Source organism: Choloepus didactylus, chromosome 2, assembly GCF_015220235.1.
Source record: "Choloepus didactylus isolate mChoDid1 chromosome 2, mChoDid1.pri, whole genome shotgun sequence".
Lineage (NCBI taxonomy): Eukaryota > Metazoa > Chordata > Mammalia > Pilosa > Megalonychidae > Choloepus > Choloepus didactylus.
The window spans coordinates 57,457,137-57,598,304 of NC_051308.1; the positions used below are offsets into that span (position 1 = coordinate 57,457,137).

General features: G+C 45.3%; 4 protein-coding genes and 1 pseudogene across 11 annotated transcripts; 3 read left to right on the top strand and 2 right to left on the bottom strand.

Annotated features, from left to right (window-relative positions):
- The first annotated feature begins 20,831 nt into the window (after positions 1-20,831).
- MYOG (myogenin) lies at positions 20,832-22,792 on the top strand. The gene is made up of 3 exons (XM_037812114.1): positions 20,832-21,302; positions 22,045-22,126; positions 22,671-22,792. Exons 1-3 carry the CDS (start codon positions 20,832-20,834, stop codon positions 22,790-22,792), a joined length of 675 nt encoding a protein of 224 aa, XP_037668042.1.
- A 5,659-nt stretch (positions 22,793-28,451) lies between these two features.
- On the bottom strand, positions 28,452-77,723 carry PPFIA4 (PTPRF interacting protein alpha 4). 5 transcript variants are annotated; one of them, XR_005215121.1, is made up of 32 exons: positions 77,587-77,723; positions 66,160-66,809; positions 62,587-62,688; positions 62,019-62,183; positions 61,626-61,700; positions 61,293-61,382; positions 60,496-60,687; positions 60,046-60,192; positions 59,616-59,750; positions 57,773-57,856; positions 57,365-57,496; positions 56,964-57,026; positions 56,166-56,257; positions 54,098-54,206; positions 52,239-52,447; positions 50,616-50,856; positions 50,094-50,129; positions 49,737-49,870; positions 49,267-49,433; positions 47,154-47,247; positions 46,586-46,667; positions 45,302-45,502; positions 44,516-44,578; positions 43,903-43,929; positions 41,939-42,114; positions 38,174-38,271; positions 37,325-37,500; positions 35,105-35,173; positions 31,451-31,628; positions 31,092-31,200; positions 30,555-30,796; positions 28,452-29,346 (listed from the first exon to the last, which is right to left on the bottom strand). XR_005215121.1 is itself a non-coding variant. In XM_037825017.1 (30 exons), exons 2-30 carry the CDS (start codon positions 66,391-66,393, stop codon positions 30,747-30,749), a joined length of 3,621 nt encoding a protein of 1,206 aa, XP_037680945.1. In that variant the 5' UTR covers positions 66,394-66,809; positions 77,587-77,723; the 3' UTR covers positions 30,334-30,746. The 5 variants fall into 5 exon arrangements, 2 of the variants coding, with proteins under 2 accessions (XP_037680945.1, XP_037680946.1); XR_005215120.1 differs by lacking the exon at positions 28,452-29,346 and having other exon boundaries at positions 30,334-30,796; XR_005215122.1 differs by lacking the exons at positions 28,452-29,346; positions 43,903-43,929 and having other exon boundaries at positions 30,334-30,796.
- A 3,066-nt stretch (positions 77,724-80,789) lies between these two features.
- TMEM183A (transmembrane protein 183A) lies at positions 80,790-95,347 on the bottom strand. Of its 4 annotated transcripts, none has more exons than XM_037825020.1 (8): positions 95,091-95,344; positions 94,805-94,894; positions 93,786-93,953; positions 89,776-89,932; positions 88,676-88,856; positions 86,141-86,221; positions 82,927-83,082; positions 80,790-81,488 (listed from the first exon to the last, which is right to left on the bottom strand). In XM_037825020.1, the coding sequence occupies exons 1-8, from the start codon at positions 95,197-95,199 to the stop codon at positions 81,303-81,305; spliced, it is 1,128 nt and encodes a 375-aa protein (XP_037680948.1). In that variant the 5' UTR covers positions 95,200-95,344; the 3' UTR covers positions 80,790-81,302. The 4 variants fall into 4 exon arrangements, 3 of the variants coding, with proteins under 3 accessions (XP_037680948.1, XP_037680947.1, XP_037680949.1); XM_037825019.1 differs by having other exon boundaries at positions 89,776-89,935; positions 95,091-95,343; XR_005215123.1 differs by lacking the exon at positions 80,790-81,488 and adding an exon at positions 86,783-86,946 and having other exon boundaries at positions 83,021-83,082; positions 89,776-89,935; positions 95,091-95,347.
- A 1,739-nt stretch (positions 95,348-97,086) lies between these two features.
- On the top strand, positions 97,087-98,304 carry LOC119515894 (annotated as a pseudogene).
- A 12,649-nt stretch (positions 98,305-110,953) lies between these two features.
- On the top strand, positions 110,954-116,781 carry LOC119511674 (alpha-1,3-mannosyl-glycoprotein 4-beta-N-acetylglucosaminyltransferase-like protein MGAT4E). The gene is made up of 4 exons (XM_037806184.1): positions 110,954-110,977; positions 113,027-113,183; positions 114,414-115,432; positions 116,680-116,781. Exons 1-4 carry the CDS (start codon positions 110,954-110,956, stop codon positions 116,779-116,781), a joined length of 1,302 nt encoding a protein of 433 aa, XP_037662112.1.
- Positions 116,782-141,168: the final 24,387 nt, after the last annotated feature.

Here is a 141,168-nt window from a genome sequence, read left to right on the forward strand (position 1 = left end):
GATCTGCTTTATTCATATCTCTAATTGAAGTCTGGGCTCTATTTCAGCTTTTTTTTTTTTCCTTTTAACAGTTGCTGTATGCGTTAATACTGATATTCTATCTGCTGAGCTCTAGCTCTGAGTTTCAGGTGTAACACAGATACATAATGTTCCAGAGACCAATCAGGTTATACATTAAGGGATCAACATCTCAGAGTTTGGAGATAGCCATTACAATTCAGGAATAGATTGACTGCTGTAAGAGCTTACAATCTAGGGACCATTACATTTCCCTGTTATGGCCAACTGATTTTTGACAAGGGAGTCAAGTCCACTCAACAGGGAAGATGAAGTCTCTTCAATAAATGGTGCTGAGAAAACTGGATATCCACATGTAGAAAAATGAGAGTGGACCCCATCACATACCATATACAAAAAGCTAATTCAAAATGGATCAATAACCTAAATATACATAAGAGCTAAAACTATAAGACCCTTAGAGGAAAACATGGAAATATCTGCAGGACCTTGTGTTAGGCAATGGCTTCTTAGACTTTACACTGAAAGCATGTGCAACAAAAGAAAACATAGATAAATTGGATTTTATCAAAATTAAAAACTTTTGTGCATCTAAGGACATTATTGGGAAAGCAAAAAGACAGCCAACAGAATGGGAGAAAATATTTGGAAACCATATATCTCATAAGAGTTTAATAATCAGAATATATATAGAATTCCTACAACTCAACAACACAAAGACAAACAATCCAATTTAAAAATGGACAAAGGACCCGAACAGACATTCCAGAGAAGATATACAAATGGCCTATAAGCACATGAAAAGATGCTGAAGATTTTTAGCCAGTAGGAAAATACAAACCAAAACCACAATGAGATACACCTCAAATCCATGAGAATGTCTATTATTTTAAAAAATAATAACTCCTGGCAAGTATTTAGAGAAATTGGAACCATCATACATTGTTGGTAGGAATGTAAAATGTGCAGTCACTGTGTAAAACAGTTCCTCAAAAAGTTAAGCACAGAATTACCATGTGACCCAGCAATCATACTTCTAGGTTTATACCCAAAGGAATTTAAAGCAGTGACTCAAACAGATATTTGAACACCAGTGTTCATAACTGCATTATCTGCAATAGCTAAAAGGTAGAAACACCCAAAGGTCCATCAGAAGATGAATGGACAAACAAAATGTAGTATTTACTTGCAGTTGGAATTGTTTGGTTTGCTGAAGCTGCCATTATACAAAATACCAAAAATGGGTTGGCTTTTATAAAGGGGATTTATTAAGTTAACAACTTACAGTTCTAAGGCCATAAAAGTGTCCAAACTAAGGCATCAACTAGAGAACACCTTCACTGAAGGAAGGCCAATGGTGTCTGGTACACCTCTGTCAGCTGGAAAAGCACATGGCTGGTGTCTGCTGGCCCTTTGCTCCCAGATTGCATTTCAAAATGGCTTTCTCCAAAATGTATCTGGTCTTCTGTCTCTCTTAGCTTCTCTCAGCTCTCTACTTGGTTCTCCTGGGGTGTTTTTCTCAAAGCATCTGGGGTCCTCTCTTAGCTTCTCTGGGGCACACTCTGGGCTTCATCTCTTAGCTTAGCAACTCCAAACATCTTTCTGTCTGCATCTCCAAGCATCTCCAAGTGTCTGAGTCTGTGTGGGCTCTCAGCTCTCTTAAAGGACTCCAGTGAGCTAATCACTGGATGGGTGGGGTCACACCTCCATGGAAATGATACAATCAAGAAGTCTCACCTACAGTTGGGTGGGTCACGTCTCCATGGAAACAAACTAATCAAAAGGTCCCACCCCAATCAAAAGATTAAGTCTGCCCCCACAAGATTGCATTAAAGAACATGGCTTCTGTGGGGGACATAATAAATTCAAACCAGCACAGGAATATTACTCATTCTTAGGAAGGAATGTAGTTTGATACATGCTACTACATAGAAGGACCTTGAAGGCATCATGTTGAATGAAACAAGTCATACACAAAAGGACAGAATATTATATGATTCCACTTATTTGTAACTGTTAGAATATGGGAATGAATAGAAACAGAAAGTAGAGTAAAGGTTACGGGGCAGGGGGGTGAGGATATGGGGAGTTAATGCATAACGGGTGTAGGGTTTCTCTTTGGGGTGATGGGAAAGTTCTGGTAATGGATGGTGGTGGGGGTAGCACAGCACTGTGAATGTGATTAAGCCCACTGAATGGTATGTTTGGAGTGGCTGAGATGGGAAACTTTATGTTGTATATATGTTTCCATAATTAATTTAAAAAGAACAACTAAAGAGACAATGACAATTAAATGCAATACACGATCCTAGACTGTATCTAATAAAGGAGGAGAAAAGGCCCAAAAGGACATTATTGGGATATATGAAAAAATTGGAATATAGGCTGATAACTTTATATCAACATTTAAGTTCTTGAGTTTGATAACTGTATTTAAGGTGGTTACATAAGTGAATACACTTGTTCTTAAGAAATGTACAAGGAAGTATTTTGTGTCAAGGAGCATGATGAATACAACCTAGTCTCAAATGTTTAGAAAACTGAGAGATAAATAGACAGATAACTTGGTTGATTGGTAGATGTGTAGAAAGAATGATACAGCAAATGTGACAAAATGTTAAAATTGGTGGAACTGGGTATCTGAGGGAGGGGTTACACTGGAGTTCTCTGAATGGGTTTTGTACTATTTTTGCAACTGTGCTGTGAGTTTGAAATTATTTCAAAATAAAAATCTTAAGGGAAAAAAAAGACACCTGTAAGTGAATTAAAAAGAAAACCAGAGTCGGTGAAGATATTTGTGACACATATATCTGATAAAGGACTATTATCCAGAATACATGAGAAACTAGTACAATCAATAAGAAAATGATGAACAATCTAACAGAAAAATAGGCAAAATATTTGAATAGGAATATCACAAACAACTTAGTGGACTCTAAACATCAGAAAAAATGCTCAATTTCATTAGTCATCAAGAATATGCAAATTTTAGCCACAATTAAATGCCATTTTATTCACTTAAAAGTCTGACTTTGATGTCACTATTAATGGGACTGTAAATTGGTTCAATTACCTTGAAAAACAATCTTTACATTATACAGCAGAATCGAAAATGTGGATCCTCTGTGATCCAGCAATTGCATTTTGATGCATATACCTAGAGCAAATCTTCCACGGACGCACAAAGAGACATGAGGAAGAATATTCATTGCAGCATTGTTTCCAGTGTGCAAGGGAACTGAGAAGTAAGTTGTGGTGTATTCACACAACAGAATTCTGTACAGTAAAGAAAATAACTGGAGCAACATGTACAACACGGATGAAAGAAGATTGAGACCCTGTGATTCCATTACAAAATGTTCAAAAACATAAAGTCAAATAACAGGATGTTATTTAGGGAGACAAATGTGATAAAACTGTAAAGAAATGCAAGTGAATTACAAGCACAAAATTAAGGATGAGGGTTACCTCGATAGAGGAAGGAATTGGGTGAGGTCAGGGACACGTTCAAGAGCAAGGCTGCCATGTTCTCCATCTTAAACCAGAAGGTGGGGATACGAGTGTTTGCTGAATTATTATTTTTATACCTTAAACTTAGAAATATTCCTCTGTACCTACTAAATATCAGATAAAACAGTTAAAACTTTTATGTGTTCCATGAACATATGGATTTCTGACCACGTGGCTCAGGATGGAAAACCACGGCTGCCCCTGTGTCACTAGGAGAGCAGACCACAAAGGCCGTGGCATTGTCTCCAGGCAGCCCCTGCTGAAACGCACGTCCTGAGAAAGGGGAATGTGCCGGCCCTTCTGTTTAGGTATAGCCCCCCAGATCACCTAATTACCACTTTGGCAGGCTGAGAGGGACTGAGGCCTACAGGACTTGTGAAGAATATGTTTAGTGGGTGGGAAGGAGAGCCAAGAAGTGCCCCAAGGACTTTCACTTCATCACCCCAACAAGGCGGGAAACTTGCTTGGGCTTTTGCTTCAGAGCCCCTTTGCTATGCGGGACCCCTGCCTCCCAGACCCCTCAGGTTTTCTGCACACATTCCATCCGCCTTGCAGCTGCCAGCCCTGCCTGTCCAAGGGCTGAAGAGGGAGCACATTGCTCCTGTACAATTTCTTTAAATGGGCATTTCCTTCCAAGAGAGAACTGTTCCCCAGAGATTCCTTGACATCTGCAATGATGGAGAGTCCACACACAGACTCAGGGGGGTTGGGGGGTGGGAAGGCAGGACAAAAGGAAAGGGCTTTAAATTCTAAAGCACAGAAAATAAAAATCCTGCCAGGAGCAGAGGAAGATGGAGAAGGATGGAGGCAGGGATCTAGGAAGCTTCTGCTTTTAGTCTCAGTATTGGGGTTTCATGGAACAGATGGCCAGGGGTTATTTATAACTTGTAACAGGCAGAGTTGAGATCCATGAAATGCAAGAGGCTTGGCTGACAATGGATGGGGCCAGAATAGGGACCGAAACCTCTGCAAGGTTCCTAGAATGTGAGCTTGGATGGAGCAGGTTTGGGGGAGGCGGGGATCATGGAAAGGTTATGGAGCCCAAGCCCCTGCCTCCAGGCTAGGTGGGAAACCTTCTTATTCCTTCCACTGCCGTCAGGAATAAGAATAGTCCCACTAATAATGGCTAAATAATAGCTAACATTTACTAAGTGCTGACTGTGTGCCAGGCACTGAACTAAGGGCATTTTTATCCCCATTTGCAAAATGAGAAAACAGAGGCTTGGAGAGGATGCATAACCAATCTAAGGTTTCAGAGCTGTAAGTGGTGAAGCTCTCCACCAGGCAGCCTGGCTCAGTGGGAGGGAGGAGAGGCCAGGGGTCTAGACACCCCCCACTGTTAGATCGGCCCTTTGCCGTATCACAGGGGCAAGAACACAAGGGCTAGAAAGCTGAACAAGGAGCTTTGGCAGTAGTGCAGGAAGGGACAGGGATCTGGAAGGATCTGGAGCAGGGCAGGCCCAGAAGAGATGCAGAAGGGAGGCTTTGGCCAGGCGGTGTGGGGTATGTGTGTATAGGTGTGTGTAGTGTGCATGTGCACCTAGGTTAACAGCCACATAAGGGCAGTGTGACTACATGTAGAAGACATTAAATGGTTGTTACGTGAGTATTGCCTGGCTCTGGAGGACAAGGAAGGCAGGCTGCTGAACCCAATTGGCTTCCTCCACTCTGCCATCTGTCTCCTCAGGCAAGTCACTTCCCCCCTCCCTAGTTCTCAGTTTCTCCTCTTTAAAATGAGGCAGTTGGTTTAAGACTCTATCCCAGCTGTGATAACTATGCATCTATGATTTCACTGGGGTTATCAAGTGCCTGGGTGGGTGGGGAATGCCAAAGGTCAGAGATCAAGCTCTTGGCTCCTAAACTCCAAGGCCAAGAGCCAAACCATGACAGAGCCAGCCAACAAGAGCAACGCAAAGGAAGATGAGCCAGGAGGCGCCGTCTGCTCGCCGGCCCAAGCCCAGGAGCAGTGTGTGGCAGGGAGTGAGATGCCATGAGCAGAACTGAACTTGCCAACACCCGCTGCCAGGGCCGTGAGCACTCCTGCCAGGCACCCCTGCGGCCAGGCGGATGGAGTTCTCAGGACCAGGCTGCCTGTCTCGGAACAAACAAAGCCCTGGGCAACTTGATGCAGCTCACCTACGCCTTGAGCTGCCACAGCACTTTTGAATGTGAAGACATCCATCCCCTGCCTCTACTAGACTACAGTTCTATGCCCTTAACCTTTTGATTAAGTTATTCCAAATGAGATGTGATCCATCTCATTCAAGGTGGGTCTTAATCCTCCTACTGGAGTCCTTTGTAAGAGGATAAAATATATACAGAAGCAAAGAGATGAAATTAAGAGAAGCTCAGAGAGAGAAATACCCAGAGAAGTTTAGATAAAAAAAAGCCACAGACAGAGAAGCCAGAAGCTGAAGCAACAAAACCCGGGAGAGGACCAGCAGCCATTGCCTTGCCACATGACAGAGGAGCCCAAGCTCGCCAACAGCCAGGCCTCAGAGACGGTTTTGTCCTGTTGATGACTTAATTTGGACATTTTCACGGCCTTAGAACTCTAAATTTGTAAGCTAATGAATCCCATTTCTTGTATATTGCTTTTCATCAGCTTTAGCAAACTGAAACAGTCCCCTTGCATTATGGTCTCATTTTTTTTGTAAATGGATGGAGTGAAGGTCCAAAGAGTCACCCCAGTTCACAGAGCAAATGGGCTATGATGCTCATAGGAAGAGAAATGACCCTGAAATCTCACTCTGAGATGACAAGTGCTCCGTCATTTAGCTCAATGAATGCCTGTGTAGTGACCACTCTCACTGTGTGCTTGCGGTCTGCCTACCCCGAGTACCACTCTGATGAGGCGTTGGTCACCAAGACTGCCCAGGGCCTGAGTTTGAGGTAGTGGGCCTTAATGAGTAGACTGCCCACTGACTCTGGAGTTCGCCAAACTGCATTCTAATCCCTCCTCCACCTTCTGCAAGTACAGTTATCAAATGTCTTAACCATGACTCCTTGTCTGACAATGGGAATGGTAATATCTATCTCCTAGGACTACTGTAGGGACAAAAGTCCATGTGTGTAAAGCATTTATCTCAGTGCCTGGTAAACAGGAAGCTTCTGAATGGAGATGCAGTTGTGGATGATGACACGGTTATGACAGCCTTATTGTCCCACTAAGGCAATCCCATCCTGGGCCCAGGGTGCTCCCTTTGTCATCCAACCCCTACTGGGTGATACTAGATGGAAAATGCAGCTGGGTCTGGGTTCAAGAATCCAAAGAAACTTCCTCACCCCCATACCAGGAAGTGCGAGAGCCTCACTAGCCAAGAAAGGAAACAGCAACTCTCAGAAATCTGATTACTGCCAAGAAGGATGAGGATCAGGCAACTTGGAAAGTCAGACACAATGCTGTGAACACACTATGCTGAAAGGCCAGGTGCCAAGGATCTGGACTTGGGAGGGCAGGTGCCTGGGCTCCTTTCCTGGTCTGGCCCCTGCACCACCTCCCAAGGCCTCAACTTCCCCTTCTGTGAATGGGGGAAAGCAAACCATAGACCAGGAATGCAAAGTCAGAGCTAAGAGCCAAGATGGGGTGGAGCATGTGAACCAGTGACGGTCTGGCTGCGTGAACTCCTTCTCTGGTCTGGGGATGCCCAGCTTGGCACTTTAGAAATGGAAACAGCCGATGAGGAAAAGTCCCTGGGCCCAGGAAGCAAGTCTACCCAACCCCACCCCTACCACCAGGAGTGCATCTGCCTCCAGAGGCAGAAAAGCAAATGAGTCCTACACCCAGCTGGCCCAGGCACCCGCAGAAAGGAGAATTCTCCAGGAGAAGGCCTGAGGCTCCAGGGTCTGGAGGGTGGGACACAGTGTTCCCACAGCCTGCTATGCAGGGAATGCAGCAGATGGAACTGCCCCGACTCCAGGGAAACATTTGGTTCCTTGTCTCACACCAACTTACTAGAGAGGATGGTGAGGAGGGCCCAGGGATAGACAAAGAAAGGAGAAGGTCGGGGAAGGGCAGGGAAACCACGCCAGGAAGCTGAGTTGAAATTTCCTAAGATCCTTCCAGAGGCCTTGAGCAGGTGGAAGGGATCACTTTCAGAACACTGAATCTGAATTCCCTATATTACAGATCAGGAAACCAAGGCCCCTAGAGGAGTCAGCAGAGTGCGGTGAGAAGAGACTGTGGATTCACTTAATAGCCATGGGGTTTGGGGCAAGTTTCTTAGCTTCTCTGAGCCTCAGGTTTCTTCTTTGTAAAATGGGACTGTGCCTTCTACCCCACGGACTTGTGAGAAGTGAATGAGGTCACTTAGCACAGCACCCGGCACACAGTAGAGGCTCGATGAAGAGCAGCTTCCGTTTCTCAAGGTCCCATAGCGGTTAATGGAGCTAGGACAAAAATCCAGATGTCCCAACCCAGTGAGTTATACCACATCCCTCGTGCCCACTACAGAGAAGAGTCAAAGAAAAGGCATGCCCATGATATGCCATTAGGAGTGGCATAGGGTGGGGGCAAAGAGGTGTTAAAGAGATTTTCTCATGGCCAAAGCATGAAAATGCATTACTAAGGGTTCCATTTTTGGAGCTTATTTAAGTGTGTGCCTGGGATGGATTAAAGTCTGGAGAATGAACTAAATGTCATCTTGATGACCTGTCCAGCACAGATATGCTAGAATTCAAGCTACCGAGGCAAGATGGTTAGACTCTCACCTAAATTCCCCAAAAGAAAGGAGACAATCATATATTCATTCAACGAACCTTTATTGAGCATATGATATGCCCAGAGAAACAGGTTTTCTTATTACCATTTTGCCTATGAGGAAATGAAAGTTCCAAGACATTAAATAAATGAAAGGCCACACACAGATGGCAAGTGGCAGGGCCAGGATTCAGTGCCATCTCAGTTTGCTTTAGCCCCCACACCATACTGCATCTCCTCCCTTCTGATTCAAAGGAGAAGGATTATGTCTGGGGTTGAGTTTCCTCAGAATGGTAGTGGACATGGACAGAAGGGTCCTGAGAGGAGTCCCTGGCTTGCCCCTTCCCAGGGATAGGTGTAGTCTGGAGGTTGCCTCATGATCTAGCTACTGGATTTGCCCAGCTCTCTCTAGGGCCGCCCTGCCCTGTGTAGGGCTCTCTCTCTAGAATCCGCACCAGGGCCAGACCCTCCACAGGGCAGAGTCTCCAGGGCCTTCCCTACAACATCCATGCCGTCCAAGACACCACTGAGCCTCCCGGGTTCACAGCTCTGCGCTGAGCACTGAGGAACCAACCAAGAAGGACGGGGCAGACTCAGTCTCTGTCTGATGGGGAAGACACAGTCTCTGCAATCCCTCTCCCCAGAAAGCTCCAAGATGATAGGGAGAGAGAAGCAACTCTACTTCTGCTCAGTCTGATAGAGGAGAAATGGACAGAAGAATTGTGGGTTCCTTAAGAATAATGGAGCTAATGCTTATCGAGTACCTACCGGGCACTCGAAAAATATTAATTTATTTAATCTATACTGTAAGGATTTTTATCCTTATTAAACAGATGAAGATCCAGAGGCACAGAGAGGTCAAGTCACTTACACAAGACCACAGAGCTAGAAAGTAATGAGGCCATGATTAAAACCCAGGCAGTCTGACTCACAGGTCTCTCAGGCAAAACAGAAAGAAAAGGGGAGGCACCGGGCGGTGCTGGACAGTCTGGGGATTCTCTGGCTACCGGGGGACTCCAGCTGACTAGTGACAGTGGGGTGGTCCAAGAGGCTCCTTGAGGAGCACAGTGTCTCAGGCCTTGCCCAGCGGGGGATAAGGGCCCAGAAAGCCCCAGAGCAGAAAGCAGGCCTGCCGGGATTGGGATGGGGGGAGCCAGGAGTGAGGACAGTGGGACCCCAAGAGGAGGAAGGTCAGGAGGGCTTATAAGGAGGTGTATTGAGTTCCTGAGAGAGGCAGGTGAGCCTGCCAAGGAGACAGTTCCTAGGGACAGAAAAGCCTCAAAACCGGAACTTTGGTGGGAGAGAACACAAGGAAACCTCCATTGTGAGACTCTCCATGGGGAAGACTCTTGAGCACAAAGCCTGGGGGTGAGATTGGGGATGGGGAGCTGGCGGGGAGGCAAACCACATCAGCTGCCCAGCACCCCGCACCCCCACCCCACCCCCATGCCCCTCAGGCACTCTCAGCGAAGCTCTCTGTGTGGCAGCCATCTTGAATGCTCCAACTCGCCAACTGTAGAAGAAAATGGAAGAAAATACTAACCATGAGCTGGGCTTTGGCAGTGAGACAGAGCTGAGTTTCTGGTCCTAGCTTCAAAATGTACCAGCTGCCTACCCTCTCGGAGCTCTGGGTTCTCATCTGCAAAATGGTGATAATGGTAATTCCTTTGTGGAGTTATTATGAAGATAAATGAGATAAATTTACTTTAGCACTTAGCACAGGGCCTGGCAGAAAGGACTCAATGAATGACCCATGGGTTATTTAGAAATTTAATTTCCAAATAGAGATTTTCCAAAAGTGTTTGTAAATAGAGATTTTCCAAAAGTGTTTGTTATTGATTTTTTAATTCCACGGTGGTCAGAGAACATGCTCCTTATTATCCATCTTTTAAAACTTACTGAGACTTGTTTTATGGCCCAGCATGTGGTCTATACTGGTGAATGTCCTCCATGCATTTGAAAAGAATGTGTATTCTGCTGTTTTTGGGTGGGAAGATCTAGGAATTAAAGTTGATAAAGTTTTTTAAGTCTTCTTCCATCTTGATTTTGTCTACTTGTTCTCTAAATTACGGAGAGAGGAGTGTTGAAAATTAACTAAAATTGTGGGTTTGTCAACTTCTTTCCGTTTTGTCAGTTTTACTCCACGTTTTGAAACTCTATTAGGTACACATACATTTAGGATGATATGTCTTATTGATAAATTGACCGCTTTATCATTATACAATGTCCCACTTTGTCCTTGGTAATATTTCTTGTTCTGAAATCTGATTTGTTAGATATTAATGTAGCCACTCCAGCTTTCTTATGATTAGTGTTTACATGGTATATTTTTTTCTATCCTTTTACTTTCAACCTATTTGTGTCTTTATGTGTAAAGTGAGTTTCTTGTAGATAGCCTGTAGTTGAATCTTGCTTTTTTTAATCCAGTCTGTACTATGCAACTTTAATGTAGTTATAGGTATGGTTGGGTTTAAATCTACAACTTGCTAATTGTTTTTTATTTGTCCCATCTGTCCTTTGTTCCTTTTTTTCTACTTTTCCTGCTTTCTTTTAGATTGAGTATGTTTTAGTATTCCAATTTATCCCCAATTTTGGCTTATTGACTATACCTTTATGTTTTATTGTTTAGTAGTTTCTCTAATATTAACTAAGTACATCTTTAACTTCTCACAGTCTACCTTCAAATAATATTATACCACTCGTGTATAATGTAAGACACTTATAACAGTATACTTCTATTTTCCTCCTCCAATTTAGTGCCACTGTTGTCATACATTTTAATTCTGTCTGAGTTAGAAACCACACAATATATTGTTATTATTTTTCCTTTAAATTGGTAATTATCTTTTAAAGAAATTTTAAAAGGAAGAGGCAAGTCTTTTATATTTATCCACACATTTATCACTTGTGGTGCTCTCCATTCCTTTAGGTAGATCAAAGTTTCTATCTGATACCACTTCCTTTCTATCTGAAGAATTTTCTTTAACTTTTCTGTAGTGCAGATCTGCTGGTGATGAATTCTGCCAGCTTCTGTTTGTCATATAAAGTATTTGTTCCACCTTCATTTTTGAAAGATATTTTCTCTGGGTATATAATTCTTGGTTGAAAGGTTTTCTTTTCTTACTGCCCTTCAAAGATGTTGTACTATTGTCTTCTAGCTTCCATAGTACCTGATTCTTATTTTGGCAGTGATTCCTAACTTTTTTCCTCTGTAAATAATGTGCCTCTTTTTCCCTGGCTGCATTTAAGATTTTCTCTTTATCCCTGATTTTAGGCAATTTGATTATGATGCTCTGCTTTGATGTGGTTTTCATTGTGTTTATCCCTCTTAAGGTTTATTGAGCAACTTAATCTGTGAGTTTATAGTTTTCATGAAATTTGGAAAATTTAACCATTATTTTTTCCAATATTTCTTTGCCCTTTTCTATGACCTCAACTACATGTATGTTAGTCCACTTGATATTACCACACGGGTCACTGAGGCTCTGTTTTTGGGGGGTATTTTTATCTCTGTGTTTCATTTTAGATAGTTTCTACTGCTTTGTATTCAGATTCACTGATCTCTTTTCCTACAGGTTCTAATCTGCTGTTAATCCCATCCAGTGAAAATCTGATTACTTTTTGTATCATCTACTTCTTCATTATATTCATGTTTTTCTTTAAATATTTTCTTTAAATATTCAAGCATATTTGTAATAGCTATTTTAAGGACTATATTTGCTAATATACCCCAATTATTTCTGAGTTTCTTTCAGTTGACTGATTTTTCTCCCTATGGGGAGTCTCATTTATCTGCTTCTTTGCCTGTCTATTAATTTTTGTTGAATGCCTGAAATTTTGAATTTTGTATAACTGAGAATTGAATTTTATTCTATTCCTTTAAGAGTGTTGGACTTTGTTCTGGAGACAAAGTATTTGCTGATGAATTTTATTCTTTTGAAGCTTTCTTTCAAACTTTTTAAAGGCAGGGCTAGAGTATCCTTTACTTTACTACTGAGGTATGACCCTTTTGTGGTCTCTACTAAATGTTCCATGTGTTCAATGAAGTCTCTCCATCCTGGCTAGTGGGAGCCAGAATAATCCCTGGCCCTGTGTGAGTCTAGGGATTGTTGAGATGGAGAGGAAAGCAGGGATTGTGTGACCTGTTGAATGGCTGGATGTGGAGGGATAAGAGATGGAAAGGAACTACTGGGAGGATGATTGCATCAGTCCAAAAATGGGAAATACTAGAATTGAGGGAAAGTTGATGGATTCCATATCAAATACATTTATTTTTAGGTGCCTGCAAGACCTGTGAGTGGGTATGTCTACAAGAGCCTTGGATATATGATCTGAATCTCAGTGACAGGGTCAAGGCTAGAATATAGACTTGGGTATCACTGACACATAACAGTTAAGAGCAGCTAACATTTACCAAGTATTTATACACATGGTAGTGGAAACCCAGGTGTTAAAGTGGAATTTCCAAGACAGGGTTTAAAAAGTAGAACTGAGAATAGAAAATTTCCTTTAAGGAGTGAGCAGCGGAGAAAGAGCTCATACATAGGAAGAAGAGAAGAAAGGAGAGGGAAGAAAGAAGAGGTGAGAAAAATCAGAGAAGAACCAGGAGATGGAGGGGTCATGGAAGCTAAGATTGAGACAGAGAAGTATCTCCTGGAGTTGGCACCTGGTGAGGGCCCTGGTGATCTTGGAAGAGGAGTTTTAGTGGTCCAAGGATTGTTGAAGCCAATGCATGGACAAGTGAAAGGGAGGAAAAGAAATGAAAAAAGTAGGGATAAACTCCTCTTTTTAGAAACTTGATGAAGAATGGAAGAAGTGGGTGTGCACAGCAGCACTCTATCATAAATGGTATATACGAGATAGGGCTCAAGCAGGTCCTGAAGACTCAAGTAAATTACATGAGGAAGTGGCCCAAACGCCCATGTGCACTCCTGCCACATTACCTTCTCCTTCACAGCCCAGAGCTATGGCCTCTTGGGAAGTTCCTTACAACCAGTTGACTGAAGGAACCCATTTTACAGCAAATAAAGTATGGGAATGGGCACAAGCTCATGGAATTCTCTGGTCTTACCATGTTATCCATTATCCAGAGGCAGCTGGGTTGACAGAATGGTGGAATGGCCTAAGACACAACTATGGCACCAACTAAGTGGCAATACCTTGCAGGACTAGGGCAGTGTTCTCGAGGAGGCTATGTATGCTCTGAATTAGTGTCCACTCTATGGTGCTGTTTCTCTTATAGCCAGGATTCACGGGTCCAGGAATCTAGAGGTGGAAATGGGAGTGACACCACTCATTATCACCCCTAGTGATCCACTAGGAAAATTTTTGCTTCCTGTCCCTGCAAGCTTAAGCTCTGCTGGTCTACACGTCTTTGTTTCAAAAGGAGGAGTGCTTCCACTGAACTGGAAGTTAAGACTGCCACCTGGCCACTTTGGGCTCCTCATGCCTCTGAATCAACAGGCAAGGAAGGGGATTACTGTACTGGCTGGGGTGATTGATCTTGACTATCAAGGGGAAATAGCACTGCAACTACACAATGGAGGTAAAGAAGAGTTTTCCTGGAATACAGGAGATCCCCTAGGGCATCTCTTAGTACTACCATGCCCTGTGATTAAAGTCAATGGAAAACTGCAATAACCCAATCCAGGCAGGACTACCAATGGCCCAGAAACTTCAGGAATGAAGGTTTGGGTCACCCTACCAGGCAAAGAACCACAGCCAGCTGAAGTGCTTGCTGAGGGTAAAGGGAACATGGAATGCGTAATGGAAGAAGGTACTACTGATAAATATGAACTATGACCATGTGACCTGTTACGAAAACGAGGACTGCGATGTTGTATTGTTCATTTTATGGTATTTAAGTTACATGATATCAAGTTTAAGAATGAATGTTACCTAAGGACTTGCACCCTATTCTGGAAAGATTTAGTGTGTTTCTGGTTGTACGCAGGACAGCTGAGTATTGTTAAGCAAAACCTATGTCTGCTGTTATTGTGTTCTGTTTAGAGATAAAGCATGGTTCAAGGTGATTTGTATAACTGCCAAGTTGACAAGGGGTGGACTGTAATGGTTAGGTTCATGTGTCAACTCAACCAGGTGATGGTGCCCAGGTGTCTGGTCAAGCAAGCACTAACCTAACCGTTACTGCAAGGAGATTTCTTGGCTGGTTAATAAACCAGAAGACTGATTTATTAAATCATCAGTCAATTGATTGCATCTTTGAAGATTACATCTATGATCAACTAAGGGAGTTTCTTCCGCAATGAGAGAATCCAGTCAGCTGAAGACTTTTAAGGGAAAAGAGAGAACTTTCACGTCTTCTTCAGCCAGCCAGCCTCTCCTGGGGAGTTCATTGAGGGCCTTCATCAGAGTTGCCAGCTCGCAGCCTGCCCTACAGAATTTGGACTCATACATCTCCACAGTTGCATAAGACACTTTTATAAATCTCATATTTACAGATATCTCCTGTTGGTTCTGTTTCCCTAGAGAACCCTGACTAACACAGTTAATGACAGAGCTACATCTGAAGGAACAACATGGAAAATGGAGGGATTTTTTGATGGGAGAGACTTTGGCATGTTTATCAGCTAAGGGGAAAGGTCAGCAGAGAGGGAGAAGTTAAAGATACTTGAGAGAAAGGGGGACAATGAGATAAAGTCTGCAGGGGAGACAAGAGTATTAGGATCAGTGGCATGGGGAGGATTCCCCAAGTCCCTACAGTTAATAAGTGGCAAAGCTTCCTATGGCTGTCAGGGAGGGCGTTATTCATCACCCCCAATTTAAAGATAGAAAAATATAGCTCAGATAGGGAAGAGACTTGCTTCAAACAGCACAGCTAGGCAGTGGCAAGACAGATCCCAGCCCCTGCCTCCAGCCACTTGACTTTTAATCCCAGAAGCCTGCTTGTACCAGTCTAGAGCCTTGTCCACCCTGCAGGAACCTGGGAAAATCTGGACATCTGACTTCCAGAGAGGGGAATGCAGGGAGGGTCTCAGGGCGCATTCTGGGAAGGGGTGGTGGTGGGAGAGGGGTTGGGGATGAGAGGACAGAGTGAGGAGGAAAGCAGAGGCATCTCCACCCAGGCAGCAGCTGCTCCCAAATATGTCACAACTTGTCAAAGAGGCAGAAATAGAAGCTGTAATGGGAGTGGAAGGGGGTGGGGTGGCATGCTGGGGCTTTTGAACCCACAGGGAGTGGCTGGAAAAGAAGGGAAGGGAGACAGGCAGGGGGCTGAGTCCAGAGGTGAGGATAACAAAGGCAGTTCTAAAGAGGTGGAAATGGGTCCAGAGAACCATCTGGTTGCCTTCCAGAGAGACTGAGTATGGGAGCAGAAGAGGAGATGGGAAAGGGACAAAATATCCCAACAAAACCTGTCCCACTGATTCTATTATCCTTCTTTAGGGCTAGGCCTGGATCCAGCAAACCTCACAACCATCCTCTACGCTAACCTGCAGGCACTTCCTCCAGACCCACACAGAGCTAGAAAAACAAAGTCACCTCTCAAAGAGCCATCTGGATCATTCAGTCCAGCATCCTGATTTACAGACGGGGAAACTGAGGCCCAGAGAGGAGAAATGACCAGTCTGAGGTTCCACAGCAACATGCCCTGTCTCCTGGTTCCAACAGCCACTTTCTCTTAACTTCCTGACACTATCTGCCTTAACCAGGAACTGCTCAAAAGAATGTGGAATGCACCTACGTAATCCTCACCCACATTTCTGAAGTCCCCATAGATCCAGGCCCCCAGGTCATATTGCCACAAGCTCCGTGGAGCCCTATTCTGGTTATTTTTAAAATCATCTCTTTGTTTTGTCTCCACTGGTCACCTCCCAGTGACCCCCCCAATCCCCTCTGACCCATCCCCTTCCGCCTCCAGGCTGGCTCCTTCCACCCAAGGCCAGAGATTCCTGATGAATGAGAGGGACTCTGAGCTCCAGATTCCTGGCAGGGATGGGATTTCCCAGTGGTTATCCAATTCTTGGTCCTCAATGGAAACAATGTGTGGCCTCTGGAGGACTTGGGGCCCTCCCCTCCTCTGTACCTCTCAGGCCTGGCTTCTGTCTGCCTCCAAGCCAAACCTATCCTCCTGTCTCAAAGCCCTGGGGCCTCCCTGGGCCTCTCCAGCCCACTGTTTGTCATCCCTTTCATGTGTCTTCTTTGCATCTCTCCATCATTACTTCTCCCAGCTGTCTCCCTGAGCTCTCCATTCTAAGCCTAGAGTACGTCTAACCGGCTTGCTGCTTGCCTACCTGTGGCCCCCAGGCCTACCTGGAAAGCATGTACTCGCTGGCAGCAACCTTTTTCATCCGATGGCCTCAGAGAGGGAGAGGAAACACCTGGATTCAGCCCCCTCCCCCAGGCCTAAGCTCAGACAGTCCAAGAGGCCCTTCATATTCTTGACACTAGCTCTGTGTACCCTTGGGCAAATCACTTCCCATCTCTGGGCCTCTGTTTCCCCATATGCAGAAGGAGAGAAGTGGACCAGTTGATCCTTGGGCTACTTTCCAGCACTGACATCCTATGAGTCTGTTCTGGTCTGTTCTCACCTGCTGCTAAACTACTGTCCACAAAAAAATCAATGTTGATTTGCATGCCACGTTCAAGCATCTAGATCCTATTGAAATGCACAAGCATTCCTGCCACTTAACCAGCCACTTGGTCCTCATCAATAACACTGAAAATCAGTCTAGGAAAACAAAAGGTGGATCCTGTTTAGAGAAGCCAGAAGCACCCATCCTTCAAGACACTTTTCATCTCCCCCCTCTATTCCCAAGCACATGAGACCCTGGAATGGAAAACTTGCTTTGATTTCAGCCAAGCAACCAGCAGTCCAGTTCAGCCCACTTGCCAGTCAGCATGAACTGGGAGATGCTGGAGGTCAGAAAGCTGGGACTGGGTATGCAGTGGAGGGGGGAGGAAGGAGCAGGGAGCAGGTGAAGGGGATTTCTGAGCATTTTGAAATCCAACCGCTACCATGCAAATGAGATCAGCCCAGCATGCAAATAGAATCAAGTTGAGACCCTCAGGGAAGGGGGAGTAAAGAGTCTGGCCCTGGAGCCCCAGCAGTGGGGACAGGGGCTCCTCCTGGAGGGAGCAGGCCTGCTGGAGAAGGAGGCTCCAGGTGGGGGCAGGGGGCCCTGTGTGCCCAAGCCAGCAGGGGTGGGGATTAGGGCCGGACGCCCTGCTGTCAGGTTAGGGCTGATGGATCTCCGCTGGTGGCAGAGCACAAAGGCTGTTCTGTGCTTGGCACCAATGTGTTCCCATCCATCAGAGGGCAGCTTGTGTGGGACGGAGGGGCGTGCAGGGGGAAGAAGGCCAGGCCTCTAGAAGCTTCCCCACAGCTTGGCTCTGAACGAGGAAAAAGCTGGTTAATCCCTCCCATCAGGCTTTTGCAGTAGTCAGAGATACCTCTATGAGTGTCTGTCCCCCATACCTGGGCCCTGACATGGTCCCCAGGACACGTTACTCAAACAACATAAACACATCTACAGACAGGGATTCATAGAAACCCAGACACACGAGGTCACCCTAACCTCCCGGCTTGCGGTTGCATTTGGTCAGAGGCAAACATCCTAGACACAAGGCCAAGCTGCCACATCGGTGAACCTTGCACCTAGCTCAAGGTGCTCAACACATCTACTTGAAAGTGAAGGAAGGGAGGGAGGGGGGGAGAAAGAGAGAAAGAGAGAAAGGGTGAAAGGGTGAAAGGGAAATGGGAAGGGAAGGGAAGGGAAGGGAAGGGAAGGGAAGGGAAGGGAGAAAGGAAATGAATCTACACCCAAGGTAGAGTCATGTATTCCCTACCCCGTTCCTGGTGTTCTCACACCCTGGAGGCAAGGAGGACAGCCAGGGAAATAGCCTGAGGGGGAGGACTACGGGGCTAAGGAGGGGTGTCATGAGTAGGGGAGAGGACAGAGCAAGGAAAAGGACTAATATTTATTGGGTGCCTCCATGTGCCAGGAGCCACTTCATTGAATACTCACAAACAACCACTCCCCTATGAGACACACAGCCGCCATCCTTGCCAGCCTGAAACGGGCATCCTCCCCAGGTCGACGAATCCATCCTCCTGCCTGAGTGGGTTGCTGAGACCTTCATCTCCTCACAACTGGATTATTGTCGTGGTCCTCTCGGTGGTCTCCTGCCTCAAGTTCCAGGCCTTCCGTGCCCAGTCAGGCCTCCACCCACCTCGGCAGGCTTGTCGCCAGTCGTCCACTCACCCAAACCCTGAGCACTGCACAAACCAGTCCACCCAGTGTCCCTTCCCCTCCTCTCCTCTTCCCATCCCAATCCTGCCTGTCCTCCAAGATGCGGCCTAGCATTCTCCTCCTCCTCAGAAATTCCACAGAGACCCCAGCCTTCGGTAGATTTGCCTTTCTATAAACTCCTGAAACACTCTTTCAGTGAACCCACTCATTTACAATTGATCGTCACTCCCATGCCTACTGCAGAATTAAGATAGTTCTTTCTTGCACTTCAATCTAGCATTCACATTTCAGTGTCCAAATTCACCAACTAGATCATAAGATCCTGGAAATCACTGCAAAACCAACCCATTTCTCCTGCTTCCATTTTTAGAGAAAGTGGGCATGTTGTTTAGGGGTAAGTTAGATCAGATCCCCAAAGGACAAGAAGATACAATTTCTGGGTTTCCATGGTAGCTTCAACATCACTCCTTTTCTCAGGGCTTGTAGGATTAGAGTGGAAACTGAGGCAAGGTTTCTTTTTGTTTTTGGGGGGTGGGGGTGGTGAGAGTAGAGATTCCTCCTTCTTCAGCCCAGCTGGTCAGGGTCATAGCAAGTTTAGGACTCCCTGCCTACATGCTGTCACTTTCTGATGCTGATAAAGCTAAGAACCAAATTAGGACCTCACTACTCCCCCTCACACATGCTTTGTTGTCCATCTATGTCCCCTCCTCATCTCTGTTTCCTACCCCAAAAGGACACCACCATCTTCCTGGCCCCTCACCACGGATAATGGGAGGAAGGGAAGTGGGGTGCTTTGAGCCCTGTTTTCCCTGCCCCTGTGCCCCCACCAGGGTTCTTCTTCTTACTGTCCTTGCCACTGGTTTGAACTAATATCAGTCTTATCTGTCATTTAGTCTGTGGGGTCCTAGAGAGAAGAACTGGAACCAAATGGGAAAAGATCCAGGGAGCAAACTGTAGTTCAAAACCCAGGACTCCCTGTGACAGGAACTGTACACCAGTGGGTCGGGCTGCCCTGTGGGGTCAGCAGAAGCTGACAATGGCCACCTGGAGAGGCGACTCGGGCATCAGGGTTTGGGGAGAACTAGAGAGCCGTGGTGTCCACTAGATGGCAAGGTCCCAGGAGTGGGGAGGCTGCCTTGGGTTTCCCTGTAATCCCTCAGCTCTGAGACAGAGCCCTGTTCTCTGCCGGTCCCTGAGGCCTGTCCACTGTAGCAGGTGGAATTGTCCCCTCAGTCCCCAAGGTCTCTACCAGGAGTGACCATAGACCAAGAAGCCCAAGGATTAAATAGCCCCTTCTCCACCTGACATTTGAGACCTGCAGGATACGTGTGAATGGAGGGCACCGGCAGGCAGGAAGAGGCAGAACCACCAAGCCAGGTGGGCAAGGGGAAGGGGGATTTAACCTGAGTTTGAAGGTCTCTGCTTTCTCCCTTCCTTACCACCATCCTCAGTAAGGGAACTCTGGCATCCTGATGGGGCAGAAAACAGAGCTGATGAGGTAACAAAGGAGGACAGACCCTGACCTTACCACTGTGAAGTAGGTGGCAACCGTGTAGGCTGGACACTCTAATCCTGCTCTGGACCTGACTAGCTGTATTAAAAGGAAAGCTTCCCCTGACCCCTGCCAAGAAAACAAACAACAACACAAAAAATCCTCTTGCGTCAGTTTATCCCCAATCACATGAGACCTAAGAAAACAAATGATGTCAAGGCTGCTCAGAAACCCAGAAGTTGAACCTGTTTGTTCCTCTGAATTTCAATCCTTCTTATCCCCGGACAGTGAGTATCCACACATGCCCCAAATCTGAAGCAGTTCTTTTGGGAAGTTTTTAAAAGAGTCTCACCTGACTGACACGGTCTGGCTAAGGTGCTGCCAGGAAGCAGGGGAATGGATAAAATGACTTCCTAAGACCCCCTCCTGTCTAAACCCACTTCTTCCGTGACTCCACCCCACCCCCCAGCCCTTTTCTTTGGGACTAACAAGGAGAGAGCAGGCAGGCTGCCCGGCTGGAGTAATTGAAAGGAGCAGATGAGAGGAGAATGTGTGTCCTCCCCCACCTCCCCTGCCCCACGGGGGCTGCCGAGAAATGAAAACTAATCAAATTACACCCAATGGCCTCCCTGCCCGTGCACAGGAGCTGGCCTGGGCCAGGGGCAGGCTGGCTGGGTGGAGTGGGGGCTCTGGGGGAGAGGGAAGGGGAATCACATCTAATCCACTGTAAACGTCTTGATGTGCAGCAACAGCTTAGAGGGGGGCTCAGGTTTCTGTGGCGTTGGCTATATTTATCTCTGGTTCCATGCCAGCGGGGAGGGTTTAAATGGCACCCAGCAGTTGGCGTGAGGGGCTGCAGGAGCTTGGGGGCTGGTGGCAGGAACAAGTCTTTTCCAACCCCATGGAGCTATATGAGACATCCCCATACTTCTACCAGGAACCCCGCTTCTATGACGGGGAAAATTACCTGCCCGTCCACCTCCAGGGCTTCGAGACCCCGGGCTATGAGAGGACTGAGCTCGGCCTGAGCCCCGAGGCCCAAGGGCCCCTAGAAGACAAGGGGCTGGGGACCCCAGAGCACTGCCCGGGCCAGTGCCTGCCATGGGCATGTAAGGTGTGTAAAAGGAAGTCGGTGTCCGTGGACCGGCGGCGGGCAGCCACGCTGAGAGAGAAACGCAGGCTCAAGAAGGTGAACGAGGCCTTCGAGGCCCTGAAGAGGAGTACCTTGCTCAACCCCAACCAGCGGCTGCCCAAGGTGGAGATCCTGCGCAGCGCCATCCAGTACATCGAGCGCCTGCAGGCCCTGCTCAGCTCCCTCAACCAGGAGGAGCGTGACCTCCGCTACCGAGGCGGGGGTGGGCCCCAGCCGGGGGTAAGTGGCCTTCCCGCCCACCTGCCCCAAGGGGAACAGGGTCAGAGGAGGCCCCCGGGCAGCCTCCAGACAGCGTGGGGGAGGGCTAGTCAGAGGGCTGGAGCAGGTGCCAAGCTGGGGCCTTCGGGAGGGCTGCATGGCTGGTCCACCTGGCTGACCTTCTGTGTCCCCATGGACTTTCCAGACAAGTCAAAGGCAGTGGGTGAGAGATGCAGATGTGAAGGGTGTGGCATACGGCTGATGGAGGAATCCAGAAACACATCCATAGTCACCTTGGGTGGGGGGAAGGTTTAATCCTAATGCCTAGAAACTGGGCCTAGAAGGCAAGGCCAAGGACACTGGAGAAGACGGCTTTGTCCCCCACCCCACCCCATGCTGACTGTGGCTGAGCAGACAGAAAACCCATTCAGCCTGTGTGGAAAGGCCAGACACTGTGCCCCCCCACCCTTATCCCCAGAGGCATGAAAATCAGGGACCCCCTTAAGCTAAGAGTCCTGTGAGGGGGAAATCACCATCCAGGATCAAGGCTACAAAAGACCTGGAAGCAGGAGCTGTGTGGGAGAGGGTGAAAGATGCTGGTGGTGAAGAGTCTGGAGTGGAGGTGTGGCCTGGGCTACAGGGCCACAGCTCATTAGCCCATCCTCCAGCCCCACCACAGGCACTTCTGCCTGTTGGGTTTGGGCAGAAAGAAACATCTAAGAATGGCCGTGCCCTGACCTTGGGCCTTCACCCTGTCTTGCAGGTGCCCAGTGAATGCAGCTCCCACAGCGCCTCCTGCAGTCCGGAGTGGGGCAGTGCACTGGAGTTTGGCTCCAACCCAGGGGGTAAGTAGGCCTGGGTCCTGGTAACCTTGGCTCAACTCCCTCAGTCCCTCCCTAGGCCCGGTTCTCCCCTCTTACCGGATTTTCTGCTCCAGCCCTCTTCCCTTGGCCTCTCCAGGGACCTGCAGAGCCCAAGGCCCCAAACGGTGGGCTAAAAGGAGTGGTCTAGGCCTTCTACAGCTCCCCAGCTGGTGACTGACCTTCTCCGCAGAGAGGAGACTGTCCCTGCCCCAGGGGTCCCTGGGAATTGCTGAGTCAGTGCTGCAAAGCAAGGCCCAGCAAAAGGCAGCTCCAGTCTCCAATGATACACCATCTGGGCTCCTCTTCAGAACTGCTGCTTCCAAATCCTAACCCCACTAGGGGCGCTCAGGGAGGAGACACACATGCAGGGCATTGGGAAAGGCATGGGCTAGGAAGGAGAACTCCTGAGTTTTGCTCACACATCTGTACTGGAGAAACCTGAAACACCCTGAGGGGAACGCATCTCCCACTCTGGGCTCAAGACCCCCTCCACTCCCAACGTCACATCCTCCCCACCTTCTTGCAGACCACTTGCTCGCTGCTGACCCTGCGGATGCCCACAACCTGCACTCCCTCACCTCCATCGTGGACAGCATCACAGTGGAGGATGTCTCTGTGGCCTTCCCAGATGAAACCATGCCCAACTGAGATTGTCTGCCAAGCCAGGCATCCGTGTGAGCCCCGCAAGCTGGCTGCAGATGCCACCAGTTCTGCAGCAGGGACCTCTACTAAGCCAGGCTGTTCTGATGCCAGGAAGCCAACCCTGGGGTTGCCATATGGCAGACTATCCTCCTCCTCTTTTATACAAGGTTAACCCACTGGAGTCCCTCATTTAGCTGACACCTTAGAGCAGAGGGCATCCAGTTTCCAGGGAGACAAAGCAGGGGACCAGAGTGTCCCCTTGTGTATGCCCCCTGGGTCAGGGGGCAAACTCAGGAGCTTCCCTTTTATCATATGCAGACTCCAACTCCCACTCCCCCAAAGAAACGTGAGAGACAGACAGTGTCCTGACCTGGCAGGCGGTGCACATCTCCTGTTTCTGTCTCTTCCTGATTGCAGTGGCTGGCTGGGCCTGCCCTGAACTGAGGGAGAAGGGGAAGCACATCCTCTGTTCCCAAGTCCCTGGGGTCCAAGCTTTTGCAGTGAATATTGGGAACCTTCCAGTGGTTTTATGTTTTGTTTTGTTTTGTGTGTTGTTTGTAAAGCTGTCATCTGACCAAGGTCTCCTGTGCCCAAGTGGCCAGGGACAGGCAGGGAAAGGTGGGAAGGGTGGTTCTCGGGGGTGATTTCTTTTAACTCAGCATTGTGTGGTTTTGCCATTGTTTTATAATTTTTTTTTTCCTAACTTATTTGGATTTCCTTTTTTAAAAAATGAATAAAGACTGGTTGCTAGAAGAGTGTCAGTGATGATGCAGAGGGAGGGGGATGACTGGACACCCTTGCCCCCTCCCACTCGGTGGCCCAGACACACCATAAGGGCTGGAGTGGGGGGAGCACTGCAGGGCACCAACACTCCAGAAGCTTTGAAGGCACCACCTTGCTGGTGGGCACTGAGATCAGGGACCCCTGCTCTTTTTACCACTGTGAAGGAAGCCACGTCTGGCCCGTAGGCTGGGGGAAGGCCAGACTTCATAGAAATCCTTGTGGGACACAGAGGAAACCCTGCGGAGCACTGTTACACTCTAATTCATAGACCCTGTTCCTAGCCTACTGCCCGCCAGCTTAGAGCCCAAGTCCATTCAGTTCCAATTAGCTTAGCGTGCACATGTGCCTAGTGCTCAGCACAGTCGAGGGGCAGGGGCGGAGAGCTGGAGTTTGTGGTTTTCCCTCCCTAATCCTGCCTCTCCTCTGGTGCTACATGGCACCATGCAGCAGGAGATGATCAAATTAGGGGCATGGATGTCAGATAACTAGACACGCCATTGCAGGCCAACTAGCACATCCCCTTCACCACACCTGTCCCTCCCCTTCAGGCTGAAGGAGATTCTGGTCTCTGCCAACAGTTCAGAGGATGAAGGCAATTCTGCCAGGGAAAGGGGAAGGGGCTCCGAAGATCAAAGGAAGAGAAGCGGGGGTTCTTTTCAATGGAGAGGCTATTTTTTTTCCCCCAAACACTGGCTTTCTGAGGGAAGAAGTTGTGTGGGGGATAGAAAACAAAGATTTTTGATACATCAGAATTAAGCGCGGAGTTAACAGCAGCTAGAACTTGAAGGGACCATGAACCTCTACAAATACCTTATTAATTCCAAAGGCTTTGGGCTAAATATGTCAGATTTATTGCAAATGATGAGTTTCAGAATCAAGACAGAAGTCTGGGGATTCAGAGCAAGGCACAGTGCCACCCCCATTCAATTCCTTGGGACCCTTTGACAACTGACGTAACCCAGATTGACCTACCAGGCTGCAGTGACCATTCTGCGCTGGCTCAGGGCTCTGCTGGGCCGCTACCCCCATATCTGCCCTCCCAACCTTGCTCTTGGAGAGTGGGGTCAATACCCCGGCCCCGGAGTCTCTCCAGAAACTCTGCCTAAGGAAATGAATAAGAAGGAGGCCCCAGAGCAGGCTCACTGAACCCAGGTCGGGGTGCAGAAGAGAGGGTCTCCCCCAGGGACCACTTGTCCCAAACAACCAGTCAGAGCTGGGCTTATTGGGAGCAACCCCCACCTACTGGCCTGAATTACCAATTGGCCTCATCCGCCCACTTTCATTTGTGGGATTTTCTTCTTGAGTCTGTGTCAGAAGGTAACGTCCTGGTGGTTTCCATGATGCTTAACTTGGGGGTGGGGGAGGGCAATCAGCCTGGTCTCAAGGCCTTGGCACTAGAATCTACACTCACTCCCTTATTAACCATCAAAAATATGAAAATACCCATTGAAAAGGGATTTTTTCCCTTCAGCCTCTGGCAGCTCCCAAACTCAGAGGGTGTCCTAGTTTGCTAATGCTGGAGAATGCAAAACACCAGAGATGGATAGGCTTTTATAAAACGGGGGTTTATTTCACTACACAGTTACAGTCTCAAGGCCACAAAGTGTCCAAGGTAACACCTCAGCAATCGGGTACCTTCACCGGAGGATGGCCAATGGCGCCCGGAAAACCTCTGCTAGCTAGGAAGGCAGCTGCCGTCTGCTCCAAAGCTCCGGCCTCAAAACGGCTTTCTCCCAGGACGTTCCTCTCTAGCAAGCTTGCTCCTCTTCAAAACATCACTCTCAGCTGCACTCTCTTTCTTCCCCCCGAGTCAACTCATTTATATAGTTCCACCAATCAAGGCCCACCCCGAATGGGCGGGGCCACGCCTCCTTGGGAACATCTCATCAAAATCATCTCCCACAGCTGAGTGGGGCACATTCCAAGCAAATCTAACCAGCACCAAAAACGTCTGCCCCACACAAGACCACAAAGATAATGGCATTTGGGGGACACAATACATTCAAACTGGCACAGAGGGTGAATACAATCCTGCCTCCTTCAGTTAGGACCTGCCTGTCCCTTGCCCTCCTTCTTGGGGTGGGGGTTTGGGGTGAGGGCACCTGAGAAAAGCACTCAACTCTACCAGAGAGCAGATAGCCTCTGGGGCTGCAGAATATATATATATTTAGGTTATACCCTTAAGTGATCATGTCACTTGGAAACTGATTCACTGGAAAGAATGACTAGTCTCAGCAACGGCTATCAGAACCAATAGTTGCCTGACAAGTGTAGCCACTGTTTACTTATTTTTTCATAGTTCTTAACCATCCCACCCCCAAGAGACAATTTGCTGGAATTTCAGAAGTGTGAATGGCAAACTTTGCCAAGCAGGAGCTCAGCCCCACTCATTATTTTCACAGAATAAATAATTGTCATCAGGGCACAGGGACTTTCTCAAATTGACAAATGCTTAGCCTTCACAGAATTACAGATAGGACTCCAATTAATAATAAATCGTAGTTCTTTAGGGAAATTAGCTTAAATTTGGTCTTCAGTGGAAGCACCTGCAAGAAATCAAACTGGGTTAATCAAATATTGCCTTATAATGGACTTTAGGGAATCTGCGTGAATGAAAAGATAAGAATGACTTGAAATTTACATACCAATTGTTAGTGTGTAAATTGGAATTTCTTAGACTGTCTAGATAATTAGTGTGAATTACAGAAGGTTTAAAGTACTATTTGTTGCACTCCAATTAGCATTCTTAGGTATCTAACTTCTCAGAGCAATTTACTTGGCAGACTGGAAAACCATTTTAAAAGCTGCAGGTGCAGAGGCGGTTGGATCAACTGGAGAGGGGGGCAATGGAGGACAGAGGGTGAGAAGAGGGGAGCCCCCTCAGCTTGAGTATCTGCATCACAGATAAAACACCATCCCCAGCATGTCACAGTCCCTTGGAATTCTCTGAATTCCTGGCTTCTGGGCTCCAGGCTAGGACAGAGAAGCCTGAGTGAGAGTGAACTTGAGCTCGGGGACAGGTTGGGAAACTTCCAGGTTGAACTTGAGTCTTGGCTAAGGAAGTACAGCCCAGGCCTGCGTGGGAACCCCAAATTGCTACCCCATGGCAATTATGGCTGTGCCTCATGCCTGTCCTCCCTCAGCCACAGGCAATCACCCAACATCCAGATTCCCTGCCTCTCACTTTGCTTGGGATATTCCTAGAGGAGATAAAGGAAAGGGTTCCAGGAAAGAAAGTTAGTCTTGTTTCCTGTTTACAAATGCTGACAGATCATGATGTTGGGCTCTCATTTTAAGTTCAGCATTTCCAAAATCAAACTCACATTTTCACCTAAGCCTGGTCCTTCCACATTCCCCATCCCAGAGGGTGACAATAGTGGGAAATCTTCAGTGTTCCTGGATTCCTTCAGATTTCCTGGATTCTAGCTGGCCACAAGGTTTGTCAGTTCTACCTGGGATTGTGGATGACATGGAAGGCACTTGGCCAGTCCTTTTTCTCAACTGTTTGACCTCCCCAGGCTATGTCCAGGTTGCCTCATCTTGCTTCCATTCTTGTCATCTGTGCCCATGGGCTCTGCCACCCTTGTTCCATCAGTGTTTGCAGCACTGTTAAGCCTTGGAGAGGATACAAGATGTATGATGCATTATGCTGCCTTCAGGGAGTTCACCATTTAGGTGAGCAGAAGGAACATGGCCCCATGAAGATTCACAGGAGTCAAGTACCACATGAGTGAGTTAGGAAAGGGAGATGGGGTGGCAAGGAAAGGCTTAGCTGAGGGGCAGGGGATGCACTCACTTAAAAAAGAAGCAAGTAACATTTATTGAACACTCTATGGCAGACACTGGGCCAGGAGTTTTAACAAACATATTAGAACACAGCACTCAGGTCAGGAAGACCTAAGTTTGTGACCCAGGTATGTGATCCTTACCTTATAATTTCCTGTCCTGTAAAATGGTAATAATACTTATATCACAGGGTTGTTATAAGGATTAAATGAGCTAACTTGTATTATATATACATACATACATATATGTATATGATTCTTATATAGTACTCAATGAGTCAATGATTCATATAGTACTCAATGATTTTTAGGTTTCATTAATCATAATCCTTATAACAACCCTCTGAGATACAGTTGGTTCACTTATTCATTTGAGTACATACCTCTAGGGAGATAGGGATCAATGAGAATGACCTAAAGAAGCATCCCTGAAGCCCAGTGTGGGAAGCAAAGGGTTGTTGTTCCCTAATTCCGCTGGGGAGGAGCAGGTAATGCCTCCCAAGTGAGGCTTGAGGTAGGTTTTGAAGGTTCACAGCTGCAAAGAAGCAGCCGTGCTTTGTTCTGGTGATGGGTCTGGCCGATCCCCAAACACTACCGTAACGCTCCTGAGTTCGGCAGACTTGAGAGGGATGGGAAGCAGAAGAGGGCCCAGAAGCCAAGTCATGAATATCTTCTTATGCCACACCAAGGAGTGGACCTCTGATCCAGAGGTGCTAATGAAAGTTTCAGCAGTAAAGTGGTATGACCAGTGGGGGTTTAGGAGCAGTAACTCTGGGAGCAGTGTGAAAGGGTTCGAGTAGAATAAGCATGATCAGGGACGCAGGGGTAAGGAAGAGGAAATAAATCAAGCCCAGCAGCCAGGGCTCCTCACTCCTTTGTCTCTTCCTTTACTCCCTTGGCACAAGCAACCCAAACACTAACCTCTATCAGTTCTGTGGTTATACAAGTAAACAGAAGGTTAGTCACTACAAATCTTTAAAACTCTGATACTTACTTCCCAGACTACGGCAGCTCTCAAGACTGTGGAAGAAGCTGGACAGGTCAGGTGAGCACAGAGTTTAAAAAAAGATCGGAGGCCATTTGTAGGTTGTCTTAAAACCAGGTTGTTTATTGGAACGTACACACCCACATTCACACCCACACACACCCACACACCCATTCCTGATGCTGAGTCAGTACAGTACTGAGAAGGGACCTGACGAGATATAGGAGGCTGGTGAGACAGGCTCTCCAAATAAAAAATATATTGACTATGAGACAAGGGATACACCAAGACAACAGCCTTCCATTAGTGTATGCACAGACTTCTCCTCCCCATCTCCTTCCTGCAATATTTCCAAGATGCCATGAACGGACCTGGATCCCTCCAGCTGCTGCCTTATGACATGACAAACCATAATAGAGTTAAGTTGTAGAGGAGAGGCTGAGGCCAAATCTCCCATATAGCTAGCCCATCAAGAGTCCCCGGAAGGAGTCAGATGACTTTGGGGGCCCAAAGTCCACCATCAGGAACCTGGGGTTTCTCCATAATCTTAATATCTATCACCCAGGGGTGGGAGCTCTTTCTCTCCAACCAACTCATTTTTTGCTCCTGCTCCATTTCCAGCAGCCTGACAGAGAGGGCAGGAACAGTGAGAGAGGCTAAGGGCAGGTGGTTGCCTTGCCCAAGCCTAGAGGACAGCCTGCCTGACACCACCACAGGCGGGCCTCTCCTCTACTGAAAACTAGCAGAAGGCCCCGAAGCCCTGGCACTGTCCCAGGTTCCATCACTCCCTCTGGACAGGGTGCTGTGACCCATTAGCCCACCTGCTAGCCTAATCCCCACTCAGAACCCAAGTGAAGCAGGTTGCAAACCAGCTGCTCCAGTCACCTGTAGGATGGCATTGCACTGGCCCCACTCCAAGAAACATGCTCCAGAAGCTTTCTCTCTCCTCTTATTAGATGAAGCCCTGGGTTCCATCCAGAACTTGAGTCTCAAATACCTCCAGGCACCTTAGTAGGATGAGGAAAAGGGTGAGGAAGAGGGATTTCTTGGGAATAATTTATTTTTATCAAACTCAGGACCTGTATCCCTCAGCCCTGGTTCCTACCATGATGCTGGGAAAAGATGGCGGAAGCTGCGGTCTTAAGAATTTCTGAAGGAGGAAGTCCCTGCACACCCAAAAAGCCCTGAACAAGGCGTGGGTGATTTGGGGACATGCAGGAGAGTGACCACCTTCACCAACATTGGATTTACTGGACCGGGATATGACTCACTGAAGAGGAAGCTTAATTTTCTTCCCAGGAGGTCAGGAAAAGAAAGTCTCAAACTGCCTTTTCCCCACATTTGATTTTAGGGTCAAAGTATATTTAATACACCATCAGGCTTACTCTTACGGGGCTGAGATTACTTAAGAAGTGGGGCAGAGGGGGCAGTAAGGAAAAGGATGCTAGGCGCATAGTTGGCAGTACATGGTTAGATCTGTTCTGCCCAGATCCAAGACCCATACCAGCCCTCCAGGACCCAGGCCCAGCAGCAGCTCCACCCTACAACTGGGGCAGGGGGCATTCCCACTGCCCTTGGGGCTTACTGCTACTGGAAGCCATCTGTTCTCCCTCTGGAGGGCCTGACTACACACCTCACTGGGCTGGGGTGCTGAGAATTTCCCCATCCTCACCCCTGGCCCAATGCTCAGTGGCCCATTTCTCTCTGAATCTTCCCAAATTCTCATTTGGGATTCTGCTTGAGCCAGGGCCTGGAATCTCCACCTGAGTCTCCCTCTTCTCAGCCTCACCTTCCTGAAGGAGAATGTGACCTTCTGTAGCCCCTCCCAGCCCCCAAGGAGGTACTGGCGGCAGGAGCTGCAGTGAGAGTGATGAGCTGGGGGAAGGGCAGGATTGGGGGAGGGGGGGTCCCAAAACCAGATGTCAGACTATCTGGTACAGCCAGGAAACAGACAGGGACCACAGAATAACCCAAGCAGGGCAGTATGAAGTGCCTTTTGTTTTTTTTTTTGAAACAGCCATCCCCAGCCCTTGGTACCAGGTCCTGGTTCCTAGTGGAGGTGGCAGTCCAGACAGAGTAGGTTCAGGAGAGGGGGAATGGAGTTGTACCCACCCTGGGCCGCCACCGCCCTCCCCTCCCCCAGAGCCCCAAGCACATTCAACCTGGGTGCCTCCATCACGCGAGGAGGCCCCAGGTGCGTCCAGGAGAGACTTACAAAGGGCACAGGGTGGGACTAGTGGTAGTGGGATGCCGAAGGGGTGGACGCGAATATTCTGAGATCCAGGGCAACTGGAAAGTCACAGACGAGACTAGGCGCCATGGGAGGAAGGGGAACGAGCAGGAGAGGTCTGGGTCGGCAGAGCCTGTGAAGGCCAGAAGGAAGGAGCTGGCCCTGGGGGGGCCGTGGCTAGTCCCGAAAGGCGGAGAGCATGTGTCCGTAGAGATAGTGGGAGTGAGCTAAGAAAGAGAGAGAGAGAGGCAGAGCGTGTGAGTTGGAAATTAGTTACTGGGACAATGGGGTTGCATGGTATCTTCGGCAAGCAAGCGCAAAACGCCCAAGGCCAGATGAAGCAGGAAGGCGCACGCGGGGAGTGTGCGCGAGCAGGGCCGCAGCGGCGGGGCCAGGCTGGCAGCCAGAGGCATGCGCGTGCGGAGCCCGGGACGGCGGGGCGGCCAAGCGGGGCAGGAGGCCGTGTGCGGACGGAGGGACGGCAGCAGGAGGGCCCCGCGTCCCAGGGCCCGGCCCACTTACCCCGAGCCACGGGCACACCCCCGTCAGACCCGGGGCGGGAGGGTAGGGGGTCAGCAAGAGTAGGTCCGAACCGTGGAGGTCTCCAGTCTCTGCGCCCCCGCCGTCCCGGCTGGGCGGAGTCGGCAGCGCGGGAGAACACACAGAGCAGCGGGTTAATGCGCGCACACGCTCGCCCGCGGGAGGCCCTGCCCGACTGGCGGGCGGGACACGCCGGCCCCCGGCAGCCGTTAGTGTAGCGTCAGCCCGGAGGGGGCGCCACCAGCCCCGGCCTCGCGTTAGCGCCCGCGCTCCTGCCCCGCCCCGCCCCAGCCGGACCCTTGGATGCCAGGGCGGGTCCTCGCAGCCGGCCTGTCACTCACCTTCAGGCATGATCTTCTTTGGCGGGGCCGGTGGGGGCTGCAAGGGCCCCAGGGTGGACACGCGGAAGCCTGCGGGGAGGGTCTCGGCCGAGGCGCCGAGCATACCGCCGCTGTGGTGGTCCCGTGGACGGAAGCGTTTCCTCCAGGAGGGTGCGCGGCGGAACACCTTGTCGTCTCCCTACACCGTGGGAACAGGCAGAGGCCCAAGGGGCATGTGGGAACTGCCACTCTCACTCCCTGCCTGGGGTGGGGGTGGGGGACAGTCCTGGCTGGTTCTAGGGGTACCAGTCCCATCCCTTAGGAAAAAAGAGAGCAAGATCACCTGCTCTTTCTGGGCCTCAGTTTTTCCATCTGTAGAATGAAAGGGCTGAAGTGGATGATTCCCAGGGGCCCTTGCGGTGCTGAAATTCCAAGTGTCTGGGTGGAGGTGGGGAGGTGTCCCCTTTGGTCTGATCTTTCATCTTCCAGTTGAACTTGTTTCCCTGCCCACCCTAAACTTCTCAAACGGGGCTTGAGATACCCATTGACCTCCTTCCTCAACTTAGGGTATTCCTCTTCTCAGCCTCACCCCATGGGAATGGTAACCAGCCAGCCCCCTGGACGCCCTCCAGCCCTTCTGGGTCCTCAGTTAATTGCAGCCCCTGTATGCTGGACAGGTGGTCAGGAGTTAGATCTGGGTTCCAATCCTGGCGCTGCCATTTTACTAGCTATGTGAACTTGGGCAAGTGAAGTGACCTCTCTAGCTTCAGTTTCCCTATCTGTAAAATAAGAATAACAACACCTGCTCTACCCATTTCTCAGGCTGCTGATCCCTAATGGGATCAGGTGAGAGCACCCTGTGACAGATGGGTCAGGCAGATGACAATCAGAGGCTGGCTCCTCCCAGGAACATTGCCAGCAGCCCCCTGCCATCTGTCCCTTCACTAATGCCAGCCAGTTCTCCAAAATAACTTTCTGCCAAAGGGCACCAGGGCCACAACCCTACCGGGGCTCCTCCTATACAGGTCACCCCACCCCACACTTCAGAGCTCACACCTACCCTGCTTTGTAGCCTTCCAGCCTGTGTCTAATTTCCCTCCACCTGTTTCTCGAGACTGGTGCAGACACAGTGGTGCCAGCAGGAGCAGGGGACACTAACCCACCCGTTAGAGCCTTAGCTCCTACCCCTAGTCCCAACCCCTTAGGGTTTGTTACTTATGCCCTGGGTAGGCAAATACTCCTGTCACTCCTTAGTGCATGTGCACCTCTCTGTTACAGCACCCAACCTATAGCAGTTTTACATGTACATAAGTGAGCATTTCATTCAACTCTCTCTCTCACTCTTCCCCCCCGCTCCCTTGTCCCTCTCTCCTTCTCTCTCTCAAGTTCTATGCTTCATGGGGCAGAGATCATGATCTTTTTTTGTTCCAACCAATGTATACCTAGCCCTTGAGTAGTGCCTGAACACAACATAGGCACTTAATAAATACCTGTTGAATGGATGGCAGCTGGCTCCCTTTGCAGGAGTCCCACCCCTTTCCTCATCATTTCTGTCCTCCCATGACTCTGCCCTTCACCCAGCCCCGAGCCCTTTCCTTTTTGCTCTCTCTCTCCATTCCCACCTTCAGCCAACCCTAAGGCCTTGTTTCTATGTTCCTCCCCTGCCCCCTAATAGATGTTTTTCCTGCTCTCCTCCTCATTTCCCTTGAGTCCTGCCCTCCGTGTAGGGGGAGAATTGGATGCATCCCTTCAGAGCCTTGATGCAAGAGGGGAAACTGAGAACCAGGACTGGCAGAGGGAATCATTGCCAGATACAGCTCAAGGTTGCTGATGAAGGTGATAGATGGCCGAGCTGGAAGCAGTTTCTGTGGCACTTATTCCCTGGACCTGACCTTCTTTACTGTCCTACAAGGACCAGTCCTCTCCAGCCCACACCTAGAAATCCCACCGTGCTGCCTGATGACGTCCCCTACTCAGTAACTCCACCCCTGTGTCTGAAGCCCAACAGGCCAGCGAGCTCCGTGGGCTCCCAAGAGGCAGCAGGGTATAGGGGAAAGAGCACGGGAATCACACATTTGCTGCAGTCCTGCCCTGCCTCACATGAGCTCTGATACAGCAAGTAAGTTACCTCTTTGAGTTTCAATTTCCCCACCAGCAACCTGCCTAATGTGATGATTGTTAGCATGAAGTGAGCTGTCTGTCGCCGCTGTGCCACAATGCCTGGCCCAACACCTGGCACAGGGGAGGCATTCAAAGAGTATATATTTTTAAACGATTGAAGGGGTAAATCGCTTTCTAAATTAGAAAGTACCATACTGATATATATGGGAGTCATTTTTCCAGACAGCAACCAAGAAAGCTAAGATCCTAGGAGTGTGGAGAATGAGTGGGGAGGGCTGGCATCACAAAGGGGGTTGGAAAATTAAGATCACATCTGCGGGAGTGAGGACAGCTGGCAGCTTATCTCCTTGACTGGAATAACTTTGCCATATAACACACTCCAAACTTCAGGGGACGTCTGTGAAGAAAACACCCCTCCACAAATTCTATCTATTCCTCAGCATGCCCTGTTTACAGAGAGAGGGTGATCATTCTACAAAGGTGGGTTTCAGCCTTGTTAAACCCAACTTAGAAGGTTCCAGCCAATAAGCAGGAGACACTAATGGTGTCATAAAGGGAGGCCCACAAGTCTAAACGGGTGATGGTGGGGGTGGGGTGTGGAGTAAGGGAAGATACACAGAAAATGGGGATCAGAGACAATGATCTGATTGAAGATGAAGAAGCTAAAAATAAAACAGAATCTAGGCTCTGTTTTAACTTGCTTGGAGCCAAGTCCGCTAAGGCAGGCCTGACAACCAAGGGCTGAGTGAATAGGGAGGAGGAAGGAGGGAGGCAGGGGCTGAAGAGGGGGCTCTGTGCTCAGGAAACAAGAAGTGAGTTTAGGCAGACATCTCTTAGGGGAGCCTTCTGGCTCAAGATGTCAGGACCTGCCAGGACACAGTCTGGCCTCAAATCAAGAGTAAAGCGTGACCAAATCAAGAGAAGGGGCTCTGTTTCTTCAGTGACCTCAGGAGCTGAGAGAGAAAAGCTTTAACTTGTTGAAAGTAGAAGCAAGAGTGAAACTAGAGAGGATCCTGGGATGACAAAAGCCTGAGCCATGTGTTTAGCCGTACCCAACTGCAATGAGGAGCAAGACCGAAGAGCTGTAATTTAACTCCTAAGCATAGCTTCTCCCTCCACACAACCCCACTGCTAGAAGATGGTTTAGGATCTTAATGAGCAGCCTGGAGATATGTTTTTCTGACAGCACTGACAAGACAGGTCTGAGAGATAAATAAAAGGGTGTGATCCTAAAGATACGGCCTTTGAGGGAAATCTCCGAGCCGTGTGATCAGGAGGGTGGGGCATACATACAGTTGGGAAATACTAGAAGTATAAATATAGGATATTTCAGCTTTTGTATAAGGAAGTTGTTTCATAGAGATTTCTCTACAGCCTGTTGCTACTCAAAGATAAGTCCTGCTAGGCCTGGCCTTGACTCCCCAACCCCATCCCCTCTGGCTCTCCTTCCTTAGGCCACCACTTGACTCATCAGCCCAGGGAAAGCAGAATTTGTGAACATCAATCCGTCAATGACCAATCCCCAAGGCTCTTAATTCAGGGCCAGGTACTCACGTCATCCAACTTCCGGTCAGTCCCCAAGGCCAACAGGTTGTTGAACTCTCTCTCCATCACCTGGCGTGCCTGGGGGCCACAGGGTGAGAGAGGGAAAAGTGGCAGGACTATAGTTCATGAACTCTGTGCTAGCTTTAATGTTTCCCTGGACTCCAAGGGCAGAGATGGGGAGTTTCCTTGCATTTCGTCCATTAGGGAGAAGTATCTGGGACCTCCACACACCTTCCTGACACTGCTCCTTCAGACAAACCCCCAGGTTCTCTTAGAAGTGAAACTGTAGACCACAGGGTTCTGAAGAGAGCAAACTAGCAAAACATAATTTTATTTAAAAGTAGGAGCAAAGAACATATGGATGGGCAGGCTTCACCCACTGGGAAAAAAACACATTTTGTCTATAAGGGAAAACAACTCCTTCTAGAAGGGTAAATAAGCACACAGACCATGGGTAGCCAGGACTTAAATTATTTAGATTAGATAAGTATATTTGATAAGGTTTCACTTCAAAAATTTAAATTAGGAAGGCTGCTCAGTCATGGATATTGTTGGTCCGAGGCTGAATGGTGCCCAGAGAAAGCATACTAGGAGGTTAACTCACTAGGAGTTTAGGGAAATGCCAGAAACAAGAAAGTTTCCAAAATTGCCATCAGTTATTTTTAACCATCTTTAATGAAGAATTCCATCTTGGGTCAGATACCACTTCCCCCAATAGCTAAAGTAAATGAATAGGTCAGGAAGATAAGGCAGGTTGGAAAGCAAAAGAGAGGGGTTCCTGCTATTTACAGATGTGTGGTTAGCCACAAGAACTGAATGAATTTAAAGGTAGGAAACAAAAGTCAGAGAAAAACAATCTCATTTCTGGGTGGAAAATATTAACCACAGAGTTCCATAAGTACAGTCTTTGTCCATACTGGGAACATATTATAACATTTTTATAAATGATCAGGAAAAGGGAGCACATAAATTTTCAAGTATGCACTGCTCCTCTGGGTAGTGCGTGGGTATAAACTTCAGAAACATCTGGCAAAGCTTTGTGACCAGGCAGGAAAGCAGCAGAAGAGGCTCAAGCTGGGCAAGTGGAGATAAATTGCATTCAGGGGAAAATCCAAACTCTTCTTAGAGAACAAGGGGCTCTGTGCTATGGGTTTTGACTGTTTAGGGGAGTGGGTCACTGCAGAGACCCACAGGGCTGGGCCATCACACTAGCATCACAAGACAACACACCCCTACCCTCCCACAAGCCAAAATGCATCTGTTCCTGAAATAGCCTGGGTGGCTGAATTTCAAAAAAGACCTGGCAGCTGCAAACAGTCCAGACAAGGGCAGCTAAAATGATCAGGGGACGGAGGCAAGTATATAAGGAAAGGCTAAAAGAATTAAGACCACTCCATCTGGAGGGACAAAGGCTTGGGCGCAGAGGCAACAAAATCAATGTTTATGAAATCACAAAAGGTAAGAATTGGCCAAATACAAATGTCCTTACTGAGCCTAGAATATTAGGACTAGGCAGTTCCCCTCCCACAGGAGAGCCTGACAGGGGCATATTTAGGACAAATAGAATCAGGAAGCACTTTACACAACAGGTAGTACATTTCTAGAATCCATTACCCACAGGAAGTTAGAAAGGCCAAAAACATAAATAGGTTCAAGGGAATTTTGATATATTCTTGGATTCGGCTCCATAGTAATTATGAACTGTAATCTAAGGAGATGTCTAATCTTTTGAGCTGTTGATGGGGAGACAAAGCCCTGGTGTGGAGACGCCCTGGGCTCTGTGATTGGGTATATTTAGCTTTCTTAAGCCTGGTGGCCAGGACCAGATCCCCAGAGTGGGAGATGGAGATATGAGCTCTCTGGTCCCCTTGGGCACCAGGCTCGTTCTCCTCTAAGAAAAGTCAGGTCAGAGAAGCAGGCTGAAGGAAAGGTAGGCTGCAAAGATGGGGTTGGGAGGATGGGGGTGACCACAGCGGTGTGGGGTTAACCCAGGAAGGGCACACCACGCTCCAGGCCTGAGCTAGGCGTGCTCCGTATGTTAAGGACGCATGTTATGCACAGGGACCCATGGTGGGGTGGCAGCTGGGGACATTGTGATCACCTCTGGGAAAGACTCTCGGGAAGCCCGCCCCAACACACACACAAATCCTTAAGCCTGTGAGTGAAACAAAGAGAGCAAAACACGGAGACAGACTGACTCGCTGCTGGATCAATTACAAGGTTTCCCACCTGAGTGTTCTGCGTGGGAATCTGGAGGACCAGAGCCAGTGTGTTGTGGTCGAAGTTCTCATCCAGGGCCAGCAGGGCACCATGCACGCCACTCTCCTGCAGGTTTCCCGCATAGTCCCGAAGCCCAATAGACTGGACCCAGTGAACCATCTGGTCATTGGTCCAGACCAGCACATCTGGAGGGTAGGGGGAGAAAAGGGGCAGAAAGAGACAGCAGATTGGGCCAAGGCCCCTAGGAACAGAGAAGTACAGAGCTCCCAAGACCCAGAGCCCCAGTCCACCCTGCTCTTCACTAACTTACCATGTCCTCCTGTCATCCCAGGCACCTGACCTCCTGCAAAACCAGTCCCACTTCACCCCATCCCTGCCAGCCTGCAAGGCTTAGGGTCAGGCAATCAGGCTTACAGCTTTCTCTCTAGAGACCCTGGTGGGTGAGCCCCTGCCCCCAGTCTGGAATGGCCCTCACCTTATTCTTTCTGCCCTTCCTGGCTCTTTTAAGACTTGCCTCTCTTTCCCTTCCACCCCCACCCAGATCACCAGGTTCCAGGAGCACCTTCTCACACCAGTCTCTAGTGCTGCCCCAGGGGAGTTATTGCATTTATCTTGTTGGTGGCCACTGTCTTGGTATGTGAGGGGAGCAGAAGGGGTGTTAGCTGGCTGGGCAGGGGCTGTTTCTTCTCCACCAGACGGCAGCATCCTTTGGGCATGGACTGTATCTTCCCTCTCAGATCTGGAGTTCCCTGAGGCACCAAAGGCGTCCTCTCTGCTCAGCCCAAGGCAGGCCCCTGCTCTCCCAAGGCTGCTCCCATACCCTTTCCAAGGAGACCCTGCCCGACCCAACAAGCTTACCCTTGATCTCGTGCTGACTCTCCTCTCGTCTCTTCTCCAGCTCCTTCCGATCATAATTCAACCTCTTCAGACACATGATACCATACTGAAGACTGGTTCTGCAGGTACACAGCACCCCTGAGCTAGAGCCACAGTGTGGCCACGTTCTGACCTCACCTGTCCGTTCAGCACCAGCCATGGCACATCCGGACCAACTGTCTCCAGCACAAAAAGCACCTGCAGCTGCTCAGGCTCCTCCCTCCCAGGGTTTGCACTCATCCTTCCCTCTCTCTGCCTACCCCTACCCTATGTTCTCCCTCTCTGTGGTCCAGGGAGTGGTCCTGAGTGATGGAAGGAAATGGTCTTTGGATGAAACCAACATGTCCCTCCCTCTCCAAGCACTGTGCCAGGCACTGGACTGACAAAGATCCCCACCTCCCACAAGTCAAAGGAAAAGCGAAAACAATATGATATACCTTTGTCCTTATAGTGGCCCATGAAGTGCTGTATGGTCTGCCCCCTTACCTGTCTGAACTCCCCTCCAACTATGCTCCCTCTCACTCTCTCTGCTGCAGCCACGCAGACACCCTGCTGATCCTCCAACACAGCAGGTACACTTGGCCTAGGTGCCTCAGGGCCTTTGCTCTGGTTGTTGTATCAGCTCAGAACACTCTTCCTCCAGTTTGCTGCATGGCTCACTCTCTCTCCATTAAGTATTTGCTCAAATACTCAGTCCCCTCAATCTGATTCAAATGCTACCTTGCCCATCATCATCACCCCTGGCCCCACACTCCCAACCCCTCTTACCCTAGTCTAGTATTTTTCCCTAGCACTTTTACTCTTTCAGCATGGTATATAATATCTTTATTGTTCATTGTATGTCTCTCCCAGTTAGAATGTAAATTCCATGAGAGACAAGAAACTGTTTCGTTGGCTGATATACCTCAAACCCAGAGAAAAGTGTCTGGCACACAGTAGGTACTCCATAAATGCTTAATGAATTAAATGATATAATCTATGCAAAGGACTAAAAGTACTTAAACAGTATTAGGCACATAGCAAGCACACAATAAATAACTAAGCCAGGCCAAGAACCACAGAATCTGGGTTAAAAGGGACTGTGGAAATACAGCCAAAGTTCCTGTCTGTTGCAAGAGCCACCTCTGTAGCATCCTTCAAGTGGTCACTGAGTTTGTGCTTGATCACCTCACATGACAGGGAACTCACCACCTGAGGCAGCTCATTCCATCTTGGGACAGCTTGCATGGTAGTGTTCCCCCTTAAATTGAATATTACTCTGCCATTCAGCCCCCCTGGGTTTTGTCATGTATAAAGTGGAGGAAAGGAATAGAAAGTTCCTCCCAACTCCAACTGTTTTTGACTCTATTATTGAGGCTATTGCTTTCTGAGATTAAATTTTGCAGATTGCTGTCCTCCTCCTCTTACCTCAGCTCTACCCAGGTGGCCCGTCTGCTCAGAACAATCTCTCCCTTGTAGCTCAGAGCTACTGCTTCTAGGAACCCTTTTCTGGCTCAAGACACCCATTGATTGCTGAAGCCACTTGTTTAAGCCTGGGTTCACTTTGAGGGTTATAAACACACATACCTCATGGCTGGAAATGCCTTCTGTCTAATTTCAATCTCACTTGAATTTCCAGTCCAGTTCCTAAGACCTTTAAAGCTGTTATACAGCATAGTAAAAATATAAAGTCCTTACAGTCAGTTCTGCATATGTGAGACGGGATCATACTTCTCTCACAGGAATGTTGTGAGGATTCAATGCAATAATGAATTTAAGGGCTTAGCCTAGCCCCTGTAACATCAGAGGCACTCAAAAAATGGTAACCACTGTTAAGATGGTATTTCTGATTATTGTGTGTGCTTGTCCCCTCCTAACAAAACAGAAGCTCCTCAAGGAATCCTGCTCAATGGCACAATATCTCTAAGGAAAAGACCTCTGAGTTGGATGTTAAGAGATAAGGGTTTTAGTCCCAATCTCTAATCACCTGGCTGAGTTACCTGGCAGAACTCAATTAACCTCCATTGGACTTGTTTACCCAGTTGTAAAGTGAGAATTTTTAAAAATCCCTTTCTTGTCAAAAAAAATTGTTTTAAAATTCTTTTTGAACACATAAGAAAATGCTTATGATATGTTAAGTACAGTAAAAGCAGATATATACCTAGTTGAGGTAAGGAAAGTGAAAATGCTTTAGAGACTCTGAAGCACTCAAGATTCAAGTGGATTTTGATTGCTGAATCTGGGTCCCACATGCATGTGAAAGCTAGGATTCCCTCGGGGGACTGGGCAGAAGGGACGTGGGGAGGATTTCCATAATGCTCAGTAGGGCCTGGCTGACAGGTCCTCTAGAAACTCAGGCACGTCCTGGATCTAAGAAGGAACTGCCCTTCCCTTACCAGCCCTGCCAAGTACTGAGGAGGTGACAGATGCAGCTGGGCCTGGCAGCCTCCAAGCAGAGACAAAAGATTCCCTTTCAGCCCCAGTGGTAAGGCAGGGTGGGTAGGGGGAAGACCTGGGCTTCCTTCACAAGTCAGCTGTCGACCTGGGGTGGGAGAGGCTGGGAGTTCCAGGACAGGAGGCTCTGCAGTGAGGTGGCAGGGGCACTGTTCTCAGAGTCAGGAGCCTTGGCTTCCACTTGCACTCTGCTCTCATTCCTGTGTGACCTTGGGCTGCTACTGCTTCCTGTGCCTATTCCTCATCCATATAATGGGAGGCTAACCAGATCCCCTTCCAGAATTAACTTTCTATGGCTTATAAGTTGGAGAGACCAAGGAACAGCCACAGAACCCCAAGAGAACCTTGAAAAGCCACACACCCTCTTGTTCCATTATTCACTCAAGGCAAAAGACTTGGCTCAAATAGCAACCTGTGCAATTTGAAGCTAGACGTCGGGAACATTAGGATGCTTAGGGAGAATGACTTTCTAAAAGCTGTCAACTCCTGGAACCATGACCACCTCAGCTTGCTTTCCAACTCAGAGCCTACTGGGGCCAAACAGGTAATGTGAGTACATGAAGCAGGCTGGAGGGGGCTAGGAGGACCTGGGGAACACCAACCTGTCTGAAGAGGGCTGCCACTATCCAGCTGGTTATTTCCATGCTAGAATGTGTTGAGAGAGTTTTCAACTTTTCAGGAGAGGCCAGAAATCCAGAATTCTGTGCAAAATCTCCTAGTATTTACTGGCAACTGAATTCATCACTTTTAGAATACTATGTGGGCCAAACAAAACACATTCTGCACATGGGGGCCAGTTGGGGACCTCTGTTGCAGGCTCTTTAAACAGCAGATCTTCTCAGCAAAGAAAGTAAGGAGAGAACTGGATGGCATCCTGTACAAAAGGATGTGGGGCTGAAAACTGAGAGGCTCAGATCTGGGATGTTGGCAGGGTAAGAGCTCAGAAAGATCTTTCCCTTCAACTTGGAAGGAATCAGATGCCTAAATTAAACTCCAAGCTCAGTTTGAGTCTTTTGGGGTAAACATAGAGTATTCAGCAAGCCCAAAGACTAGTAATGAAATCCAGACCTAGAAAGTAAATCACAAAGGTGAAGCTAAAAAAGAACGACTCCTTGTATCTTAAGGGTTAGAGATGAGGGGATTAAATAAATCCTCAAATTGTAGGATGAGACAAGGATTTGGCAAAGGAGACCTTCCCACACGGGGAGCTGCTGCCACCCAGAAGCACCTCTATTCTCAGAAATACACTCCCGGCCCTGGGGGAGACAATCCACCCTGGTGGGGGCGCTGGCCCTGGGCCCCAGCCTTGCTCACCGATGGAAGCTGTCTACCATCTTCAGGTGGACACGCAGGTCCTTCTTGGTGAGGTGATCCAGCATGCGGGCATCCACCAGGCACTCCATGAAGTAGCTGCGGTACTGGGGGAGCCCCAGGCTGGGCAGCCACTTGTTCCCAATCCATTCGTGGTTCATGTCCCCATAGGCCAGGGTCTGGGGAAACAAGATGAGGAGGGCTGTTGGGGGTAGAAGGCAGTGCCCACAGGTTGCAGCTGGCGTATCTTGTTGGGAGAAACATTAATCCACCCTCCATCCATAAGGGAGGAAGGGCAGTTCAACAAAATGCCAGTTTATTTTCATTAAGGGGCTGGTAGTGGTGGGGGGGTGGAGATTTTAAATGGAACTTTTTCAGATCTCAAAATGATGACATTCCACTCGCATTTCAATTAGCTACACTAATGAACAGAAGCAACTATCCGGGCAGCAGATAACATGAAATCCTTCTTGTCAACTCTGGAATGCATTTGTGGCATTCTGCAGCAGTTATGCCTGCTAAGCAGGGAGGGCAGGCAGCGTGGCAGAGGGAAGCTGGCCTGGCTCTGGGAGGGGCTGGCCTCCCACAGTCCACAAGGGAGTGAAGTGTTGGCTAAAGACAAAAAAATAAATCAGTTCTCCAAGCCTGGCCATCTGCTCCAGGTCCTTTGTCTTTTGCTTTCCCCACCCACACCCCCTCTCCCTGCGTCTGAGAGGCCTTGGTCTCTGCTTGGCAGGGTCCTCCCTGACCACTCCATCTTCAGAAAGCTTTGGTATTACCAGCAACCTCCACCGCTCCCTTTCCTTATCTGACGTTAATATTTTAGATTGAATTTTTTTCTTTTATTATTATCTTTTAAAATGAAGTTAGGTGGTACATATAAAAATATATGTAACTCCAAAGAAGCTACTGTGAATCTGTTCAAAGAACTAAAGAGAACCATGTCTAAGGAAATAAAGTATGAGATGATGCCTCACAAAATAGAGACTATCTATAAAGAGATAAAAAATATATATGTAGCATGTTAGTTTTTAAGCATAAAAATGACATTGACATCTATGGACCAGCCATCCAAGTTAAGAATTGGAACATTATCCAGTTATGCATCTGCCTTGTGGTCTTCTCCCATCCCTTTCTTTTCTCGCTGCCCCTCTAGAGATAACCACTGCCCTGAGTTTTCTGTTTATCATTCCCTTGCCTTTTAAAGCTTGTTTACAGTTTTCACAATCACTGATGTCTATTTCTTTGAACAACATATTAATTTTGCTTATATCTGAGTTTTAGAATCAAATTCTTTGAATCTTGTGGGACTTCTATTTCTTAATCAACATTACATTTCTCAGGTTCATCCATTTCCACTGCCGAAGAGCTTTTCACTGTGTTAATCTATGATCATTGATTTATGCAGTCTCTGTTGATGAGGTTTTTCCTGTAAGTTTGAACAGTGCTGCTCCGTGCTTTAATTTTCTTCATGGCATTTATCACTACTTGAAAGGCTGTCCATTTATTTGTCTTTTTACTGTCTGTCTCTCCACTAGGATAAAAGCTCTGTGCAGGCTTTGTTTCTTCACTTCTATATCCAGAGAGCCTGGAAAGGCCTAATACCTAGTTGATGCTCAAATGAATGAATGAAGGGTTGCTGCTCAGTTCACCAGGGTGCCCCTGAGAGGTGCAGGGAGAGGATGAGGATTCATAGCAATCTAATCCTCATCATCCCTGGGAGGAGAATCAAATCGAGGGGAAGAGCCGGGCGTGCTGGGGCACAGCCCTCCAGGTTGCTCATCTGCAGTCCTGAGAAACCAGAACAAGTAACTAAGGGGGAATGAGGAGGAACTTCAGCAGGAAGAGAGACCCTGTGTGAAGAGGGACTCACTGGGACTCAGAGGGTCATGCGAGGGTGAGGACCTATTGGGAGAGTATTGTCCGAACCCTTGAGAGTTGGCTCTGGAGAAGAGAGGGGGTCTTACCTGAGCCCAGCTGCCCTCCTCACTGTCCTAGCAGGAACGAGTGCAGCGTGTCAGGGGAAACAGGCAAAGTCAAGAAACCTGGCAGCCTTCACCCCAGGCCCCATCAAGAAGAGGGAGAAGATGTCCCAGTAGCTGGGTGGGTGGCCAGGGAAAGCGTATTGGGACAGTTAAGAGAGAACAGAAGCCAGATGAATGTACCCGTGCTCGTGGTGAGAGAAGCAAAGACACACTTATACACCTCCCAGCTTGGCTGGGAGCCGGGCAGGAAGCCAGGCTCTCCCCACCCTCTCTGTTCCTCCACCAAGGACTCGAGCACAAAGGCAGAGACTGTGTGGCTTCAGGACCACAGCAGCCAGAGCAAAGCCCTCCCAAGGCCTCCTCTTCACTGCAGGGCACCAGTGACCTAGGATGAGCTTGTGACCCCCTGGAATAGACACCCCCAACACACACAAAAAAAACTGTTCGCAATCTTACCTCTTTCCCCTATCAACCCTCAACCCTGAGAACAGAACCCAATCACTGCCCTCACCTTCCCACAACCTTCCTCTCATCCTTGACGGAATCATCAGCCCCAACCCCAGTCCCAAGCCCCAGGGCCAAAGGTCAGACTCACTGTCTTAGTGGATGTTGCTAGAGTTTCCATCTCTTCATGAGTGACCCAGACGTTCCCAGAAGACTGTAGGCAGAGAGGAAATCTAGCTGGTCATGGGTGTGTATCCCCAGGATCCCCTTCAGGATGGGAGCCCCAAGAACAAGGACAAAGTTCCCTTCCTCTGAATCCTCCCAGAGGCCCAGCCAAGAGTGCTGCACACTGTCAAGCTCTGAGCTACTTGATACCAGAGACAACATTTTTTATCACTGTGTCCACATTTCTTAGCACAGTACCTGGCACACAGAAGGTGCTCAGTAAATGTTCCCCAAATGAATATGAATGAATGGTGCTGCTCTGGAGTAGAGGCTGATCCGAAGCACAGAAAAGGACAACAATGAAATATTTTGCCCCAGGGGCCCACGGAGTAGTCTGCATTCTCATGGAGAGTTTGAGGACCAGGGCAGAATCCACAAGTGCCTTACTCCCTCTGCTTCCCACAATCTGGCAACACAACAGAATCCCAGAAGTCCCATCCTGGAAACTCTGCCCAAAGACCTGGAATTATTGGCAGGGCAGGGACGGGAAAATGGAGCCCCTGGGTGGTATGTGGGAAGCAGGGAAGCAGACCTGGTGGGATCCTCCTAGAATCCATGTCATCTCCTCCTGGAGACCAGGCAGAGCCCTTTGTGGGACAGGGGGGAGTGGGTTGGGCTCAATACTACCATCTTCCCAAAAACCAAAGGGAGGCTATGCAAACACTATTCCAGGGCCTCTGAAAATGTCCTGGATGAGGAAGAGGCCACTCACAGTCCTGGAGGTAGGTGGGGCTGAGGGGCTGGTCAGCGACACCATCTCCTGGATGGCCAGCCGGAGCTTGAGCCGGTGCAGGGCATTGCTGATGCCGATCTCCCGCTGGATCTCGGTATCCGACAGGGCAGACATGATGGCACCACTCTTGACGTTGGCCCGGCAGGCTGCCACGTACCAGGCAGGCATCCCCACCCAGAGCTGCAGATGCAAGGCACAGGTGGGGGATTCAGCCCCTTCCCCAAGATCTGGGCCCCACTGCCAAGAGCTTAGAAATACTAAGGGGCAATGGTCTCAGTAGAGCAAGTGCAGAACATGGCAACTTAGAAATGAAGAGATGACCATCATCAAATCCCCCTCTTTCCCATTTTACCAATGAAAAATCTGAGGCCTGGGAAGGTGGGTGAGAATCTCCTGGGGGACAGCCTCTATGAAGTCAAACTGCCTGTGAAAGTCTAATGCCTCAGTGATAATCAGTACCATTCATCGACACTAAGCTACCCATGAGGCACCAGTAAGTAGCATCAATTCTGTCCACCAAAGTAACTCATATGGGGAGAGGGGGTGTGCTGTTTGTATATGTTATGTCCCCCAGAAAAAGCCACATTCCTTAATGCAATCTTGTGGGGGCAGACATATTAGTGTTGATTAGGTTGGAACCTATTGATTGTGTGTTTCCATGGAGACGTGACTCAATCAACTGTGGGCAAGACCTTTGATTGGATAATTTCCATGAAGTTGTTGCCCCACCCATTCAGGGTGGATCTGAATTAAATCACTGGAGCCATATAAAGAGTTCACAGACAAGAAGGAGCTCAGAGCAACTGAGAGTGACATTTTTAAGAGCAGCTGCAGCTAAGAGAGGACAAAACACCCAAGAGCAACACTTTGGAGAACGCCATTTTGAAACACAACCTGGGAGCAAGAGGACATCAGCCGCGTGCCTTCCCAGCTAACAGAGGTTTTCTGGATGCCGATGGCCTTTCTCCAGTGAAGGTACCCTTTGTTGATGCCTTAGCTTGGACACTTTATGGCCTTAAGACTGTAACTTTGTAACCAAATAAACCCCCTTTATAAAAGTCAATCCATTTCTAGTGTTTTGCAAAAGGGCAGCATTAGCAAACCGAACAGGGGGTTAAATGCTAGACATGGCACATGTGTACTTGGCAGGGGTGAAACATGCTGGAAAAGATGCTACATTACCCTCTGCCTCAAGAGTCCCCATCCCACCCCATACAACCTCCCCATGATGCTCCTGGGTAGATTCCCTTTGCCCGGGCTTACCTCTAGCCAGGAGACCACAGTAGGCCCATCCCACTGAGCAAAGGGCATTCCTTTCCTGCGGGCATCTTCAAGCAGCTGGTGTCTTGCAGGAGGAAAAACACTGACTAGTCCTTCCTGTCTCCCAACCATGCTTACTCCCGAGGACTGCTGGGCCATGCCAAGAATTGGACTCACAGTACCCCTGCTCCCCAGCCCTGGGACTACCACCTCTGCTCTATGCCTGAAGCAGTGTTACACCACAAAATGAGACAGAAACACCTCTCCATTCCCCAGAGTATGTCTGTATATGTTTGCATATGGCCTGACACATAACTGACTTAAGCCATTTTAGTCCACTTTGCCAGAGACCCACAGGGCCCAGTCACTCTCCTGTCCTCCTTCTCTCTAGGGTCATCCTAAGAACCACTTCCCAGCCCCTGCTGTGCCCACATGGACCAGGCCAACCCAGTTCATAAAGGGCCCAACTGGGCATAGGCTCCCTGAGCTTAGTGCCCAGGGCAGCCCAGAAGAAGGAAAGTGGGTGGGAGGCTGGGTCCCATCCTGGCAGACCCTGGCCTGTGGCTCTTACTTCTTCTTCAGCCGCCGGTCCTTCTCTGTCTGGGTCCCCAGCTTGGCAGGCACCAAGGGCTCCTGCAGATTGAGCTCAGAGTCTATTAGCGTAACTGGAAGGGAAGAGATGGGTGCATCAGTCAGAGCCTCTGCTGAACCAGGGAGGGGGAGCAGAAGCAGGAGGATATGACAACCCACAAGTGCACCTGGGCCCATGCCAGGGCCCTGATGGGACCGCCCACTCTCCCTGGAATCTTCACTCGATGTTCCTGCATCCAGTCAGCCCCAGATGACATTAAGTGGGTCATCCCCAGCCCAGAGAGCTTCCCCTGGAAGCCTCAGCCCTAGAGGTGTTTTCTAGGTGAGAAGAGCTGCAATTTTGCCTCCCTAATGCAGCAGAATCCTGGACAGAACCTGTCCTTCCTCCAAGCCAAGGTGCAAAGGAAATGCAGAGAGCCAGACACATGCGGGCTATAAGACTCAGAGAGGATTGACCTGACTCGGATCATGGGTGGGGAAATGGGGCAAGCTAAGAGATGCAGCTCTCTGCCTCTTTCTCTGGGTGCACACTGTACAGAACTGCAAAGGGGACACGCACAGCTCTGCCCTCATCCATTAAGAATCTCCTTAAATTGATGCCAGAACCTTACACAATTCATGACAAGGGGCAGCATCTTAGAATTCATTTCTGTATAAGAACTGCCACTCACCCTTCACAGTCTACAAAAGGCAGTGGGTGTGAGTAATCCAGAAACCAATCTGAGAGAAAATCCTTTACTCAAAATGCCTCTTCCCCTGATCAGACCTTTTGAGCTTCCCTGGTCTGTGGCCGGCTCCACAATTCCCCAGACCCTCTGCAGGCTGGGATGAGCAGACCCCCGTCATTCCCCGGCTGCCTTTCCTCCTCGCTCAGCTAGCAGTGTTGTGGTTCACTCCTTCCTCAGATGCAGTAAAGTACAATTAAGCATTTGGATTCAAAGAATCTTTTCTTCCAGCTGATCACATCCCTCTCCTGCATGAAACTGGCCAATGCTCCTGCTGCCTCAGGGCCATTTCTAAACATCTTCAGCAGACTTTACAAGGCCCTAAGAGCTGATCTGGGCATAGCCATCCAAACCCATTCCCCCATCCCACTTCTTCCCCACCCTGATAGTACTCAACTGTGCACCAGGCTCTCACACCAAAGCCTCTCCCCTTCTTATAACCTGCCCCTTCTTCTTGGCAAGCTCCTATTTATCCTTCTAGCGTCAGCTCAGGTGTTGCCTGGCAGAGAAGACCACTCCTGCTACCCCTTTGCTCCATGGCTGAGTTAAATGCCCGGCTCTTCTGAGTTCCAGAAGCATACTGGGCATATCTCAATCATTACAGTGTTGGGGAATCGTCGCTTTACTTATTTTCCATTTCATTAGCCACTTAACTCCTTGAAAGGATGGACTATCACTCCAACACCTAATATGCCTTGAATATAGTAGTTAATAAATGTTTGTTGAATAAATGATTGAAGAGATGAGGGAAAGAAAAGGAGGAAAGGAAGGGGAGAGAAAGGAAAGAGGGAACAAGGGAGCGGGGGGGGGGGGAAGCTAACGTTTATTATGTACCCATCACGTGCCAACCATGTACCAGAACTTTCTATTATCACAGAGGTGGCAACAGTGCTCCCCTTGCCCAGGCAGTGACTCGAATTTGATGTCTACAAAGCCATAATTAGGAATTATAATGTTGAGTCCTGGAGGCCAGGTATACTGGAAATAAGTTCCAATCAAGAACTGACTCTTCTAAAGAAAGAAGCAAGAAATTTCTCTTGCCTGGTTTTGCTGGTTTACTTCCCATATATCCAGAGAACAGTAACATCAGAAAATCCTCAGAGTTCTGTTCCTGCACTCAAAACAAGAATCCCATCTACAGCATGCAAAATAAGTGGCCATCCAGCCATTGCTTTGCATTTCTAGCGGAAGGAGCTTACCACCTGATAAGGCAGCCCAGCCCCGTAGTGAAATAACTAACAGAAAACTCCAGTTTCTCTGGGCCTGAAATCTCCATGCGTGGAGGCAGGCAGAGAAGGCCTGATCCGAATAGACCCCCTGCTTCTGTCTTCCCCATCCCCACCCCTTCACTAGGAAGGGAACAGAGACCATGGCCCGTGGCTCCATCCCGGCTCAGCTGGATCAGCCTGCCCTTCTCCTTCTTCCCGAACAGTCGGCCGATGGATGACTTGATGCCCTTGCGCTTGGCACCCTTGTGTAAGGAGTCCTGGCTGCTGTTGCTGCTGCTGGGGTTGCTGCCCTGATCCTCCAAGGAACTAAAAGATGATAGCCAGGAGGGGGTGGAAGGAGAAGAAACATACTTAAATTACAGCAGAAAAGATGGAAGTTAGATCTCAGGAAGAACTTACATTAAGTATCAGAGTTGGGGTGGGGGTAAAGAGGGATGATCAGAGCAGGTGCCAAGAGAGACATGAGAATGTCCTTCCAGGTGGTGTTCCAAAGAGAAGGCAGACATTCATGTGCCTGGGACAGGTGAGATGCAGTCCATTCAGAGGCAGGGGGAGGGATGAGATGACCTTGGGAATGAAAAGAGTAGAGGTGGGGCCTGCTCCACTTACCTCTTGCCTTCTTCCTGGCTCAGGGCTGGGTGGCCAAGCTTCTCTAGTCGCAGCGTCCTGGGTGAGGAAGGAGGAGAAGTCTCACATTTTATGGTGGCTTTATCCTCTCGGTTCTCTTCCCGAGACACTGGCGACTGAACAGACAGTGGAGCCGTCAGGGGATAGAGGGAAAGATCTGGGGCCTGCCTACCCAGCCCAGACGAGGCAGAAGAGCAGGGAGAAATGCACTGGGGAGGCCTCCCTGGGGGGCCTCTCTGAGTTCAGACTCAGACTCAAGGGCCCAGGGGGTAGAGGCCAAAAGGACAGGGCCTGGGGACAATTCACCCGCTAGTAGCTGGGTCATCAGGCAGCACTCACCAGCAGCTTCCTCCTATGCTTTCTTAAGTCACTGGGCTGGAAGAGAGAGTGAAGGGTGAGCTTGCACTCACCTTCTGGATGCTTTAAAGTCAACCCAAGGGGGAGCCCAGTGGCTTTAGAATGAGAGATAGGACTCAGTGCCCTCCCCAGGCTCTCCCTGGCCCCGTGGGCGCCCTCAGGGCTTCACACAAGCCTGGAGTGAATATCACAGCCCCAAAAAGCTGACCTGGAAAGATAAGTCAGGGCTACCTCTGGAGGAGAGGAGGAGGTGTGGGCAGGGGGTGAGTTTCTTAATTATCCTGCACTTATCCAAGGCAGTGGGCAAGGAAGATGCTACACAGGCCCTTTCCAAACCCGGAAGTACATGTTGGTAGCCTGACATCCCAGGATCTGCACACACCATGGGAAGAAGATGCCAGGACCAATTAAGAGAGAGCAGGCCCTGTAAACGCCCCTCAGCCAGACTCCCAAGCAGAGCCAAGGACGACAGGCGTGCCCGGTCAAATGCCCCAAGACTCTCACCAGGGTCATGACCCCCATTCGGTCCAGGTCCTGGGCAGCGCTGCGGGAGGTAAGCTTAGGTGTGGAGCGGCCGCTGAGTGGGGGGGACGCGCTTGCCAGGGACAGGGCAGTCAGAGAGGTAGGGATGGAACCACGTTTGCGCAGCTGCGTCAGGTTTAGAGCCTCCATGCTGCCACTGGTCACTCGTGTCTCGATCTCCTCAGCGCGGAGCTCGGTGGACTCCTTCTCTTCCTGGATCATCCTAGGAGGCGGGCAACACTGGATCTCACCATTAGCCCCAGCGAGGACTGGCAGGAGGCAATCCCACCCTACGACCACCCACAGAAGGCGAGGCCCAGGGGCGCCCCATTGTTTCTGGCTTTGCAGGGATAGACGGGGAGTGGCCAGTAGGGTGGTTTCTGTCCCACTCTAGCTTAGGAACTTATTCCTCACTCTCTTGGTTCCTGCCTCCCTGACTCAATGAAAGCAGCTGCTGGGAAAGGAAGCAGTTTAATGAGGGGAACACACACCATCCTGGAAGTCAGCATTCTTGACCTCCCACTAACTATAGGGATGAGTCAGGCACTTTGCTCTCTGGGCCTCAATTTCCAAATATATACAAGGTCAGGAGTGGTCAGTACCTTTAACAGGGACTTTAACTGATGCTGATCCCTAACAGAGTTTTCCAATGAAAAATGAGAAAAATAATGATAATGTGGGGGTGGGGGAGGCACTCAGAAATGGGGAGCGCTGGGGTGTTTATACACACACACAGACACACACACACACACTGCTGACTGGAAGAGGCCAATCCTCCTTTATGGAAGACTTGTCTTTGTTCTGAGAATATGACTTTCCTACTTTGGGGATGTTAAAATGTCCTTTCTTTTACAGAATGACCATGACAGTAAGTGACATCTATCTTTTACATTGCATTAAGTTGGCAGCCCTTATGTTAGTACCCTTCTGTTTTTCTATTCGTCTTTTATTTTCTTACTGTTCTGCAAAAATCCAAAAGTCTGGGAACCACTGAACCAGATGACCTCTAAGCTCTGATTTTCGGTTGCTCGTTGTCATTCACATTAACGAACTCTCAAAAAGGCAGGGTAAAAAGGACGTTTCTGACAACTTTCCCTGGCACTGGCTTCTGTCTGATGCCTCCTGGGGTTTGGGAAGCCTGGCAGAGTGGGCCGTGTTCGCCCCTTACTAGGTGTGCAGTCCTGGGCAAGTCACTCAGCCTTGCTGAGTTTCTGTTCCCTTGTCTGTAAAATGGAGGTAATGCTGCTTCCCCAGGGGCATGGCAAGGCTGACCACAACATTTCAAAGCTCCCACCCTGGCTGGTCTCAGTAAGTGGGAGCTCCACTCTCAATGAATACGATGAAGCTTCTGTTCTCCCAAACCCAGCCACATCACCGGCTCCGGGAGGGGAGACGAAGCCTGAGAAGTTGATCTGGGGTGCCTGCCCCTCTTTCTCTGTCACTGGGTCAGAGCCTTGCCTGGACCACACCCAGGGTGCCTATTCTGTGGCCCCCTAAGGGGGCAGCTGTAAGAGGCAAACACAGGTGGAATTTTCCTGCAGTGCCCAAGTACAAAGGGCCCCCTGTCCTTCCAAGCACCTCCCGGGCCCCCATCCCTGCTCTGACCTGATCTCCTCATTGATGGCATCCAGCTGCTCCTGCAACATCATGGCCAGGGTCTGTGCATCTGAGTGGCCGCTAGGAGAGACAACCTCCATGGAGCCCACCAGGCCCCCTGGTTCGTCCTCATCCACATCGGAGATCTCAGGGTCACTGTCAAAGGCAGGGGTGGCCGTGGGAGCCAGTACCCCAGGCAGTGGAGATGGTTCCCAGTCCTAAACAAGAAGGGAGGGCAAAGGGGTAATAAAAAGACACCCCAAGATAGCCAAGGACCCTCCCCACTTCTACCACCTCCCTCTGAAAGAATCCTTAACTCTGAGCTACTCAGCATGTGGTTCTAGGACCCAGCAGCACTGGCCTCTCCTGGGAGCCTGCTGGAAATTCTAGTCCCTGCTGATTTTGAATCTGCATTTTAACAAGACCCCAGGTGATTTGTTTGCCCATTAAAGTCTAAGAAATAGTGCTCTAATCAAGAAGTGAGATAGCATAGCATTTAAGAACAAATTCCAGAGAAAGACTGTCTTGGTTTGACTCTTGGTTTCATCAAATACTAGCTGTGCAACCATGGGAAAGTTGTTTAACCTCTCTGTGCCTCAGTTTCTTCATTGTAAAATGGGGATAATAATAGTACCTGCCTTATAGATAGTTTTGAGGATTAGGTGAGGAAATTTGCATAAAGCACTTAGCACAGGGTCTGGCACGTTGTTAAGTACTATATAAAGATGATCAATTTCTATGAATACAAACCCAAAAAGGGTGATTAGATAGAGTGAACAAGAAAAGGCCAAGTCCAACTGTCTTGTGTCTCTCCAAGTTTCAGCACATCGTAGGACACTATGGTCAACCATCAGAGGTGGCAGCTTCTCAGAAATCATCCACAAATCTCTTAGGTGAACAAAGGCCCAGGAAAGGAAAGGGAACATACCAGACTGGGAGAGTTGGAAGAGCCAGGAAAAGAGGGAGAAGGGGGGCCAAGGACAGAGAGGTGCTCTAACATCCATTCCCCTATGACCCTAACCCCCAAATACCCCTTGGGGGCTCTTTTCTAGCTCCTGCAGCCTGTGTTCTGAGCTCCTGAGCACTGCTGGGTCCTTATAAACAGAAAGAGCAAAGGGTGAGGGGAGAGAGAAAGAGAGTTGTCTTCAGACTGTGACTCCACCATCAGACTAGGTGCTTCCTTAGGGCAGAGATCAATCTTCCCCCATCAGACTGGGAGCTCCTTCTTTATCTACACCTTACAGTGCCCCAGAGCATGTAGAAGGTCTCAGCTCAGAACAGAAGAGGATTAACAATTAGGGGACTAGGCAGGAATCACACTTCCCTGAAAGCCAGAAGGCAACCTTTTCCTACCCCTTGTCTTCCCGGGTTCCCCTTAATCTCCTCAGGCAGACTCAGACAGCATGAACTCTCAGCTGCCTCTGAGAAAACTCCAGGTGCCATCCCAAGGGCCCAGTTAACCTGTCATCCCTCCCTCACCTCCCCCATGAACCACAGCTTTTGTTCCAGAAAGCCTGCCAATACCATCTTCTCCTGCATCCCTCTCCCTGACCACCAGAAGCACACGCCTGCACACTCAGGCACACGCACACACGCTTCTGTGGGGCCACCAGGACTGGCTGGCCACCCGCCAGCCCCTTCCCTTTTGCCCACCAGGAGGCTGGGGTGGGGGGTGGCACAGCTGTTGCAGCTGACGATGGCCCCAACCCCAGGGCTGCAGCTGTTGTCGCCATGGGGGAGGGCAAGGGGAAGATTTGCACCGCACGCCAGCCGTCTGTGTAACTGGAGACAGGCACGCAGCCGAACTGACCCCAAAGTCCCCAGGGAGACAACCCCATCCCCATCCCACTCACCCTCCAACTCCTCACCTTGGCAGACTCTTCCCGCAGTGCCGAGTGACGGCGATGCAGAACTGGGGGCGCATGAGTGGTTGTGCTCAGGGAGAACCGCACGTCTGCTGCACTGCCCACATGGGACCTTGATGGGTGGAAGGGGAGGGAAAAGATGACCCTGAGGACTGAGAGCCCCAGATCACATCTACTGGGCCCAAAGAGCTAAGGGACCTTCAGCTTGGAGAAGAGAAGTCTTAGCAGGAGGTAGAGCTATCAAAATGTGTGAAAGGCTGCAATGAAAGCAAGAGATTAGACTTATTCTCTCTTGTTCCAGGAGTCAGAATAACCCAGGGGGAGAAAGTTCTAGGGAGAAATCTTTCTATTTAACATAACGAAGACCTTCTAAATAGCAAGAAATGACTTATGATGCAACTGGCAGCTTTGGAAAAAAGCAAGCTCCCCACTAAAGAGGTATTCAAGCGAGGCTCTTTGGCCGTCAGACAAGAATGGTGCGAGGGAGCTCCCAGGACTGAGAGGTTGGAAGGGATGATCTCCGAAGGTCCTTTTAGCATTAACGGTCTCTGTCTTCTCCCCAGCAACTTTTCTTATGCCTTTCTCCCCATCATCTTACCAGGAAACTTCAGAAGACCCTGCCACTGAATCAGAGACATGGACTAAAGAAACCAAAGGTCTATGCCAACCCTGAGGTCTGAGAATCCCAGGAATGTCCCTTTAGAATATCTGCCCTATTGACCACTTCTTCCCAATCCCTTTCCACCTGGGGACCCTTGAGGGACTCCAGAGCTAAGGGACAGGGTGAGCCTACAAGACTATACAAGGTAGCTGGAGGGAGGCGGGGGTTCCTGCTTATCTCCCTTTTCTCCCCAGCAACTTAGTCCCAACTCCAAGATGGCTCCAAAGTTCAAGGACAGGAATTCCTGGCCATTAAAGAAAGCAAGCAGTAGCAAATGGCTTCATGTACTCTGTGCCATGTCTTATTAAATTGGGGGCTTGGTTCCTTCTGAACAATCTATAGAGGGGAAGAAGTAGGAGTGATCTCAACTACTGCTTTCTGTCTCAGTTCCTTGCTTCTCTCCATATCCCTGCACAATAATTTTCAATGAATGTGAAGATGGTACTTAATTCTCTACTACCCCAGATACCCTTAAGCTTCTCTTCTTCAAGTTCAATGTCCCTTTCCCTAATTTGAGGACTACACCACAAACACACACACACATAGACAAATACATTCCCTTTAACCTCTCTTAATGGAAGCTGGTCCCTATTTCCCTGATATAACAAGCAAACGACTGGAGGGAACTGCAGGGACTCTGATCTAAGAGATTTTGGTTTAGAGAGAAGATAGCCAAGAGCCATGGACCTTGAGTGGCATCATCCACTTCAGTCTCCTCCATCCTTGCTCTGGGCAGAGAACTGAGGTCAGCCTTGAAGCCTGAGATCACTGTCAATTACTTCACCAAATAGAGAGAAAAACTGAGAAGTTCCCTAAATTGTGGGGCTAATTCAAGCCTTAGGGAGGAAGCTCCATTCACCATCTCTTAAAGAGGTTTCAGGAAAAGGGATGCCACAAACTTGTTAGTAATGTAGCATCTCAACTTTCAATGGTAAGGAAGTTCTTGCTGCCTCATTTCAAGCTCTCCTGCTGTCTCTCTACCCACTGCCTGATACCTGAACAGTCATCCTTCAGAGCCCTAAAGACAGTGTCTTAAAAGAACTAGAGTGTGCAGCACTCCCATCAGCAGGTCCTGAGAGCCATGGGTGAGCATGTAATGCAGCAGGCCCCTCTCCAAAAGCATGCATCTTGTCAAGGAAACAGGAAGCATGGCCTCTGTCCCATGGCCCTGGGGAAGGAGCATCATCTGTTTTACTTGCCTTTCCATACTCCTCAGAGGACAGGGGTTCTCTTCTAAACTGCCCAAGTGTGCTGGGTGACTCTGACCAAGTTCTCTGAGCCTCAATGTCCCACCCGGGATAGGAGGAGGACCCTGAGGTCCTGGGCAGTCTTTTAGTGGGGGGAAGTCTCCTTCCTCAGGGTCCATCCAGGACCCCATCCCAGCATGCCCAGCCTCCCGTGCTCCAGTACCTGGAGTGGATGCCATCCACAAACGGCCCCCCTCGACCCTTCAGCTGGTCCACCTCTTGGCGCAGCTTCTCAATCTCTTCAGACAGGCGGCCCTGTGCCAGGCAGACCCGAGATGGGGGTGGGGGCCAGGGAGGGGCAGAAAGGGGAGAGTGGGAGTCAGAGAGGGACAGAGAGGACAGCAGAGTTGGAGAGGAGCAGAAGAATGCACTGCAAAGTCCAAAGCCAGGGGCCCCAAGCCAGACCCACAGATGACACCAAAGAGAAAGAGGTCCAACTCGACAGTGAGCAGAAGGGTCGGCGGAGGGCAGGCAGAGTGTCGGGCCAAGAGAGGAGTCAGTCCAGAGTCTAGGGACTCTACTGTAATAGCCTGCTGACCTCTTGCCACCAACCATAGGCGAGGAAATGAGCTTGGTAGCAGAGGGACCCATCGTGCCCTCTCCAGACCTCATGGTCATTGCTGAGGCAGAGACAGTGGCTAATCCTTCAAGAACCACCCATGCTTCCAGACCCCCAAATCCTTCTATTGAACCGCTCACTGGGACCCTGACTCGCTGCTGCTCACCAACGCCACCCTATGACCTATGCTTATGCGTCAGTTTCTTCTTTACATGTGGGTCGTGCCATATCTACTGTGGAGGGCTACAGTGAAGATTAATGAAATAATGTCTGTACACGGGCTAAGACAGCGGCCAACACAGTGCCAAGTATCAGAGCAGCTGAATGAAAAGCAGGCATTTTCTCTCCTCACGGCAATCCCGACCCTCCCAGCCTGGGCGGGGTTGGCCGGCGGCGGGGTACCTTGTGGTGGTGCTGCTCCTCAATCTGCCGCTGGGAGCTCTCCAACTCCTGGATCAACGTGTTCTGGGGGAGAACAGCTGGGAGTCAAGGACCCCGTCCCCACCGGCTTCCCCGACTCGGGCTCAGGTTGGGACCTTCCTCTCCCGGCTCTCCCACCCCCACCTCTCCTGGCCCTCCCCGCCACGGCCCGGTCTCTCTCCCCCCCTCTCCAGGCTCGCTCCTCCCTCCTCCAGGCTCGCTCGGGCTCTCCGCAGTCAAGGTGTGAGCCGCGCCCTGCTCACAGCTCCCATCCCAGCCCCTCCCCTCCAGGCCGGCCAGGCCCCACCCACACCTCGCCTGGCCCCGCCCCTCCCCGGGCCCGCCCCCAAGAAGCCCCGCCCCTAGCCAACCACCCTGGGCACCTTCTCCTCCAGGGCTGCCATGCGCTCCTTGAGGTGGAGCTGCAGGCGCTCGTTTGACTCGCTAAGCAGCCGGTCCACGGTGTCCGACAGCCGCTTGTTGTGGTCCTCGTTCATCTTCTCCCGTTGGCGCACCTGCACAGCCAGCCGGCCTTGCACTAGGCCACCCACTCCCTCAGGGTTTCGACCCCATTCACCTATCCCCTTCCCCTCCCCATGAAGCCCCTGTCAACAGCCTCCCTACCACCTCCTCCCCGACCTGCTGGCCTACTCCCTCCCCTCTCTGGCTCTGTCCCCCGCCAGGCCCCACCCCGTTACTACAGCAGACCCATCCCCCTTCTCCAGCTACCACCATTCCTCCGTGGCCCTGCCACAGACCATGCTGGGAGCGCGCCCTGGGGGTGCCCTCACCCTTGCCAGCTCCTGGTTCTTCTCCTCCAGCTGCCCCTCCAGCTGCCGCAGGTGCTCCTCAATGCTGCCATGCCGTTCCTCAGCCTGGGTGCAGTGAGGGTCAGCAGAGCCTGTCAGTCTCTCTGTGCCTCATGTTCAGGCTCGAATCCCATGCACCTTGGTGCCCACTGGTCTTGGGGATCAGAACCTCAAGCACCAACGAAGCCCAGCCCCCACCTATCAGAACTGCCATCACCATTGCCTTCCTTCCCACCCCACCCCGCACTGCTAGGTTTCCCCCCACCCCCTTCCAGCTCAGGGTTAGCCTTAAAACATGGCAGAGCTGGTGCTCAAGAGACCATAACCATCGCCCCCCATTCCAGAAAAAACTCCACTTGAAAACAGGAACTACCATAAATTTCCTCTGTGCCTCTAGATAGATGAAACTGCACTTAAGAGCGTGGACTGAAGCCAGACTGCTTAGGTTCAAATCCTGGCTTCCTCTCATCAGCTGGGTGACCTTAGGCAAGTGACTGAACCTCAATGTGCCTTCATTTCCTCAACTATAAAATGCGAATAGTAAGAGCACCTATGCCCATTGGATCACTGCAAGGACTAAATGGGATAATACTTGAAAAGAACTGAGAACGCAATATGCATCAGCTAATGTTATCCATGGCTACATGGTTATTAAAGTAGCCCAGGGAGAATGCTGTTCCTTTTCTTTCATGCATCTCCATTGTCTCTTCTGATGAGCTATTCCAGGATAGCACACATCTTACAATCAGGAATGCTTCCTTAAAACCCTCCTGCTATGACTCACTTGAACATATTAATCATCAGCCCATCCCTTCTTGTCAGTTTTTGGGAAACATCAAAGCTGACTTCTCAGCATCCCACACATAACATCCTCTGTTGTAATTTAAACCCAGTCCTTCATTCCTAGAGGCTGGAAAGCACTTGGAGACCATCCTCATAGTGATAAGGACACTGAGGCTCAATGAGGGAGGGGTGAATGTTTCAAGGTCATACTTGGTCATGGGTCTCCTGAGAAATGGCCAGGTGGCAGATTCTACCCCCAAAGCACCCAAGCTGCCACTCTGGCCAGCCCCTCTCCTGCAGAGGCCCAAGGGCCTGGTGCGGACTAAATACTGGCTTCCTTCTACCCCCAGGTTGGGGGGGGTAGCTACAGTGATCCACGTGAAGCCCTCCTGAAAGCCTCCAATCTGCTGCGAGCACTCTTAAATCCTCTTGATTAACCCACCTCATGTCCATGTCCATGCATTTACCAGAGCCTTTCACGTTTTCAGCCTAAATACCTCCATAAAGTTAACTACCCATTAGGTAAAAGTATACTCCTTTTTATTCATTCTAAAGCTGCAGCCTTCAAGCACCCAGGGGTGGTACCTGGATATGCTGCGATTTGATAAAGAAGAACCTGTTCAGCCTAAACTCCCACCCCCACCCTCTTCAGGGAAGTAAAGACTTTGATCCTCTCTCCTCTCAGATTTCATCTGTCCAGAGATGAAAGCCCTAATCTTTCCACTCCAGACCTAAACGAAAAGAATTCTAAGCGCAATGATATAAATGATAATAGAAATACTCTGCACCAGCATAGCCTCTTCTTCTCAAAGTACTCTCATTCCCCTTCTTATGTTTTCATCACAGTCCTGTGGGGTGATGAGGGAGGGATTACTCTTTGTAATGGACACAAGGTAGTGTGTTTCCTGGCAACTTGCAGTAGGAAGTGGTTTCCTGTCTCTCAGCCCAACATGGCTTCTACCCTCTCTGCTCACTGCCTGATTCCACAAGGGCCCAGGAAGCAAGGGACATGGGCAGGTCACCAAGCCCCTGGCCCACTTGCCTTGGTGAGGGCTGCAATTCTCTGGGCCAGCTCAGCCTCCACCTCCGGCAGCGTCTCTGCCTTGCGCATCGTCTGCTGCAGCTTCTGCTCTGCCACCTCCAGCAGTTCCTGTAGGTGTCGGGCCTTTTCCTCACACTGGGAAAGTGGGGGCGAGGAAGTGGTTCAGGAAGAAGCATTAAAGCCGCCTCCACCGCCACCTTGCCCCAGCCTCAGCCTGCAGAGAGCAGGTGACAGATCAGGAACAGCAAGGGACAACCTTGGTTCTTGGCTGCCTGAGATGCCTGACTCACCCAGGATGTTGCTTCCCCTTTCCTAAGGTGACTCGCAGGACCCCAGGAGCTCCTGGGTCACCAGGGAAGGTTATGGCACAATCATCGAGGCCTGCAGAGTCAAATACAATGCACACCCCCAACCCATCTGGAGGAGTCACCTGGCGGTGTAGAGACTCCTTGTTGGCCAGCTCATTCTCCAGTTTGTCGTTGAGGTCATGGATGGATGTGGCCTCACGCTGAGCAGCCAGGTAGCGCTTCTCCAGGGTGGTGATTCGCTCCTCCATGTCCTCCTTCTGGGCCACAGCCTGGGTGGGAGAGGTGGGGATGAAAGGGAAAGTCACCAGCCTTTGCTTGCCCCTATTCTGTCTGCACCTCCCCACCACCACTTGGCTGGCTGTATCCTCTCCATATCCTCCTGTCTGCTTCTGACCTTGTGCCATCCCTCCCACCACCACTACATTGGGCCCTGCCAAGTGTACACTCTTGCATTCCCCATTCCCTGCCTTGCCTTCCCACCACACCCAGAGCATCCAAGCAGTTGTCCTCCTGAGTACCAAACACTCTGCACCCAGCAAAATGAGGTCACTGAGAGCCGGACCCTCACTCACCTCCCGGAGGTCCCGCTGATGCTTGCCACTCAGCTCCTCTGACTTGATGAGGTCCCGGCGGGCCGTGCCCAGGTCCTCCTCAAGTTCGGTCACAGTTGCTGTCAGGCTGACCAGTCGCTCCCGTGCCTGGCTCAACTCAAAGTTCTGCTTCTCCAGGAGCTCCTGCAGCTCCTCAACCCGGCCTGCATCCTCCTCCAGGGACAGTGAGCCACTCGTCATCCACCAGAACAGGGCATCCCACTCCCCTACACAACTCCCTTCCCTACCCCACCCCAGCGAGATGGGGGAGACACAGCACTCCCAGGGCAGGTCACAGCTTTGCTCTATAGCAGAGCACACCTCCAGGTTCACCTTCCTTGCTTTTGCCCCCATGCTTATCCCCCCAGCTCACTCCAGGCAGTGGCCACACACTCTTGCTCTCCCGTCTATCTCTTGAGAAACAATAGTCTCTGCAATCTCAGTCTTTTGTAACCCAGAAAGAGGCATGATTAAGGGGAATGAAGAGAGCAGGAATCTTGCCTAAAGCTGACACACAAGGTAAATGGTACCCACTGTTCAACTCAAGTTGACAAGCATTGTTATGTGCCTAGCAGTGTGTTGGGCACAAAAATAAAAAATTTATAGGTTTTTTTGAAGATGGGGTGGAGAAGAGAAGGAAAGAGAAGTGGGAATATTGGAGAAGGTCCCAAATTTAATTCAATCAGTTACTCTACTGAACTAAGGCAGGGCAGGGCCCCCCACCTCCTCCTATCTTGGGGAGTACAGGCCCCTTGCTACATAGCTGCTCCCTGACCTACCTTCCACAGGCGTTTCGGTCCCAGCTCCACAGCCCCCTCCTCCTCTGCCACTCCATCCCGAACCCCTGCCCCCTGCTGCAGGGCAGACACCTGTAGAACACATTCCCCAAGGCAATGGATCAAAGTGAAGAGAAACTCCTATATGTTCCAGACCCTTCTGAGACCCTTTACGTGCATCCAGACAGAGGTACCCAACCTAGCCTTGGCTAGCAGCCTCCAGCCAAGATAGACTTAGGGAGAAATTGGAGGAGGGACAGAGTGTGGCTAAGGAGTAAGCCAGCATGGCTCTCAGGCACAGCAGCCTACAGATGCAAAGTGGAAAAGGCAGCTCACCTGCTGATGGGCACCTGCCAGCTGCTCCTCCAAGGTGGTTACTCGCTCCAGTGCTGCTCGGAGCCGCTCTCGCACCTGTCCAAGATAAGGGGAGAGAGAGGAAGAAAGGGGGACCCCGCTGGGCTTGGGCTGGAGGGGCCTGGGCTTGGTCTACCACATTGGGCCTGAGGCAAAGAGAAGCACATGCCAAGAGGCAAATTTCTGGGAGAGAACCTCACAGGAGGACCTTGAAATGAGGCCATTGGGAGGTGGGAGACAGTTGCAAAGCTAGAAGGCAGTTTTCCCTAAACACAGGTTGTGGAAGTCTCCGAGAAGGGACACACGGAGGCTGCAGGGAAGCCTGGCTGGGTGGGGGGTGGGCCGGGCCTGGGCCAGGCTGGTAGCCTGGGCTACCTTCTCATCCAGGGCCTTGTGGTGCTCAAACAGCGACTTGAGGGCCTTCAGCACCTCCACCTCGCTGGAGACCCCCGACGGGGACTGGGCCTGACGCTTCACCACAGTCATCCGCAGCGACCGCTCGTGCCGGGACACCAGGCACTCCAGATGTTCCAGAAGCAGCTGGCAGGGAGGGAGGGCTGTGAGCATGCGCCCAGGGGCTGTGCACAGGGCCCGCGGATCACCCAGCCACGCCATTGTGAAAATGGTAAAATACTTCCATACTAGTTGGCAAATAGCCACTGCTCCAATTGAATGCCCACCCCAACCCAGCTGCCCTGGCCTCTCCTCCAGGACACCGGATATTGATCTTCCCACCACCCAGCAACTACAGGTGAAAAGCCTAGCACTAGTGGTTAAATAACTTGAATATGCCCCTGGAGGTAAGGCAGCAAGGGGTGAGGATGGGGCTGGGACCACGCCTGGCCCTAGCCGTGCCTGTGCCCTTGGTCAAGACGTTCACATCACACACACACACACACACAGCCCCACACACACATACACCCCACATGGCATCTCCACTTACCCTGGTGTTGTTCCGTTCTGCTTTCAGCTCTGATATTTCTTCCTCCCGCTCCAGAAGCTGCTCCCGACACATGCTCAGCTCCCGGGTTAGGGTGGCAAATTCCTGAAAATCCCCAAAGCCTCTTAGTGCTTGGGGATTCACCCCTGAGGAGTGATGTGTATGCCTAAGTCAGGGGTGGGGTCCTCTCCCCATCCCGTGCTCCCACCACCTGCCCCCAGAGCAATCCCTACCCACCCATTCTACAGGGCAGGAAGCCTGGGCCAGCACGTGCTTCCCCAGAGGGCCCACATCACCTGGTCCTCTGTTCCTAACAAGGATATGAGGGAACCGGAACGGGGTTGGACACAAGAGTGAGAAAGTCATAGAGTCTGCTCTGTAGCCCCTGGCAGCTCCCGATGTGACCTGATTAAACCCTCCTCCCAATTTATATTGCAGTTTCCCCAGCAATTCAATAAATTTCCCTTTAGATGCTGATGGAGGGAAGTTCTGCTTCTGGTTTGGCATAGTAAGGTCCAAACAGAAATCAATGGTTATTATAGAGAGAAGAGAGGAGGGCTGGGAAGATAACCTCTGGGTGAGTGACCCAGGACACTCTCTTCCACCAGCTTCACAGTGTTTGCAAGCTGCTGGTCACCAGTGAAGTAAGCGTTAGTCAGTCATGGGTTGAGGGGCCCATCTACATGGGAGCAAGAGAGTGTGCAGACTTCCCCAATCAGCCACATGGCTCCATCGGGCAGGGGCTGCATGCGGCACCTGAGGCCAAGGCACCTGCCCTGGCTCTCCTCGATACCCTCCCACAAAGCAGCCCTTCAAGGGGGACCCAGCCCACACTGTCAGGCCCAGACACCCTCAGAGACCCGACCAGCCCACTCTCCTCCATCAGGGCAAGCATACGGGGCTGAGAGGCCAGCCCCCCGTTCCAAGCCTATCATAACCTATTTATGTAATTAAACATCATCTCATTCTAAAAGGTTTTCAGATGAGTGGCCCAAACACCATGGACACTGAGGACTGACAGTGACAGAACAGAGGCTACGGTCCGTCCTTGGTATACGGTATACCCGCCCTCATATACCAAGGATTCATGACTCCAGGAAGAATTCCCAAAGCAGTCCCTTCTTATGGCTCCAAGTCAGGCAAAAGAGGGCTAGAAGGGTTCTGGGAAGGGAACAAGGGGCCCGAGGGATGCCGGAGCCTGAGAAGCCACTGACCTCGGACCCTGTTCTTGATGACTGCCTTTCTACCAAGGTCATGGCCGAAGGTGGTCAAGCACCCACACCCGGGAAGCCGAGGCCTGGGCCCAATGCCACTTTGCCCATCGGCTTACACACACACACACACACATACACACGCTTGTACCCAGACAGGGCTCGACAGCACACCCGCAGTCCCACGCCATGACACCGCCATGACCAGTGCTCTCTCCTGCCCGGCCTCGGGCTCAGTGGCCGGCCTAGTCTCCCCACCCCGGGACGCCCCCCACCTCCATCCACGCTAACCCACCTGACGCACTGCTGCCAGAATAATCTCCCAAACAGACTTGCAACAGAAGTACGAAATTAAAGACAAACTTCTTATCCTGTCTTTTCAAACTTCAGGGTTCCTTTCCATACACCCTACAACCATGCAGGCAGCCAGGGTCACTTGCTGTCCCCAACCACCAGCAGGCCTGCCTAGCAGCACACCTTCCTTCAAGGGGCTCCCTCCCCCCAGGGAGGCCTGACTCTTGGGCAGCACCTGATGAAATCACTAAGCCCATCTCAAAGGCAACGGTCTCCTTGGGACCTTCCCAGTGGCTGGGAGCACTGGCTTGGGAGTCCATCATTCAAACATTTGTGAGCGCCTGCTGTTCCCCGTCCTGTGAAGGCCATGAGCCCCGCCCTCGCGAAGCTTCCAGCAAGGGCAGGCGACTGCAGGCCCGGGATCGAATTTCAGCTCTGCCCACCCCTCCTGAGCTGTGCGACCTTGGGCCAGTGACTTAACCTTCTGAACCTCAGTTCTCTAATCTGTAAAACAGAGATAATGGTCCTAGCTCAAGAATTGCTGTGAGGATTAAAGGAGCCAGTGTATAGAAAGCACTTAACATCAAAGGCAGCTATTTTTAGCACTGGCCTTGTGTTTGGCAACCCTTTGGGGCCTCTCTTATCTTCCTCCACATTTTCTTCTAGTCCCCTGGGTTCTTGTTCATCTCCTTTCTAGTCTGTGCACTCCCAGGGGATGGGAACTGGCTTGTTCAGGGCCTTGTGCACAGGGAGGTAGGAGGGACCCACCTACCCACCCTGATCCTTTACCAGGGACCCTCGTTCTTATTGTTAAAGCACCACAAGGCTCTGCTCCCATCACTCCCAAGCCCTGCATAGGAAATGCACACGTCCGGGCTCTTCTCCTGCCATGGGAAAGGGCCCAGAACTGAGTCTCGAGCTGCCTCCCCCACCCCCAGCAGCCCCCTGCTACCCTGCCCACAGGCTCAGGGTGGGCCACACAGTACGTCCAGGGCCTGGTTTTCAATACCATTGCTCTCCTGGGAAGTAGGAGGTGGAAAGAGCAGGGCGTTCACTGTGCTCACTGTGGCCGCAGATAGACAAACGCTGCTTCTCCCTGGGCCTGGCTACCAGGACGAGTCCATTCCTTCTTTGATGGCCAGCAGGTAGAAACAAGGCCCAGGAGCCCTTCTCTGTCCCTGCTCCCTTCTCTGTCCTCAGAGCATGCTTCTCGCCTAGAATCCTAGAATCTCCACCAAATGCGTCATGCAGGCAGCACAGAGCCCCCGGGGCCAGCATGGTAGAGTGGAAAGTACGGTGGAGTGGTGAGACACGTCGCGGCGGCTGGAGGCACAGAGCCGGGGTTCCACTCCTCTTCTCCACCCTCTAACTGAGTGGTCAGGGCCGATTCTTAATCTCTCTAAGCTTTAATTTCATCATTTGTAAAATAGAGACGATGGTGATAATAATATCCTTTTTGTAGCTGTTGTGAGAATTTAGTGAGGTAATCCATGCAAAGTGCTTAGGACATAGGAACTAGGCAATAAATGTGGCCGTTCTATTGCTAGTGGTAGTGTTCGTGAACAGTATGAGACAGTCCATCAAGATACCTGGCTTCTAGACTCAGCTCTGCCTAGAATCTGCTATGTGACATCTCTTGTTTTTTCATCTGTGCAATAAGGGAGCTGGACTAGAGATGGCTAAAGCTTCTCCCATCTCCGCTTTCTATGACTGCTCAGCCCCCAACTCCAAGAAGAGGATACTGTTAAGGAGAAGCCAGGGCTGAGGTTTCTTTCCAGTCTAGGATGCCACCTGCTGGCCACCAGGGCTCACTGCAGCTCACTGCAGCTGGCAACTACGGGTGGGTTTTCTTCCCACATGAATGTCCATCTCTCCAGGTGAAGCCAATTCCAGTCTGAGGAGCTTGGGAGTGACAGGGAAAGGGCTTATGTAGGGAGATGAAAGAGAGTAAATGCTCCTTGGATTCCAATTGTCGGTATGCAAATTGTGCAGATTAGCTGAGGGCCCAGAGGAAGCTGGACTCTGCCAGGGCTGGGAGAGGAGAGAGATGGTGCAGAGCATGAGGTCTTACCTGGGGGAGGGCAGAGTTAAGGTGGCGCTGGAGCTGGTCCCGCTCGTGCAGGGCATCCTGGAGCCGGCTCTGCGTGGCCGCCAAAGTCTCCTGACTCTCCCGCAGGGACTCCAGCAACTTCTCCCGCTCATCCAGCATGTTCACCATCAGCTGCTCAAAGTTGGCGTCGGCATCGGCGCCATGGGGGGGCCCCAGGGTGTCCCCCTCATTGATTGTGGGCATCACCTCACACATGTTTGGGGGTGGGTGGGGCCTTCTCAGCGTCGGGGGACAGGGGAGGGGCTCGCAGAGTTGGCACCTCCAGCGGGACCCAGTGCCTGGGTCTCAGAGCGGGTAGTGCCAGGCGAGTGGGCAGGTGGGCTGGGGTTCTCCCATGGCATCAGTTGCTCGTGCTTTGAAAGAGGCCTGGTGCCCGGAGGGCCCCTGTAGAATGGAGCCAAAAGGCCTGGTTTTGCCTCTCAGGGCTGGGGCTGGGTGCCCTGAGTCCCCAGACAAGTGGGCAGCAGCCGAGTGTGGCCATGACAGGCAGGAATGCCAGGGCTAAAAAGAATGCCCTTCTCTCAGACTGCACGCCAGAGCCTGACAGAGTCCCGGCTGGGTCCAGCGACACCCATCATTTCTGGAGGGCAGTGCGTCAAGTCTGAGTAGGTCTGTGGGAGAAGAGACTGCCGTGAGGACCAGCCTAGTGGACAAAGGATCCAGGGGAGGCCGGGTGCAGCGGGGGCGGGAGGACTAGGGACCTGGCACAGAGCGGGGAGGGAGGGCGGTGTTGGCGCATGCCCCTTCTCCAGGCTTACTCACTCAGAGGGCGCCTTCCTTAGTTCTCCCAAGGAACACACATGCCTACTGCTGCCGGCAGCCCCTGCTCCTCCCGCTTCATCCCTTCCCACCCCCACCCCCAACCCCCCGCAGCTGTCAGAAATGCAGCCACAGTGTTTCCCCCACCCACGTGGCTCCCTGGCCAAATATAGAAATGATTCAGTCAGCGCAAGGGGAGCAGCCGGTAGGCTGCCCAGAGTCCTCCTGAGACCTGGTGGTGGGAGGGTGGGAGACTGAGGAAATAGTCTGGCTCCTCGCCCACAGCCATCTCCCCACTCATTCTGAGGCAAGTGCAGAAAGGGTTGAAGGATCCCTGGCAGGTGTGACTCCCACACAGGCTGCACTCTGCCCTGAATGCTGGGTACAACATGGCTCCTTGGAGAGGCACAGGCTGGGCACTGGGGCAGGCAGGGGGCCCTGACCTGCCACGGTGCCCATAACTCAGGGCGCAGGCTCTGGCTCAAATCATTCCCCATTTCTGAAATCTGCCAAGGAGTAGGGCACTCGGGCATGGCAGACAGCAGGCTTCCATTCTGAATTCGTCATCTGCCACCTCTGGCTTGGAGCAAGGACTGGACAATGGAAAGGATCCCAGGGTTGATGTAGGGTGGGGGTGCTATTCTCCTAGGGTAGGGTTGAGGTGGGGGCTACCTGCTCATGGCTGGGAGTCTGTTCCCTCCCAGTAATGACCCACTGCTGGCACTGCCAGAAGTCACCAGCGAGGGTGGTTAGCATGAACACAGCCTAGACCCAGTGATGCCCTGAGCCCGGCACAGGGAAGTCCAGTGGTCAGAGCAAAGGAAGGTGTGACGAGGAAGACAGCATCAGGCTGGGCATCTTTGCCAACCTCCCTGCCCTCTGTTGAAAGGTCACACAACCTTCTTCGATTTTCAGAGAGCACTGTCTTCAGAGCTCCTGTGACATAAGAGATGAGACGTGAAGCACCCAGCATAGCGATGGGCACATGGGAGACGCTCCATCAATGGCACTTTCCGTCCTTCCCACCCCTCCCCAATGCAAAAGACATGGGGGCACCTGCCCCTCAGGGGTGGGAATAACAGGCAGGCCAAGAGGGTCAGGGGGGACAAGAGGCATCGGGACTCTGTCAGTGTGAGGTCAGACATGGACTGTCCCCTGGTCTGGGGCAGGACTGAAGCCCACAGGGGAAACCAGAGAAAGACCAAGTCTCTTCCTCTTGAACCCACCTATCCCCTCATCCCAACACCCTCTGCCATGGTGTTGGTGACCCGGTGGGAGGTGGCAGGGGGGACATGGAGAGTAACAGGAAGGCTGGGGAGAAGCGTGGGGCTTGGATCAGTTGAAAGTTAGAGCCATGGGTTGAGAACTCTGGGAGCTCAAACCCACAACCGTCCCCAGGGGGGCCCCAGCAGTTCCAGCAGCTGTGCAGGCAGGTGTGCACACACGCATGCACACACATGCACAGATTCACACATATGCACACACATGCACACACACTTCAGCAGACATAGGAACATGGGGACTGAGGACACAAACACAGGTGGCCACGTCCAAACTCCCAGATTCAAAAAGGGGCCACAAACTCTGGTCAAGGGGATCCTTTCCCCAAGCTGTATAGCCACAGAGAAGGGCAAGGTCCCAAGAGGTGACAAAGGTGAAAAGGAGCATCCCGACCTACACCCTACCTCCTCAACATGGCGGCTGCCAGGGCAGCCCCACGCTCACCTCCCTGCCCCCCAGAGCGCCTGGCACACAGGAGAAGGGCTGCTAACCCAGGCTTGCGGGAGCTGCCATCTCCCTGGATGCTAATAACAGCGATTCCTCTGATCCTCCCACACACTATGCTCAGGCCGAGAGGTTTTCACCTCCCATTACAGTGGAAAGCCCCCAGGGCTCCACCATACCTCTCCAAGCTCATCAACAGCCAGGTCTACATCCTTTCCCTATCCACTCCCTCACCTCAACCTCCCACCCACACCAAGAAGAAAAGGCCAGGCTGGGGAAAGGGTGGAGACTGTCCTCTGGAGAAGAGGATGCTCAGGAGCTCACGGTCCTGGGAGCAACCTCAGACAGGCAGAACCTCAGACAGTCCACAGAGAAGTGTACAGGACGGAGCCCGGAGCTGGGACTTCAGAGACCCAGTTGCAGTGCTGCCACTGACCGGCTGGGTGACCTTGGGCTTGTCACCACCTACTCAAGCCTCTGCTGCTGCCTCTGTAAGATGGAACCCACGACTCTTGCTTTGCCCACCTTAGAGAGATAACATGGTGGATGAGCAGAGCTTTGGAAAGTAGAAAGCACCCTACAATTACAGAGGAGTACGAAGTACTCAGAGTGTTGGGCAAAGGCAGGGCTGTGGGTGGAGTTTTTTAAGTTCTTCTAGGCAGGGCAAACGGGCTGTCAGGCTGCCCACTGTGAGGTGCTGGCTACTTGACACAACTTGGCCTCCCCAAGTCCTCCTGGTCATTCTGGCAGCAGGAAAGCTGGCTTGTGCCACCAGCCCTTCCCCAGCCTCCCTCCAAACCAGGTGCCAGGTAGCAACTCTACTTCCCCTGGCCAAATGGCATCAGGCAGAGCAGGCTGAAGAAGGGCCCAGAGAGGGTGCCAGACAGATGCCCCCAGATGATGGGCCAGGACCGTGAGCAGAGCTCTGTGACAGCCATGTCGTCAGGATACCTGGCTCCTTCTGCTCCAGGGCTGTCTTTAAATAGCTCAATTAGCATCTCAGCCTAACAGAAGCCTCCTCAACTGCACAGTTTTGAAGTAAAACTCACGGGCCTCAATTCAGAGGCAAAAGATGCCATCACCCAAAGCAAGCATTAGCGAGGGGTTTTGCCAGAGAGACATGTGGGCAGGCTGTGAAACAGAAGAAGAGGGCTGGAGAGCAAGCAGGTGTGAGTGTGCATGCGAGAAGGGAGGGTTCAGACGAAAACTGGGTCTCTGGGCTTTATAAACACACAGGAGGCAAAATGTGAGGCATTTTTGGCCTCCCAAAAGTCACTCCCATCTTCTCCTCACAAACCCAAGGGCTGGGCGCTTGGGTCTGACTTCCTAGCTGGTCGCATGCATGCCAGGCTCCCTCCTGCCCTAGCAGATGGCAGGCCCACCACGGGTGCCGGACCAGCAAGGGCCAAGCTGCTGGGAGTTGCGCCCACATCTGAGGAGCCATGAGCTGGGCACAGAGGGAGCCGTGGGGTGGGCACCACCTCAGAGCGAAGAGGTAGAAAAAGAAGGACATACACCACTCCACTGGGGAAAGGGGACAGGCTAGAGGAAACGGGGAGGGAGGCAGCATCCAGGAAAATAATCAGGCTTATGAGAGCACCCAGGATTTATTCACCATTGGCCATGTGCTGGGCGCTGTAATGTCAGCGGATATATATTGACTTAACTCAATCCTCACAGCTCCTTGCAAGGTAGACTTAATTCCTCCCATTTTATGGATATGAAAGCTGGGACTTAAGATCACGTACCCAAGTCCATGCAGCTAGTAACAGAAAGAACCAGGGTTCAATTCCAGGCTGTCTGACCACAAAGAAGGGTTGAAGAAGGAGGAAGAGGAAAAATGATGATGACTCTTCCGGGGCCTCATGACTCCTCCAGGGAACCACTGAGCCTGGGCCGTGGCCCTTCCTTGCCCTCATCCAGGATGACAGTGGCCTGAGGACAGCTCGCCTCTCCTCCTCTTGCTTGGGGAAAGCCTCTGCAGAGCAACCATCGTGGGTCATGAGGCAGTTGCTTTCCCACTGGAAGTGACCTGTCTCCAAGGCCCCAGCCACCACCCATCCAAATCTCTTCCCCCAACACTTAGATGGCTCCACACCAGGTTGTAAGAAGTCACCCCCGAGATCCCTACGCCATGCCATGCTCCCGTGGGAACTTCAGATACAGAAAGCCTTCTGAGCTCTCTGCTGTCCTCGTCCTGTGGGTTTTGCAGATCCGATTCCCCCCGTGAAACTGAAGTCCAGCTGCCCACCCCCTCTCAGGCTGCCACCTCTCCTTCCCTCTGACCCAGAAGCTTCTCTGTCTCTCCCATCCCTCTCCCTGCTCAGCTCTCCACCCCAAGAAGCCTTGCCCTCCCTTGTCCTCTCTTCCAAAAGTCCAATCAGCCTCCTCCCTTGCCACTCCCTTGCCTGCTCCCTGCCATGCTCCGAGACCACCTGTACTGCTCACGTTCTCCTAGCACCGCACCTGGCCGGCCTCTCATCCTTTTGATCATCCTGAGTTCATCTCAACACCACTTCCCCCATGAAACCTTTTCTGATTCCCTCTAACAGGCGAGATGTGCCCCTCCACTGAACCAGCATGCCCTTTATGTTTACCTCTCTTTACGGAACTTACTTTCCTTTACATTGTCCCCTCTTTAGACTCAACAGTAAGAATCCTTCCTACTCAGCTTTAGATGCCCCAGCTTTCTCACACAGGGTCATAGCACACATGGAACTGAACATTTGGCTGGTGTCATTTCTGAGAAGTCCATCCCCAATCGACTTTACTGAAGGGGAACACAAAACAGGAAAAACTGGCTAAAGCCCTGGGAACAGTACATTTTCCTTGCCCTCTGAAAATGAAAGTTTTTTAAGAGCAAGACAGGGGCAACTCCTATCTTGAAAGCCAGGCTCTGGAGCAGGCTGATGGGTTTGAATGCTGGTTCCTCCACTAACTTCCCATGCAACTCTGGAAAGATTATCTCTCTGAGCCTCAGTTCCCTTCGGCTCCTAAGCACCTCAAACCTGTGCCCACTCTAAGTACAATAAGTCAAAAATCCATTGTGGCTACAGAAAGCCCTTCCCAGAGAAAAGACTCTTGGAAAAGGCCTATTTGCAGTTTCTCACTGCTGGCCACAAGCCCCTTCAAAAACATCCAGTTTCCTGGGTCGCCTAAAACACCAGCGGTGGTCATTTATCTCTCTGGGCTTCAGGCTCCCAAATCTGTAAAAAGGGGATCATACAACATCATATGTTCTGATGATCTCATGGGTAGTTGCAAGGGTCAAAGAAGATAACAGACACGAAACTATTTAGAGAAGTCTAAAATGCTACACAAGCCCAGGTTATCTATCACCAGCTGCTGGCCTGGGCACTCAACCTCCCGACACCAGGCACACTCAGGTGACCATGAGGGGGGCAGCTGTTTGTCTGACAGGCTCCCCTGGCCTCAGCCTGGGGAGCCCATCTCTCCAGCTGCTCTCCAGCATGGAGATATGGGCCACTTCCCAAGGCACAGCCTATCACACGGGCAGGCACACAACCTACTATCCAAAGCTGGATTCCTCCGACACTGAACGGAGGCACCTGCAGACACAGGGGTAAACCAGGGGTGTCCTGGGCACATCTGACCATATGGTCACCCTCACCGTCACCACCCCAGAAGGACCAATGTCAAAAGCTGGTATGGAAAGGAGGACCACAAGCCTCTTTGTGCCCCCAAAATAGTTCCTCCTTTAAAATACCCCAAGTTACAGCCATCATGACCTCCCTTTTAATTGAGGCAGAGATTTGCAAACTGGGCTTTAGGACACAGTACTATTAGGGACGGCCTGGGGAGAAAAAAGGGAAAAAAGGTAAGCCAAATGCAAAGGACCCTGAATTTCCTTTTTTTACTTTAATTCCATCAACTACAAATCGGTTAGTTTTATTGGACATCCGATTAAAGTCTCATTTGTATAAAAGAGTTCTGAGTCTAGAAAGAGGTTAGAAAATCCCCAGTTTAAAGTACTGTGTACAGAAGACTTCTGCAAATATAAATATACATCAATGCAACAGGACAAGAAACCAGAAAGGCTACAACAGTAGCACTGGGCCCCTCAGCTATTTTCCATTTCCCTAATATCTAATGGATAGTATATATTTACTCAAAACTAGACATAAGACTGCACACACTGAAAACAGCCCACAGCTTTTGCTGAAATTACATGATTAAGTACAGTTTCCCTAGCCATCTCCTGCTAATCAGTCATTAATTAACGCTTACATGTAACCTCAAATTAATGTTTGCAAAAAAAGAAACAAAGTAATAAATGTGGTGTCTTTGGGGAATTCAAATTTTTCAAAACCAGGGGTCTGTGTAGAGCAAATATTAAACCAAGTCCTCTTGTGCTTTAAAAAAAAAAGGGGGGGGGGCTCAGAAGTCGCTCCATTAGTATATCAGCCCATCATATTAGGGGGCCATCCCCTGGCAGAGAAAAGGTCTGGACAGGGGGGGATCAAGAACAAGAGAGGGCAGTGCTGTCAGGTGCCAAGGTGTGAAACATCCAGAGTCCACAGAACTGCCCAGAAAAATATATGTGGTATAAAAAAGTGTGTGTGTAGGTGGTGATGACACTCGTGGGTGGGAGGGGTGAGTGTGAAAAAGAAAGAATGTTGGGGGGGTCATGCATATTCAAGTGTAAGGGTGTGGTCATGGAAATGTGCATGAGTGAGTGTGCATGGTCATATAAGCACATGCATCCTGGAGTCATGAAATCATGCTGGTCACAAAAACACGTGGGGGCATGGAAGCTTGTGTGCACCTGCGTGATCCGTGCGTGATCATGAAAGCGTATCGCCGGTCATGAAAGAGTAAAAAACGCATGTGTGGTCGTGTGCCTGTGTGAGAATGAGTGAGAGAGAGAAGAGAGAGGGATGGGGATGATAACAAAAGAATGAAATTTCTGCTTGTTCCAGGTGTTCTGCCCTTAAATTTTGGACACTCCACAACTAGCCTAGTGTGAACTGACGTCAAGAAACTGGACCCAGCCACCCTCCTACTTACTCCCACCCATCAGCACTGCACCATCCAGGAAAGATGGCTGGGGCCAGCCCCTGGATCTTCCAAAATGTCCACTCCTCATGGAACAGCCCGTGCCCAGCTGTTCCACACAGGATCTCCACTCTCAGCAGCTCTCCTCTAAGCAAAGGAGAACCTTCTTCTGTAGCAGCTGTGAAGCCCCTCTACCGTTTAGCCTCCATCCCCACACCTGCCCTCACCTGAACTGCAGATTCCTAGTTGGAAGGATTGTCTGAAGTCATGCAGGCCAACCTCCCACCCTGTAGGGGAGTTCCTTCCACAGCATCCCCAACAGCTCAGTCTTGATTATCCTTCAGGAACAAGGAACTCATTACTAAATGAGGAAGGCCTTTCCATTGTTCTAAGGAAGCTTCTTAAATTGAGCCAAAACCTATCTCCCCTTTGAAATGACAGTTATCTATCTGAAGACAATGGCCCTGAAGTCACATCAGATATGCATTTATGAGAATTCAACTCTGCTAGCTGAACAAAATAAGCAATAAAGGTCTCTAAATGAAAACCAGCTATTTCATCTGATATTTAGCCTCAAAATTATATTTTGCATATGTACTCCTTTTTAATCACTATATAATAATGTATACATTTTATATTTATATAACTATTATATAATGTATATCATGTATAATATATTTATACATTAATATATACATTAATATATATATTAATATATATATAATATATAACCCATGTATAATATTTATACATTAATATATACATTTATATATATTAATATATATATAATATATAAACCTAAACCTGTATACCATGCTTTACGGGAGGCTTGAGAGATTTTCACTTTATGTACTGTCTATAGAATCTAATTCCCCAACTGAGATGCAAAACACAAACAAACACCTAGGCTTCTTTGTTCTGGGTCTATACATTTCTAGTTGCAAGGAGGCCCTGCTTCATGACCAGAAGACCAGTTGAATTCAATCCAAAAATTACTTATGAATGATTTGTAACGGATCCAATGCTAAGCTAGGAATTGTTTATAGATACAAAAGCCAAGTAAGACACCACCACCTCAAACCCTCCAGAATTTCCACAGTCTACTTGAGAAGAACAGAGATACACGTGGTAATCTTGGAGAGCAATTCTGAGGAGCAATGTGCCAAATATCCAGTTTCCTGGCATGGCCTGGGGGGTCAGTGGGTGAGCATCCCTTGGAGTATGACCAATTGAATTAAGCTGGTGGCAGTTTCTCACTCCAGCTCTCTCAGAATGAAGCAGCCCCAGCCAAGGCCTCTCAGGCCCTGACTGAAAGGCGGAGGCTGCTCGGCACTAGAGGTGGCCTCACACTAGGGGATGAGAAGACACTTGAGGGAGGCACGGCGGCTGCAAAGCAAACAAGTTGGGCAGGAATCCAGCTTCTAGTTTGGCTGCAGAGCAAGGAGCTGGGCAAGGAAAAGATGGGAGTCACTGCAAGGCTCTGCCCAGGCCCTAGAGTTTCATACTATCATTAGACTGTAGCTCTCTCTCCCATGACTATTTTCCCCATCATCCCATCCCCCATTACAATTCCTCTCCATTCCTCAGGGCCCCTCCCAGTAAAGCAAACTCCTGGGTGTCCCCTAGAAGCAGAGCCTCTCAGAGTGCTCTGAGCACCAGTCCCTCCAAGCACTCTTTCCTCTGCCAGCCGCCCAAAGTGCCACAGACCTGTGAGCCAGCACCACATGCCCTCCAGAGCTAATTATAGGTCAGTGAGCTAGCAGGCCAGAGGAGGGACAGATGGTGACTTCCTGTGGCTGCAATACACACTTGCCCCTCCCTCTGACTCCACTCCCTTCCCTCACATTTCTCCCAGTTCCCAACATAGGACCCCGAGTCTGGGGCAGCTTTCGCTCCCTCCACCATCCCTACTCCTCACCAACTCCCCCTGCTCCACACACATACATACACACACACAACTCCAGACCACTCCATCCACCAACCCTTGTTTCTACAGCAATCCTTCCACTAATCCAACACGGTTAGGATCTAAAAGCCCCAGAGAGAGAGTATCGGCTGGCATAAAAAGGCCTCAGTCTGCTCCCCATATCTTAGCCCCTTTGGCACCCAGCTCCTTGGCCCCTGCTGAGCCTTCACTCCCACCTCCTCACTGCCTCAGCCCATCACTCATCGTCTCCCCTAGCTCTAGCCCTGCTCAGAAGGACCCAGAAACAATTCTCAACCACTTTTTCAACTCCAAGATTTCAGCCATTGGGTCTGAGAGGTACCCAGGAGCCTGGGCAGCTTGCCCTGCCCCTCTAAGCCCTCCTTACAACCCAGCTTCCAGACCTCATACACTCCAGCACTCTGTGGCACACACCCAGATATAGTGTGTGAGCTCCCTTCCATGCCCGCACCCCAAATCTTCATCTTCCGGAGATGGCGTCTCCCTCTGAGCCAAGTGTCTAGTATATTCTTGGCCCCCCAATAACCACCATGTTCTTCATCATCTCATTACTTTGAGATACTATTTAGCTAATTCAGGCAGGGCTTTTAAGCAGGCTCCTCAGGCCCTGGAAGAAATTCCTAGAAAATAACAAGGGAAATCAATTCCAACAGTCCCTTTGTCAAGGCAGCACTGCTGGGACTACCTGGCCAGTTAATAGTGGTGGGTGGTGTCAGAGGTGGGGGTGGGGGTTGGTATCCAGTTCAGATAACTGTTTGAAAGCATGTGTACAGGACTCTTTTTCTAATCCAATGACAATATAACAAAATCGTGTGTGTGTGTTTGTGTGTGTGTGCAGAGTGCCTACTATGTGTACCTTTCCATTGTTCCATGTCCCTTTAGGGACAACCTTCGGAAAACCTAGCACCTAGCAGTGTCTAGCATATAGCAGGTGACCAATAAATTTTTCTGAATGATGATGAAGTTCTGGGTACCAATTCCAACTACCCTGGAAAGGACTGAGGGAAGTCCCAGTCCTGGATCCCACGGGGTGGGGGTGGGGAGTTCTCCTACCCCTCTAATGGATACTACCAACACACCTCTCCTCAAAGGTGACATCAGCATCCAATGGCACCTTGCCTTGGATCCCTCTTCCTTCTCAAAGAAAACCACCCACACCACATTTCCAAGTCCTGCAGACCGACCTTTCTCTTCCCACCCACCATCAAAAGCTGCAGGATCTGTGCCGGAAATCATCCCTACTGCGTGGCTGAAAGTCAACTCCCCCCACTCCCACCCTTGCAGTTGAGGAATCTCTACTGCAGCCCCCTTTTCCTGTGGTGGCCCACCCCCACTCCCCACCAGGCCTTGGGTTGGCCACTCCTTCCACCCCCCACCCCCCCACCCATCCCCCGCCTTGGACACTGCAGAGATGGGGGGATCCCTGGCACAGCTGGCAGTTTCGAGGAATGGACAAACTAGTGACAGTGAGATGGGGGTATTATGAGAGACCGAGAGAAGGGTTAAGACCACGGAAGCGTGAAGACCTTAAACCCTGCACGCCCTAAGGAGTAGAGCTGGCCCAGGAGCTGAGAGGAGCTTTTTTTTTCTGACTCTCCTGGAGAGGAAATAGCGGTGCAATCCACCCAGTTCCCACCGGGAGACCTCGCCAACTCAGCCCCCTTCCCCGAAGCTGATGATGCTGAGGACAAACTCCACGCCCTCCCGGTAAATCGGGCATCGTCCCTCCATTCTAACAATCCAAGGGCACAGGGCACTGCATAGGCCTTTGAGGGTGGCAGAGGAAGCAGTATCAACGCCTGCAAAGATCAATACATCCGGAGGTAAAAAAGAGGCTGTTTTCCAAGGCGCTCTAGGCAGAGACCCCTCCCCAAACAGTGTGGGAGAGCTGAGGTAGGGAAAAAGAGGCATCCTTCCCCCAACCCGGACTTTGGGCGCGTCACCTGCCTGCAATCGCGGAAGGCCGGACGGCGGGCTCGGAAGCAGCAGAGAGCCGCCCCCGACCAGCGGAGCTGGACACGTCCCTAGGCCGCCGAGCGGGGCGCCGACGGAGCTGCAGCCGCGGCCGCCGCAGCCGGAGTGCCCAGACGCAAGGCCCCGCTCCCTCCCCTCCGCGGAGAGCCCATGGCCCCGCCCCCCAGGAGGCGGGGCTCGGCCGCATCTCTCGAGGCCACGCCTCCCGCCCCCCGAGCGCTTCCCCGCGCTGGCGTGCGATGAGAGAGGTGCTTTGATGCTGCTCACCATGTTTGTGCGGCCTCGAGTCCCTAAACTGGAGGGAAGGGCCAGGGTTTTATCCAGCAGGAGTAAGGACTCAGGGCCCGGTAAGGCCTTGCATTCTTCCCAGCACACGTCCTGTCCCTCCCTTCGAACTCAAACGCTGACCTCGGCCCTGGCCTTGTAATTGTTTGCCAATGGTTTATCTTTCACAACCTGCTCTCTCCCTGCGTTTATTACTTTCCTTTTGGTCGCATCCATTTCTTAAGTGGAAAAACTTGAGACCCAGATAAAATAATGTAGCATGCACTTAGTGAATTTTGTTACATGCCTTCCCACGCTGTCCTAACACTGTTACTATAAAATGAAGTGTTTGTTATATACTTGCGTCGTATGAAGACAGTCTCAAATGCCAAAATTCCTGGCTGACAGATTTTATTAGTTAAATCGTCATTTTCCTGCATTGCTCCTTACCCTGTCCCCTGTGACTATTAATGCCTCTTTCCCATCTGTGTTTGTGAAGTTGCATCGCAGTGCCTACTCAACCTTTAAGGATACCCAGTAAGCTCTGCTAGAAGTGTGAAGCCTTTTTATCTACATGAGTGTGTACATTTGTATGCATTTTATAGATACACAGTATGTTCTCTTTTAGCCACAATAGCTGTAGTTAACATCAGTGACACCATATAACCTTGTTTTCAGTCTTATTTTTTCTTCTCCCTTGAACAAATTCACCATTTGGCTCAGTTTCCTTGCATCATGGAAGAAATGCAAGGAAGTCTGAGTAATTAATTTATTTGGGGGGAGAGAAGTGAAGCAAAACTTTGTTACTTTATTTCATTAACCCTCAGAGTGGAATCCCCCTATGTATTTAAGGAAGTGAAAATTATTAAGCAGTAGATTTTAAAACCTGTCGTCCTGTAAGTTCCAACTCTTTGCCAAGTGGTCTAAGGTCTCATCAAAAAGAAATCCCTAAGACACTTCACATCCTTTCACTACTGAAACATGAATCATCCTCAATCTAGAAAAGGAAGCTCAGCCAATGTGAACAGAAGGCTGAACCCATGATAACCATTGATAAGGCACTTCACCAAATGTTTAACATTATGCTAAGAGAATGGCTGAAGCAGTATTTAATATTATCTATCGTCATACTTTGAAGTTTCACCGGAAGCTGAGTCAGAACACAATTATGCTGTATTTCCTTTTCAAGGTAACCCCTAAATGGGGGGACACACAATCTGGCTAAGTCCCTAAGTCCCTAAGCTGGAGGGAACTAGGGAATGTCTGCTTCTCTCCTCCCTCAAGGAGACAACTTTTGATTTTAGATGTGCAAGGTGCTTACTGTCTTTAGGTTGGTTGATTTTATCATTTAAATTCTCACATGCTGTTTTTCACTGACCCAGGCTCACTTTTCAGTGAACAGCTTTTAGTACCACCCTCAGTGTGGGGTAAGATTAGCTGTAACTGGTGACTAGAAGCAGTATTAAGCAGATGCTTCCTAAGAATATTCTTTAAATAACAGGGGGTGGAGAGAATGTTAAGAAGAAAGAAAAAAAATGCTAATGTGGCAGTTTGGCTTGTACTAATAACTGCCCCCACAAAGTTTTTGTGTTTAATGCCCACCTCTAGGTAATATCTAGCTCACTGGCTAATTTGGGGGGAGGGACAAAATCAGCAAGGTTATTTTTAAGCAAAAACAAGTAAAAGCCACTCATGATCCTCTTCTCCAGAGCACAACACCTACGGAAGTCCTCTGACCACAGGAGGACGTTAACATTTCTGCATAGACAAGAAGTCAGGCTCTTATATGCACCCAGGATGGCAGCAGAGGGAGAACAGTGCAAAGCAGAGTGAAGGAAAGTCACTAACTGCTAATGGTTCAGGAGGCTGGTTTCAAATGGGTTTCATTTTTTTAATGACCTGCAGTCTAACAAATGCATGTCTAACAATTCAATGTAAACACCACTATCATTCCTGCAGTAACTTTCTTTGTTTTATATTTTACTAGGAAAGAAAAAGATTTAAATGATTCCTTCATCAATCTTACATACATTTTAGGCTGATTAGGGAAAAAGCATACAACCGTCAAATTTTTATTCACCCTTTTACTTTTTTATCTGTGTATACTCCACCTATTCCCTTTTACCATCATCTACCATAAGAAAAATGAGACTAATCTTTTAATTGTGGGGACAGCAAAAAGAACATATGCAGACCTGGGTTGGAACCTTGGCTCTGCTATTTCTGGCTGTTGTGGCCTTGGGGAAGCTACTGACTTAAGTTCTCTCAACCATAAAATGGGTATAGCATCATCGACCTTGCAGGGTTGTGAGATTAGAGTACTATGTGAAGTTTTCTAGCACAGTACCAGGGGCACAAACTCATTATCATCACCTGATCAGCCTTAAGCAAAAAATACCTAAAATCCAAAATCGGCAAAACAATAGTATGTACCCCAGAAAAACATGTTCTTAAATTTATCCATTCCTGTAGGTGTGAACCCATTGTAAGTAGGAGCTCTTGAGGGATTACTTCAGTTAAGAAAGAAGTACCCCATCAGAATGGGTCTTAATTCTATTATTGATTGGAGACTTTTATAAGGGGGGTGAATTCAAAGAGAAAGCCGCAGGTAGTTAAGATGAATCAAGAAAGCTGACGAGAACAAGAAGCCACCATGTGCACTGCCTTGTGACAGAGAAGCCAAGGACCAAGATGGCCAGCAGCCAGCCCCAGAACACCACAGTCTCTGGGGAGAGAGCATCATCTTGATGATGCTTGATTGTACTTTCTTTTAGCCTCAAAACTGTAGCAAATAAACCTGTTGCTTAACCAACCCATTTCATAGTATTTGCTTAAAGCAGCCCAGGAAACTAAAACAAATATTTACACAAAAATACCTCAAAATTATTAAAAAGGACAGACAAGCCAATTTATAAGATACTGAAAACCCATGTCACCAACTTTATTTGTGGAGAAGGGTAATGGGAGAAATATTCACTTGAATTTGAGGGGCAGCTAAACTGAAAGCAACAGTAGGAACAATTTAGGCCTCTATGGTTCCTCTGATTCATAAGGGAATGACGAAACTTCCTTGTTTGCAGACTCAGAGTTTAATTTTTCCCTAGAGCAAGATCACCATTTTCACTGGGATAAAAGAATAAAGGACAACAAACTCAATAGCACCAAATGGGATATTAACGCAGAAAATAGGCCCAAGTTTCTCTTTTCAAATGCAGATTTTTACATTAAAATATGTTTATCAATCCTAGTTGTTTTTCCTCTTGACTTGACCCCTCTCCCTCCCCTAACAGGATCTTCAGGAACCTGAAGTGCCTGTGCATTACTAAACAGATATACAATCCAGTCACCCTCTCCAAACTGGAATCTGATTACTCATGGACCAGCCAAGCTCAGGGCTGCCTCCAGGGATGGGAAGCAGTAACTATGCTCTCAGGGAGAACGGATACTGAGGATGCCACCAGTCGAAGAGTCGAACGCTGTGCACTGGGTCAAGGATGACTTGCACACCCTGTTCACTGCGCAGCTTCCGACCACTATGGATAGGAGAATCCTGGAACACCAGTCTCACTCGATGATGCCGCATGTCCGTGCTCACATTGATGGTAAACTGAGAGGGAAAAGTGGATTCAGTACTAAATTAAACAACCTTGGTTTCCTATGGCTCACTCCATATTTTCATATTATTCCATTGATGACATCACATGCATGCCCTAGAGTCCTGAGATATACCACTCATATATAAGCCTCACCATTATCCTGAAAGGAATAATACTCCTCAGACAGACATAATTTACACTGGCTAGGCACCAAGATTAATTTCTAAGTTATAACAGCAACTCCCTTGTAAATATATACAAATGCAAGAGTGATTTGTTTAAGTTCTTCACAACTTCATATATTTAAACTATGCTAAAGAAAGCCTCACCAATGGCTGAATAAATTGGGATACATTCACACAGACTACCATCAGAGCCAAAATTTAAAAACTGGGTTAGACCTATATAAGGATGACTGGAAGGAATTTTGATGAGGTACTGCTGAGCAAGTCAAGCAAGATGCTTGAAAATACATACAATCTAATCTTACTTTTTTCAAAATAAACCACAAAACCCCTATATATGTATATATGGGTCTATATAGGATTATGAGTATGGAGCATATAAAAATATGATCCATATAAACTAGGTCATTAATGTGGCTCAGCTTGGGAAAAAGGGAGAAGTACCTACAATAAAAAGAATATATATAATCTCACTTATGCCAAATTATTTGACAGGGTATATATATACATGGACATATTAATAGATGCACTAAAGAACAGTTCCCAAATGGTTAATTGCAGTTAAAGAGCAGTGGGAAGTCTAAGTCACTTTTACTTTCTTAATATCTTTACATATTTAAATTATTTACAGGACGCATGCATAATTTATTTTACCAGAAAAAAATTAAGCTATTTTCATTGTGGATGGGAGAAGCCCATATATTTTGAACATAAGCCTAAGATACAGTAAAGATAAATTATGTCAACTATCCAGCTGCCAATCCAATTTGAAAAAAAAAAAAACAAAAATATACCAGAGAGAACATGCCTGGAAAATATGCCAGAGGCACATATATTATTTCCTAATCTAACTCTTAGCTAAGTGTTGAATAGTCAGAACATCACACAATGGGTGGTCACTCCATATTTTCATATTACTCCACTGATGACATCACATACATGCCCTAGAGTCCTGAGATATACCACCCATATATAAGCCTCACCATTACCCTTAAAGGAATACTCCTCCTCAGTCATTAATAACCACTACACATGAAGATGCAAAAACATTTCCTTTACAATAGAGAAGGGAAACAGTAGTAAAATAGTCTCAGGTATAATTAACTTCTCCACCAATCTGTCTGTTCCTAATATACAGTCGGATTTCAGAATTATTTACTTCAAATATTTCTTTTGGATGTTTAAACTTACAAATCTCTTTCAAACCCTGAATACAGTGCAAGTCTGTAAAGAGCTGAGAATGACATCCTGAGTCTCCACTTACCAGGGTAAATATCATTCCCATGACAATTGGAATAAAGATGAAATTGAGGGTGGTGACCTGGAGTAGGCAGCAGTCCTGGTCTGGGTTGGTATGAACATCTTCATACTGAACAGGAGGCTGCAACCCTCCCATACACTTGCTCTTTAACCTAGGGGACTGAAAAGAACAAGAGAATTATTCTACTGGCTTAGAGGAAATTTTTATGACTTTAAGTTCCCATGAATGAAAACCCTATGGCTCAACTAAAGCTAGTGAGATCTACTTTTCTGTTATCTCCACTCTCTTTACATATTTATGAGTTTCTAAACAGAGATCAAAGAAAACCTGCCCTTTGAAAGAAGGGGAAACACATTTGAAAGAGCAGCTGTTGCAAGATTCACATACAGAAGGGTTCATGAATTTTATTAAAAAGGGCAGTTATATCCAACATTCAATCACTGTGGCATCTGTAATGAGGGTTGGGAACAGCATAGTTAATTGAAAACTATTGGATTTTAGTTCAAAGATGAAATCTTTTGTCCAACCAGAACTAACACAAGTAAAAGCTCATTTTAATAAACACCACCTCAATGCATAGTCTGAAGAATATATGCAAAGCTATTTCAACATCCTGGTCCATGGCCAGTTTTTACTTCTACCAAATTGGTTAAACTTAAAAAAAAAAAAAAAGCTTCCATTATACTAAGATTAGATCTTACAAACATATGGCAATGGGTTTATGTTTCATTTAGATGCCATTCCCTGCCATCTGACAAGAAATGAAAACTGATAGCCTCTACCAGAGGTTCTCCAAGATCTGAAAGATTGCAAATTCCTCACTCCTTGCCAGAATCCAAAAAACCCAGTTGGCACAAAAGGGATGGAAGCAAAGAGAAGTGGCAACCTAATTCCAGGCATCAAAAACTAAAGGATGGCAACATGGAAATGACTTCCGGGGATGAGCCTGGACCTGGCATCGTGGGATTGAGAAAGCCTTCTTGACCAAAAGGGGGAAGAGAAATGAAACAAAGTAAAGTTTCAGTGGCTGAGAGATTTCAAATGGAGTTGAGAGGTCATTCTGGAGGTGATTCTTATGTGTTATATAGATATCCCTTTTTAGTTTTTAGTGTATTGGAATAGCTAGAAGGCAACACCTGAAACTGCTGAATTGCAACCTGGTAGCCTCGACTCTTGAAGACAACTGTATGACTATATAGCTTACATGGTGTGACTGTGTGATTGTGAAAACCTTGTGGCTCACACACTCTTTATCCAGTCAGTATATGGACAGATGAGTAGAAAAATAGGGACAAAAATTAAATGAATAATGGGGATGGGGGGTGGGGGGTGGAATGTTTTGGGCATTCTTTTTTACTTATATTTTTATTCTCCTTTTTATTTTCTTTGGAGTAACGAAAATGTTCAAAAATTGATTGTGGTGATGAATGCACAACTATATGATAGTACTGTGAACTACTGATCGTACACTGTGGATGACTGTATGGTATGTGAATATATCTCAATAAAACTGAATTTAAAAAAAGAAAAATAAATAAAGGAGGAACGAGTTTTAGAACAAGAGGATATCTCAGCATTCACTTTCGTATGGTACTTCTGGTCTCTGCTTATAGTCACATTTCATCATAAGACAGTCCCTGGTCTCTTCCCAGATGGGTATCACAGATTGTGGGCATCTTATTAAAAGCAAAATATCAGAGCCAAAATTCTTCCCCCAATCACGTTTTTTAAATAAATAGACAAAGTATGATTGACTTTAATTACAAACTTATCCATAACTCACGTGCCATCAAGTGAGGGATAACAACTGTATTTATAATACGTCTCATCAGTGAGGTATTAAGAGGAGAAACATGGAAGAAATGAGTCTGATGAGGATAAATGGAAAAAGACAGGCAAAACAGATCCTTACCATGGCCAAGAGCTCAGCTAGAATCCCAGCAAAAGGCAGAGAAAGAGGTGGAATTGTATGTACTTATAAATAGCCTTCTGGCAGTTTAGCCTCTCTTTGGGGTCTCCCCAAATCACCTCAGACAAAAAACCATACAACTTATTTTTGCTTACAAATACAATTACTTTAAACCAAGAAGTTTAGGTAAACAGCCTCAGAACATTGTTACAATAAGTTTTTTCCCTTTTCCCCACCTTTTAAAAGTCATCATTTATACAGAAAAGTTAATAAAATAGTGCACCTATATACCCTCCAGTAGATATTTTGCCACATCTGCTTTCTTTCTCTCTTTCTCTACACACACACACACACACACACACACACACACATTTTGAGGTGAGAGCACTAAGACATTTGAAAGTAACAGTGACACTCTGTCCTTAAATAATTCAGTATGTATCTCCAAAGAATGAAGTCACTTCCATATAAATTATTAACAATTTCATATCATCTAATATCCACAGCATATTCACATTTCCCACTGAAATTCAAAATGTCTTTTATAGCTCTTTTCTCCCTGATTCAGAATTCAGTCAAGGTTTACTCTTTGTATTAAGTTGCTATGTCACTTTCAATATAGAATCTCCTTCCTTTTCTTTTCCTGGCAGTACTACAAGCTTTGATATGTATAATTTTATTTTAATAAGGCAATTTTGATTAGTGAAATTTATCACAACAAAATATTACCTGAAAAACAAAAAGAAGAGTGATGCCTACCTAGCAGTGAGATACAATTAAATTCTGGAACCCTTAGTAGTATACTGAAATCTTTCAAACCTCCTCACCATGTATCCTTTGGAGGAGGATCATTTCATGGGTTTTTTCCATCATTACAAGAGCTCCTTAGGCATTATTCATCTTATGTTATGGGGGGAACCAAGAATGTCTAAGACCCTATTATTCTTTCCCAGGACAGCATAATGTTCTTAGGGAGATAAGGCCTGTCTAAATATTCCAATCAATGATGCTGAGGGACTTGACTCTGTGCATACAAATAATATAAGGAGTATAAACCAGGCCAGTGACATAAATAAAGGTATTGGGGCCCTGATTCTAAGAGGCCAGAGATGATTTTGGTTAGCATTAAAAGCCAAGATAAATGAAAGGAAATTGCCTACCACAGATTGACATGTAGCCTATTAGAATTCTCAGAATATTCTTGCCAACTGAACACCACTAACTTCCCTTTTACTTCTCACATCCCATGCTGATACTGCCCTATCACTGCACACTCATAGTATGATACAGCATGATAAGGCCACATACCTGCTTTTTGAACTTGAAGTTGAATTCCCACATTGGTTCCTGTCTGTTCCCAACAATCTTTCTGCACCAGAAAAGTAAGCACTGTAAGAAAATAAAAATAAAATAACGCCCCCCCAAAAAAGGAAAAAAGACAGAAAAGAAAACATCAAAATACACTCCAAGATAATAAGTATAATCAGCAAAAACCTCCCTTGTTTGACAAATCTAAAGTTAGTCACAGTCCCAAAGCTGAGATTATAGAGTCGCACAGATAGAGACCCCCAACTCAACACTGATACAACATGAAAACAGACAACCCCAGGGCTGTTCAGACCAGAGAAGGGACCAACAAAGTCAACCTCAGAGACTACTGAGGTCAATCCCTATTGTTCTCATCTTAAAAGATGGAAATATGGTATGTAGAGTGCGGAGCTTCATTCTGATTTAGCAGGCCACTCTTCTATGTTAAAATACAAGGGCAGCCAGTAGCCACAAAGAAAGATGCTAGCAAGGCCGAAGGCAAGCAGAGAGGACCTGCCCTGTAACAGAAGCAAGTCACTCAGGACCTTCTGGGAGCAGACAGCCAGTGTGGAAACTACAGAGCTGAGCTGAATTCAGTCTACAGTCAGGCTACAGCTAGGTTAAGCACAAGAAGTGAAGTACCTCCCAGGGGATAAGGGGTGGGTCGTCCGCCGTGCCAGCTGTCCTGCCCTTCAGACATGCCCTGTACGTCCTGTTGTTCCATCAAAAATAATGGGCTTGACTTTAAGGGGCAAACACTTCTGCTGCCATCACAACGGCTCCAGTGTCCCACAAAAGCTATGCTACTGAAAAGAGAAAGAGGGGGAATCAAATAGGAAAAGCTGGAGTCCAGAATCCTGGGACAACTTCCTTTAGGTATGCTGGCAATTCCCTGAATGCCATGCGATTATCGGTAAGTGGCAAGGCCATGCCCAAAACACCTACTACTGCAGGTTCCACACCTGTTCAGAAGACCTCTAACAACAAAGCACAAAAGCAGCAGCCAGGTGGCCTGGGCTTACTAACTAGGTTAAGACCTTACTTTTCATTCCACCTGGGCTTTTTACTTTTGAAAAATTAATACGGAGTGGTAAGAATACGAAGACATGAGTATTTTAGAATTTAGACAGTAGCACTTGCATTGTGCACTGGAGCCGCTAGATGTGCCAAGCATGAGGAGTGTGCCCAATGCTGCTCTGCTCCCAGCAACTGATTCACACCTGGTATGGTTAACTTACGGGATGACCCCCACCCTCAGCCGAGTTATCTGATACTGTTAAATGTCCTTGGGGGGATGGAAACTGTATATGTGAAATGATACACTGCCCACTCACATTACAAGCAAAAGCAGCTGCTGGGTGAAACTCTACTCCCCCAGCATACTACTCCTGCACTAAATCCATCAGTTAACATATTAAAATGAGCTCAGCCAATTGCCTTGAACTCCTCAGTCTGCAACCCTGGAGAGAACCCTTCCATTTGAGTTTTTTCAGTAATCTTAAAATCAATACCAGCTTTGTAATTAATATTTATCAGATAGAATGTTCTCAACCTAGAGCTAAACTAGGGATGGAGAATCATTATACAACTGCCATTAGTATGATAACAAAAACACAAGAGAATAGGAAGTGTTATAGAACATAAGATTTTGAGTAGAAAAAGATTAATAAAAATTACCTACAGACTCAAAAGATACAAGATTTAGACAATTGTATTGGTTGAATAAGAAGTGGGCTGAGACATAAACTTGCCTAAATAATCACATGTGCTATACTAGCCTAGCTTGGGAAAAGCAGTTTCACTAGAGGTTGTTTCTTTGGAGGTATAGGGAGGTCAGGGGAATGGACCAAAGGCCAATAGACCTCTTTACAAATCAGAAGAATGCCAGCAACTGGAATACAATATGTGCATATAAAATACCCTGGGGAAATCCTTAGCTACAAGAAATAGCCTAGAACACAGGAAGAATTTTAGAGCACTAAGGGTCTATGAGTGGGAATACCCTATAGTCTCTGAGACAACCCACCACAAAGCCTGGAAATACTGGCACTTGCACTTAGCAAATATTAAAGGAGTGGAATCTAGACCAGGATTCTTTAAGGTCAACAAAAAAGGAGAATCCCAGATGTCAAGGCCACATTTGCAAGAGAAAATGAGTTGTTTGTTATATCTTGGTAAAATGATTTAAAGCATCTTTTAAAAATTACAGTTTACCTCAACCATTTGAGCTGTGCTCTTCCTAGCCCAAGTCATCAAAACCATCATCTCTAAAGTGGTCCAACGTACAATGCATGAAAATAAATTAAAATAAAAAGAATAAGGAATACACTAAGAGCAAAGGAAAGTTAGGGGAAAGATAAGCCAGCCCAGCACAGCGGGAACATCTTGGTGAAGTGAAACCTCTGAGCCTGAAATTTTACATTAGTCCCCATAGCCTACAGCCCTCCCCATCAGGGAAACTGGAGAACAAGCCACGATAACAGGCCTGCCATACAAACGTCCATCAGTCAAACCCCAACAATAATTCCCACTTACTTTGGAATTCTTTAATGTGCTGGGAGTGCTTTCTGGAATGGCTGGATTCTTGGAGATTCGAGCAGCAAATGGCTCATACATATGGTACAGAGATCGGATCACACAGGCCCGGAGACAGCGCAGCTTCTCCATAGACTCTGGTCGCAGGCGCAAAGGCAGAGAGGCATCCAGCGTGTAGTGTCTGAAATATGACACATTACTCCTACCAATGTGTGACCTGTCCCTCCTGCTCCATGTCACTCTCCTGGTACTCCTGGTCTCTATGAACTTCACTGCACTGTTCCATGAGCTAGCAGTCAGCTTGTTCCCAGAGCTCATACACATACAAATCACCATCTCCTTCACTTCTCAGCTACTTTTGCTGCTTCTTCACTGTGCAAAACCCAATTCACATATGCCTTATAATTCCGCATTTCTCCATCCATTTTGAAATTTTAACCCTCACTATTTCACTCCTCAGTCTCTGAATTGCAAATACCTGTACAACACACCTCAAGTGCTCAACAAGTATCTGTACTGGGGAAGTCACTAGGTTCTCTTGCCAGATGTTTCACCAAGTTGTCTACTCCCTGCTACATCCTTTTCCACTACATCCTTACTGACAGTTTCCAATTTTCACTACACTTTTGCACCCAACATCAAAAGCCAGCCCGTTCAATGATCATATAACTCACTCTCTCCTCATCACTCTATGTACATAGGGCAGCCTAAGTGCAAAAGCTTCAAGAAACTAGCAAATCTAAGAAACAACTAATCCAATTGGAAAAAGAAACAGATAGGCATCTGTAACTTTTGAAAATTCTGGTTAAGCTAAACCTCCCTCAGGAAAAAAGTCAAAAGAAAGTTCTCTTGGGGATGTGAAACATCACTTTTTGCTGAAAGTAGATACTGAGGAGGCAAGCATAGGGAAAACAATTACCTGGATGAATAACTAATATCAAATTTAAATTAAAAAGGGGCTCAAGGAGTCCAAAGCTAGGCTCATGCCCAGGCATGGAGTAGAGAAAGTAAAAAGGGGTCACGGTCCAGGGAGTAGCTCCAAATCAAACAGCAATAAAATCAGCTACACAGATAACACAGTGAGCTCTCTGTGGTCGCACCTTCGGTACAACCTGGTCCAAAAGGCAGCAGTGCAAGTGACAGTCCAGGCATTCTTACAAATCAGGGAAAAATTCACAATGTCCTCAGGACGGATATAGGAAGCCAGCAATAGCCAAATATCCATGGGATACTCTTCTCCTTCAGCCCTGTCCAGGTCTTCTGAAACAGAAAACAGAACTATAAACTTTGATCTTCTATTATATGCATTCTTAAAGATCCCTAATCATTTCAGTTCTACCAGGGCATACATATTCAAGAAAAAGGTTTTAAATAGATCCAAGGAAGCCCCTCAAACTCACCATTTCATGCTTATTTGGGCTGCTGGAAACTCTGCCTCCCATTGCCCAAATAGGTAAATTGTGTTCTTAAAGTAAATGCCTGTATTTAACAACTATTTACATACTATTTTGAAATTTTCAAAAGTACCTTTGTATATATTATATCATTCAACTGTAATAATTCTGCACGGAAAATAAGGAAAAGATTATTGTGCCCATTACACTAATGAGAAAATAGAATTTTACCACCTAGTCAAGGTAAATAGAATCTGGTTTTCTGGCTCCAAATGCTAGCTTTGGTTTACAAACTCAACACTTGATTTCCCTTACAGTGCCCCACCCACCAAACATTTTCTTTAGCTCAGTGATTTATTGATTGACATTAGTATAGTATGAAGAAACCACTAAGTACAAACTAAATAAAAAACTAGATAAGTTACAATGTATCCTCATTACTCAGTAACTGTCTGTAAACATGTTTCTTTCCTTCTAGTTCCTCCTTGTTTCAGTGCCAGGTTGACCTATGATCCTGGCCACAGGCATTCAGTCACTCCTTGACAATATATCCCTTTTTCCTCCTCCTTCAGAATCTCATTACTGCTAATTCTCTTGACCCTCAGATCCACTAAATATCTCAGGTTCAGGGAAAAACTTGCACCCAATAATGATACCCGAATCTGGGCTCTGCTGATTCCCTTAATTCAGCTCTAGTCAAAAAATATCCTAAAACCAGCTTTCTTATTTCCTGGGCAAAAAGCCTCTAAACCACCTCCCTGTAGCTGTCCCTGCTTTTCCAGCTAACTGCTTCTTGTAGCTCTGTGACTCAATCAGGTTCTTTCATTAGGTTCTTTATAATGGAAACCGATACCTCTAAAACAACATCCCCTCTTCTGGTTCCTATCCCTCCTTGTAACACTCCAGTAACCATTCAAGGCTCAGTCTATACTGTTGGGCCTCGTCTTCTTCCACATTAAACCTTCTCTTTATGAAAGAGAAGGCAAAGGACTACCAGATTTTCCTCCACTAAGACCATATGGACTTTCACAAAGCAGAGTGCTACTGAAATTTTTCTGTCTTTGGGGACAAAATTCAGTATTTACTGAAGACTTGTCAGTGTTAAATATACACATATTAAAATTAGTATGTATAAATTAAGAAATTTCAAAACGAGGGAAATGGAACCAGTGAAAGAAAAGTTCAAGGAGATAAACCTTGAAGGACATAAAAAATTTTGATAAGCATAGGTTAAGAGGACAAAACATTCCAAATGAAAAAAACAGCTGACATGAAGCCAAGGTGTTTAGAAAAACAAAACACAGATGAGGGTAGTAAAGCGACAAATCTGACAAGATTTTGATATTAAAAAAGTATTAACTTTTTTAGATGCCATAATAGCAGTGTGTGTATGTCTAAGAGGATTTATCTCTTAGAGATAAGTACTAAAATATTTACAGAGATAATGATAGAGTATCTAGAAATTGTTTCAATTATTCACTGTGTGAGAGTGTGTGTATGTGTGTGTGTGGGTGTATTTTGGGGATATTGGTGGGTGAGTAATGATTGAAACAAAAATGGCTGAGTTGTTAACTGCTGAAGCTGGGGAATAGCAACATGGGGGGAATTCACTAACTATTCTCTCTTCTTTGGTGTATGTTTCCCTAAAAAGAAGCTAAAACAAAGAAATAAAAGACCAGTCTGACTAGAACGGAGGAACTTAATGGGAGTTAAGTAGAGCTAGGAAGCAAAAGATGAATTATGGTTAAGCATCTATTGCCAGAAAGTCATATATCTGATAAGGGACTGGAACTCTGAATATATAAATAATTCTTACAACTCAATAATAAAAAGACAAATAACCCAATTTAAAAATGGGCAAAAAACTTGAATAGATATCTCTCCAAAGAAGATACATGAATGATCAATAAGCACATGAAAAGATGTTCAACATCATTAGCCATCAGGGAAATGAAAATCGAAACCACAAAATTAGCACTTCATATCCACTAGGATAGCTACAATGAAAAAGTCAGAAATAATAAGTGCTGGCAAGGATGTGGTAAAACTGGAACTCTCATATGTTGCCGGGAGGAATGTAAACAGTACAGATACTTGGAAAACAATTTGGCAGTTCTGCAAAAAGTTACATAATAGTTATCAGGACCCAGTAATTTCACTCCCAGAAATTCTACCCAAGAGAAATGAAAACATGTATCCACACAAAAACTTGCCTGTGAATGTTCCATTATTCAGAATAGCTAAAAAGTGGAAACAATCCTAATATCCATCAACTGATAAATGTATAAACAAAATGTAGCATATCCATCTAACGGAATATTATTAGGCAATACAAAGGAATGAAGTACTGATTCATGCCACAATATGGAGGAACTGTGAAAACATTATGTTAAAGACACAGAAGACCATATATTATATGATTCCACTGATATGAAATGACCAGAATAGACCAATCCATAGACACAGAAAGTAAACTAGTGATGTCTAGGGCAGGTGCAGGGGCGGGGGGGGGCGGGGATTCAAAGAGAATGAAGAATGAAGTTAATGGGTATGGGGTTTCTTTTTGGGATGATAAAAATGTTCTAAACTTAGATCATATTGATGACTGCGCAACTCTGTGACCATACTAAAACCACTGAATTGTACACTTCAAAGGAGTGAATTTTATCTCAATTAAATATTTAAAAAAAAAAAGTCTAAGTTGTCCTGTGGAATGTGCCCCACAACTACCATCAAAGATAAATCTCTAATACAATGGCTATGGTGAGTAGGTATTTCCAGTGAGAAATTAAAGAACAAAGAAGTGGGGGAAGGTCAACATTAATTTTTTGTACTGGAAAAAAAAAGGTATCACTAACAAAAATGGGTATAATTGCAAAGGAATACAATTTCATTAATTTATTATTTCAATATATTTCAACAAATACAAATATCTGTTATGTGATTCTCTAGTAGAGGAGAAAGTTCTGGTAGCTCTGAGACCAAAAAGATATATACTTATCAGCTTCCCCCTAAACCTAGCTGATCATCAGAACCACTGGCAGAGCTTTAAGTACAGCAATTTTGGGCTCTACTCCAAAGGATTCTGATTCATTAAGATGGCACACAATCCAGAATCTAAATGAGTCTATTAGTTTAGAAACCATTAGCTTATTTTTCTTTGCTTTCATTCGTGTAAGTTTTATTGCCAGTAAGATGTAAACGTCACATTTTTCTATTTCACGGTACTTATTATGCATAAAGTAAATATTAAGTAAATAAGTGCACAGCACCTAAAAGCCCATGATAACATCAAACATTATCTAAAGTGAAACTGGTTACCATACAATCCACATATTTGAGATAACATTTTTTTATACAACTCTGCTTCCTGACACATTCAGAAATCCAACAGCTTCTTGCTTTCATGTTGTCATATAGGTTTTTATTGGATAATGACATGTTGTAAATGAATGACTACTATAGTCAAGTTTACAGCTCTAGAATCTACTGACTCTTTCCAATTTCCTTTTCTCATAAAATTAGACAAAAGTAAAAAGCTCTGGTGTATTAAACCCCATCCCACTACCAAGATCCTAGATAAAGGCTGGGTTTTTTCCAAACTTTGGTTCCCCACTAGTATCACCTCTTGTACCTCCCGTTACTGAAAAGGTGCAATAGCTTCAGTTTATCCCCGCAAAAAGGACTAATACATCAAAAGGGAACAAGCCTTATACCTTCGTGTCTCTTGCTTTTCTTTTTTCTGGAGACGGTTCTCTCATAGATGCTCTCCTCCTGGGCATCCATCTCATCACTACTGTTGATGATGTCACAGGGCTCACCAGCTCCAGAAAGAGCTTCCTCTGCAGGAACCTGGGAGGCTTCCAAGCCACAAAGAGATTTTACTAGAAGAAAATAAGGGGAGAATAAGACGGTACACAGTCTCATCCAGATCACAAACAGCTAGCCAGCTTATCAACAGCATAGGGAAAGGAAAGGCGGGGAGAGGCACTGTGTAAAAGCCTGCTGGAGAAACTTGAGAATCTATCAACAAATATAGACACAGAACGAAATTTTAGCATTTTAAATACAGAAAACGGGAAAGCAATAGACAAACTGACCCCAAAACTGCAGAAACTACTTCTTAAAAGTGCCAGCTTCAGACCTGAAGAAAAAGGGAGTATGCTATTCTTTCCCTATAAACCCTGCAGGATAAAAACAAAAGATGAATTCTATTCTCATTTACATAAATTCTGAGGAGCAATGTTTGAGATGGAGAGGAAATGGATGCCATCTATCTCTGGTCCTGGGTAGGCAACCGTGGGTGTCACAAAAACACAAGCCTCAGGGATTCAGGAATAAAAAGCTTGAAAGCAAGAGAAGCACTGGGAAAGAAAAAGTGCATTACAAGGTTATTACACAAGTAAGCAAACTGCACAGTAAGTGGAGAATGTATGTGATATACTGGAAAGAGAATAATACCCAACAAGACAGCAGCAGAAACTAAAGAAGAGCACACAAAGGTTTGAGGTTTTTGTTTTGTTTTGAATGCAAAGAAAAATAAAACATTTCTGCTACAGAAAGTGCTAATCTTGGCTAATCCTTCCAATGAATAAATGAGTAAACATTAAGGAAAGTAAATATGTTTATGGGAAGATGCCCAAAGGATTGCAAGAAAATCACTGGGTCAGAATTCCAGGAAAATAGGACACCTAGATCTCTTTTCAAGGCCTGAAAAAGCTCTCCAAAAGCCTACCTTCCTGCTGAACAGCATTGGCGACGGCTTTCTTAATCCGACCCGACTTCACCACGGCCGGATCCGAGTTGGCATAATCCGCCACGGTCACTGAAACATAACACCAATGCTCAAGAAGGAGGCCTTCTCTCTTCAGTCTCTTCCCCACCAAGACCTCTTCCTTACTTCGAGTTTAAGGCCCGAGACGCCCTCCCACCTTAAGCAGGCGAGCGCTCGCCCCGGCGCGGTCCAGCCCCCTCCCTGCCGCCAGCACCAAATCTTTCAGCGCCGGCGTCCCCTCGCCCACCTCGACCGGAGCAGGCGTCGTGGGCCCGGAACTTGAGTCGCTTCCCTCTCTTAGGCATGGCGACAGAGTCGGAGACAGGCCGATCTACCGGGCCGGAACCCCGGGCCATGTCTTGGGCCGCAAAGCCGGCCTCGGGCGAAGCGGGACAACTCCGCCCGGCTCTGCGGCCATCCCGCACCCGAGGCTGCCGCTCTCGCGAGGAATTAGGCCAGCGCTTCGAGGCTCTTGGGCAGCCGATGCCCCTCTTCGGAAACCAATCACAGCTTCCTCCAAGGATAACGTCATCATCCGACGCCCGCGGGCCACGCTGCGTCTGGGTTCCGTAACGGTAGAGGGCAGTTGTCTCGCGTGGTGTCGGTTTTCGTGATACTTCTCGTAAGACGATTGGTAGCTAAGTCAGACCCAGAACCCACATCCGCGTTGATTGGAACTGAGAGTTTACCTGCTAGTGTCCTCGATTTTTCCTGCTTCCGTCTCTGTCCACAGTTCGGGTCCACTTTAGTACGCATATGCTTGTACATTGTTATCTTCGTGCCCTGCTCCCTCTCTCTCACGCAGACAACATACACTGACGCTCGGAGCGCCTGCTAGTACTTAGACGTTGTGCTGGGCGCTAAGGATGAGCGGTGATCCCTTTTCCTGTCCTGAGGCTCTCACAGTTTTATGGGGGAGGCAGACTGGTAAACACACATATTCAAGATAATCTGATTAACTGCTTTAGAAAAAGGGGGGAATGTGTACCAACCTAAATTGGGAGGACTAAAAGGTTTTGCAAAGGAGGTGATGAGGAGAAGGAGCATGCTAGCTTGGAAAGTGAAAAGTTAGAACGGGGCCAAATAGTGAAATGACTTATATGTTGGACCTTAAACTGGAGCATGAAGGAGTTTTACATTTCAGATAGAAAAAAAAGGAGCCAGGGTGAGATGTGTTCCAGGTATGCTGATTCAGATAGGTTGAAAAAATAGGCAGAAGCCAATTTTTAGAAGGCTGAAAATGAAAACATGCAGAGTGGACCTTGTACCATACACCTAAGGAACCACTGAATCTTCCTGAGGGACAGAGAAATCATTTTTTGAGAAAGCAATAAAGGAAGAAAAAACACTGTAGACAGGAGACCAATTAGGAATCTGTTGCAACATATCTAAGGTTGTGGGAATGACAATAGAAATGGTAGAGTGAATATACTAAAAACATTGTGAAGATTAATTTAAAAAAAACTTGGTGATTGGAAAGGAGGGGCAAAGAATGGAGAGGCGTGAAAAAAACATTCTGAAGTTTCCAGCCAGGAAAGTCAGATGGGGTAGCCATGTAGCCATGTGGAAATGGCTTGAAAGTTAGAAATGCCTGGTTGAAAGAAGAGTGATCTGGTCTGGCTATTGTTTAAGCTGTGAGAGTAAATGAAATTTCCAAAATAGATTTGATATATTGAATTATTTTTTAATTGAGCACTTACTATGCCATTTATTGTGGATACAAAGGACTGAACTGCTAGCCAAGCATTCCTACCCACATTTGGAGTGGGGGAAGTAGGGAAGACAAATCCCTGGAGACCAAAAAGCAGCAGCCTGTATTCATTACCTACTGCAGTATAACAAATTGTCACAAAACTTAGCAGCTAAAAAACAGCTTATTATTTCATGGTTTCTGTGGGCTAGAAATCCAGGAGTGGCTTCACTGGGAGGTTCTGGTTCAAGGTCTTGCATGAGGCTGAAATCGTGTTAGCTGAAGCCATAGTCAAATCAAGGCTCAACTGGCAAACGAGCCGCTTCCAGTTCACTCATATGACAGTGAGAAAACCACAATTCCTCAATGACTTGTGGCCAGAGACATCAGTGCCTCACCTTGTGGGCCTCTTCATTGACTGCCTAAGTGGCCTTATGACATGGTAGCTGGCTTCCCCCAGAACAAGCTATCAAAAGAGTGAGAGAGATTTCTTCTTAGTCATATCTAAGTCATGTATCCTGTCTCTTTCAATACCAGGATTCCCTAAGAAACAATGATGTTGGGCACTGAAGGCAGAAAGGGGTTCGTGGTGAAGGTCCTGGGCTTCTCTGGTCTTGCTTGGCAGATGGGGCTCAAGGTATTCGTTTCATCTACACCAAAGAAGGCAGACCAAATCGCCAGGCTTTTGTTGAATTTGAGTCAGAAGATGAAGTCAGATTGGCCTGAAAAAAAGAGAGAAACCATGGGATGCAGATATTTTGAAGTACTGAAGTCAGATAACATTGAAATGGATTGGGTGTTGAAGCATCCTGGTCCAGAGAGTCCTAACCTGACACAGCCAATGATAGCTTTGTATGTCTTAGAGGACTCCCTTTTGGATGTAGCAAGGAAGAAATTGTTCAGTTCTTCTCAGAGTTCGATATTGTGCAAAATGGGATAACATTGCCAGTGGACTTCCAGGGGAGGAGTACATGGTGGTGGGGGGAGGGGGGTGCAATAGCTGAAAAGGCTCTAAAGAAACACAAGGAAATAATAGGGCACAAGTATATTGAAATCTTTAAGAGCAGTCAAGCTTAAGTTAGAACTCACTATGATCCTCCAGAAAAGCTCATAGCCGTGCAGTGGCCAGGTCCCGATGACAGACTTGGGACTGGCGGAAGGTATTACAGTACTGGCAGGGGAGCTGGCTTGGAAAGGATGACACATGGTGCTTATGGCAGAAGCTATGGAGACTATGATGGTTATAATGGCAATAATCATGGCTATGGATTTGGATCAGATAGATTTGGAAGAGACCTCCATTATTGTTTTTCAGGAATGTCTGATCACAGGTACAGGGATGGTGGCTCTACTTTCCGGAGCACAACAGGACATGTATACATGCAGGGATTACCTTACAGAGCTACTGAGAAAGGCATTTACAGTTTTTTTTCCACTGCTCAAACCTGTGAGAGTACACATTGGAATTGGTCCTGAAGGCAGAGTTACTAGTGAGGCTGATGTTGAGTTTGCTATTCATGAAGATGCTGTGGCAGCTATGTCAAAAGACAAAGCAAATATGCAATACAGATATGTAGAGCTCTTGAATTCTGCAGCAGTAGCAAGCAGTGGTGCTTATGGTAGCCAAATGATGGGAGGCATGGGCTTGTCAAACCAGTCCAGTTAGGGTGGCCCAACTAGACAGCAGCTGAGTGATGATTGTGGAGTGATGATTGGTCAGAGCAGCGTGAGTGGATACGGCCAAATTTTACAGGAAAACTCTAGTGATTGAAATCAAACATTGCATAGGTAGCCAAGGAACAATGAACAGCAGCTATGCAGTAGTGGAAGCTGTGCATCTATGGAAGTGAATGGAATGGGAGGGATGTCTAGCATGTCCAGTATGAGTGGTGGACGGGGAATATAATTGATCCTGATCACTGACTCCTGGTCAACATTTTTTAAAGAAAAAACAAAACTTCAGTTTAACAGTTTTGCAATACAAGCTTGTGACTTAGCTTACCCTAAGGGGAAATCAGGATGGTTTTAAAGACTTCAGTTTCAGTATTTTTTAACACAAACATTCATCTAGGATGTAACAACAAAGTTTGAGTAAACTGTAGCTGTTGAACAATTTTCAGCTTTTCTCAAGGTAGTTATGTTATAGGCTGTACTTAAGCAGTAAGCGTATGTAGGTTAAAGCAGTTCAGTAATGTTAAATGTTGTTCTAATACCTACCACATTACATTGAACACTGTATGCATATTGGAAGACATGCTTTTTTTGTAAGACTCAAAATATAGGAGCTGTATCTACAATTAAAGGTGAAACACTTGGCTTGTTTGTTAATTCTAGTTTCATTTAATAACCCATAAGGCACTAAGTTTAAGCTTTTTTAAGTTAATGGAGAAAACTGAGATGCAATACTTCAGGATTTTTAGACTTAGCGTTTGTATGAAATTCTGAGGCCTTGATTTGAATCATTCATTGTATTGTGACTTTCTTTTAGGTGTATTGCACTAAGTGAAAATTGTCAAATAAATCTTCCTTTTAAAAACTTGAAAAAAAGAGAGTGAGAGAGTATTCACCCAAGACACAAGCTATTGTCTTTTTATAATCTAATCTCAGAAATGATATCCCATTATTTTTGCTGTATCCAATTTACTAGAAGCAAGTCATTAAGTCCAGCTTACCCTCAAGGGAAAGAGATTACACAAGTGTGAATGGGTGAATACCAAGAGGTGAGATCATTGGGAGCCATCTTACAGGCTGCCTAACACACAACCTAAAAAGTATGGGGATATGGAAGAAATGGAAATATCCTCATATAGATTGTGGTGGTGAATGCATAACTATGTGATTATACCAGGAATCATTGATAGTTTACTTATGGTGGATTGTATGGTATGTGAATAAAACTGTTTAAAAAATAAATAGAGGGATACAAGTGCTGGAGAAAATGTCAAGAGAGGTATGTACCTATTTCCTGTTGGTAGGGAAGTAGAATGGTGCAGCCCAGCTGGAGGGCAGTGTGGTGGTTCCACAGGAAGTTAAGAATGGTGACACCATATGGTCCTGAAACCCTATTATTGGGTATAAACTTGGAAGAACTGAGAGCAGGGACACAAATAGACATTTGCACACTGGTGTTTATGGAAGTGGTATTCATGATTTTCAATGGATGGAGGTGGCCTAAGGGTACATCAACTGATAAACGGAATGGTGACCTGTGGTGTATACATAAAATGGAATATTGAGAAGCCGCAAGAAGGAATGAAGTTATGAGGTACGCAACTAGGTGAATGGACCTTGAGGACAGTATGTTGGGTGACATAAACCAGAATTGAAAAGACAAACATTATAATACCTCAATAATATGGACTAACTATAATGTACAAACTCTTGAGAATTGAATCTGAGAACATAGATTATCAAGGGAAGGCTCATTGTAAAGGTCCTTAGATTGTAAGCTCTATAGCAGTCACATCTATTCATGAATTGTAATGGTTGTCTCTAAATTCTGAATTGCTGAGCTGTTTGTGTATAACCTGGTGGGGCCCTGGAACACATCTGTGTGACACCTGAGACTCAGAGCCAGAGTTCAGCAGCTATGAATGTCAGCATTACCCCATACAGCAACTATTTTAAAAAGCTGAAAAAAAGATCAGACTTCAGTTAGAGATATGAACAAAATGGACTTAGTTAAGACTAAGGTAAATCAGATGAAAAGGTAAATGATGATATTGTCTGTGATTTAAAGCTTCAACTTCTATGTGAGACCAAAGGAGGAGATGTTTATTTGGTGCAAAATCTATACTTTCTGTAGCACACTATATAATTTAACTTGTATGGTCAGTTTATTCAAACACCATAATTACATGGAACCTTGAATAGGGGTGAGATCTAGTTTGTTTGTACAGGTTAGTGTGAAGCCCCAATACATCACAGAGTAATTTAGGCAGAGAATAAAAAGTGCTTGCAAAACACCCTTGAGGGACTGGGGTTAAAATATGGAAATATTAAACTTGCAGAGAATAAAAAGTATTTGCAAAGCCCCCTTGAGGGACTGGGGTTAAAATGTGGAAATATTAAACTTCCCACCTGGGGAATTCCAGATATTCTTGCAAGCATTGTGGGCTACCAGTTTAGTAGGCTGAGTCTTTGATCTTGGGGCTTGACCTTATGAAGCTTGTTACTGCAAAGGAGAGGCTAGGCCTACTTGTAATTGTGCCTAAGAGTCACCCCAGAGAACCTCTTTTATTGCTCAGATGTGGTCTCTCTCTCTAAGCCAACCCTGCAAGTAAACTCACTAACTTCCCCCCGCCCCCCGCCCCCCCAAATGGAACATGATTCCCAGGGGTGTAAATCTCCCTGGCAATGTGGAACATGACTTCCAGGGATGAGCCTGGACCTGGCATCATAGGATTGGGAGACTTCTGGACCAGAAGGGGGAAGAGAAATGAAACAAAATAAAGTTTCAGTAGCTGAGAGATTTCAAATGGAGTTGAGAGGTCATTTTGGAGGTTATTCTTATGCATTGTATAGATATCCCTTTTTAATTTTTGGTGTATTAGAATAGCTAGAAGAAAACACCTGAAACCGTTGAACTGCAACCAGTATCCTTGATTCTTGAAGATGATCATATAACTATATAGCTTACATGGTGTGACTGTGTGATTGTGAAACCCTTGTGGTTCACACTCCCTTTATCCAGTCAGTGTATGGAGAGAGGAGTAGAAAAATGGGGACAAAAAGTAAATGAATAATAGGGGAGAGGAGGGGTATGAGATGTTTCAGGTGTGCTTTTTTACTTTAATTTTTATTTTTATTTTTATTTTTTGGAGTAATGAAAATGTTCAAAAATTGATTGTGGTGATGAATGTACAACTATATGATGACCCTGTGAACAAGTGATTGTACACTCTGGATAACTTTATGGTATGTGACTATATCAATAAAATTACTTTAAAAAAAGTGGGGGGGAGGATGATATGTCACAAAACCCAGGCAGAAGAGAGATTCAAGAAGGAACTGGTTAACTGGTTCACGGTCTTTATATTGGTTAAGGATACTACAGGCAAGAACAGGGTTACTGTTGACGGTTCAGTAGAAAGATAGGGTAGAAACCACATGACAGTGGATTTAAGATTAGGTAAGAGGTGAGTAAAAGAAGGAAACCATTGTAGAGAAACCCTTTTTTCAACCTATTACCAGAATATCTCCACAGGGAACTAGACATCAACCTTCCTATTCATAGGTATATAAGAATCTTCACTCTTCTTTCTTATTCAAGAGCTACAAATTCCTGAATTCTTAAAATGGGGGAGGTGTTCTTAAAACTTCTCAATCTACCATCATCCTGAAACAAAATACTAGAAGAATCAATGAGGACAGATCTTCTTTCTTTCTTTGGATTGAAAGAGAAGACAGTCACTGAGCAAGGGTTGCAAAACTGTGAGGGAGCAGGACCCTGGGCTAGTACCACTAGTAAGAATAAGAAATTACTTGGTGTCCCAAGTTATGTTCTCCTTAATCCTGCTGCTTCCTTGCAGCTCCCAAGGGGTGCTAATCTCTGACTTGAGAAACATAGTACTAAGGGCCCAGGCATCAAATTTGCTAGATCCACAGAGAATGTCCCCTAAAATATTGGATAGACAGAAGCTAGAGAAGGGGGAGTAGTTATCTAATATGTATGGAATTGTTAAGGAGGTTGAAGTTAAATATTTGAGAATAGATAGAGGTGAGGGTAGCTCGTTACTGGGATTATAATAGTGCCATATTGTAGTTGAATTTGATTGAAAGTGGTTGTTTAAAGTCATTTATGTCACCAATTAACACTACAAATATAAATAAGTTCTTGCATGAAGTACTACAAATTAAAAAAATAGAGGAGTATATGGAAAAAAACATAGCTATTGCAAACTATGGCTATAGTTAACAGTAATATTTTAAAATTGTTTCATCAATGGTAACAAACTTACTACACCAATACTATGGGTCAGTAATATGGGGGATAAAAGGTATAGGGGGATTTGTGTTTTATTTTTTAATTCTTATTTCTATTCTTGAGTAGTGAAAAAGTTCTAAAATTGATCACAGGGATTTATGCACAATTATGTTATGATACTGTGAGTCAGTGATTGTATACTTTGAATGGTTTGTGTGGTATGTGAATATATCTCAATAAAATAAAAAAAAAACGATCAAACATATAACATAGGAAGCATATAGTCCGTCAGGAATAAAAAAGAGGACATCTCTATAAATGAGATCTTACAGATGTGAAAAATATAAGAGAATATTATGAACAACTGTGATTACATTTTAAAATTTTCTTGAAATGGAAAAAAAAATGCTTGAAATACACAAGTTACTAAAATCAACACTAAAAGAAATAAAAATTTTGAATTGTCCTACTTCTAATGAGGAAATTAAATCTATAATTAAAAATCTTCCTATAAGGAACACTTTAGGGCTATATGGCTGCCTAAGTGAACTCTTCTAAGTATTTAATGAGGTAACTAGTTAAAATTTCCCGCCGAGACTTCCTGCCTTTGATTATACCCTGCATCCCTTTACATTCCAGTAAACCTGGTTATTTTTCCCATATAAGGAGCTGGCGCTGATTCTAGGCTTACCTCATGGCTCTCTCTCTCCTTCCCTTTACCACGGAGCCAGTTTAAGCTAGTTCTGCTGCCGGGTCTCCATTTTCCCTATTCCATGTTGCCTTTATGTGAAAGCTAAACTTAACCCTTTCTTACAATAGAGTTGTTATGAGGATTAAATTAGATAATAAATGGAAAGCACTCAGCCCAGCCAGCACCTGGTACTCAATAAACATTAGCTATTATTATCTGCTACACTTGCAACTAGACGATATTGGCTTGAATCAGTAGTTCTAAACCTTGCCCACACAATAGACTCCTTGGTAGAACTTTGTAAAATGCCAATGACCTGATCCCACAACCAAAGATTCTTATTCAATAGGTCCTAGTAGAACCTGGACATCTACATTTTTTTTTAAAAGCTCCCCAGTAACTTTAATGTGAAGCCCAAATATTGAGAACCACAGGTTCTATCAGGACTTGGCAAACTACAGCTGCAGGCCAAATTCGACCCCTACCTGTCTTTGTAAATAAAGTTTTACTGTAACACAACCACACCTACTTGTTTACATATCATCTATGACTACTTTCATACTACAATGGCAGTTGTGTAGTTGTGAAAGAGACCATATGACCCCCAAAGCCTAAAATATTTACTGCCTGGCCCTTTGCAGAGTTGTCAGCTCCTAGTTTAGAATGAAGTTCTTGGGCAGCCTACCACCACAGGGGGGCAGCAGAGCCTCATTACAAGATTTTAGGGACTAACAAACCTCTTGAAAATGGATCTGCAAAGCTGAACACATTAGGAATTACAGAAACATTACAGATATTTTTCTTATCTACAGACTCCTTTCTCTAGTTTTTAAACATGTGCAGGTCTACTCTGCCTTGAAAACATCTATGCTAGACCCTGCTCCCTCCTCTGTTGGCCATTCATACTAGTATGCAGCTTTTGCCTGTGGCCTTCGTTTCTTCAGCAGCGAGTCCTTTTTTGTGTGTCCAGTCTCTGACTTTGAAACTCATCTGTTCATTGAAAGTTTACTCCAAGGCATCTCCAATGACCTTCTAATTTCATTTTCTGAGTTGCTATTCTCCTTTTGTTTCTACGGGCATCCCATCCTTCTTGAAACCACCTTCTGCATGACACTCACTTTTTTAGTTTCCATCCTGTCTCTCTGGCTACTCTTTCAGTGAAGAAGCTCTTTGTTCATCTCTTATAACTTGTGTTCTCTTAATCTGCTCTGTTCAGTGTGAGCACCACCTAAGAAGTTTGGGAATCAGATTGCTAATTTACAAGGGGCATGGCCAGGGTTTAATATTAAATGGAGCCAGGTAAGAAGGAATTAATACTAACTGAAGACACCCAGGGGAGTGAATCTCCCTGGCAACGTGGAATATGACTCCCAGGGAGGAATGTAGACCTGGCACCGTGGGACGGAGAACATCTTCTTGACCAAAAGGGGGATGTGAAAGGAAATGAAATAAGCTTCAGTGGCAGAGAGATTCCAAAAGGAGCCGAGAGGTCACTCTGGTGGGCACTCTTACGCACAATTTAGACAACCCTTTTTAGGTTCTAAAGAATTGGGGTAGCTGGTGGTGGATACCTGAAACTATCAAACTACAACCCAGAACCCATGAATCTCGAAGACAATTGTATAAAAATGTAGCTTATGAGGGGTGACAATGGGATTGGGAAAGCCATAAGGACCACACTCCACTTTGTCTAGTTTATGGATGGATGAGTAGAAAAATAGGGGAAGGAAACAAACAAACAGACAAAGGTACCCAGTGTTCTTTTTTACTTTAATTGTTTTCATTTTAATTATTATTCTTGTTATTTTTGTGTGTGTGCTAATGAAGGTGTCAGGGATTGATTTAGGTGATGAATGTACAACTATGTAATGGTACTGTGAACAATCGAATGTACGATTTGTTTTGTATGACTGTGTGGTATGTGAATATATCTCAATAAAATGAAGATTAAAAAAAAATACTAACTGAAGAGGCTTAATCAAGCATCATGTCTGAAGAGCAGACGAAAGCAAGTTAAGGGGAGAGGCACAATATTCCTCAGCCTCATAATCCCAAACTTCATGACCCAGTCAACTTCGGGGGCCAGACTCAAGTATGTCTTAGGACCTTTATAGTTTCCCCTCTGCCAGGGAATACCTGCTCCATTCCTTTCTTCTGGATAACACAGGAACCTATAGGATGCTCCATTTCATACTAAACCCTGACCATGCCCCTTTTGTGTCTTGATTGTGGCAATCAAGAAATTGACCCACACATATTCAGTCAATTTAATTTTCAACAAAGATGCCAGAGCATTTCAATGGGTAAAAGAAAGTCTTTTCAATGAATGGTGCTCTAACACCTGGAAAACACAGGTGGAAAAGAAATTAACTTGGCCCCTACCTCACACCATATATAAAAATTAATCTGTGAGGGTAAAAGCTAAAATTACAATGTGTTCCAAAGAAAACATAGGAGAATGTGTTTATAACCTTGGGCTAAGCCCAGATTTCTTTAAAAGGACACAAAAGGCACTAACCATAAAAGAAAAAAAATGACAAATTGAACTTCATCAAAAACTAAAATCTTCTGCTTATCGAAAACCACCATTGAAAAATAAAAAGGAAAGCCACAAACTGGTAAAAAATATTTGCAATACATATAACTGAATAAGTATTTGCACCCAGAACTCATAAATAACTCCTATAAATCAACAATAAAAAGATAGACATGTTAAAGAGTAAGAAAACTCTTGAAGAGCCATATGTGAATGGACAACAAGTACAAGAAAAGATACTCAATATCATTAGTCATTAGGGAAATGTGAATTAAAACCACAATGAGATATAATTTCATACCCACTTAAATAACAAATTATAAAGTACTGGTAACACTAAAAGTTGTAGAAGATATGGAGCACCTGGAACCTGGGTGGGGGGTGGAGTATAAAACAGCACAACCACTTTGGAAAATTATTTGGCAGGTTTTTTTTAATTCATTTTTATTGAGATATTTTCACACACCACACAGTCATCCATGGTGCACAATCAACTGTTCACAGCACCATCACACAGTTGTGCATCTACCACTCCATCACTGAACATTTTCCTTACACGAGAAAGAATAAAAATAAGAATAAAAAATAAAAGTAAAAAAGAACACCCAAATCATCCCCCCCCATCCCACCCTACTCTTCATTTAGTTTCTGTCCCCATTCTTCTACTCATCCATCCATACACTAGATAAAGGGGGTGTGATCTACAAGGTTTTTACCATCACACTGTCACCCCTTGTAACCAACATAGTTATACAATCATCCTCAAGTGTCAAGGCTACTGGGTTGGAGTTTGATAGTTTCAGGTATTTCCTTCTAGCTATTCCAATACATTAAAACCTAAAAAGGGATATCTATATAGTTCATAAGAATATCCACTAGAGTGACCTCTCAACTCCACTTGAAATCTCCCAGACACTGAAACTCTATTTTGTTTCATTTTGCATCCCCTCTTGGTCAAGAAGATGTTCTCAATCCCATGACGCCAGGTCAAGCAAGATTCATCCCCAGGAGTCATATCCTGTGTTGCCAGGGAGTTCACACCCCTGGGGGTCAGGTTCTTCATAGCAGGGAGGGCAGTAAGTTCACCTGCCTAGTTCGGTTAGTTAGAGAGGGTCACACCTGAGCAACAAAGAGGCACTCAGGGAGAGACTCTTAGGCACTATTATAAGCAGGTTTAGCCTCTCCTTTGCAGTAACAAGCTTCATAGGGGAAAGCCCCAAGTTAGAGGGCCCAGCATACTAAACTGTCAGTCAATGCTTGTGAGAACATCAGCAACAAACCAGGTGAGGAAGTCTAACACTTCCACATTTCCCCCCAGCTCCTCTGGGGGACCCTGCATATATATTTTTATTTTCTTTGGCAATTTTTTATAAACTTAAACTATATCTAACCTATGACTCAGCAATTCCACTGCTAGAGAAATGAAAACATATATACACAAAAAGACTTACATAGCAGTGTTCATAGCAACTTTATTCATAATAACCCCAAACTGGAAACAACTCAAATATCCATCAACAGGATTAAAAAATTGTGGTTGTATTCATACAATACTAAGCAATATAAAAAGAACAAAATATCAGTAGACACAACAACATAGATGAATCTCATAAACATTATTTTGAACTAAAGAAATAAGTCAGAAAAGAGTATATGCCATGTAATCCCATTTATATGACATTCAATATCAGGCAAAACTAATCTATGGTGACAGAAACGAAAACAGTGGTTGCCTATGGGGAGTTGGAATTAACCGGAAGGGGAAGGTGCAAAGGAACTTTTGGTGGTGATGGAAATTGTGGCAGTGACCACTTGAGTATAGACATCCTCCTCTTCCTTTTTTCTCTTTCTCTATTTTTTTCTAGAAACCAAAAAGAGAAAAAAAAGGATAAAAACACAAGATAACTATTACAAAGACACAAATATTTAAATTAAAGTTAAGATGGTTAGAGAATATCAAGAACAGTATTTTTTACTTTAAAAAGTTACATATAATTTTGATGCCAAGTTCAACTTACCAGTTTTTTTCTTTTTTGGTAAGTGATTGTTTTTCGTCCTGTTTAAGGAATCTTTGTGTGCTACAAGGTTGCAAAGATTTTCTCCTATATTTCCTCCTAGAATCTTTACGGTGCTAGTTTTTGTCTTTAGGTCTATGATGCATTGCGAATTAATATTTGTGTATGGAGGGAGGCAGGGTAGAGGTTCAATTTATTTTCCCACCAATAGCCAGTTGTCTCAGCACCATTTTTTGAAAAGGCTTTCCTGTACCCATGGAATTACCTTGGTAGTTTGTCAAAATGAATTAACTGCATAAATGTGGGCCTATTTTTAATCTATTCTGTTTCATTGATTTTTCTTAACTATCTGTATTATTGTAAATAGTGTCATATGTTTTTCCTATCCTGCAGTCATCATGATGACTTCCCATGTATTCTTTTTGTTGTTCCGTAGAGTGGATTTTCATGTAGAATATGTGTTAAGGTTCCAGTTCTGTTATTTTTACCATGTGGGTAATTATGCATCCCTGTGCTATTTATTAAAATGAACATTATTTCCCTGCTTATCTGTAATTCCATCTGTTATTAAACAGGTTTCTATATATCCCTATTTCTTGGGAATAGAAATAGAGATTTTTGTGCCTAAACCATGTCATTTTGGTTAGAATAGCTAATTTTTTTCTTTATTGAGATATAATTTAAGAACAATAAAATTTACCTATTTTAAGTGATGAATTTTGACAACTGTGTACAGTCATGTAACCACCACTACCACAATCAAGACACTGAACAGTTCCATCATCCCAAAAAGTTCCTTTGTGTTCCTTTACAGTTAATTCCCCCCGTCCCCCACACACACACCTTGTCTGAGACAGCCACTGATAAGCTTTCTATCACTATGGTTTGCCTTTTCTAGAATTTAATATAAATGGAATGATACAATATGTATTCATGTGGTCTTTTGTGTCTGGCCTCTTTCACTTAATATAATACTTTGGAGATTTATCCATGTTGTTGCATGAATCAGCAGTTTGTTCCCTTTTTATTACTTTTTATTCCATTGTGTAGATATACTAAAATTTGTTTATTCACCAATTTGATGAAACTTAGATTGTTTAAGCTTTTGACGATAATGAATAAAGCTGCTCTGAAAATATGTATACCAGTCTTTGTGTGGACAGATGCTTTCATTCCTCTTGCATAAATATTGAAGAGTGGAATGGCTGGTGTATCCATCAGGGTTCTCTAGAGAGATCGAACCTACATATATATATGAATTGCATCACTTAAGATATTTGCATCCTACTGTATATATATATATATATACACCTCAATAAAATAAACAAAATTTAAAACTACATTTACGGAATTGCAACTAGAAATGGCCAAATCTTGATAATTGCAAAATATTTTAACACACCTCTCTCAGATCAAACAGACAACAATTGGTAAGCATGTAAATAATTTGAACACCAAAATGTTCAATATAGAATCCAATGTCCAATAGTTAGTGGACACACTTTTCTTCAAGCACAAATGGAACACATACAAAAGCAGTTTATGTACTAGATCACAAAACTAGTCTCAAGAAACTTCAAAGAATTATATTAGACCATGTGCTGGTTTGGATATATTAGGTCCCCCAAATAGCCACGTTTCAATCCAATCTTGTGGGATATTTGGATTAGGTTGTTTCCATGGAGATGTGACTCACCCAACTGCAGGTGATACTTTTGATTAGATTATTTTCATGGAGGGGTGGCCCTGCCCATTCAGCCTGGGTCCTGATTAATTTACTGGAGTCCTTTAGAAAGAGCCATCACAGGCCCAGATTTTTGCTGATGCCTTGAGATGCTGGCCCAGAATTTGCTCTGGAGAAGCTAAGAGAGGTAAATATCCCAGGATATGCTAAGCCAGGACACACAGACGATAGATGCTCGGAAGCCGACAGAGTTACTGCTGACGTTCTGGAGATGCTAGCCCAAAGTTTGCTCCAGAGAAGCTAAGAGAGACAAGCCCAGAAACATTTAGGAGAAAGACATTTTTGAAACCAGACACCAGCCACGTGCCTTCCCAGCTGACAGTGGTGTTCCAGATGCCATCAGCCATTCTTCAGTGAAGGTATCCTCTTGTTGATGCCTTAGTTTGGACCCTTTTTTGCCTTAAGACTGTAAATTTGTAACTGAATAACCCCCTGGAAAAGGGTATAGAATGGGAGTGATGAAGAAATACTCATCACCTCCCTGTGGTACTCCTTTAGAAGTCTCCATGAAGGCCTTCTAAGTTATTGAAGGTTTTATTCAGAACCCTCTGCTCCCAGTTTCAAAGTGATGAAGTTGCATTCTAAATTCTAAATTGCTGGCTAAGTTATGCTGTGGTAACAAACAACTCTCAAATCTCAGTGGTTTAAAACAATAAAAGTTTATTTCTCCCTCACATTACATGTCTCATACAGGTTGGCTCTGCTCCATACAGTCACACAGAGAATGAGTCTGACAGATGATCCACTACTTTGCAGCTATACCATCTGGAATGCATAGCCTGCTCAGTCACCAGAGTAGCAGAAGAGAGAAGTGGAGAATCTTGCATGGGTTTTTCATGATCTCACCCCAGAAATGGCACACACTCCTTTTATTCATTTTTCATTGGCTAGAGTTAGTCACGTAGCTTCGCCTAACTGCAAGGGGGTCTGGCAATGTAGGGCATTCCAAATGGAATATTTGGAGAGCCTTACTGTCTCTGCCACAACTGGAAAGCTGGTTTCAATACATTCTCACAAACCAAAACTAATCTTCGCCTTCAAACAAACTCTTGGTGATGGTGGAGGTAGTGAGCTGCCTGTCCCCCCATTCAGAGAGAACAATGGTTGTCAGGGGGGTATCTCCTGGGAGGGATGGCCATGCTTGGCTCTCTCAGAGGAGTCATTCAATGGCCTCATCCTACTCTGTACAGCGTCCAGCCCTACAGTTATCAGGGTTGTTTTCTTACTAGTTTAAAAGAGATCTCTGCCATCTGGAGAACCTCGAGTTCGTGTGTGTGTGTGTGTGTGTGTGTGTGTGTGATCCAAGATCCATCAGACAAAATGATGCCAAAGGACTTATTGCTCCATTGATGGTGAGGGTTTTCACATGGTTAGAAACTTCTGGTTACTTTCATTTCCTTTCCATCTCAGTAGCCCTGGTGGGAATGTGGTTCATGTCATAAAGATTTGTAAGGGCTTTGTTCTGAGGTATAAGTCCCCATTAAAAAGCCCTACCACCCCTACCAAGCATGACCTTGGAAGGAGACACTGAGGTGAGCCTCAGGGATCAGGCAGCATAATGGCTGGAAGACAGGGAGAAACAGCCAAACTCAAGAGGACACTTTAGTTTGAATTTGGGGAGGACAGAATATTTAGGTCCTTTGCCTTCATCATTGGTTTCCTTTCTTTGCTACCATACCCTCTCTGTTTCAGTCCTACTTCAAAAAGGATTTCCCCTTAATTCCATGGTGTTGTCCATTTTCTTTTAACAATTCTGAAGAAATATCCCTGGCTTAAGTGGATGAATAAAGGCAGCTTGTCTCAATACACCTGAAAACCCATGTAGAGCATACAGAATGTAGACAGTGGATGGAATCAATGTCCTTGGCTTTTTTCTTTCTTTAGATGTCAAAGGTTGGGGTGGAGGGGGGGAGTATAGGAGGAAAGTGCTCAGGGAAGAACAAGGTAGTGTTGCCATGTAGTAGGCTGGAAGAAGAAAAGGCAAGAAAACGGCATCCCTGTATTTCTTTGAGTAGGAGGCTCTCGGGATCCATATGCTGCTCACATTTCTCTGCAGAGCTCCAGCCAACCCCTGGCATCATGTGCCTTTACCTTTGGAGATATATCTTAGCAATTGTATCCTTAGTCCTCCTGAGCTTCTTCGTCTATGAAAAAATCCAGCATGGTGAATATAAGCTTCATTTGGTAAGTACCAAAAACTTGAGTGGAGCTAATTTTCAACCACTAAATAGGAAAATAGATAGATAGATGCCAGTGGTTATGTCTCATATATATGAAACACTCTAGAATCATTGCAAATGTACTGACAAAAGAGCAGTGAAATCCTACAGTGATATTTTTAACTAAACATAAAAAAAAGTAATATGATTCAATCATTTATTTTCTTTAAGAAAAGGTCATTTACATTTTGTCAATTGCCCAGTCAGGAAGGGTGAAAGAAGAAATTTGAAATAACTGTAAATTATAATAGAGAGGAACAGATGAAAAAAGGGAAAATTTCCAGGGGTGAACAGGGCAGCATTAGACCTAGGGGGCAATTGGAAGTTTGATGTCTAATTGGTGGTAGTAACTAAGAGATCCATCTAGCAGAGGAGTATGGAATGGAGGTGATCAAAGTTCTACCATCTCATGCAGCTCTTCTTCAGAAACCCCATGAGGGTCTTTTAGGGTGTTGAAGGAATCAGTCAAAACCAACCTTCAACAACTTGATTCAGTTACATTTCAAATCCTTTGGTTTAAAACAGCTACTATCCACCAGCCCTTGAAATATTAATAGGATTTAAATAGGGGCAGGAAGAAGACAAGGTATCAAGTACAGAGAGGAGAATATGCAGGAAACTCTGGAGGCTCATGCTGACCAACAGGACCAGCGGGTAATGAGGACTTACTAGCCACTCCCTCACCAGACACTAGCATGGGAGATGCTGTCCTTCCCTTTTGCACATGAAGAGACTGAGACTCAGGGCCCTGAAATAACTTCCCACAAGTGTACAACAGCTGCAAATGGAGAAGCACCATCCAACAGTCGTGCTGAAGCTTTGGAGTCTACTTTTTTTCCTAAAATGCTTCAGACCACCTAGATTAAAGGAAAAGGTACCTGTAGGGAAGTGGTTCCTAAATGTGTAGGTGGTCAAAATTCAGTAAATACAGGACTTTAGAATTGCAGCACTGTGTATAAATTCCTTGAGGACAGAAACTAGGCAATGGTTCTCAGCATCTATCACAGCACCTAGCAGAGTTAGAAGACTTTCACCAACCTGATAATGGTAGGAGATATTTGATGGGGGCATGGTGTGGCAGGAAAACTCTTACATTAGCATAGGACCTTCCTATAGACATCCCACACAAAATTGAAAGGGCTCCACTTCCCTCAATGCAGGGCCCAAGAGCTGTGCTAGAAGCTACTGAGTGTTCTTAACATGTGGTAGGAACAGCAGGGAACTGAGCATAGACACTCTGCCTTCCTGGTGACTGGCATCCTGGGACTTGGCCCAGCCAGTTCTAAAAGGGGAATCTGCCCTGCAATTGTCTCCAGAGGATCTGAACATGAACCTCAGAGCTAACACTTATCCTATCCTCAGGAGGAAGAAAAGAGAATTCTGTTGCAGCAACATCAGGAGCAAATCAAATCTGAAAACAAGAAACATCTGGAGACCTTCAAGAAAATACAGAAAAACTCTCCTCTACTCCAACACACCAACTACAAATTCCTGGCTGGAATTATTCCCCAGGAAAAGAGTGAGTACAAGGGAGGGAGTGGTCAGACTGGGAGAAGGTCAAATGGTATTTTAATGGGGGAAAGTGAAAGTGGGTAAAAAGGGAAAAGGCACTGATATCCAAGGAAAAGCCATGCTATGGAATTTGGTGCAGGATAAAATCCTGAGTGCATTTTCCTCTCATCTTCCTCTACCTTTAATGACTAAAAGGGAGGAGCAGTCCATAGGGACCCTGTAAAGGAGCCATCCCCTAGTAAAGCTTCTTCATGGCAGGCTCCCAGAGAGAAGACAAGATGGGAAAGAGTCAGAGGGAGCCATTAGAAAAAGAACTGGGTAAAGGGAAAGGAGGGCAGTGTGGGCATTGTGTCCCAGTATACTAGACTGCAAGGACGGTTGGATTTACAAAGGTCCTTGGAGAGCCTCTAATCCAGGTCTGGTTGATGATACCTGAGATAATTTTGAAGGTCAAGGCCAGGCTAAGATCATTTGCCTTTGATATGGGGCAGCTTTCCACATCAGAGAGAGCTTTGCCCTCCATAAAGTCATCTCTTCCTCACCTCCTACAGACTTCCAAAGTATTGATCAAATAAAACAGACTCACAACTTCTGATTAGATATTAACCTGTAATCTGGACCATATATGCTCCCCAGGGGAGGAAATATGAATTTGTCATAGGCATTAGCATTAAAGGGAAGTCCTGGAAGGACAATTCTAATCTAGGAACTCTTCACCACCCTGAAGCACTAAAGTGTGGAGAGCCGTCTCCCGGGACGGGCATAGCGCATGCGCTGTAAACCTGCTCCAAAGTCCCCCCGCCCATCGAGTGGTGCCAAGATGGCGCCCACATCCTGCTTCCGGCTTCTGATGTATGTAACCACCCGCTGTATTCACCAATCATGCTTGTGTGCGTGGCGTTAGCCCATTGGATACACGCAAGGTTTATAAGAAAGTTCCCGGGCAAAGCTCGGAGAGACAGCCCACAAGGAGCCGTACCTGACGGCCGCATCGAGGTTGTTCTCCCCCGAGGTGTCTCGCCCCGGGTGGAACCTGTAAAGATGATGTTTGCCTAGTCCCATTAAAAGTTTATCTGCTTTACCACCGCGAGTCCTGAGTGATCACAAGTGCTCCGGGTAAGACGTTGTCCGCACCCTCTCTCCCCTTATTTCTCTGGTCCCCATCGCCGGCCGACCGAGGACTCGAGGCGGGGCGGAGAGAGCGCCGGACACTAAAGGTCCCCATATCTCCCCCCAGAACTGCTTACGGTGGGGATTTCCTCAGTGCACCGTCCTCGTGGAAGTGACCTCTTGAGCACCCTGCAGTCTCTGTTCCATGCATCCTCAGAACCTGAGCTGAAGTATATCACAGTGCTGGTCCATCTGTCAGATCCTGACCCTGAATGGCTCAGCCAAACAGTGGCCAATATTTCAAGTCTCTTCAAACAACATATTGAGGCCCAGAAGCTACTCGTGATCCATGGTCTTCTCAATGATTCTCTCCCAGAAGATCTGAATAACACCAATCACTTCTCATCCTGTGAAGCACTTTATTTCAGGCAGAAAGCAGATTATGCCCTCCTCATGAACTTTGCTAGCAACCTCTCTGATTACTTTCTGATGATAGGAGATGATGTTCATTTTGCTCCCAAATTTGTTTACGCCATCTATTGGGCACTATCAGCCTGGAAAGAAATACATTGGGTGACCCTGGAGTTCTCCAGCCTGAGCTTCTCTGGGAAAGTTTTCCACACGAGTGACCTCTCCCACCTGACCTTATTCTTCTTCCTCTTCCCTAAGGAAACACATACTGACTTGCTTCTCTCAAATTTTGGTTTTCTCTTAGGCCAGAGAGCTCCAATTAGACTCATTCCCAAACTTTTCTACTCTCAGGACAATTATTCCACTTCTGAGGACACATGTAATCAAAAGGAAGAGGGAAAAGAAGAAGAGGATCTTGGTAAACCCAACAACCCTCCTGCGAAGATCAATACTAACATGATGTTGAGACAATTTCACCCCCCAGAAAATACCTATATTCTGGATGAAAGTTACTTCATGACAGAAGTTGCCACTCCAGTCAACAAGTTAATTTTGATTTTCAATCAGCCACTCAAGGTGATCCGGGTACAGGTGCTAACAGGCATTGGTAAGCAGGCATTACATCGAGTGGAACAGGGGCAGGTAAAACTGGGCTATGAGCCTATTAAGGAGAAAATAGGCTGCACCCTCTATACCCTGCTGGGACCACTTGTGAAAGGGAACTTGGATCAGAAGGTGTTTTATTTTATTTTATTTTATTTTTTTTTTGAAAAGGAAAACAATTTATTAAAAAAAAATACCTACATTGTAAGAAGCACGTACACGTATTAACTCATTTAACCCTTAACAACAATCCTATATGGTGGTTTTTATTATTCCTTTAAAGATGCGGACTCTTGGCTTAGAAAAATTCACTAATTTGCCTAAGGTCGTGCAATTAGCAAGAGCTGAGGGAAGGATTCAAACCCAGGTGTGCATTTATTCTGCTTTTCCATCTCTGCAGGATTCCAATCAATGACTAAATAATCAGCAGTTCGGCAGACAACAGGAAAAACATCCTGTTTTTCCTTCAAATTAGAGAGAGTCTGATAATGACTAGGATATGTAGAGGGTGATTAAGGTAGCATGTATAAAATCCACCCTCAGCAATGCCAGAAATATGCAACATGGCCGCCAGGGCTGATGCAACAACAGCTTAAGTTACCCTCAGCCTTCTTTACGGAAGTAGTTCGCGCCAAAAGTGCTAGTTCGCGCCAAAAGTGCTAACCTTACATCTGCCATCTACCCTAGCAACAGCAGCCACCAATCCTAGACCGCCACGAGCCCTTGCTAGCCACTTCCCCTTCTCCTAGAGTATATATGCTCTGCCTCTTCAATAAAATTTTGCAGCTTGATCAGAAACCTGTCTTGCTGTCGTTCCTCGCGTCTCTTGTCCCATACCATTCCTCCCTCACAGGATTCGGAGTCTCCGTTGAACGTCCCGCGGGCCGGGACAAGGATAGATCACATCTTTACCAGAAAATGGGATTTCGAAAAGCAAAGAAATCTGTCATTTAATTAGTAATAAAAAAGTACAAATTCAAAATACTATTTTTTTGCCCAGCAATTCGAAAAGCTTAAGAAAGGATGAAAGTGGGCTGGGGGAAGCTTTTAAGCCTGTCATAAAATACACAGATTTTAATACAGGTGTAGGGATGAGGAAATCTCAACCCTTTTAGTGGATATATTTTTTTTTCCCCAGATAAACACACTTTACTAAGGGAGTTTCTAAAGAATGTCCTTACAAAAGAAAGGTAATACCAGAAGGAAGATTTGATGTAGAAGAATGAATGGTGGGTGAAATAAATTGGTTAAAATGTAAACAAATTTAAACCCTTTCTGTGTAATATGTTATAATGATAATGTTCTAGCTTGTGTAATTTTTTTTATCATCATTTTATTGAGATATATTCACATACCACGCAGTCATACAAAACAAGAAGGTGTTTTATAAAGAAGATTTTGTGGGGGCAGTGAGATGTGTACAACTGCTGGTGACAGCCACTCAGGAGTCTAAAGTATGTATTAGAAAGATCAAAATCTGAATTAAGTCTGAGGAAGGGTAGGTATAAAGGACCAATGTGGATTCTGGAATGATCAGGTTTACAGATAGATTCAACACAGTTGACAAGGAATTAAAGTTTTTTCTTCCCTTGGTCAGGACCATCACCTTCATAGTCATTCTAGGGTACTTGCTATAGATGACACACACAGACTCATGAGGGGCATAAAGAGAAGACCCATCTGAGTCCCAACAGCTAGAGAGAGAAACACATTCACCAACATCTTCCCCAGTTTTTTCTCCACACAGGTCTTCCTTCCATCCTAGGATCTTCTCCTGAGGTAGATATTACTTTACCTAATATGAGGAATGGCCTGAAACATGAATGTGAGGATAGATCTGGCATTTACCTTGATGCAAGGTCTAATCCTCCAAAAGGGCAAGCATTGGACCTCGCTAGAACAAGAGTTGTGGAGCTGATAGCCTATGCATTGACTTTCAACTGTCCATGAATTCCGTGGAAATAGATGCAAAGCTGTATGTATTTTCATATCTACATTTTTCTAAGGAGAAGATCCATAACTTTCATCAGGGTGGCTAACTGGTAAGCATGCCTACTGTATTTAGCACTTCAAATTAAGAAATTGAGAGTATACATTAACTGATTCCTTCATTTGTTCACCCAGAAATACTTATTTAGTGAGTCCTCTTTGTTGGGCCCTATACAAGGTAGTAAAGATTCTTAAATGTATAAAACATTGTTGGTGCTGGCAAGAGGTTAATAGCAACAACAAATGCTTAATATTCAAAATGATAAATATCAAATGTGGATAAATTTAAAGCAATCCCAATAAAATTCCAAATGAGTTTTAGTTTCCTTTACATTTGACATTTACCTGTAGAAACAAAAATGAGAATATCCAAGAACATCCTAAAAGAGTAACAAGGTGAAAACAGTTATAAATTCATCACTAATAGAACCAAATGCCTACCTAATAACCATTCTCCCATTCTCTTAGTAACTAAACTATAGGCCAGATGGAATTGATTTTTTATGTATAGTGTGGATTAGGGCTCATGACTTTTTATACCAAATAGGAAACTAATTGACACAGCAACACTGACTGAAAGGATCAGCCTTTCCCCACTGTACAGCAATGCCACCTTTGTCATAAATCAGATGATCTTATACACAAGGATCCATTTCTGACTCTACTCTGTTCTATTAGTCTACTTATTGATCTTTATGTCAATAATGAACTGTTTTTTTCCCAATTCAAAGGAACAATAATTGAGCTGATGTTTAATGCAACATGGTTGAGAAGTGTTCCTCCCCACATCTATGTATTCAATTCCCTCCACCCACCCCAGAATTGATGCCATGCTAAGTTTCTTCTAGGTTGGGAAACTATCTTATGTTTCATTAGTTTCCTACAATTATGGAATCCACAATAGTGTAGTGGTATAGTGGTAGGCTTTTACTGAAGCTCAGAATCTTAGAAAGTGGCAGGTAACAGAGTGATGGCCACAGCTAATGGAACATTTGCTTCATTTCTCATGTTAAGATAGCCTTGCTGCTTTCCATCGTGCTGCTGCTGGACTGGTCTGGTCTATCCTCCGGTCATGAGCTTTTCAGAATATTCAGAATAAATAGCAGTGACATCATAATCTTCACTCACAAACTTTGATGTCTGACTTATAATCAGCTGTGTCCTTAGAGGCTTTTTCCTAAAAACTGGAGGTGGTTGATTCCACATCAGTAAAGAATTGAAAAGCCTTATGACCTGCAAGGCCAACAGTGTCTGACTCTGTGACCTCAGTGGCTTTGTACTCAAAGCTGGGTAGGCTATTTTCTCACTTTCTTGATTATGTCCTTTGATGCAAAAAAGTATTTAATTTGATGAAATCAACTTTATCTATTGTTTCTTTTGTTGCTCATGCTTTTGGTGTCATATATAAGAATCCATTACAGAATCACAGGTTATGAAGATTTGCCCCTATACTATCTTCTAAGACTTTAGTGGTTTTAGCTCTTATATTTAGGTCATTGATTAATTTTTTGTAGAAAGTGTGAGATAGTGGTCCAATTTCATTCTTTTGCATGTGGATATCCAGTTTTCCAGCACTGTTTGTTGAAGAGACTATTCTTTCCCCATTGCAGGTACTTGGCACCATTGTCTAAAATCAATTGATCTTAGTTGTAAGAGTCTATTTCTGAACTTTCAATTCTATTTCATTTGTCTATATGCCTATCCTTATACCAGAACAATGCTGACATATTATTACTGTAGCTTAATAATAAGTTTTGAAATTGGCACGTGGGTCCCCAATTTTGATTTACTTTTTCAAAATTGTTTTGGCTGTTTGGAGTCCCTTGCAACTCCTGTGGAATCTGAGGATTCACTTTTTAATTTCTGGGGAAAAAAAAAGGCTGTTGGGGTTTTGATAGGTAATGATTTGAATCTGTAGACTGCTTTAGGAAGTACTGATATCTTAACAATATTAAACCTTCCAACCCATGAACCTGGGATGTCATTCCATCATTTATGTCTTCTTTAATTTCTTTCAGCAGGGTTTTGTAGTTTCCAGTGTACAAGTCTTTCATTTCTTTGGTTAAATTTATCCCTAGATATTTTACTCTTTTGCAAGCAATTATAAATGGAATTGTTTGCTTATTATCCTCTTTCAATGTTCACTGCCAGTGTATAGAAAAACAGTTGATTTGTGTGTCTTGATCTTATACCATGAAACTTTGCTGAATTCATTTCTCAACTCTATTAACTTTCTTGTGGATTCTTTGGGATTATATATATATAGGATCATGTTGTCTGTAAATAGAAATAGTTTTGCTTCTTCCTTTCCAATTTAGAGTTCTCTCCCTCTCCCTCTCCCTTTCCCTCTCTCTCTCTCTCTCTCTCTCCCTCTTTTCCTTCCTTTCCATAATTGCTCTGGATAAAAATTCCAGTACAGTATTGAACAGCAGTGGTGAAAGCAAGCATCCTTGTCTTACTCTTTTTTTTTTTTTTTTTTTTTTTTTAATCATCATTTTATTGAGATATATTCACATACCACGCAGTCATATAAAACAAATTGTACTTTCGATTGTTTACAGTACCATTACATAGTTGTACATTCATCACCTAAATCAATCCCTGACACCTTCATTAGCACACACACAAAAATAACAAGAATAATAATTAGAGTGAAAAAGAGCAATTGAAGTAAAAAAGAACACTGGGTACCTTTGTCTGTTTGTTTGCTTCCCCTACTTTTCTACACATCCATCCATAAACTAGACAAAGTGGAGTTTGGTCCTTATGGCATTCCCAATCCCACTGTCACCCCTCATAAGCTACATTTTTATACAACTGTCTTCGAGATTCATGGGTTCTGGGTTGTAGTTTAATAGTATCAGGTATCCACCACCAGCTACCCAAATTCTTTAGAACCTAAAAAAGGTTGTCTAAAGTGTGCGTAAGAGTGCCCACCAGAGTGATCTCTCGGCTCGTTTTGGAATCTCTCTGCCACTGAAGCTTATTTCATTTCCTTTCACATCCCCCTTTTGGTCAAGAAGATGTTCTCCGTCCCACGATGCTGGGTCTACATTCCTCCCCGGGAGTCATATTCCACGTTGCCAGGGAGATTCACTTCCCTGGGTGTCTGATCCCACGTAGGGGGGAGGGCAGTGATTTCACCTTTCAAGTTGGCTTAGCCAGAGAGAGAGGGCCACATCTGAGCAACAAAGAGGCATTCAGGAGGAGACTCTTAGGCACAAATACAGGGAGGCCTAGCCTCTCCTTTGCAGCAACCGTCTTCCCAAGGGTAAAACCCATGGTAGAGGGCTCAACCCATCAAACCACCAGTCCCCCATGTCTGTGGTCATGTCAGCAACCATGAAGGTGGGGTAGGCAAATACCCCTGCATTCTCCACAGGCTCCTCAAGGGGGCACTACATCTTTTTTTTTTTTTTTTCCTTGTTTGTCTTTTCTTTCTTTTTTTTTTTTTTTAATTTTCCCTTCTTTTTTAAATCAACTGTATGAAAAAAAAAGTTAAAAAGAAAACAAACATACAATAAAAGAACATTTCAAAGAGACCCTAACAAGGGAGTAAGAAAAAGACAACTAACCTAAGATAACTGCTTAACTTCCAACATGTTCCTACTTTACCCCAAGAAAGTTACATAATATAGCAACATTTCAGTGAACTTGTTCCTACTACATCCATCAGAAATTAACAGACCATAGTCATTTCTGGGCATCCCCAGAACGTTAAATAGCTTATCTGTTCTTCTTGGATTATTGTTCCCCCTTCCTTAATTGCTCTCTACTGCTAGTTCCCCTACATTCTACATTATAAACCATTTGTTTTACATTTTTCAAAGTTCACATTAGTGGTAGCATATAATATTTCTCTTTTTGTGCCTGGCTTATTTCGCTCAGCATTATGTCTTCAAGGTTCATCCATGTTGTCATATGTTTCACCAGATCGTTCCTTCTTACTGCCGCGTAGTATTCCATCGTGTGTATATACCACATTTTATTTATCCACTCATCTGTTGAAGGACATTTGGGTTGTTTCCATCTCTTGGCAATTGTGAATAATGCTGCTATGAACATTGGCGTGCAGATATCTGTTCGTGTCACTGCTTTCCGATCTTCCGGGTATATACCGAGAAGTGCAATCGCTGGATCGAATGGTAGCTCTATATCTAGTTTTCTAAGGAACTGCCAGACTGACTTCCAGAGTGGCTGAACCATTATACAGTCCCACCAACAATGAATAAGAGTTCCAATTTCACCACATCCCCTCCAGCATTTGTAGTTTCCTGTTTGTTTAATGGCAGCCATTCTAACCGGTGTTAGATGGTATCTCATTGTGGTCTTAATTTGCATCTCTCTAATAGCTAGTGAAGCTGAACATTTTTTCATGTGTTTCTTGGCCATTTGTATTTCCTCTTCAGAGAACTGTCTTTTCATATCTTTTGCCCATTTTATAATTGGGCTGTCTGTACTCTTGTCATTGAGTTGTAGGATTTCTTTGTATATGCAAGATATCAGTCTTTTGTCAGATACATGGTTTCCAAAAATTTTTTCCCATTGAGTTGGCTGCCTCTTTACCTTTTTGAGAAATTCCTTTGAGGTGCAGAAACTTCTAAGCTTGAGGAGTTCCCATTTATCTATTTTCTCTTTTGTTGCTTGTGCTTTGGGTGTAAAGTCTAGGAAGTGGCCTCCTAATACAAGGTCTTGAAGATGTTTTCCTACATTATCTTCTAGGAGTTTAATGGTACTTTCTTTTATATTGAGATCTTTGGTCCATTTTGAGTTAATTTTTGTGTAGGGGGTGAGGTAGGGGTCCTCTTTCATTCTTTTGGATATGGATATCCAACTCTCCCAGCCCCATTTGTTGAAAAGACCATTATGGCTCAGTTCGGTGACTTTGGGGGCCTTATCAAAGATCAGTCGGCCATAGATCTGAGGGTCTATCTCTGAATTCTCAATTCGATTCCATTGATCTATATGTCTATCTTTGTGCCAGTACCATGCTGTTTTGGCAACTGTGGCTTTATAATAAGCTTCAAAGTCAGGGAGTGTAAGTCCTCCCACTTCGTTTTTCTTTTTTAGAGTGTCTTTAGCAATTCGAGGCATCTTCCCTTTCCAAATAAATTTGATAACTAGCTTTTCCAAGTCTGCAAAGTAGGTTGTTGGAATTTTGATTGGGATTGCATTGAATCTGTAGATGAGTTTGGGTAGAATTGACATCTTAATGACATTTAGCCTTCCTATCCATGAACATGGAATATTTTTCCATCTTTTAAGGTCCCCTTCTATTTCTTTTAGTAGAGTTATGTAGTTTTCTTTGTATAGGTCTTTTACATCTTTGGTTAAGTTTATTCCTAGGTACTTGATTTTTTTAGTTGCTATTGAAAATGGTATCTTTTTCTTGAGTGTCTCTTCAGTTTGTTCATTTCTAGCATATAGAAACATTACTGACTTATGTGCATTAATCTTGTATCCTGCTACTTTGCTAAATTTGTTTATTAGTTCTAGTAGCTGTATCGTCGATTTCTCAGGGTTTTCCAGATATAAGATCATATCATCTGCAAACAATGACAGTTTTACTTCTTCTTTTCCAATTTGGATGCCTTTTATTTCTTTGTCTTGCCGGATTGCCCTGGCTAGCACTTCCAGAACAATGTTGAATAACAGTGGTGACAGCGGGCATCCTTGTCTTGTTCCTGATCTTAGAGGGAAGGCTTTCAGTCTCTCACCATTGAGTACTATGCTGGCTGTGGGTTTTTCATATATGCTCTTTATCATGTTGAGGAAGTTTCCTTCAATTCCTACCTTTTGAAGTGTTTTTATCAAAAATGGATGTTGGATTTTGTCAAATGCTTTTTCAGCATCTATTGAGATGATCAATTGATTTTTCCCTTTCGAGTTTTTAATGTGTTGTAATACATTGATTGTTTTTCTTATGTTGAACCATCCTTGCATGCCTGGAATGAACCCCACTTGGTCATGGTGTATGATTTTTTTAATGTGTCTTTTGATTCGATTTGCAAGTATTTTGTTGAGGATTTTTGCATCTATATTCATTAGGGAGATTGGCCGGTAGTTTTCCTTTTTTGTAGCATCTTTGCCTGGTTTTGGTATTAGATTGATGTTAGCTTCATAAAATGAGTTAGGTAGTGTTCCATTTTTTTCAATGTTTTGAAAGAGTTTGAGTAAGATTGGTGTCAGTTCTTTCTGGAAAGTTTGGTAGAATTCCCCTGTGAAGCCATCTGGCCCTGGGCATTTATTTGTGGGAAGATTTTTGATGACTGATTGGATCTCTTTGCTTGTGATGGGTTGGTTGAGGTCTTCTATTTCTTCTCTGGTCAGTCTAGGTTGTTCATATGTTTCCAGGAAATTGTCCATTTCTTCTACATTATCCAGTTTGTTGCCATACAGTTGTTCATAATATCCTCTTATAATTTTTTTAATTTCTTCAGGATCTGCAGTTATGTCACCTTTTTCATTCATTATTTTGTTTATATGGGTCTTCTCTCTTTTTGATTTTGTCAGTCTAGCTAGGGGCTTGTCAATCTTGTTGATCTTCTCAAAGAACCAACTTTTGGTGATATTTATCCTTTCTATTGTTTTTTTGTTCTCTATGTCATTTATTTCTGCTTTAATCCTTGTTATTTCTTTTCTTGTACTTGGTTTAGGATTGGTTTGCTGTTCATTTTCTAGCTTCTTCAGTTGATCCATTAGTTCTTTGATTTTGGCTCTTTCTTCCTTTTTAATATATGCGTTTAGTGCTATAAATTTCCCCCTTAGCACTGCTTTTGCTGCATCCCATAGGTTTTGGTATGTTGTGTTCTCATTTTCATTCGTCTCTATATATTTAGCAATTTCTCTTGCTATTTCTTCTTTAACCCACTGATTGTTTAGGAGTGTGTTGTTTAACCTCCAGGTATTTGTGAATTTTCTAAGTCTCTGATGGTTATTGACTTCTAATTGTATTCCATTGTGGTCAGAGAATGTGCTTTGAATAATTTCAATCTTTTTAAATTTATTGAGGCTTGTTTTATGTCCCAGCATATGATCTATTCTGGAGAAAGTTCCGTGAGCACTAGAAAAGTATGTGTATCCTGGTGATTTGGGATGTAATGTCCTGTAGATGTCTGTTAAATCTAATTCATTTATCAGATTGTTTAGGTTTTCAATTTCCTTATTGGTCTTCTGTCTGGTTGATCTATCTATAGGAGAGAGTGATGTGTTGAAGTCTCCCACAATTATTGTGGAAACATCAATTGCTTCCTTTAGTTTTGCCAATGTTTCTCTCATGTATTTTGTGGCACCTTGATTGGGTGCATAGACATTTACGATTGTTATTTCTTCTTGCTGAATTGCCCCTTTTATTAGTATGTAGTGGCCTTCTTTGTCTCTCAAAACATCCCTGCATTTGAAGTCTATTTTATCTGAGATTAATATTGCTACACCTGCTTTCTTTTGGCTGTAGCTTGCATGAAATATTTTTTTCCATCCTTTCACTTTCAGTTTCTTTGTGTCCCTGTGTCTAAGATGAGTCTCTTGTATGCAACATATTGATGGTTCATTTTTTTTGATCCATTCTGCGAATCTATATCTTTTAATTGGGGAGTTTAATCCATTTACATTCAACGTTAAAACCGTGAAGGCATTTCTTGAATCGGCCATCTTATCCTTTGGATTATGTTTGCCATATTTTTCCCTCTCTCTATTAATATCCTTTATTGTACCCATACCGAATCTCTTTAGTACTGAACCTTTCTCCAGGTCTCTCTGTCCTGTCTTTGTTTCTCTGTCTGTAGGGCTCCCTTTAGTATCTCCAGTAGGGCAGGTCTCTTGTTAGCAAATTCTCTCAGCATTTCTTTGTCTGTGAAAAATTTAAGCTCTCCCTCAAATTTGAAGGAGAGCTTTGCTGGATAAAGTATTCTTGGCTGGAAATTCCTCTCACTCAGAATTTTAAATATATCGTGCCACTGCCTTCTTGCCTCCATGGTGGCTGCTGAGTAGTCACTACTTAGTCTTATGCTGTTTCCTTTGTATGTGGTGACTTGCTTTTCTCTTGCTGCTTTCAGAACTTGCTCCTTCTCTTCTATGTTTGACAGTGTGATCAGTATATGTCTCGGAGTGGGTTTTTTTGGATTTATTCTATTTGGAGTTCGCTGAGCATTTATGATTTGTGTATTTATGTTGTTTAGAAGATTTGGGAAGTTTTCCCCAACAATTTCCTTGAATACTCTTCCTAGACCTTTACCCTTTTCTTCCCCTTCTGGGACACCAATGAGTCTTATATTCGGACGTTTCATATTATCTATCATATCCCTGAGGTCCATTTCGAGTTTTTCAATTTTTTTCCCCATTCTTTCTTTTATGCTTTCATTTTCCATTCTGTCATCTTCCAGGTCACTGATTCGTTGTTCAACTTCCTCTAGTCTTGTACTATGAGTGTCCAGAATCTTTTTAATTTGGTCAACAGTTTCTTTAATTTCCATAAGATCATCCATTTTTTTATTTAGTCTTGCAATGTCTTCTTTATGCTCTTCTAGGGTCTTCTTGATTTCCTTCATATCCCGTACTAGGGTCTCATTGTTCATCTTTAGTTCTTTGAGTAGCTGCTCTAGGTGGTGTGTCTCTTCTGGTCTTTTGATTTGGGTGCTTGGGCTTGGGTTATCCATATCGTCTGGTTTTTTCATATGCTTTATAATTTTCTGTTGTTTTTGGCTTCGTGGCATTTGCTGAACTTGATAGGGTTCTTTTAGGGTTTGTAGACCAGTTGAAGTCCTTATCTCTAATTTATCAGATCTACAGCTTCGTGGAGTACACTTTCTCTAACTAACCAGCAGGTGGCGTCCACGAGCCACCTGTTCTCCACAAGCCAGATCTCCCCTGCTTAGCCTTTTTGGTGAGTGGGGGAGTGAGTCTTGTGGGGCCCAATTGGTGTACCAAGCTTGCGTGTGTAGTTGGTGTTGCCTGCCCTGTATGTGGGGCGTGTTTCTGGGCAGTCGGGGAGGGGGGGGTGGCCCTAACAATGAAATCTCCCTGATGATCCTAGAGTTTTAAAGCTGCTGCAATAGTCTAATCCTTCAGTTCAGTCCTGCCACAGTTTGTCTCTGCCTCTGACCCACAAGTCTTTGGTATTGGCGTATGGCTCCTGAGACTTGCAAGTGGGCCCCTCTTCCAGGCTGTGCACCCCGGGTCCTCTGTTGAGGGATGACTGTGCTATGTCACAGGTGAGTGCCGTCCCCCCAGGGCAGTTCTGGGCTGCTGGGCTGTGTTGGGAGGCTCCCAGTCTGCTCAAATGATGGCTGAATGGGGCTCTGTTAATTCACACTGCTCCCCCTTCCCAGCTCTGGGACATTCAGCTGAGGTTGCAGGGAAGGCTGATGTCCACGCCCAGTTTTGTGGTGTGTGCCTGTTATTTGAAGCACTTCCGTCACACTGGGTTGTCTGGGGCAGCTCTGGGCTATGGGGCTGGCGATGGGCAGGAGTGTTTCCTGTCCACCAGGATGGTGGCTGTGAGCGGACACCCCCCTTTTCTTGGGAAGTTGTGTTGTTTAGTGAATTTTCTCAGCCACTGGATTATTGCCTTTTGTCTCAGAGCTCTCTTAGTTCTGCTCTTGACTTGACGTGCCCAAATTTCAATTCTTTGAAGCTTTCTGTATTGAGCTTCTTAGAGTAAGTGTTTTAGAAAAAGCAAAAAGGATTTAAAAAAAAAAAAAAAAAAAAAAAACGGCCCTCCTCAGAGATCTAATGGGTTATTGAAATGCTAATAGACAAAGCAACCAGGGCCATTAAGGAAAGGTTCACAGGGTAGAGAGATCAGCCTTGCTTCGGGATTTGCATATGCGCCTCAAGGCCTGATCTCCGCCCTTCCCCTTTCTGTGTTCACCAGAACTCGAAAAATCCTCTGCTTTTATTTTGGAGTTTTTCGTGTTGTTTTTTTTCTATGTCTGTCTCCTCTCTGCTGGGCTGGCTGCTCTCAGAGTCTCTGGTGTCTGGTCTCAGTCTATCTATGGTTGGAGTTTGAATCAGTAGAATGAGTTTCCGATAAGAGCAGCCACTGCAATTCTCCCTTCTTCCCGGAGCTGACAGCCCCTCCTCCCCCGGGACTGAGCCTGGCAGGGAGGGGCGCGGGTCCCCTGGCCGCAAAAACTTACAGATTTCGCTGATCTCAGCAGTTCCACGTTTTCATGAGTGTTGTATGAAGTATGCCCAAAGACAGATTGCTCTGTGGTGTCCAGTCCACGCAGTTCCTGGCTTTTTACCTACTTTCCTGGAGGAGTAACTAAAACATACAGCTCACCAGTCTGCCATCTTGCCCCGCCTCCCCTTGTCTTACTCTTGATCTTAGGGGGAAAGCTTTCAGTCTTTCACCATTATGATATTAGATATTATGTTTACCATAAATAGACTTCATGATGTTAAAGAAGCTCCCTTCTATTTGTAGCTTTCTGAGAGTTTTTATCATGAAGAGGTATTAGATTTTGTCAAATGCCTTTTCTGCATCTACTGAGATGATCATTTAGGCTTTTTTCCTTTGTTCTATAAATGTGGCACATTACAATGACTGACTCTCATGTGTTGAACTACCCTCACGTCTCTGTTATAAATCTCATTTGGACATGGTCTATAATTACCTTCATTTGCTGTTAGACTCAGTTTCCTAGTGTTTTGTTAAGGATATTGCATTTATTCAGGAGGACTTTGGACTGTAATTTTCTTTTCTTGTGCTATCTTTGTAATGGCTTTGGTATCAGGGTAATGCTGGAATCAGAATGAATTAACAGGTATTACCACCTTTTGAAGTTTCTGGAAGAGTTTGAGGATTGATGTAAAATTTTCTTTGAATGTTTGGTAAAATTCACCATTAAAGCCATTTGGTTCTGGACTTTTCTTTTCCAAATGGAACTAGAAACTACAAAACACTGCTGAAAAGAAATTAAAGAAGGATTTTGATTATCAAGTCAATCTTTTTTTTTAATAGCTCTGTTGAGATATTCTATTTCTTCTTCAGTCAGTTTAGGTAATTTGTGTGGGTAGGGAATTTGCCCATATCTAATTTGTTGGTGTACAGTTGTTCATAGTATTCCCTTATAATCCTTTTCATTTCTGCAGGCTCAGTAATGATGTTACCATTTTCATTTCTGAGTTTATTATTTGCCTCTTCTCTTTTTTTCTTTGGTCAATCTAGCTAAAAGTTTGTCAATCTTATTGATCTTTTCAAAGAAACAACTTTTTGTTTCATTGATATTCTCATTTTCTTTTCAATTTGATTTATTTCCACACTGATCTTAATTATTTCCTTCCTTTGCTAACTTTGGGTTTACTTTGCTCTTTTTCTAGTTCCTCAGATGTGAAGTTAAGTTATAGATTTGAGATCCTTATTCTTTTTTAATATAAACATTTTGAGCTACAAATTTCCCTTAAGCACTGCCTTTGCTGCATCCCATAAGTTTTGGTATGTTATATTTCATTTTCATTCATCTCAAGGTATTTTCTAATTTCCCTTGTGATTTCCTCTTTGACAAATTGTTTGTTTCAGAGTTGCTGTTTAGTTTCCACATATTTGTAAGTTTTCCAGCTTTCCTTTTATTGATTTCTATCTTCACCTAAAGTGGTTGCAAAAGACACTTCATATAATTTCCATCTTTTTTAATTTATTGAGACTAGTTTTGCAACCTAACATACGGTCTATACTGGAGAATGATGCACCTGAGAAAAAATGCATATCTGCTGTTGTTGGGTGAAGTGTACTGTATATGTCTATTAGATCTATTTGATTTATACTGTTTCAATCCTCTGTTTCTTTGTCAATCTTCTGTCTAGATGATCTATCCATTATTGAAAGTGGTGTATTGAAGTATCCAATTACTATTGTAGAATTCTTTATATTTCCCTTCAGTTCTGACAATGTTTACTTCCTATAATTTGTGACCCTGTTTTTCGGTGCACATATGTTTATACTTATATCTTCTTATAGAATTGACTTTCATAATTACATAATGTCCTTATTTGCCTCTTGTAACAGGTTTTGTTTTTTTTTTTTTACTTAAAGTCTATTTTATATAAAATTAGTACAGTAATCACCAATCATCTGGAGTAATTTTTCTATACTTTCACTTTCAACCTATTTGTGTCTTTGGATCTAAGTCTCTTGTGTACAGCTTATATTGGATCAAACATCTTTATTGATTCTGCCAGTTTCTGCCTTTTGATGGGAGAGTTTAATCTATTTACATTTAAATAATTACTGATAAGGCAAGTGCCTTCTGCTATTTTGCTAAATGTGATTTATATATTATACCTTTTTTGCCTTCTTTTTTGTGTAGATGATCTTTTGTAATGAACCATTTGAATCACTTCTCAGTTCCTTTTCTGTACATTTTTTAGATTTATTTTTCTGGTTACAATGGGGATTACATTTAATATCCTATATCGATTACAATTTAGCTTGTATTGATGCCAACTTAACTTTAAAAACCAATACCTGTTCTGCTCCTATATTTCTCCATCTCCCCACTTTATGTTTTCCTTGTCACAAATCACATCTTTTACATTGGGTACCAAATAACACAGGTTTATGATTGCTTTTTTTTAAATTCAGTTTTATTGCAATATATTCACATACCATACAATCATCCATAGTGTACAATCAACTGGCCACAGTACCATCATATAGTTGTACATTCATCACCCCAATCTATTTTTTAACATTTTTATTACATCAGAAAGAATCAGAATAAGAATAAAAAATAAAAGTAAAAAAGAACACTCAAATCATCCCCCATCCCACCCTATTTTTCATTTAGTTTTGTCCTCGTTTTTCTAGTCATCCATCCATACACTGGATAAAGGGAGTGTAAGCCACAAGGTTTTCACAATCACACTGTTACCCCTTGTAATCTACATTGTTACACAATCATCTTCAAGAGTCAAGGCTACTGGGTTGGAGTTTGGTAGTTTCAGGTATTTACTTCTAGCTATTCCAATACATTAAAACCTAAGAGGTGTTATCTATATAGTGCATAAGAATGTCCACCAGAGTGACCTCTCGACTCCATTTAAAATCTCTCAGCCACTGAAACTATTTCGTCTCATTTTGCATCCCCCTTTTGGTCAAGAAGGTACTCTCAGTCCCACGATGCCGGGTCCACATTCATCCCCGGGAGTCATATTCTGCATTGCCAGGGAGATTTACACCCCTGGGAGTCGGGTCCCGCAAGGGGGGAGGGCAGTGAGTTCACCTGCCAAGGTGGCTTTGTTAGAGAGGGCCACATATGATTGCTTTTTTATGCACTTGTATCTTAAACCATGTAAGAAGTTTAAAACAGATATTGCCAACAAAAAGTGCAACAATACTGGCATTTAAATTTACTCATATAGTTACCTATTCCAGAGGTCTTAATTTCTTCATACAAACTCCAAGTTACTGACTAGTATCCTTTCCTTTCAACATAGACTCCCATGAACATCTCTAGTGGGGCTGATTTGTTGTAATAACCTCCTTCAACTTTTGTATATCCTGAAATGTCTTACTTTCACCCTCATTTTTGAAGGACAGTTTAGCTGGGTATAGAAATCTTAGTTGATAGTTTTTTTTTCTTTCAGTACTTTAAAATATGTCATTCTGCTTCCTTCTGGCTTCCATGGTTTCTAATGATAAATTGGCTATTGATCTTATTGAGGTACCCTTGTGTTCTAGTTTGCTAATGCTGGAGAATGCAAAACACCAGAAATGGATTGGCTTTTATAAAAAGGGGGTTTATTTGGCTACACAGTTACAGTCTTAAGGCCATAAAGTGTCCAAGGTAACACATCAGTAATCGGGTACCTTCACTGAAGGATGGCCAATGGCATCTGGAAAACCTCTGTTAGCTGGGAAGGCACATGGCTAGCGTCTGCTCCAAAGTTCTGGTTTCAAAATGGCTTTCTCCTAGGACGTTCCTCTCTAGCAAGCTTGCTCCTCTTCAAAATGTCACTCACAGTTGCACTCCGTTTTCTCTCTTTGAGTCAGCTCATTTATATAGCTCCACTGATCAAGGCCCACCCCGAATGGGCAGGGCCACGCCTCCATGGGAACACCTCATCAAAATTATCACCCACAGCTGGGTAGGGCACATTCCAAGCAAATCTAACCAGCACCAAAATTTCTGCCCCATAGAAGACCACAAAGATAATGGCATTTGGGGGACACAATACACTCAAACTGGCACACCTTGTATGTGACAATTTGCTCCTCTCTTACTGCTTTCAGGATTCTCTCTTTGTCTTTGGCTATCGACAGTTTTATTATAATGTGCCTTGGTGTGGATCTCTTTGAGTTGATACAATTTGGGGTTCATTGGGTGTATTGAATATTTAAATTTATGTCTTTCATCAAATTTGGGAAGTTTTCAGGCATTATTTCTTCAAATGTTCTCTCTGCCCATTTCTCTCTCTTCTTTCTGAGACTCCCATAATATGTATGCTGGTCCATTTGAATGAACCACAGATCCCTTAGTCTCTGCTCATTTCCTTCATTCTTTTTTCTTTCTACATATAAGACTGCATAATTACAATGATCCTATCTTCAAGTTCAGTGATTCTTTTGCCTGCTCAAATCTGCTACTGAACTCTTCTAGTGAATTTATTTAAAGTTTATTTGTTGAAAAATTAAAAAGCAAAAAAAAAAAAGACACACTTCAAACAAAAGAAAACAAAGGAATAAGAAAAACAAATAACCTAAAATAACTACATTGCTTCTGACATGTTCCTACCATTCCCCAAGAAAATTAACAAACCATAACCAAAAAAAGGAATAAGAAAAACAAATAACCTAAAATAACTACTTTTCTTCCGACATGTTCCTACCATACCCCCCAAAATTAACAAACCATAGTTGTTCTTGAGCATTGCCATAACATTAAGATTACACTCCATAACTTATTTGTTCTTATTAGATTATCATTCCCTCTTCACTAGTTGTTGTCTGTCCCTAGGTCCCCTACATTCAACAATATAAAACACTTATTTTACATTTTTCACAGAGTTCACATTAGAAGTAACATACTAATAAGCCAGGCACAAAAAAAAAATTTCTTTTTTGTGCCTCACTTATTTCACTCAGAATTATGTCTTCAAGGTTTATCCATGTTGTCATGTTTCATGACCTTGTTCCTTCTTACTGCCACCTAGTATTCCATCGTGTGTATATACCACATTTTATTTATCCACGCATCTGTTGAAGGACATTTGGATTATTTCCATCTCTTGGCAATTGTGAATAATGCCACTATGAGCATTGGTGTGCAAATATCTGTTTGTGTCACTGCTTTCAAATCTTCCAGGTATATACTGAGAAGTGACATTGCTGGATCAAAGGGTAATTTGATATCTAGTTTTCTAAGGAACCACCAGACTGTCTTCCAGAGCATCTGTACCATTATACAGTCCCACCAACAGTGAAAAAGAGTTCCAATTTCTCCACATCCTCTCCAGCATTTGTAGTTTATTGTTTGTTTAATAGCAGCCACTCTAATTAGTGTAAGATGATATCTCATTGTGATCTTAATTTGCATCTCCTAATAGCTAGTGAAGATGAACACTTTTTCATGTTTTTTTTAGTCATTTGTATTTCCTCTTCAGAGAAATGTCTTCTCATATCTCTTGCCCATTTTATAATTGGGTTGTTTGTATTATTGTCATTGAGTTGTAGAATTTATTTATATATGCAAGATATCAGTCTTTTATCAAATACATGGTTTCCAAATACTTTTTTCCCATTGAGTTGGCTGCCTCTTCACCTTTTTGGCAAATTCCTTTGAGTTACAGAGGCTTTTAATTTTACAGAGTTCCCATTTATCTGTTTTTTCTTTTGTTGCTTGTGCTTTGGATATAAGAAGTGACCTCCTAATACAAGGTCTTGAAGATGTTTCCCTACGTTATCTTCTTGTAGTTTTATGGTACTGTCTCTTATATTGAGGTCTTTGATCCACTTCGAGTTAATTTTTGTGTAGGGTGTGAGGTAGGGGTCCTCTTTCATTCTTTTTGATATGGATATCCAGTTCTCCCAGCCCCAATTGTTGAAGAGATTGTTATGTCTCAGTTCAGTGGGTTTGGGGGCCTTATCAAAGATCAGCCAACCATAGATCTGGGGGCCTATTTCTAAATTCTCAATTCAATTCCATTGATCAATATGTCTATCTTTGTGCCAATAACATGCTGTTTTGACTACTGTGGCTTTAAAGTAAGCTTCAAAGTCAGGAAGTGTAAGTCCTCCCACTTTGTTTTTCTTTTTTTTAGAAGGTTTTTTGCAATTCAAGGCATCTTTCCCTTCCAATAAATTTGATAGCTAGCTTTTCCAAGTCTGCAAAGTAGGTTGTTGGAATTTTGATTGGAATTGCATTGAATCTATGGATGAGTTTGGGTAGAATTGACATCTTAATGACATTTAGCCTTCTTATCCATGAACATAGAATATTTTTCCATCTTTTAGGTCCCCTTCTATTTCTTTTAGTGAAGTTATGTAATTTTCTATGACTATGTCTTTTATATCCTTGGTTAAGTTTATTCCTAGGTACTTGATTTTTTTAGTTGCTACTGAGAATGGAATCTTTTTCTTGAGTGTCTCTTCAGTTAGTGTATAGGAACATTACTGACTTATGCATGTTAATCTTATATCCTGCTACTTTGCTAAATTTGTTTATTAGCTCAAGTAGCTGTGTCATTGACTTTTCAGGGTTTTCCAAATATAAGATCATATCATCTGCAAATAATGACAGTTTTACTTCTTCCTTTCCAATTTGGATGCCTTTTATTTCTTTGTCCTGCCAGATTGCTCTGGCTAGCACACAGTTATGACAACAGGCATCCTTGTCTCATTTCTGATCTTAGAGGGAAGGCTTTCAGTCTCCTGCCATTGAGTACTATGCTGGCTGTGGGTTTTTCATATATGCCCTTTATCATATTAAGGTAGTTTCCTTCAATTCCTCCCTTTTGAAGTGTTTTTATCAAAAAAGGATACTGGATTTTGTCAAATGCTTTTTCAGCATTTATTGTGATGATCATTTGATTTTGCCCTTTTGATTTGTTAATATGTTGCATTACATAAGTTGATATTCTTATATTGAACTATCCTTGCATGCATGGAATGAACCCCACTTGGTCATGGTGTACGATTTTTTTTTAATGTGTCTTTGGATCTGATTTGCAAGTATTTTGTTGAGAATTTTTGCATCTATATTCATGAGGGAGGTTGGCCTGTAGCTTTCCTTTCTTGTAGCATCTTTACCTGGTTTTGGTATTAGAGTGATGTTAGCTTCATAAAATGAGTTAGGTAGTGTTCCATTTTCCTCAGTTTTTTGAAATACTTTAAGTAAGATTCTCATTTTGTTCATATATCATTTTCCTGATTTCCTTTAGTTCTTTATCCATGTTTTTCTTTAATTCTTTTAAAGTCTTTGTCTAGTAAGTCAAAAGTCTTGGCTTCCTTGGGGACAGTTTATGTTGCTTTAATTTGTTCCTTTGAATGGGCCATCCTTTTCTGTTTCTTTGTACGCCTTATCATCTTTTTCTTGAAATTTGGATATTTGAATATTATAATGTGGTAACTTTGGAAGTCAGACTCTCCCTTCTACAGGATTTGCTGTTTTTTAGATATAATTTTGAAGGTTGTTTGTTTAGTGATTTTTCCAAACTAGTTTTGCAGAGATTTTATTTCTTGTCATGTGTAGTCACTGAAGTCTCTGTTGTTTTAGGTTGTGCTCAGCTAGTGGTTAAAGAGGTTTCCTTAAACATCAGTAACTAAAATTAAAAGCAAACAAAAAATCCCACCTCTCCCAGTCTTTGTAGATTGGTTCTGTGCTGGGACACTCCTTCAATACTTAGCCAGGCTGAGGAGGGGGTAAGGCAAGGACAAATAAAAATGCCAGAAATCTTTCCTACCACTTTTATGTTGCCTTTTTCTTGGTTCAGAATTTGTTTGTTTGCTATAAAGTTTTGACTGTTTTCTAGAGTTCTGACATAGTTGCTTCTGACAATTTTTGCTCTTTTTTATTTGTTTCTGAGGAGGAAAGGGAGTTTGGAGCTGGCTAAACTGTCATTTTCCTGATGTCACTTCTTACTGATTTTTGTCTATTTTATCAGCTATTGACATTTTGAAGTTATATCTTCCTAGATAGTTAAACATCCATTTAGTAATGCTTTTTAAATTAAGATCTACTTTGATATTAACACAATACACCAGATTTCTTTTGGTTAGTATTTGCATGGTATAATTTTCTCTATCATTTTATTTTCAAGATTTTTGTCTTTTTCAAATATCTCTTATAAGCTGAATATAATAATTGTAATCCACCTACATTTAATTTTTTTTAGAAATTAAGCAATTTATTTCTAAATAAGTAACATATAGCAGAAGATCTCTCAATAGAAATAAGAACATATTTCCAATAGAAAGATAATAATGGTATATCATCTAAAACTTGTGTGAGTAGCTACAGCATTTCTGAGACAAATTTATAGACTTGCATGAAACTATTTAAAAATAAAAAAAATTAAAATCAGTAATTTAAGTTTTCATTTCAAGAACATAAATAACAGGTAATAATTCAGTGAACAAAGAAGAAATAAAATCAGTATAATGGAAAAATATTAAAGATATGAGAAAATTCAAATAAACTCAAGAGGCTACCCTGGAGGTTACACTCATGCAGCTTCAGCTAGATATTCCAAATGGCCACAATATGCCAAGCCCAAATTAACAGTAGTCCCCCAAATCCTAAGGTATATCCAGCTCCCTATCTGAGACTCCATAGATTTTCACTCACTAAGTTTATTCTTCAGAAACTTAAATCCTCCAGATTGTTCTTTTTTATTTTATTTAATTTTATTTTGAAATAAATTCAAACTTACAGGAACAGTTGCAAAACAATACAAACCACATATACTGGACTCCAGCATACCCCAACCCCCCTCCCCTGATACCCCGATCCACCAACTTTAACATCCTATCACACTGTTTCTTTCTTTCCCTCCCTCCCTCCATCCCTATCATCCATCATCTATTGCTCTGTCTTCTGCACATATGAGAGCAAGCTGCACACATCCTTGAACAAACAATATAATTCACATACATATTTCCCATGAACAAGAACATTCTTTTATGCAATCCCATTAAGCACAGCTAAGAAGTTCAAGAAATTCAACATTGATACAAAGCTTACATTCTATATTCCCTTTTTTTCCTTTCTTATGTCCCAACTGTGTCCCTCTGAGCCTCCTCTCCTCCATCCCCAGATCCCATCAAGGATCATCCTTGGCATTTAATTGTCATTATCTATTTAGACTGTCTTTTTTTCAATTGTGGAAACATATATACAGCCTAAATCTTCCCATTCCAACCCCTCCATAGCATTCCATTAGTGGGATTAACCACATTTAGAATTTTGCAATGCTATCACCTTCCCACCATCCATTACTAGAAATTTCTCTTCACCCCAAACAGAAATGCTACACCCATTTCTTAACTCCCCATTGCCCCTTCCCCCACTTCTCGGAACCCCTACTCTACTTTTCATCTCTATGGTCATATTCTCTGATACTTTCTTTGCATTTACTGTCAGGCTTAAATTTAACCTCTTAAATCTATAACAATCTTGTTTTCTTTGATACCAACTTAACTTCAACAGGACACGTAAACTATGTTCGTATACTCCTCCATTCCCCCACCTTTATGTAAAATTTTCTTGTCAAAAATTACATATTTTACATTGAGTCCAAAACCACTGATTTATCATTACTGTTTATGTATTTTAGAACCTGTAGGAAGTAAATAGTGGAGTTACAAATCAAAAATACAGTAGTATCCATATTTATACTTACCATGTGATCTTTACTGAAAGTCTTTATTTCTTCACATGGTTTCAGTCAACTGTTTAGTGTCCCTTCCTTTCTGCCTGCTCAATTCCCTTTAGGATTTCCTATAGGACTGATCTACTGGTGATGAAGTCCCTCAGCTTTTGATTATCTGGGAATATTTTCATCTCCCCTTCATCTTTACCCTCCAGGTGTTTGTGAATTTTCTAAGTCGCTGATGGTTATTGACTTCTATTTGTATTCCATTGTGGTCAGAGAATGTGCTTTGAATAAATCCAATTTTTTTTAATTTATTGAGGCTTGTTTTATGTCCCAGCATATGGTCTATTCTGGAGAAAGATCCATGATGACTAGAGAAGAATGTGTGTCCTGGTGATTTGGAATGTAATGCTCTATATATGTCTGTTAAATTTCTCTATCTTTCTCTATCCTTTCTTTGTTTCTCTGTTGTTAGGGCTCCCTTTAGTATCTGAAGTAGGGCAGGTCTTTTATTAGCAAAATCTTTCAGCATTTGTTTGTCTGTGAAAAATTTAAGCTCTTCCTAAAATTTGAAGGAGAGCTTTGCTGGATAAAGTATTCTTGGTTGGAAATTTTTCTCTCAGAATGTTAAATATGTCATGCCACTGCCTTCTCGCCTCCATGGTGGCTGCTGAGTAGTCACTACTTAGTCTCATGTTGTTTCCTTTGCATGTGGTGAATTGCTTTTCTCTTGCTGCTTTCAGAACTTGCTCCTTTTCTTCAGTATTTGACAGTCTGATCAGAATATGTCTTGGGGTGGGTTTATTTGGATTTATTCTATTTGGAGTTCTCTGGGCATTTATGCTTTGTGTATTTATCTTGTGTAGAAGGTTTGGGAAGTTTTCCCCAACAATTTCTTTGAATACTCTTTCTAGACCTTTACCCTTCTCTTCCCCTTCTGGGACACCAATGTGTCTTAAATTTTGATGTTTTATTTTATCTATTGTATCCCTGAGATCCATTTCGATTTTTTCAATTTTTTCCCCATTCTTTCTTTTGTTTTTTCATTTTCCATTCTATGGTCCTCAAGGATGCTGAGTCATTGTTCAATTTCCTCTAATTCTGTATTATGAGTATCCAGAGTCTTTTTAATTTGGCCAACAGTTTCTTTTATTTCCGTAAGATCTATTTTTTTATTTACTCTTGCAATTTCTTCTTTATGCTCTTCTAGGGTCTTCTTTATGTCCTTTATATCCTGTGCCATGCTCTTCTTCATGTCCTTTATATCCTGTGCCATGCTCTCATTGTTTGTTCTTAATTCTTTGATTAATTGTGCCAAGTACTGTGTCTCTTCTGATCTTTCAATTTGGGTATTTGGGTTTGGGTTCTCCACATCATCTGGTTTTGTCATATTCTTTAAGATTTTCTGTTGTTTTTGGCCTTTTGGCATTTGCTTTACTTGATAGGGTTCTTTCCGGATATAAAAAATACCAATCTCTAATTTGTCAGATCTACAGCTTGGTGGTATACACTTTCTCTAACTAACCAGCAGATGGCGTTCGCGAGTCTCCTATTCCCCTCAAGTCAGTTCTCCCCAACGTTGTCTTTGTGGTGTGTGGGGATCTGATTCTTGTGGGGTTCAATTGGTGTACTATGTTTGGGTGTGTTGTTGGTGCTGTCCTCCCTGAATGTGGGGCATGTGTCTGGGTGGTTAGGGAGACAGGGCAGCTTTAATAATCAAACCTACCAGGTGTTCCCAGAGGTTTAAGGCTGTTGCAAGAGTCTAAGCCTTCATTTCAGTCTTGCTTCAGATTGTCTCTGCTGCTGACCCATAAGTCCCCGGCAATTGTGTAGGGTCCCTGGGACTTTCGAGCGGGTCCCCCCTCTCAGCCATGTTCTTCCGGGACCTCTGCTGAGGGAAGGCTATGCTACATCAGAAGTGTGCACCAGCCCACCAGGGAAGCCCTGGGCTGCCAGGCCGTGCAGGGGCGTTCCCAACCCGCTGCAAAGATGGCTGAATGGGGCGTGTTAATCTCCCCCTCCTCGCACAGCTCCGCTTTCCCAGCTCTGGGACAACCAGCTGAGGGTTCACCAAAGGCCACTGTCCACAGCAATATTGTGGTGTGTGTGCAGTGCTGCAGGAAAAACTCCCTGTCGCACTGGGTTTCTTGGCGTGGCTCTGGGATGTTGGTCAGGCCCAGGCAGGAGCGTCCCCCGCCTGCCAGGGAGATGGCTGCAAGGGACGTGGTTTCTTTCTCCTTTTGGCTCCCCTCTGCCCCCCAGCCCTGAGACAATCAGCAGCAGGCTATCCTCCACACCAAACACCAATACTTTGGCACAGTCCACTCCTGCTGTGTTTCACTGCGCGGTTCTCACTGTCTTAACCACAGCTGCTCCCGGGTTTGTTTTTTTTTAAAGGAACTAGTCCATCTCCATGGTTTCCCCACACCACAGCACAGTTGCCAGACTTTCAGCCAGCTCAGTCACTCATTTCAGAAGGCAGACTCCCAATTTCACCAAGTGCACAATCCCTGTGGATTTAGCAGACCTTGTCCGGCTGGTGCATTGCTGGGAACACTTTCTGGCTCTTATCTAGTATTTTTCATGGAGGTGTTTTTTTGCCCTGTCTCACCTAGCCACCATCTTAGGTTCTCTCTACATTTAATTTTTTTTTGGGGGGGGGGGGATTATTATTGGTCATAACAGCTGACTCTTGATTTTGGACTTTGATTTACTTAATTCAACCATTATATCAAGAGTAATGCAAAGGAACTTATCTGAGTTGGTGTTTTTTTTTTAATTTTAAGAAATTTTATTTTGACATAAATTCAAACTTGCAGGAACAGTTGCAAAAACAGTTCAAACCCCATACATAGAACCCCAGCTACCCCGACCCCCCTCCCCTGATACCCCAGTTCACCACCTTTAATATCCTGTCACACCACCCTTTCTTTCTTCCCCTCCCTCCCTCCCTCCCTGTCTATCATCCATCATCTATTGCTCTGTCCTCTGAACGTATGAGAGCAAGCTGCACACATCTTTGAACAAACACTATAATTCACATATACCTTTCCCATGGACAAGAACATTCTTTTATGCAATCCCATTAAGTACAGCTAAGAAGTGCAAGAAATTCAACATTCATACAAAGCTTACATTCTATATTTCCTTTTTTTTTTTCCTTATGTCCCATCTGTGTCCCTTTCAGCCTCCTCTTCTCCATCCTCAGATCCCATCCAGGATCATCCTTGACATTTAATTGTCATCTATTTAGACTGTCTTTTTTTTATTTTTCAATTGTGGAAACATACACAGCCTAAATCTTCCCATTCCACCCCCTCCCTTGCATTCCATTAGTGGGATTCATCACATTTAGAGTTGCAGTGCTATCACGTTCCCACCATCCATTTCTAGACGTTTCCCTTCACCCCAAACAGAAACCCTACACTCATTTCTTAACTCCTCATTGCCCCTTCACCCACTTCTCGGAACCTCTACTCTACTTTTCATCTCTGTGGTCATATTCTCTGATACTTTCTTTGTATTTACCGTGGGGCTTAAATTTAACATCTTAAATCAATAACAATCTTGTTTTTCTTTGATACCAACTTAACTTCAATATGACACATAAACTATGTTCCTTTACTCCCCCATTCCCCCACCTTTATGTAGTTCTTGTCAAAAATTACATATTTTACATTGAGTCCAAAACAACTGATTAATCATTACAATTTATGTATTTGAGATCCTGTAGGAAGTAAATAGTGGAGTTACAAATCAAAAATACAATAGTATTGGATTTATATTTACCATGTGATCTTTACTGGCAATCTTTATTTCTTCATGTAGTTTCAGTCAATTGTTTAGTGTCCCTTCCTTTCAGCCTGCTCAACTCCCTTTAGCTTATATTATAGGACTGATCTACCGGTGATGAAGTCCCTCAGCTTTTGATTATCTGGGAATGTTTTCATCTCCCCCTCATTTTTACCCTCCAGGTGTTTGTGATTTCTCCAAGCCTCTGATGGTTATTGACTTCTATTTGTATTCCATTGTGGTCGGAGAATGCGCTTTGAACAAATTTGTTTGTT

What these genes read in the sequence shown, in the direction of transcription:
- PPFIA4 (XM_037825017.1), bottom strand. Translation starts at nt 66,393, where the DNA reads ATGTGTGAGGTGATGCCCACAATCAATGAGGGGGACACCCTGGGGCCC. An exon ending in GACCGGCGGCTGAAGAAGAA is followed by an intron (nt 46,668 to 47,153) that starts GTAAGAGCCACA and finishes TCCTCCTGCAAG; the next exon opens with ACACCAGCTGCTTGAAGATG. An exon ending in TTCCCACGCAGAACACTCAG is followed by an intron (nt 35,174 to 37,324) that starts GTGGGAAACCTT and finishes TGTGGCCCCCAG; the next exon opens with GCACGCCAGGTGATGGAGAG.
- TMEM183A (XM_037825019.1), bottom strand. Translation starts at nt 95,199, where the DNA reads ATGGCCCGGGGTTCCGGCCCGGTAGATCGGCCTGTCTCCGACTCTGTC. An exon ending in GCACATTAAAGAATTCCAAA is followed by an intron (nt 86,222 to 88,675) that starts GTAAGTGGGAAT and finishes ATTTTCTTACAG; the next exon opens with TGCTTACTTTTCTGGTGCAG. An exon ending in TGGGAATGATATTTACCCTG is followed by an intron (nt 81,489 to 82,926) that starts GTAAGTGGAGAC and finishes TTTCCCTCTCAG; the next exon opens with TTTACCATCAATGTGAGCAC.
- LOC119511674 (XM_037806184.1), top strand. Translation starts at nt 110,954, where the DNA reads ATGACCTTGGAAGGAGACACTGAG. An exon ending in AATTATTCCCCAGGAAAAGA is followed by an intron (nt 113,184 to 114,413) that starts GTGAGTACAAGG and finishes ATCTCCCCCCAG; the next exon opens with AACTGCTTACGGTGGGGATT. An exon ending in AAGGGAACTTGGATCAGAAG is followed by an intron (nt 115,433 to 116,679) that starts GTGTTTTATTTT and finishes CAAAACAAGAAG; the next exon opens with GTGTTTTATAAAGAAGATTT.
- MYOG (XM_037812114.1), top strand. Translation starts at nt 20,832, where the DNA reads ATGGAGCTATATGAGACATCCCCATACTTCTACCAGGAACCCCGCTTC. An exon ending in GGGGTGGGCCCCAGCCGGGG is followed by an intron (nt 21,303 to 22,044) that starts GTAAGTGGCCTT and finishes CCTGTCTTGCAG; the next exon opens with GTGCCCAGTGAATGCAGCTC. An exon ending in GTTTGGCTCCAACCCAGGGG is followed by an intron (nt 22,127 to 22,670) that starts GTAAGTAGGCCT and finishes ACCTTCTTGCAG; the next exon opens with ACCACTTGCTCGCTGCTGAC.